This window comes from Equus przewalskii, unplaced genomic scaffold, assembly GCF_037783145.1.
Source record: "Equus przewalskii isolate Varuska unplaced genomic scaffold, EquPr2 ChrUn-3, whole genome shotgun sequence".
In the NCBI taxonomy this organism is placed as follows: Eukaryota; Metazoa; Chordata; class Mammalia; order Perissodactyla; family Equidae; genus Equus; species Equus przewalskii.
In genome coordinates this window covers 310783-454961 of record NW_027228751.1, presented here as the reverse complement: position 1 = coordinate 454961, position 144179 = coordinate 310783, and the positions used below count along the sequence as shown (strand labels likewise).

At 46.6% G+C, this 144179-nt stretch overlaps 1 protein-coding gene across 5 annotated transcripts; it reads right to left on the bottom strand.

Moving 5' to 3' along the window:
• Window positions 1-28001: 28001 nt before the first annotated feature.
• On the bottom strand, window positions 28002-121233 carry FAM78B (family with sequence similarity 78 member B). 5 transcript variants are annotated; one of them, XM_070608181.1, is made up of 4 exons: window positions 120805-121230; window positions 40883-41213; window positions 40079-40370; window positions 28002-31141 (listed from the first exon to the last, which is right to left on the bottom strand). In XM_070608181.1, the coding sequence occupies exons 1-3, from the start codon at window positions 121065-121067 to the stop codon at window positions 40314-40316; spliced, it is 651 nt and encodes a 216-aa protein (XP_070464282.1). In that variant the 5' UTR covers window positions 121068-121230; the 3' UTR covers window positions 28002-31141; window positions 40079-40313. The 5 variants fall into 5 exon arrangements, with proteins under 5 accessions (XP_070464282.1, XP_070464284.1, XP_070464283.1 ...); XM_070608183.1 differs by having other exon boundaries at window positions 40281-40370; XM_070608182.1 differs by having other exon boundaries at window positions 40285-40370.
• Window positions 121234-144179: the final 22946 nt, after the last annotated feature.

Sequence of the window (144179 nt, the reverse complement as noted above, 5' to 3'; positions counted from 1 at the left end):
TATTTTCTCTCTGGGCCTAACCTGATTGTATTATTGAATGTTCTGGAGCCCTCCTCACTTATTTAACTATTACAGCCCTTTACTTATGGGCTTCAAGATATAATTATGGTCTCCTCCCTCTAATGAAATGAGAGGTTGTAACTGAGTTAGCCCATCAGCAGCCCTGATGAAGCCTGACAGATCTCTCTCTGGACCACATAGACTTGATAACAGTAATGCCAGGGCCTTTCCTTTCTCCATGCTCACTTTCCTGTGCTGGGTGAGTGATAAGAAAGCATTCATGACATCCTCAGAGTCAGAATGGAATTAGTGCCACGTATAGGTCTGCCTCCTGGAGACCCATACTGGATCTTTTGGGAAGTTCTTTGTATGAACCAAGCTGCAGGAATTGGCCTTCTGAGCAGGTGGGTGTAGAGGGCCTGATTTGGAGATGGGCAGGAGGGAGGAGACTGAGCAGTACCTCCTGGGAGTCCCCCTGGGACATGTATGTCCATGGCTGCTACGCCATACAGTTGGTGGGGATGAAAGTCCCTTTTGTGAAGGGAAGTTCCTGAATTGGCCACCAATCAGGAGTCAGTTTCCTATTAGGGCTGGTAGAAGGGATAGATTTCCCAACCTTGGGCCAGGAGAGGGTGGCACTTAAATGCACTGAGTGATAGGATTACAGGTGGATTCTGGGGGTGGACACGACAAAAGTGGGAGCTGCAGAGCCCAAGCAGGGAGGTGCTGCCAAGGCAAATATTAAGCAGCTAGAGGGTGGTGGGAGGGATTGTTGAGTCTACCATCTGGCTTTCTCCTTCCAAAATTCACTCCCCTTCCGCAGATGCCAATGCTTTTCAAGGGTTCACAGAAACAGAAGGAGCCCACATTCAACTGTCAACAATACTGATGAAGTGTCCTTCATCTCTGTTGAATCAACATAGTCATTCTTCTTTTATTGAGCACATTCTATCATCCAGACATTCTGCTAAAGGCTTGGTATGCATTATTGTGTTTTATAATTATTACAATCCTTTTGGGTTAATTACTATTTACAGATAAGGCAATCGAGGCTCAGAATGGTTAAATAACTTGCCCACTGTCACACAGCTCATTTCCACTTGACACAAGGGAAAAGGCCTGTTGTTCATTTCTTTATTCCGCCAATTCTCCTTGAGATACTTGCTATGTGCAAGATAGAAATTACTAAAAGGTCATCATCTGGTTTCTTTCAGACTTAGCTTCATTTCTTTCTAATTTGTTCAATGAGCCTAAGAGCTCCTAGACAAATAGTTATTAATGTTATTTTGAAAAGCCTCCAGGGAAGGACATTTCTCATGTTTTCTTGGTAACTTAAGTTTCCTAGCACTCCCAGGGATATCTTAAGGCTAACCTAAGACCCTTTTGCTACAATTGAAGCCAGTTCCTCACGAGGAGATGGGGAACAGCCAGAAGGAAGTCTTTGAGAACAACCTGTCCTAGAAAGAAGGTAAGTACAGTGAGTGGGCCCACAGGGTCAAAGAATATTAGTGCTAACTGGGACCTCAAAGGCTAAAGACGAATTCTTCCACTTTACAGGAGAAAATGAGCCTAGGGAGAATGAATGGTTTCCCCAAATTACTGAGCTATTTAGCGGCAGAGCTAGAACAAGAGTCCAGGGCTGCTTATTTCCAAGGAAATAAGAACACTGTGATAGAAATAGCTGGAGCTTTGAAGGCAGGCAGGTCAGTATTCAAACCCGGTTCTGCATTTCCCAGCTCTGGGGCTGGGCAGGCTTTGCAATCTTGTATATCTGGTGCCTCGATTTTCTCATCTGTAAAATGGAGCTGATACCTACCTTATAGAGGTGTTGTACGGATTAAATGAGGTCATGCATGTGAGTCCCTGAGATGTAGTGGGGACTCGGTTAATATTATTTCTTTCCCTACCCTCGACCCAGTCTTTTTATCAACAGTTTAGGTAATATAACAAATCACACCAAAACTCACTGGCTTGAAACAACAATAATCACTTATTATTTCTAACAGTTACTGTTGCTCAGGAATTTGGGAGCAGCTTGGTTGGGTGATTCTGGTTCAACGGTCTTATAAGGTTCCTGTCAGACATCAGCTGTGGCTGTATCATCTAAAGGCTTGCCCAAGGCTGGAACATTCAACTTCAAGGTGTCTCACTTACATGGCTGGCAAGTTGGTGCTGGCAAGCTGTTGACTGAGGGGTCTTTTTTTTTTTTTTTTTATTGAGTTATTGATAGGTTACAATCTTGTGAAATTTCAATTGTACATTAATGTTTGTCAGTCATGTTGTAGGTGCACCACTTCACCCTTTGTGCCCACCCCCCACCCCACCTTTCCCCTGGTATCCACTAAACTGTTCTTGGTCCATAGTTTTAAATTCCGACTGAGGGGTCTTAATTCTGCGCCACATGGGCCTCTCCACAGGGCTGTGTGAATGTCCTCACAACATGTCTGAGTGAGCAATCCAAGAGACCAAAGTGAAATCTGCAATGTCATTTATCATCTAGCCTTGAGAATCATACACTTCTGCCATATTCCATTGGCCACACAGGGCCAGCCCGAATTCACTGTGGGAGGGGACCACACAGGGCACCAATACCAGGAGGTAGGGATCACTGGGGGCTGCCTGATACATTGTCTCATGGATGAGCTTCTATTTCTGGGTCTACAACTGTGCCAGGCCGTCCTGTCCCCTCCTAACTTCCTATGTGTTGAGTTGGTGTATTTCAACAGTTATTCCTGGCTCCTCAGGGCAGACAGGGGCTGTGGACCCCCATTGTCTTCTGGAGTTCTGAGAATGCTGTTTATAATTAGCCAAGCAATAATCCCTACTGCTGAGCCAACTCCAAGACTCATCTGCTTCCTTCTCTGGAGGTTTTTAAATAGACAGGGATGTGTTAATGACACAGTACATTATCTGTCTGTTACCGGTTTGGCAGGCAGTGTGGAAACGTGACTTTTTAAAGGAGGAGTTAATCAGTATTAATGCAGCTCCTGTGGCATAGGCATGAAACAGGTGCCAAAAGGCTGCCTGGGAAGGCTGTGGTTCCAGAATGCCTGGGGCCTGACTTCATGCCCTTTGAGTGGCAATTGGTAATGATCCAGGTGCAGAGAGGGATGAGGCTAATAGGAGACATTGCTGGATGTCCCCATGCCCTGACCTAATTGGGCTTATTACTACTGACATCTTCCCACTTTTTCTGCACTTTGAAACTATTGAGACTACTCCCAAACTGAGCAGCATTCTCAAGGAGGAAGGCTGTGAAGTGTGATTGTTTCTTATTTGTTGATAACATTCTACCTATATGTTTACCTGCCTCCTACCAAACCCATCTCCTGAGCTCCAGACTACCCACTGCTCATTTTCACTTGGATGTTCCACAAACCTGTTGAAAACTGGACTCATAACTTTCTTCCCACCCAAACTCACGAATCGTTTTGTACCTCCGTAAATGGCACCACCATTCTTCCCGTTGCCTATGCCACACACCCATGTGGTATGGCATGATGAGTAAGGGGGAAGGATAAAAGGATGGGAGCTTGAGTGCCTGGCCTGAATCTCAGCTCTGCTGTTTACAAGCTGGGTGGTCTTTGGTGATTTGTTCCACTTGATGTCTCAGTTTCTTCTTTAAAACAGGAGATAACAATAGAAACAATCCAAGTGGGTTATTAGGAGAATTACATAAGATAGTTCATGCCTGACATATAGCAAGAGCTCAATAAACGCTCTGAGAATCATTAGGCTCTTTTTATTCTATCTCCTAAATATTTCCTGAATTCATTTACTTCTCTACCTTTGCCACCTCCTAGCCTGGGTCACCATCATTACCTAGCCGGACAAATCTTTCTGATGAGAATCTCTGCAGCCAGAGACATATTTCAAAATTATAAATATGAGTGTTATCATATCCCTGTTTAAGTCCAACCCCTTTGTTCTTATTTCAGAATTCAAATTCTTAATTAAGAGTTCAAATTCTTAGGGATTTGGGGCAAATTCCTTATGTGGACCAAAAGCTGTGCAGTCTTTGCCCCTGCCTGCCTCTCCAGCCTCCTCTCCCCTGAGCTCTCACTGAGCTTCTGTCACTTCCTCTGATGGACCACACTGTCTCTTACTTTCAGGCCTCACACGTGCTTTTCCCTCTTCAAAGAAAAAATTCCTCCGTCAAGCCCCTTCTCAGTATTCACTAAGGATCTTATTGTTGAGAAAGAAAGGGACAGGCAGGCAGAGGTGAAATCAGATCAAAGTGTTGTATCTCTTCCTTTCAAACTACTCTTAAGCTTTCAACAGACCCAAGGATGGAGGTGATATTTGCCTCCCACTTGTCTTCATTGTCTGAAGAGCTGTGGATGGAGGATTTCCAGGTGGGAGTTTGGGTTTTCCCCAGGTGTGTCCTGTGACACCTCTGGTTCTGCCCCTTTGCCTAGCCCTCAGTCCCTTTCATCCTTTAATCTCAGTTACACGTCACTCCTTTGGAAAACTGTTTCCAGACCTGGACTTGGCCAGGTGCCCCTCACGTCCTCCTTAGTCATGGGGGTTAATCTCCCTTTACCTTCTCCCTCAATCAACAAAGCTTTGTTGACATTGTGCATCACCTGGCAGAGATCAGACTCACTTCTGTATCCTCAGTGCCTACATAGTGAAGAGCGCCTAACAAATATGTGTTGAATTAATGTATGAATGGGTTGCTATAATTTTTCAAGTCTCTGTATGCTATGAATATCCAAAAGGCCTTCAAAGCTTCCTCTTTACTAATATTTTACTCTTATTTCATTTTTTTTTGTTTTGAGGAAGATTAGCCCTGAGCTAACTACTGCCAATCCTCCTTTTTTTGCTGAGGAAGACTGGCCCTGAGCTAACATCCATGCCCATTATCCTCTACTTTTATACGTGGGACACCTACCACAGCATGGAGTTTGCCAAGTGGTGCCATGTCTGCACCTGGGATCTGAACCGGCGAACCCTGGGCCGCTGAGAAGCAGAATGTGCAAACTTAACCGCTGTGCCACCGGGCCAGCCCATTTACTCTTATTTCAGGAGTAGGTGCATAAATCAGATGCTTAGCTTGAATGTGTTTGGCACTTCCTTGAAAGAAATAAGAGACATCCAGAATTCCTATTTACAACAAATATTTATTGAGCATTTCATGTGTACCTGGAGATATTAGAGGTGCAAAGTTGAATATAACGTAGTCCCAGGCTTCCTGTGGTCACAGAGTTTTCAGTCAAGTATTAAATGAGGTATTGAACAAATGTTTGTTGAATGAATAAATAAATGATAGATATGAGCATTTAACCCAAAAAAAAGCAAAGCTTCAAAACTTTTTAATTGTTTAGAGACAACTGAATGTGTGTTGCTTCTGTGCAGTAGGAAACCTATCTTCAAATTTATTCATTCAATCTATAGTTATTGAGCATCCGTTATATTTTGAGTTCAAGAATATCTACTGGTTTCTGGATGGGAGCCAAACCCACCCAAAGTGTAGAAAAATATTATGGGCCTTTCAAAACCAAATTAAATGTCAACACAAAAGAGCTATTTGTAATGCAAATGTGAAGTCATCAGCCTTTGTAATAAACTGACCCAAGACACAAACCCTGGAAGCTTCTTGTGAGAAGATCAGGGTTGAGTAGTTTTGAGGAATTACAAAGGCAGTGAAAATCTGGGAACTGCTTCTCATTTGTTTATCCTCCATATCTGAGGCCACAGCATCAATCTGTACCTGGACAGGGCTGCCAGACCCCGGGCCTATTTGTAAACTAGTTTCTTTCAACCTTTTATGGGACACATTCCCTTTGGAGAATCTGCTGAAAGCAGTGAACGCTCTTCCCAAGAAGATGCAGGCCCAATCCTTTTTGCATTCAGGTCTAAGGATCGTTTCCTGGGAGCCCAGAGTCAGGGTTGAGGACCCTGGAGTGGGGCCATGTGTCTGATTCCAAGTGGGCCCCCAAAGGTTGCTCTCATTACTTTGGAGATAGAACTTGTGTGCAGATGAGTGACTTCGTGGTAGGATCGAGTGCCCAGGGTGTATATGGGCATCTATCTGGTCAGTTCCTGGAGCAATTGAGGGGCATCCTCCTGGTACAAGGCAGCAGTGCTGGACCTATACATTAGTAAAGGAAACTTTTCTGGTTCGTTTACTACATTGCAGTTGGATGGAGCAAAGAGACCCAGAACTGAAAGCTGAAAATTCCTTTTAATGTGGATTGAAGTGGATCCTGGCTGTCTGCTTTAGAACGTCACCAATACAGTTCAGTTAGGGCTGGCCTTGAGCAGCACCTAGGCTGGGGTTGGGTTGGGGGAAGGCCGACAGCTATGGCTTCAGCTTCTGTCCTTTGGATGGCCTCTTGTGCTGCTGCTCTGCTCCTCCTTCAAGGGGAGGTGAGAAGTAGGAGAACATCGCCTTTCTGCCAGTGTCAACAGAGATCTCAGGGCCTCAAGTGCTAGAAATCTTCACGTGTGTCGCTTTCAATCACAGCCGATCTCTCCTTGCAACCTGACACAACTTCCTCAAAGGGCTGAGCTGGAAGCTAATTTGAGGGATCTTCCATTCACCCTCACTCCCTCTCACCATGGGTTCCTTCTTGGTGGTATTAAGGTTGTTTAGGGACGCATTTCCCTCAGGTCCTTGGTGGAGAACGAGGGCCTTAGAATGATTAATGAGTGGTTAGATGTCAGCCCAGCCCATCTGGTCATTGTTTCAATCAAATCAACCAAGCCCTGGCTGGCCCATCCCTCAACCTGGCCAGACACCACAGATGTGTTAGGAATGGGTCAGATGTGCACAGATGTGCCATTGTTTATTAAAAACCCTGATTGCTCTGTGCCTATTAGGTTCTGAGCCCTCCTGATGTCTTTCTGTTTTTAAAATCCCTAGGAGTTTTCAGGGCTGACTCAAAATGCGTGGTAGCTTCGGTGACATGCTGCTCCTGGCAGACACTCTGACACTTCACTCCAGGCGAGAGGACCTTGGGCCAGGGGTGGCAAAGAGCTGCTACCAGCTGGAGCTGCCAGGGTCAAGGCCTATGAACATGCCCACCTGGACCATGCCAGCCCTAGGCTTTTGCCTCACAATTCACCGTTTTAGCATCCCAGGGTTTGACAAAAATCCAGCATTTACACTACCAGCGTTGCATGAAACTGACTGTTTGAAATATATTAGCAGCTGCCGTTATATCCGGCAGGCAGGGTGCCAGGGAAGGAAATTAAACTTTGCATTTCCCCAGCCCTCCCTCCCCACTTCCTGCTAACCAATCGATTCTGTTCAGAGTGCCCCCGAGAGAGCCAATTCTTGCCGTTTGCCAGGACCATGGCACTTAGAGTTCTCAGTGAATTCAGATATCCATTTAGCCCCTGCCAGCCCATTGACGGGCCCTGAGGATTCTAATGTTATTCCTTGGAGAAGTGTCCTCGCCTGCCCAGTGTCTGACCAGAGGTGAGGGTAGCTTGTGGAGAGATAGAGTGGGGGATGGCTGCCAATATCCAATTTGACTTTTCATTGATGGAGAGGAAAGAATTTATAAAAGTCGAGAAAGTGATAGATGTCAACAGTTTCAGAAATCAGCATGTGAATAATAAATTACAGTTCTATTTATTTTATGACAACAAAGCCATAATCTTTCACTGAGAGAGAAAATAACAAACATACTAGGTGTCTTCCTATGGAGATTACTGCCACTACCATGCCCAAGGAAACTTTGTTCCTCTTTTCCCAACCATTTTACCCAGAATGCCTCTTGGCCTATGTCTGGTAGGGGCCACAGAAACACGGAAGCCCCCTCCTGGCCACTGGGGAATTTACAGTCCACTAGGAGAGAGAGCAGATGTGCTCATTTATACCTGAAACACAAGGCTGTGATAAACGCTCATCTGAGCAAAGTATCTACAGTGAACATGGGCACAGCTCATACCCATTCTTTCATCCAGCCAACATCTACTGAGCTCTTATCATGTTCCCTTAATGATTCTTGTACTTAGCATTCAAAGATTAAAAATGTAGTCTCTATCTTCAAGGAATTCACAGCTAGTGAGGAGACAGGGAAAGAATATGACTTTTGTAGACAGAAGACTTGGGTTCAAGTCCTAGCTCTGCCTCTTTCCAGCGGAATAAACATGGGAAAGTCACTTGTCCACTCTGAGCCTGTGTTTCTTCATCAACAAAATTGGGGACAATGAGAACAACCTTAAAGTGTTGGTGGGGATGAAATGAGGTGAGGTATATGAAGAGGTTTTGTAAGTAATCAGCAAAGCACTGGATAAATGGGAGTTATCCTGGGCCGCCAGGTGGGTTGAGAGTTGGGCAAGCTAGTTGTAGCCTCCTAGTATGGACACCTCATCACGTGACTGACTGCTCCTCCTGTTGATGGTTTGGGGGATCCTGCAATCTCAGGGTTGTAGAGCGGGAGCCTGGGACTCACCATCTCTATTTCTCTGCCTGCTGAACCAGCCTTTTGGGGGGTGAGTCCTCTTACCTGTAGAGCTCACCTACATCTGCCTGCCAGGCATCTGGAACCCTGGGAAGGCCCTACCAAGATGTGGCATGAAATCTGCTGATAGCTTTGCCATTTATTTATTTGTTTATTATTTATAACTTTTATTCTGGAAAAGTTCCAACATGTACAAAAGTGGAGAAAACAGTTTCATGAACTCTCATGTACTCATCCCTCAATGTCAACAGTTATCAATGCATATCCAATCTTGTTTCATTCATAACCCCACCTACTCTTCCTGCCCCCCTAGATTATTTCAAAGGAAAGCATTTAAAAAAATACCATCACAATACCACCATCACACCTAAAAATTAAAAAAAAAATTATTCCTTAATATTATCAAACATTTAGTGGAATTCACTTTTCCCTGATTGTCCCACAAATGTTTTTATGGAGTAGATTTCTTCAAATCAGGGTCTGAAGAAGGACCACATGATGTATTTTGTAGATATTTAGGCATGTGTGTATGCTGATGAGAATAATCTTGTAGGGAGGGGAAAGTCGTTGATGCAGGAAAGCGAGAGGATAATTTCAGGACCAAAGTGCTCCAGTGGATGCAGGGTCCAGGGCACAAGAAGAGAAGTTGACTTTAGAGAGGCGTGGAGACACTTTTCCATGTGAACAAAGGAAGAGGCAGGGTGTGTGGTTTAGAGGTGGGCAGGTGGGCAGGCGAGGTGATTGTTATCTGGTTGCTTCTACTTTCTTCATAAAGTGTGAAGAGGATAAGAGAATTACTTTGAGCTGGGGAGGGTGTGAGGACTACTCTGAACAATCTTCTTCTTTTGATAGATAAGGGGAGCGAGACTCAGAGAAGAGATTTGCCCAAGGTTTCATAGCCAGTTGACAGATTCAAGAGTAGCACCTAGGTCTCCTCGTTCCAAGGCCAGTGTTTTTTTTACTAACCTTGACTCTTCATAAACAAGAGAACATGTGGTTCTGTGGTCTCCCTTTAGTGATGGTTGGCTGGGCTCTGGTGGGTTAACTGGGAGGATGTGTCCCTGGGGATTGTCATTGATATTTCGACATTGGCTTGGGCGAGCCTGGATATTGGGTAGCATGATTTAAATCCAAGAGCTTGGCCAGTGAGGGGACTTGGAATCATGGAATCTCAGACTTAAAAAGGCACCTCCAGGTGGCCCCCAAGACCCTTGCTCATTGATAGAATGTCCCCCGTGGCATCCTACAATCCTCCAATAACTAGTTGTCCAGCTACTTTTTGATCACGCGCAGTGACTGAACCTTCGTCATCTCTCAGGCAGTGTACCCTACTGTGGGACATCTGTAATGGCAAGAAAACATCAGGCTAATGTTGGCTTGAAATCTGCCTCCCTGTAATTTCTTCCCACTGAGCCTAATTCTGCCTCTGGAGCTCTACAGTTAGACTCATCCCTCTCCTTCCTGACAGCCCTTCAGTTACTTGGAGCCACCTCTCAGGTCCCCCTGCTGAGAGGTGACACTGCTTCTGAGCCTGGAGAGGCAGAGCTGCCCCCAGAATAGAGGACTCACCCTGGAGCTTGGAGGGGCAGATTCTCTTGATATCTCAATTTTTGTTAATATCTCTGTGGATTCCAGGAAATAAACTCTGCTGTCTATTCCATTTTCTATTTCTAAAAAATTCTTTCTCTTTTCATTTCAGTGATCTGGGACCCCAATCGAAGCTTTCTAGCATGCCCCACTTCTCTTCCAAGAATCTCGCCTGCCCCTTCTCATGTGCCCTAGGCATACAACAGGATCTGCTTGCAAGAGACAATTCTGCCCTTCTCCATTAGAGTAGCACAAGAAGCTCCAGGGCATCAAGTCTCAATCAGGAGACTCCTCCTGCACCAACTCCTTGATGGATAAGCAATAGGAAGTCTTTGGTGTTGGTGGAGAATGCTTCTCAACGCTGTAAACACAACAATGGAATCTTGACTGGAATCCCTACACTTATCCCTCATTATTCAAATTCTTCCTACACATCAAGGCTCAACCTTGGACTCTCCTCATCTGAGAAGTCTTCCTAAACTACTCTACCCCATGTTACCCCCCTTTTTGGAAATCTGAATCTTAATAGCAGGCATATGGCTAGGAGCCATCTTTACTTTTGGGGAGGAATATTTTAGCACAGATATTGTGTAGAGTTGTGGCAATGGTGATAATAAAAAGCAGACCTACCATTAGTGGGTCCATTGTTTCTAAATCCTCCATGCACAAGGCACCTCCTTATCGCTTGCACTGAGATGGAAGCTCCAGCGCACCCACCTTCGTGTGTCACTGTGTTAACAGTGACTCTCAGCTTGCTTTGTGGTTCTCTAATTGCTTCACAAGGCTTAGTTTTCCCCCCCAACCCAGGGATAAACCCTTGATGACTGGAATGAGTCTTACTGTTTTTATCCACTCCTTTTGTGCCTGGCACAGACCCAGGCACACAGTTGCTGATTAACGCCTCCTGCCTGATTTCTTGAGTGAATAGTTGGAGTGGTTTCCTCTTCCCAGCAACTCCACAGCAGTGCGTTGTCATTTAAATTTTTTCCCTTGAAATCTTCCCTTCAGATTGGCCTCAAGGAGGAGAGAGACTGGTGTAAGGGAGCATTTGTGTGTAATGAAGAAAGAAGAGCGATGCACATGCGGAAGACCCTGTATTCCTGCCTCCCCCCAGTTGTGTGAGAAGGCAGAGTTAGAATGTTCTCTGGCAGGCTGGATCTGTACCTACCCAGAATTCCCTGATTTAATCAGGGGCAGGAATCTGACTTTTGCTCCTCTTCTCTCATCCTTCTCCCTTCTCACCCCCACCTTCCTTTCCTAATTACTTTGATGGGATTTCAGAGACCAGAGTATCCCTTTCCTGACCTCAGCAGTCCTTATGATTTCATTTTGATTTTGCTTTGGCTGAGCCCTTGACCTGTTATAATTGTTTTCCCAAATTGCCCGCAGTCCCCAGTGCACACAAGGTAATTATCTGCAGAGCATGTCCAGAGTGACCAGTCAGCTTCTGGTGGATATGGGGCTCTGCAACCCTAGTCTGTGGGCTGGGTACTGGGGGATCTGGAGGGACAGCTTTGAAGCTCTCATTCAGGGTTTTGGCATGTGGGAAGTTCAGTAGGGGCCCCACCCCTTACCAAGCCTGGCTGTCTATGCCTAACACCCAGTAATCAAGAGTAAGCTCTTCCTGGATATTCATTCTAACCACATGGCTGCCAGTCTGCTTCCTGGGAATGAAGCCACCATGGGAAATAAATTTCAGTCAATTATTTATTCAATTCATTCCTTCATCTTTCAATATCTTTTAAGACCCTACTATGTGCTAGACATTATGCCAGGTGCTATGAGTCTGATACAAAAATGAATAAGACATGGCCTGTACTCTCAAGACCCTCAGTTTCACTGGGGAAATGACAAGTGTACAAGAAAGTCTTACATGCTCTAAGGGAGGCACAGATCAAATGCTACAGGAGTTCATAGGACAGGAGCGGAAATTTACTTTTACTTTTTTTTTTACAAATTTTTTTTTTTTATGATGAGAACTTTTAAGATCTACTCTCTTCGGAACTTTCAAATATACCATATAGTATTATTGACTATAGTCACCAGGCTGGAAATTACATCCCCAGGACTTATTTATTTTATAACTGGAAGTTTGTACCTTTTTTTTGTGTGTGAGGAAGATTGGCCCTGAGCTAACATCTGTGGCCAATCTTCCTCCTTTTGCTTGAGGAAGATTGTCACTGAGCTAACATCTGTGCCAGTCCTCCTCTATTTTATGTGGGATGTTGCCACAGTGCGGCTTAACGAGCAGTGCTATGTCCACGTGGGTGATCCAAACCTGTAAACCCCTAGCAGCAGAAGCAGAGCCCACGAACTCAACCACTACGCCATTAGGCTGGCCCCACAAAGTTTGTACCTTTTGACCCCCTTCTTCCATTTTGCCCACCCTGCTACCTCCCCGCCTCTGGTAAGCACCAATCTGTTCTGTGCATTTATGAGTTTTGTTGGTTTTTTGGGGGATTCTGCATATAAGTGAGATCATGCAGTATCTGTCTTTCTCTGTCTGACTCAGGGAAATTTACTTTTAAACGAGGGAGCAGGGAAGTCTTCTTGGGAAAGGATATGGTTAAGCTAGACCCAAAGGATGGGTTTAATTTGAAGATCGGGAGGCAGGGTTGGAAGAAGCCCATTGTGGGAGTGAGCCTGCAAGACTCTCCTGAAGGCCAACCAGTGGATCTCAGCTTCCTCAAGGTCGGCTGCAGGGTCTCTCCAAAAAACCTTGCCAATCTCCTGTCTTCCATCCCTAGTCCTCACTCCCTCCCAACCAGAGCAATGTTCCTCTGGAGGCTGATGCTCATGGTCACGTTCATGAAGTGTCACAGGCTCACGGCTCTACTTTCTTCTCCTTTCAGGCCCATCTCAGAAAAGCTGAGGAAGTTCCCACTTCCAGCTTCTCCCACCTTCTCGCTTCCTACCACACTCTCTCCAAGGACTGGACAAGTCACTTTAAAATTTCAAAGATGCTGCCACCACAGACTGAAGACCTGCAGACGCTCACCTCCCCTGCTCCTGGACCTATCACCGGCCAATGCTCTTCCCCATCTTTGTTCCTTTGCTTAGGCTTGTCTTCCCTCCTCCTCACTCCTCTTGACAGGCTGACTCCTTACAGCCTTCCAGACTCAGCTCCAGTGTTGCCTCTCCCTAGGGACCACTCTCCACAATGCAGGCTAGGTTATACGCCTCTCTCAGTGTCCCCATAAAGACTATTGTTTTCCAGAACTGCAATATATTAAAATTACCCATTTCTATTTGAACCTGTAAACTGTTAGCTCTCCAAGGCCGGGAATTCTGTATTTTTCCATCACCAGTGCATACATGGTAAGTGCTTAATTGGTTATTAGATCAAGAAATGCGGGCGGCGTACTCTATAAAGCAGATGCCTCTGCGATGTATGTGGAGAATTCTAGGATGAGGGTTGAAGAGAGGGACTTTCCAAATTTTTCTTAAAGCTGTCATGATATTTAAATTTTGTCACTGCTCTGGCCATATTCTGGCAAATCCAGAGGGCTGTGGGAATGGGCTCAAAAGTGGGAAAGGCTTACGGGATGAAATGGGAGGCGGTGGTCTATAGTGGCCTATAGACCTGAGGACTTGGTGACCTGGACCACCATCAGACTCTTGCCTTACCCAGATGAGTGACCTTTGTCAAACCCAGGCCTCAATAGTCTTCAGGAGGCTGAGGGCCTACATCAGTAGTTCTCCAAGTATGGTCCCCAGACCAGCAGTACCAGCCTCACCTGGGAACTTGTTGAACTGCAAATTCTCAGGCCCTACCTCAGATCACCTGGATCAGAAACTCTGGAGGTGGGGCTCAGCCATCTATATTTTTCCTTTCTGTTTTTTAAATTGAGATATATTTGACATACAACATTGCATAAGTTTAAGGTGTACAACATATTGATTTGATACATTTATATTTCAATATGATTATCACTGTAGTGTTAGCTAACACCTCAGTTGTGTCCCATAATGATCGTTTCTTCTAGTGTTGGGAACAATTAAGATCTGGTATTTCGGCAAGTTTAATGTTTATAATATGGTTTTGTTGTGTATAATCACAGTACTGTGCATTAGGTCTCCAGGACTTAGTTATCTGCTAGTTGCAAGTATACCCTTAAACAACATCTCTCCCATTCCCCCAGCCCCAGCCCCTGGGAACCACCATTTTGCTCTCTGCTTTCATGATTTTGGTTTTTTTAGATTCCATATAAGAGATATCATACAATATTTGTCTTTCTCTGTCTGACTTATCTCACTTAGCATAACATTCTCAAGGTCCATCCAAGTTGTTGCAAATGGCAGAATTTCCTTCTTTCTCATGGCTGAATAGTATTCCATTACACACACACACACACACACACACACACATCTCACATCTATTGATCCATTCATCCTTTGATGGGCACTTAAGTTGTTTCCCTATCTTGGCCACTGTGAATAACACTGCAATAAACATGGGAGTGCAGCTATCTATTTGATAACCTGTTTTCATTTCCTTTGGATATATACCCAGAAGTAGGATTGCTGGGTCGTGCAGCCATTTGTAGTTTAACAAGTCATCTAGGCGACTCTGATACATGCCGAAGTCTGAAAACCTCCAGACTAGTTCAGTGCTTCTTAAACTGCTCCTCGTATAAGAATCACTTGGGGGAACTTATTTAGAATGAAAATCCCTGGACCCCATCTCAGAAGTTCTGATTCAGAAAGTCAGAGAGGCCCAGAAATCGGCACCGTTAATGAGCACCCTGGGAGATTCAGAATTGATCTACGGACCATCTATTCATTAGCACCACAGGGCTGATCGCTGAGGTCCCTGTCACAGCCGCCAGCCTCTGATTCTGATTGGACAGGAGCTCTTGGTACGAGTTGCAGAAAGGTGGGCCTGGGAGGCGAGTGCTCCCCTTGCCTTCTAATCGGCTGGGAGAGGCCCTTGGGAGAAAACCATGATGGCTGTGCTGCGGGACAGGACTCTGAAAGAAAAGGGGCTCTGCACCAGAAATGGGACAGACTTTCCCCAAAATAGCCCAGAGTGGTATCAGGGGGAGGGCGTAGCACTTCCGCCCCTTTACGCACCCTTGTGATTTGCATTTAAAAATAGAAAGAAGCTCATGAATAATTTGTGAGTCATGAGCAAGCCCCTTCAAACTACAGTCATGAATAAAATATCCTGCTTTGCCTCCTCTAATGGCACTGGCCTTTGATGTTTTATTGATGGCTTGCCTGCCCTGAGTGCTGTCAGGCTCCTGGATTAATCCACACACTCCGGCCCTTGACCTTCCTGGGTTCGTGGGCTTGCCCTTGCTTGCTGGCTGGCTGGCTTACACATAAATACACCACCCTTTTTTGGACAGTGTGAAAGGGCTGCCTCAGATCCCTTTGGAACAAGAAGTGTAATTACAGGGCTGTGGGCGCTCCAGCCCGGGCCCAGTGAGAGGGTGGGCCCTAAATCACCAGAAGCCGTTGTCTGCAATGAGGTGAGTATTTAGAGCAGGTGCAAGTGTGTCTCCCATTTTATTGCTTCCCAAGAAGCTGGGAATGGAAAGCAGACATTAAGGAGCTGTAAATAATAATCTCCCAAAGCCTGTGCTAAGCAATGCCCTGGGGGCTCTGCCTGCCCAGGGGCGGTGTGTGTGAAACAAAGGCAGGAGCCCCTACAAAGGAGCTGTGCAGCCGCACATGGCTTTGCATCTACCTAAGGGGTCTGTAGGCCCAGGTACCTGCTGGAGACCCTATTTTTACGCAGAACCCAAAGGGCTGCCTGGGGTGTATTGCTGTCCACATAGGCATCTGGGGGAAGGTAACTTCATGGCTTTTTCAATTAAAAATAAATACGCAAATAAACCTTACATGAAGAAAAAACTCCATGGATAAAAAAATGACTTTGAGAGTTGAAAGACTTCAAGGTATTGAATGTCCGAGTCTTGACTAAGAGGTGACCCCATTTCCCAAAGGATGCCCAGGGTGGGCTGGGAATTCACCCTGAGACCACAGAGAGCTGAGGTGTTTGGGTCAGTCCCAGGACTCTGAGTGATTATTGGAGGGAGGCGTAGCTTTGAGGTGGGAATGTGGGGACCCTACAAATGTCTTTTCACTTAGGTCTTGGGTCAAGCCAAAGAGTGTTGGAAAAAATAGCTGTAGGAACCAAGAGAGCGCAAAGCTAGCACTTTGGGAACCTACAACGGGAGTTGTAACAGGTGGGGACAGAGCCCTTCAGAGCCTTAGCCATGTCAATGCTGATAACCCTGGGCACTGCTGCGGTTCCAAAGGAGACTACCCCAGGTCCGGTGGTGATGAGGAGAGTCAAGGGACATACTAGGGACACGGCAGAAGCAGCTGAGGGCTTTCAGATGGGAGTGGGAGTTCTCAACAGCTAGAGACTGTAGTGGTTGACAAGGAGACTGTGCGAGCTCCCTTGGACCCTGACTGCCCTCTCTAACCCTCTGTTCCCCACTCTGTGATTGACCGTGAAGTCCTGGGTTAGAGTCCACAGGCAAGGTATCCTGGAGGGAGTGGGACACTGCTCCCAGTCAAGATGCAGAAAGGGTTATGGGGTGGAGGCCAACTGAAGCATTTAGGGAGCACAAGCCCTGGTTGAAAAAAGCGACGGGGGCAGACAAGATTCGTGATGCTTGTACCCCGCCCCCCCTCCCCCGTCCCCGCCCTGGGTGAGTCAAGACAGCAAGGTTGTCAGGATAAAATGGGTTCTGTCCTGTTGGGGTGGGCAACACCAGTACTAGACCTTTGACTGTCATCTGCCAGAAAATTCTCAGAAGAAATACAAATCCCTGACAGTGATGACGTAAGTGGTGCCTCTAGAGCTGTGTAGTATCTGTTTGCAGGACTGCACACAGCAGCCCTGGGGAAGGTGAGGAAGGGCTCTTTGCCACTACCCAGGCTGTCTTCCAGGGGCAAGTGCATTTTAATAGGATCAAAGCTTCATGCAAAAGCATCACAGCATTGACCACTGTGGGTAGGGAATGGGTACTTTTGGAAAGGTGTCATGGTCTGTTTGGGCTGCTATAACCATAGACTAGGTGGCTTATAAACAACAGAAATTTACTTCTCACAGTTCTGGAGGATGGAAAGTCCAAGATCAAAGCACTGGCAGATTTGGTATCTGGTGAGAGTCCGATTCCTGACTCTTAGAAGATTGTTTTCTTGCTGCGTTCTCACATGGCAGAAGGGACAAGGGAGCTCTCTGAGGTCTCTTTCATAAGGACTCTAATCCCATCCATGAGGCACCACCCTCATGACCTAATCAACTCTCAAAGTCTCCACCTCTTAATACCATCACATTGGGAGTGTTTCCACATATGAATTTTGAGAGGAGACATTTAGTCTACAGCAGGGAGAGTGCTGGCAGTGGGGTTTCCTGAAATTCCTAAATGCTTGTGTCATTAGGTCTACCCACACAAGAACACAGCCTTGGCCATAGAGCTCTTCACCGTTGATGCAGTTCATTCATTCTGCTCCTACTCATACTTGGACTAAGGGTTCATTCTAGTCTGTGGGTCTTAGTGTAGAGCCAATATTCTGGTGCAAGAGTGTTTGTTTGATAGATTTGAGAGTGGGTGCAGACGTGTGTGTGTATGTGAGAAAGAGAGAGAGAGAAAGGTAGGAGTTATGGATGGAGGTTTGAATTAGGAGTCACTTGAACACTAAGGAGCTCATGGGAGGTGAGCATGGCTAATTGTTGTCTTGTCCACACAGTCTGGGAGACAACGCACAGTTAGGTATTGCTGAGACTCGGGGGAGGCAAACACCCCAGAGGCTGAAAAGGCAGGTAGGAATACAGGAATTGTGTCCAGGCCAGAGGAGGGAGGAGATGATTCCATTTCCCTGCCATGCCTCTCAGTCAGTATTAAATAGACTTTCCTTTCTCTGGAACCATTTTCCTGATCTCATCCACATCCCCTTTGTTCGAATTTATACATGAGGCAAGAAGGTGCCTCTGCCATCAGATGGCCCGGATTTTCGTGTAACACTGTCGTTTACCGTCTGTGTGCTCTGGGGTGAGTACTGAGGGTCGCTGAGCCTCACCTTCCTCACCTGTGGTCACTCCATCACCTTGCAGGTTGGCATAAAGAGGAACCGAGGGGTGTTTAAGCAGCTGGCACTTAGTAAACTCAATACACGTAGTTTTCAGTGCTTTTGGAAGAGGAACTACATAGGAATGGTATGGATATTAATGTAAAATGGGGGAAAGGCTATATATATTAAACAGGATGAGTTAGAAACTATTTGAAAAGATATTACACATACACAGAAACAACTGAAATAGGGCAAAAGGGTATTCTGTAAAAACCAGTTCTCTTCCTTACCACACTCTGAGTTTCCCAGCCCCTTCTCCCAAGAGACGATAAGGTTTTCCCCACCTGTTCGCTGGCCTGTCTTGCAGACTTACCTCTGTTTCCCTCTTGTGCTTTAATCTTCTCAACCTCTGAGATTTTTGGTGCAGCTTCTTTTGCCCAGGAGCCAGTTTTACAGGAAACATGATTTGAAATGTCTAACAAATAAATAAGCATTCTCCACATTTGTTCTACAAAGGGTTTATTTTCTCACACCCTGGTGCCCCAGACAAATACATCTGCCTTGCTGGCACCTTGAATGGCCACTGGTGAGCTTCTGTGTGACAGCCAAGAGGCAGGTGCCAGTGCTCTGAGTGCATAAGGTGTGAAAGACAAATGCCGTGTGTGGGTGGGTTTCCATAGGCATTTGGGGGAGGCTGCAGCTGCACCTGAACCGATGCCTCTTCCTGCGAAGGTGCGACCCCCCCTGGTAATTGGCTCCTGTGAAATAGCCTTTTGCGATAGGGGCATTGGACTCCTGAAGTAGCAAACACCATGGCTGAAATCTCACTTTGGCAAAAGATAAGTAACCAAAGTCAATGAAAGTTTCCTCTTTCTCCCTGGGCCCCTAAAAATGGCACTGATGTAGATTCCTGCTCAGGTTTATCCTACAGGCACTTGGTACCAGTGATGGGATACCCCGACCCCATCCCCATCAGGAAGAGGCCCAGCCACATGACTCCTGCTGGCTTCTCACAAAGACGAGGAGCTGGGCTGTGTTCAGTTGATTCCAGATCCAGGGAGGCCCTGCCTCACCCCAAGGAGCTCAAGTCTCAGGTCAATGGGGAATGAGACAGACTGACGGTTTCAGGGGCCTTATGTGGGCTTGTCTGTTAGCCCACTGATGCAGTGGGAAAGGAAAGGAACTCCAAAAAGGAACTGCTCTGCTCCAATGTAGATGCTCCCTCCACATGGTTGCAATAACTGCCCTCAGCAGTAGGTTGAAAGGAAAGCTCAGTGATTCTAGAATCTCATAGCTCTTCACTCAACGAACATCTATTCTGAGGTCCTGGGAGTATGATATTGCTCTTGAGCTCAAGAAACTCACAATGCACAAACTGCAGAACAACTGATGTGAGCATGGAGGTATGTGTGAGTGGGTGGACTGACTGGGACCTACAGTATGAGTTGGGCAAGGGAGGAAGAGGCATTCGTAGAGGGAACATCTTGTGCAGAGGCAACAAGAGAACAGCTGACATGTTCACAGTGCAAAGTTCTGTCTAGATGTCCACCGTCTGCCCAGTACCCCAGTGTCCTACACTTGCTTCTTCTTATTTTTTTCCTTCCTTCCTTTCTCCAATAAGAGTTCTGAACTCACCTCCACCAAAGACCTAAGAACTACCAAAGAATTCTCATGGGGCAATTGGCTACCCAGCCAGGGCATCCTCACCTCTGATGAAGACCACTGGGCAGTGCCAATTCAGACTCAGCAGGGTGCTCAGATGAACTCCTGACAGCTGGGTCATTCCACTCTCACCCCACTAGACCTCTGCAGTTCCTCAATCACATCCACATCTGGCTTGCTCCTGCCTCAGGGCCTTTGCACTGCTTGTTTTCTCTTCAAGTAAGCTCCTCTAGGTATCTGCATGCCTCACCCACCTCTTTTAAGTCCATGTTAAAATGCTGCCTTCACAGTGAATCTTCCCCGACCATCCTATTTTAAACCCTTCATTAATCACACCTTCCCATTGCCCACTTTATCTTCGTCCAGAGAACTTCTCATTAACATAGCATATGTTTTGCTTACTAATTTTCTTGATTGTCTGCCACTCCCAGGCCCCATCTAGAATGTAAGCTCCTGAAGGCAGAGTTTTGCCTGTCTTGTTCACCCCTGGGGCCCCCACACCTGAACTAGAACAGAGCAGGTGCGCCCTACATGTTTGTTGAATAAATAATCAAGAAATGGACATTTCTGAGGGCTGAATAATGGGACTGAAGGGAGGTAACTGGGTCCATCTTGTACCTCTTCTGAGAGGCACTGGATGGTGGTTATGGGTTGTAAGAGAATCACTGGGAAACTCCTCTGCCTGGTTTCCAAGCACCTGCTCCCTTGACTCGGGACCCATCATCCTCTTTCACGGAGGCCTCACCTCCTTCTACCAAACCCGGGTCACAGGCATCCTCAGGGGCTCATTTGGGACCCTTGAGACTGTCCTGCTCCTCTTCCCATCCCCTAAAATAGTAGGTCCTTGGGGCCTGCCCAGTGGCATAGTGGTTAAGTTCGTGTGATCCACGGTCTGGGCTTCACAGGTTTGGATCCTGTCATGGACTTAGTACTGCTTGTCAAGCCAAGCTGTGGCAGTGTCCCACATAAAATAGAGGAAGATTGGCACACATCTTAGCTCATGGCCAATCTTCCTCAAGCAAAAGAGGAGGTTTGGCAACAGAAGTTAGCTCAGAGCCAATCTCACCCCGCATCCTCCCAAAAGTCATAGTAGGTCCTCCTAGGATGTTTGTTCAACTGAATGGGCCACCCCCTCCCTGCTCTCTAAGGGGCTGCCTTCCCACAGGCAGTATTTTCCTAGTGTCACTTGGCAACAGAGGTGTGAGAATGTCCTCGTTTACAGCCTCTGGTTTCTGCCGACCTGAACTCACCAGCAGAGAGATCTTTCATTGGAGTGGAGGGAGGCGATAAAGAGCTGCAGTCCCTGGTCAGCTTTGCTGCTGTTTCTCCTGCTGCTTTTGCAGCGGCCTCCCTGCCCCTGGGATCCTGGATTGCCTGGTAATGGGGAACTCAGTGCCCCAAACTCGCCGTGCATGCACAGTCATTGTAATGATGCTGGTCTTCTCTCTGTGCTCCCTGAGGTGTCCCAGAACCCCTCCCTGTCTTTAGGGGAGATGAGAGTTGTGCCATAGGAGGGTGACACAGGAACAAATCTTGAGGGGAAAAATTGGTGGAGGAAAATCCCATAGGGTCCAACTTAGTTGCTATTAGGTTTGGGATGGGGCCCTTTTCCAAAGTAAACCACTCCCTCACAGAGAGCGCGTAAGTCAGCCTAGAATTCCCTTAAAATCAACCTTCCCAGAACTGGCCAAGGTGAAAGGGAATTTCTTCAGGGCTGGGGGTGGGAGGAGGCCCTCACCCTTTGCTGGGCCTTAGCAGGGCTCCCAGGCACTCCAAGCGGTCCTTGACACAGCTGAGTCAGCATCTACCTCCCTCGGCAGAGGGAACAGTGGTTCTCCGGGCGCCTTCAGCTAGAAAGGAGCTTGAGTGGGGGTGGTGGCCCCAATCTTGGATGGAGCGGGCACGTGGAACACCAACTCTGGATGAGCTGGTGGATCGGCGGGCTCTGATACAGCTGGGGCTCCACGGGCTTGAGTGGTGTTTGAGGGCTAACATCCAAAGGCAGGTAGTTTCCAGGGCACTCCCATTTCTGCAGTAGCTTTAGGCATGGAACTGATGCTACACATGAAATAAGTGGCTTGCTGTCATCCCAAGAGGCCCCTCAGCCCTCCCATGTACCCCGGTTCAGAGGGAGGATTCTAGCTCCAGGCAGGTTCTTGTGATGGAAGCTGATAGCGCCTGGAGGGTTCATCTCTGCTGGAAGCTGCAGCTTTTTAGTAGAGCAGATGGAAGCACGAACCCCACTGAAAAGATGTTGGCACTTTCCTTGCCTGTCTCCCACCCGACAGGGGAGGGAGAAACCTGGGCTGAGACTGACTCCATGCTGAGTCAGCTTTCAAGGTCCTTTTCTGTGGGTTGACCACCTCTCCATTGCTGAGCTAGACCCGGACCAGCTGAGTGTTGGGGAGGAGGGCATCTGTCCCTGCTGCACTTAGGGTAAATCATGTGTCTAAGCGAATAATGAACTACCTTTGGGATCTCAGTGTTCTCATCTCTAAAATGGCATGAGTGTGTGATATGTAGGCTTCTTTCTTTGCTCTAAACTTCCCAGCTGGAGCCATACCTAATGCATCGGAGAGACTAAAGACCCAGCTCTGAGATTTATTAGCTGTCTTTCAACCTCTCTCAGTCTCTGTTTCTTGATATGTAAATCAGAGCTAGTAACACCCCACGGGGTTGTTGGTAGAATGAAGTGAGGTATTATGAGTGACAAAACTTTATGAACTCCCAGGTTTTATACAACTGAAAGTGCTTAGGAATCTCTGAATCAGAGAATGAGAGGAGCATGGAAACCAGAGGGCAGAGAGGACCTTAACTCTTGGGGAGCTGGTCTGGCTCACTTTTCTCTCAGACTAAATTGTTTATTACTACAAATGGACGGCAGCCTTGAGGTAGCTCTTTACTTGACATTGAGGAGATATTCATGCATCGTTAAACACTCCAGAGAATCAGATCCCTGGCCACCTGTTGGCAGCCTCGAACTGTAGCCTGGCCATGGGCATCCCGGGTTCTCCTTTCCACTGAGGGGCACTGCTCCTCCAGAAGGTGGGCTTTCTTACAGAGGTGGGATCTGGGGGGCTCTTTGGCCATCAGTTTAATAGTTTGGACGTCAGAAGAGTGAGCCAGAGTCAATTCAGAATTATCCAGGGACAAATTCTCCAGCCTGCTGGGTTTGCCGCTGCTTATGGACCCCTCTATTTGGGGTGGCAGAGGGATGTAAGGAAGAGAAGAAAAATTCTGCACCAGATACCATTTTTCACTCTCTCAGAATCTTGACAAAAGAGCCCTACAGCTTCAGTGGGACCCCATTTCTCTCTGTCTTTCCTCAGTGTTAGGAAAACAATTGGTTCCCATGATCTTCGATGGAGATCATCTCACTAGAGAGAACAATTGCGACCCCACAGATTGGGCTGTTGGGCTGAGACAAAGAGGAGCTCCAGAATTTTGCAGATAGATTTGATTTAAACTATCTTGTGCCTCTGTCAGGCTTTGGACATGAATTTTTGGTTTGGAAACTATGATCCTCATGATTTTAGCCTCTCCCCTATCCATTTTATTTATTCTTGGAGTTCTTTCACCTTCTGTCTTGGTTCCTTCTCTATCCTTCCCCATGAAAATGAGACGCTCACTTCCTTCATTTGAACCTGGGCTCATCAAGATAGCTTTATTTTCTGGGTGGTTTTATCCTACTTCCCTTGGAATCTTGATGATGGGGAGCCTCAGAAGCAGGGAAAGAACACCCTGCACATTCTCCAAGCTGCGAGGATGGGTGAAGAGGTTACTGCCTTTCCTTGTTGTTCTAAAGTCTCACACCCTGACCATGGGGAGAAGAGAGCAGGTAACATTTGTCAGCTCCATGAAGGTGTGCTTTATTTTCATGGAACTTTTTTCTCCCCTAAAGGCAAATATATTTCCTTTGTAGAAGCACAGAGATTGGGCAGGTAGATTTCAGAACCATTTCAGAAAATAGAGTATGCCTCTTGCCGAGCTCAGTTCATACTGCTATCACAAGTAGACCATAGACTGGGTGGCTTAAGCAATAAATATTTATTTCTCACAGTTCTGAGGGCTGGAAGTCCAAGACCAATGTGTCAGCATGGTCAGGTTCTAGTGCAGGCACTCTTCCTGGTTTCCTCACATGGCAGAGAGAGAGAGAGCTGGGGTCTTTTCATGACGTCATAAGGGCACCAAGCCCATCAGAGAGGCTCCTCCCTCGTTAGGTTTGGACCTAATTACCTCCCAAACCTAATTACCTCCCAAAGACCCCTTCTCTGTCTACCACCCCTTTGGGGATTAAGGCTCCAACATATGAATTTTAGGGAGACACAAACATTCACTCCATAGTCCCTTTCCTACTGTAGTTTGCATCTTCTAAGCTTTCCCAGAAGCTGAATTCAGTCTTATTTACCAGCTTAGACTGATGGAGGGGCTCAGATGAGCTGCCTTTCAGGCCAACGTGATGCTTTCTTTCTCTTCACTGGTTGGCATTTTCCAATGACCAAGAAAACAAAAAGGAAGCAGAGGCCTGGAATAGGATAGTAAATGCAACCAGTTGTCCACAGCCACACCTACACGCCTGAGATGTGTCACAGCTGTCCTTTTCTCCATGCAGAGTGCTCATGAGCTCCTAATAAGGGCCGTGCACCAGTGCTTCTTCGATACATTTAGTGTAATTAGGCACACGCTTTTATAGAACACCTTACAAGTGGGCTGGCTTTGAATCTATTTGAATCAGATAATTAGTTTATAGACAGAAAATATATACTGTTTTAATTTTTCCAACTTGAGTAAGGATTGCTTTGGGAATTGTGTGCAGCATACTATAAAAATAACTCCTTTTAATTATATTTATTTACTCAATGTATCACACAGATAGTAGGTAAGTGGAGTGTTGAGGCAGCCTGCAGGGTTGCCCCAAAGCGTCACATTTGTACCAAGGCTGATGATTTATAATGTAATTTCACATCCGGCCTTATCTTATGTTTGCAGGGAACTTTTCAAGGTTTTGTACACCTAGTAAGAGGCAATGCTGGGTCTCAATTTTGGATCTTCTGGCTTCCTGTCTTGTGTTCTTTACAAGCGCATTGAGAAAATCATACAATGGAGTCAAGACAGCCTTATTTGAATCCTCATTCTGACCTTGAGAAAGCCATGTGACCTTGAGAAAGTTACTTAACCTTTCTCAGCCACAATAAATGAAGTCTCCATGGGTTAAGATAGGAGACAATAAACTCGAGACTGTTTTGGAATGTATAAACTGTAGATCTCAAGCCTTACAAGCAACAGGATGCCTGTTAATGTGGAGGTTAAGTGGGGTGCCTGCAGCGCCCATAATTATTATTATTGTTGTTATTAGTAAATATAATTGACAGCTGCTTCTTGACATTTAGCCCAGACAGAGAACCACCTGGAAGTGGATCTTCTGCAACTCTTCATCCTTCTTATTTGTTCTTTCTCCCCCTCCCTTAGCACTTCTTACCACCCAACTGCTTATATAATTTCCTTATTTATTATATCTATTGTCTCTCTCTCCTCCCACTAGAATGAAAGTTTCAGGAGGGATGGATTTTTGTCTGTTTGGTCCACTGAAGAATGCCTAGCATCTACAAGAGTGTCTGGCACATGTTGGTCACTAATAAGTACTTGTTGTTAAGAAATAAATTTTTTTTTGCTCTGCAGATCACTCCAGTGATCTCCTTTACTCACGCAAACGCAGGCTTTCAGGGAAGGGCCGTGGAAGAAGGGGATCAACTTGCAAAGGGAACCTGGGCCTTTCTGTAAAACAGGGAAAGAGAGCTGACTCCTCTTCTACAAGTTGGAATTTGGGACACCTGCTGGGATCTCCAAGGGACCCAGACCCAGACTCAGAGCAGAGATAGTGATAAGGTCACTGACTTGAGGAGGACAGGGCTTTAGGTTGTTGACATGGTTGTAATGCAGAGGCTCAGAAGTTTGTGAGGAGGATGGCTTCAGCACAACATAGGACTGATTCTGGAAAGACCTCCAGTCCTAGCCCCCTTGGCATCATTTTTCTTTGAGAACAGTGACTGAGCAAAGTATGGTGGCCAAAGATGTACCAAGGTGACAACTTATGTCCTGGGCATCCTGGCAACAGTGAACTGCCATCTTCCCTCAGGTAGTGGGAAGGGAAGGCAGAAATGGATTAATGTGACCCTTTCTTTCTGCTTGGTGTTTTGACTCTCTCTGGGCTGAGTTCGGGACCCAGGGTTCCTAAGAAATTGGGGAGGGTGGGCTAGGGAGCCTCAAGAAGGGATCGCTGAATTCTCTGCTATGAGAACCTAACTAAGAAAGTTCAAGCAATTAATTTGAAAAATAAAAGAAACGTGACCATATTTATACCCCAAGTTGATTAGGGTGGTTATGCCATTTTTTCACATAGGTAACAATAAACATATAGTTTTTATTTGAATATTCTCTCTTTATCTATCTATCTCTCTATCTATCAGCTATCTATCGATCATGTATCATCTATCTATCATCATCTATCATCTATCTACCTATCAATCATCTATCATCTATAATCATCTATCTATTTCATCTATCTATACGACAGTTGTTCTTTTTAAAGCAAACATCCTTGTTTCCTTTTCCAAACCAGCACAGAGTTTAACATAGAACTTCACAGTTTTTTTAAGTGAGAAAGAAATACTACTTATATTTTCAGTTTGCCTCAACTGTCACTGTATTCCCCAATCCTCACTCATACCCTTGAGCTGTATATACACACACATACATATTTGGTGTGTTTAGCCATCACCAGTACATTGTTTATTTCCTAAGATGAATAAACTAGAAAAAAAGTGCAAATTGCCCTTTCACCGAGAGTGTCTCTCAGATCATGCTTTCCAATAGAGAAGAGGCACGAATCCTTTTTCTAAAATGTGTCCATGAAGCTGCTTCCCATAGAATTGAGCATGTGCTGCTTGACTGACTTGGTGAGGGTGGGAGGTGTCTGAGGTTTTAAATACATATGTTTAAAAATGTACTCCCCTCACCCCATGACACGCATGACAGAGAAATATTTTTTTTCCAGGAGTGGAAGCCACTATTTACCACTTGTCATTTCAGTATCTGGGTCTCCTTCCTGTTCTCCCTCTTTTGAGTGGTGTGTGTGTCTGTGTGTTTATGTCTGTGTATTGAGAGAGACAGACAGACAGACAGACACACACACGATGAATATAAATTAGTGACTCTCAACCCTCTTAAAACTGCTGACCCTGGGGCTGGCCCCGTGGCCGAGTGGTTAAGTTCACGCGCTCCACTGCAGGCAGCCCAGTGTTTTGTTGGTGTGAATCCTGGGCGCGGACATGGCACTACTCATCAAGCCACACTGAGGCGGCGTCCCACATGCCACAACTAGAAGGACCCACAACTAAGAATATACAGCTATGTTCTGGGGGACTTTGGGAAGAAAAAGGAAAAAAATAAAATCTTAAAAAAAAACAAAAACAAAAAAACCCCTGCTGACCCTACAGAAGAGTTACATGTGGAAAATAGCCATGGCAGATTTGAATGAAAGGTCCAATAGAGAGAACAGCCGTTAACTAAATGACACCAAGCACTTACCAGCCAGGCGCTGACTTCCAAAGTAGAAAGGCGGGGTCAGGTGAGGTGGTGGGGTGAAAAGGAGGGTTCCGTTGGGCTGGCGCCGAAAGAACCATGGTCTTCAGTTCCTTCCCACCTCCACAGAGTTTTCAGAACCCAAGTACACATCAAGATCTCGATCCTAACTACACTTTCCACTCTGGCCTAGATGAGGTCTGACCATTTAAAAATGCAACTCTGAGGGAGAGAGGGCAGGACCTCAGAAGACTTAACTACCTTCGGGAGCTCAGACTTCAAATTATCTTATTTCAGTCAGATCCTAAGTGGCAAGTGTTAAACTAAAGGAACATCATTTAGCAAAAGCAAAGCAGAAACTGGTCAAAGGGTGCTCCAGGGAGGCGTGGTGGTGGGGAGGGGATGGAAGGGCTTTTACGCTCTGTGTTTCTAGAATGTTCTCCTTCCCTCAATTTCACGGCACGAAGTCATAGACTAGGATAGTATGTCATCAAGGAGAGGGGTGAGGACCCCTTCCTGTTCTTTGCCCAATGTCATCCAGGCTTCTTTCTCATCTTAGAATTGCTTTTTGGGCCAGCTCTGATTGCAGCATTCTGCTTCAGCCTGCTGGTTTTCCATCTGCCCTCTGGACGTCCCAGAGTTGCTTGTTCCTGAGGCTTTCCCCAGGCTTTTTAGAAAACCAGGCACTGCATCTTTAAGGACAAAATTAAAGAGAAAACATACTTTGTTTTTGTTGTTGAATACGTACTGTATTTAACATCTTTTAATCCCAGAGAAGTGAAATGCAACATCTGTTTGAGTTTATGTAACATCCAAAGACTGACGACTCAGTATTTCCTATTAAAGTCATTTTTAAGGCACTCTGCAGAGCCAGCTCTCTTCTCTTCCTTCACTGGGTTTTTCTCCACACTGGAGCAGAATACCTGGTTTCTCTTTCTTCAAAGTGATACACACATGCTCATGCTTTTAATCTGCTCTTTGTCCTGACGACACCAAAAAACAGCACAATTCCAATTGGGAAACAGTAAAGGAAGGAAATACATTTGTGAAGGGCCAAGGAGGAAGGAAATACATTGCGGGGGGCGGGGGGGTAAGGAGAGTGCAGAGAGGACACATGTAAGTAAATTAACTGATGGGGTGGTGGCAGAAAAGAGAAGGAGCAGAAGGGAAGTGGAACGGGGTGGGATGGGCCAGATGGCTGGTGGCCAGTGAAAAATAGGCTACATTTCCCAGTGAGATTTAAATTAATTTAGCTGGTTCCTTTTTCCACCCCCCCTTTTTAAAGACAGGGCCAATATAGGGGAGGTATCTCAAAATGATGCAGAGTGTATGTAGGTAAGTGTGCTTGCTTGTGCTTCATGCACTTAGGAAGGGCTGATCTTAGAGATAGGTATGATTTGGGGGGCTCTCCAAAGCCCCTCCGATAAAAAATAATCTCCCTTACTGGCCCACAACTGTGCCTGAAATTCCCACCATTAGAGCCACTCCTTCGAATTAAGGCATTATCTGTAGCCCCTATTAAAACGGAAATGTCACCTGGGAGGGGTAACACTCAACTCTTTAGCACCCACTGACTGAACTGTCTGTCACCTATCAGAGAGTAGGACCCTGAGAGATGGGACATAGGGCAGGGACATTCTGGCTAATGGGGAAAGAAGGCTTGGTGGTATGGAATGCAGGAGCGGGACAGGCTGGGCAGCTGAGGGCACGTGTGAAATAGTACTTGCCCTAGGAGGTTACTAAGGGGGAAATCAGTTATCAAAAATACACATCATAGGTTTCCCTAGTGTGTGCAGTGTGTCTAACAGATTGTATATATTACAACATTCTGTGTATATATCTAATATGGAGTTCACTTGGGCCCATTAGGAACACCGTACATCTCTATGGATGTGGATGGTTTGTGTATAGCAAACACACATGTACACACATACACACATTCACTCGTACTCAGCAGTGGAAATTTCATAAGTATGAAGGATGAGATGTCTCTTCTCAGCCATTCGGGAATTGGATGCTGCCTGACTGCTGGGGAAAGGACTGGCTTGGGGCAATGTGACTCCTTCCTCTGTTATTCAACTTGACCCTCATTCAATTCAGGTGGCTCTGCAGAAATGGCCAAGGCTTGGGTTATAAAGATTGGGCATGGGCCTTCCCATCAGGATTGGGATTTGAAGACATGAATGTCACAAAAGTGCCCTTTAAACTTTTGGAATTGGGGAGCCTGGGGAAGGTGCAGATGGAGAGGGAATCTGGCAAGGTGTAGGTTTCTGCTCCTAGAATAGCCAGAAGTCACTTGAGAGCAGCTCCCACGCTAGGTTCAGGAGCCAGTCTCAGGGTATAACCAGGGTACAACCAGGGAGGATGGTGAGGAGCCGGGTGAGACACGTGGGACCTGCCAACTCTCCAGGGCTCTGCTCAGGTTGGTTGACCTGATGGGGGAGGTTCAGTGACAGGGAGGGGCTGGAGGAATGGGAAGAGAACTCTGTCATGCTCAGTGGCCTTTCCCATTCTCTGCACTGGAGAAAGCTGGGGAGATAAAGATGAAGGATGTGAGTGGTGGGAAGAGGCAAAGGCGAGAAGACTCTAGAAGTGGTTCTCAACCCTAGTCTCACATCAGAATCATTTGGGTAACTTTTTAAAAACACCAGTGCCCAGGCTCTACTCCGAGAGATTCTGCTGTAATGAGTAGGGAAGGGGACCAGGCATGGATTTTTTTAAGCTCCTCAGGTGTCTCTAATGTGTATGTGGCGTTAAGAAAATGGCACCAGAGCAGAAAGAGAAGTCTAGTTCCGAGATGGTCAGGCTAGAGCTGGCTGGCTGATCCCCACCTGCAGACATGAAAGAAGAGAAGGGGAGGACTGGCTCTACAGGGGTGGGTGTAGAGAGGATTCTGAGAGCTTTTATCTGGACTGTCGAGCCTCTGCTGACTTGGGTGGTTTTACTGCATCACTTGCTGGTGGTTTCTAACCCTATATCTGATTGAAAATCTGGAAGGAGAGAATTTTCCCCCTTGTTTTCTGTGGCTTCAAAGAGGAATAACTCACTGTGCTCTATGGGGCCAAGAAGACAAATTCCGGGGCTGGATGCCTCAGCGATGGGAGTGGATTTTCTGCTATATAATAAATACATATTTCATAAATAAATAAGTCAGTGAGCAAGCCAATAAATAAGCCAATAAATAAACCAATGCACACCATTTTTGCCCCCTTAGGGTGGTTCTCCCCTCACCCCACTGATCCTGGGGACATACACTTTGCCTTTGGTTACCTGAAGTCACCCAGCCTGGACGTGTAGGGGAGACAGGATTGCTTTGGTCCTGACTCTCTAAGGATCAGAGAAATCTTAAGAGAGTGTTAACATCAGCCACCCATGTGGAGAAGGGAGAAAGAGGAAAGATACATAATCCCTCTGTTTCCCAACCAAAAGTGTAGGGAGGGAAGGCAGGGTTTGGGAACCAAGGGCGGGTCATTTTAGATATCTGGAGTCCAGGCTGACCAGCTCTTCATCCCTGGGCAGCTTCAGTTAGAGGGTTGGGGATGAACTTGATATCTGGATGGACCCAATCTTTCACACAGAAAGATACAGCAGACACAACTCCCACTTCAACACAGCTCCTCAGGAGCCAACCAGCCAGCCCAGCCAGCCCTTGGGGAGTGCTGCATGGCACGTGGTGGGATGGGAGGGGGTATGGGTCATGAGATGGGAGGGTGGTGAGGAGACAGGCAGGATGGCACTCATTTTAATGGGAAATCAGCTGTCCAGGGCTTCAGCTTCTGGAGCCACAGCCACTGCTCATTTCCTCCTCTTAGTCTCTGCCATGTGGTTCTGCTTGCTGGGCGTGCCTTGTCCTACTAGATGACCTGTATGTGGACACGGAAACATGTCAATAAAAAGGGCATTAAGACAGTGACCAAAGAATGTCATTCCTTAAAAGCAGATATTCATAATCTGGGCTTCATAAATAGATTTCAAGGGGACAATGACCCTGAAATTTTATGCAAAATTATGGGTACTCATTTACATATTTCTCTGTAAAGATGGTCTATAGCTTTTATGTGGTTCTTAACAAATAATTAAAATAATATTAAGAGATTCCAGATCGTCTATAGGTATAATACATCAGCAAGGAATAAAAGCATCTACAGAAATGAGTGGGAATTCCAGAGCCCCCAGGGTTTTGTTTCTCAGCATCCGAAGGCACAGGATTTGCAAGAATCACTGATTCACCAGAACCCCACGGCTTCCCCAGTAATCCTGGGCATGGTGCATACTCCAACTGCGCTAAAACTTCTTAAATCCGAGTCTACATTATTCAACTTGAAGTTGTCAATTTTTCTTTGAAAAGAAAACTGTTGACACTATTTTTTTTGGTGAGTACTTGTATATATTGCTTTATATAATAGCTCTGGTCCTAAAGAAGAAGTGGGTGAACTAAGTTTTTAAAATAAAAAGAACATTTTTGAATACATGAAAGGAGTTACTCTGAGGTAAATCCAAGCATTAGACATCCTCCTCTTTGTTCCCTGATGATTTTTTTTTTCTGTTTTGTATCTTTGGATTTTGATATACTGGGTTTGCTTACAGGGAGGTACTGCTATAATGATACAAGGCTTTATGATTACAGATGAATGCTGTTGCCTTTTCAGACTTTATGCATGGTTTCAGTTTTAGGAAGAAAACAAAACCCCAATTCTTATATTGATAGCCAAATAAACTGGTTCCAATCGTTTGAGGTTTGCAGACAACCCCATTATAGATACAAATGGAAACTTGATAGCCTAGAAGTCATTTCAGAAACTGTTCCTCCATTCACCCTAGCTGCCATACTCTAGTGTCAATAAATGCCAGTTCCTCTTCCTGCAATAAGCAATTGGCCAGAGGCACTGTTTGTGCTAGGCTCTGCCAGCCCTTGCTATTTTGTATGGCACAGAAGGACAGACATGGTGGGTGATGGGGGAAAGTGGGATACAATGTGGGCACACATGTACTCATGGATCATACTGGAGAGATGCTTGTGTGCAAAAGTCATATCATCAGGACGACTGCTTTATATGACCATTATATTCATTATATTATTCATATTATATTAATTATACTTATTATACAGTATAAATGACCTTGGGTTAGCATAATTTTTGTACAGATAATATTTTAGCCACAGGGTTGAGTTTTGCCTATCAGATTTCCCCAAGGCAAGGCACAAGAAGCTCAGAGCTCTCTCACAAGCCTAAAAACTTTAAGGGGTGACTACGGCACTGAGAACAGGCCTTCTTCCCATTTCACAGATGGACAAGTAAAGGTGAGCTGCATAATAAAGGCAATTCAAAATCAGGCTTCAGTGGTCTCAGGTCTCCTGGTCCATGAGACCATCCTGAGCATTTGAGATAGGGATCTGGCTTGGGAGTGGCTACTTCTTTACTGAAGAGGCAAAGACAAGATCGTTTTTGGCTGCAGGTTTGGAATCCAACTGAGTTTAGGGCTGCTTATTCTCTCACAACAAATGCCCTATTTATTTCTGATGGATGTGCCCAAAGAAGGCCTTTTCCTTTGTTTGACTTTGTGAGGGGTTCTTGGAAGCAGGCGCTTTCTTGCTGTTTCAGAAGACCCACAAATTCTTCAGGTGACATGGTAGACGAGCCCTTAGTCCCTGATATGTGTGTGTGTGTGTGTGTGTGCGCTTGCACTGCACACGAAGAGGTAGGTGAGATAGCGCCTCAGTCCCTCTTCATCTGATGTGCATATGCAGAGTCCCTGTTTCTTCCCTAATTAATTAGAAGTAATAGCTTTCCATAGTTTCTGGTACGTGAGGGAGTGAAGTGGGAAATAATTTAATTGGCTGTCTTGCTTTCAAAGCCCAGTTTAATGAAATAGTTCTCAGTCTGAAGTGCATGTATTATCTTTCCTGTTATTTTTCCAATTAACATTTCATTGGATCACGTCTGTGTGGAATATTCTAATTGGCTTGAAGGGTGGGGGTGATGGGACAGGAACAGATGGAGAGATAACCAGCTGTTTCCTTCATCACCAGTGCCTGCATATGTCTTGATGTGGTTGTAGGTTTTCCCCAGTGCCTTTCCTTAGAAGAGCTCAAAGAGATGGACAGAGCGCTGCCTTGTCACCTCACCCATCCTTGCTGAGCCCCTGGGACAGAAAGGCAATGTCCTCTCACAGGCAGACTAATGGAGCACTGGGTTCCCTGCAATGTGTGACCCCAAGGGGGAAAATGAGTGGCTCCCAAAGCTTCCTGTGAGCATCGTCTCCCTGCAGGCAGCGACTCTGTTTAGCCCGGTGCAGAGCAGACACTCCATATAACTACTTGTTGAGAGAATGAGTATCCAGAGGGATCTCATGGCACTCCCTCAGCAGCTCTTCCTCTTGTGAAGAAAACAATGCATAAAAGATGGCTTGAAGCAGGATGGGCACTGGGGTGAGACAAACCAGGCATCTAGGGCAGACACCAAAGGGGCTCACTCTCAGCAAGCACAACGTCAGTGTTTGCACAAACCTGAGTGAGTGCCTTCTTAAATTCTGCACCCTCGATGCCTTGGTTGGTTCACCCTAGTCCCAGGCCCTGCCTGAAGCAAAGCATTCTCTGCTCCTTCCTGTCTGCTCCCTCCTCCCAGGGATGCTGGGCCTCAGACAGCCTGAGACCAGCCCCACACTCAGCTATCTCATCCTTCAAATGCTTCTCGTGCACTGTCGGAGCTCCTCATGATCCCCAGGGAGGTCTGAGTGCAGCTGGGCTGCTGCTCTATGTCTTAGCCTTCTCCCCTTATGGTTCTAATTCCAATGTCTATTTTCCCTTCTCTCAGGCATTTCTGACCAAGCACTCAGCTGTTTTAAGGATAAAGCCATGTTTTCTGGGTTAGCCAAGGACAAACAAGAGCCTGGAGGCAGAGGAGAGACTCCTGTGCGTGGCTACATGGCCTGCTGTCCAGAGGCCTGGCTTCACATTTGTCCTGATGAGAAGACTGGCAGGTTCTCTTCAGGACCACTCCCCAGTCGTACAAAATTACCTCTCTCCTCGGAGAACCGGTGGCGGGGGGCCCATCTCAGGGGAGAGGCACAGTTTGGGGTGTGGGCACAGGGGGCCTTGGGAAGCAACCCTGAGGCAAGCCATGTGGCTGTGTGGCTGGTCCAGGTGGGGCCTTGTGGAATGGGGCCACAGCAGGCAGGGTGGGCAGAGAGGGGCCATAACCAAGTATGCCTCCAGTGTGGTGAGACAGCTTGGGGGGGCAACTTAGGAAGAAGTATTACCTCCTTTATGTGCACCTACGTGACCAAATCTATAAGGCTACCGCCTAACTGTGGAACCTCAGCCAAGACCTGGGGTATCAGAAACCGTAGGGACAGACAGGCTGGTGGAGACCCATACAGAGGTGTGTGTATGTACATATAATATACAAAAATATATATAAAAATATTTATTTATTATTATTATTTTCCCCTCTCTATTTCTTGCCTGACCCACGACAGGAAAAACGTAGCTGTCCCTGGCTGGTTTCTCTAGTCTGCTTAAACTGGCAAATCATGCTGGGATTTCAAGTCTGGCCCAGATCTGATGTTCTGCCTCCTTTCCTTTTCAGAAGGGCTCTTGAAGTTCTAGCTGCAAATTCTGCCTAGAGCTGCTTTCTACTGGGCTATGTAGTAGTTCCCTTTCTCTTCTTGTCCGCCAGGGTCCAGGCCTATCCAGCAAGGTGTCTAGGGGAAGGGAGAGCTCAAAGCCTACCACCCTCCACTGAGGCCAGGCATCACTTGGCAGGGAGAGCGGGTTTCCCTGAGATGGTTTTGGACTTCCAAGTAGCTGGGGCTTGAGGGTCTGCAACTAGCCCTGGGCCCTGTGATTCTACTGAGGTGACAGTACCTTACATTGGACAGTGCTTTAGACATTTTGGACTATTTCCAGACATCATCGCACTATGTCTTCCTGACTGTGATGTTGACTGGGCTATATTAGTGGCTCAGTTAACAGAGGAGGAAACTGAGGCCCAGATGAATTAAGTGATTTGCTCAAGGTCTCATTTACCAGCTGGGTCCAAAAGATTCAAGTCATGCTGAGGTCCTGAGCTCTGGCCTCTGACCTCAGAGCACCCAAATGAGCTTCCCTTCCAATGTGGGATAGGAGAGAAATCACCTGCAGGCACAGAGCCTGGGAAGCTGAACCCAGATTCCTCAGGAGAGCTTACTCTATCTTGTCAAAGTGCATCCAGGAATTGATTAGGGCAGCCCTGCAAAGACTCCCTGTCCTAGTCAGTCAGCCCTGTTCAAGGAATAGCAGCGGCTGGACAAGCAGAGAAGGATGCTTGTATTTAACTAGGGAGAGAATGTTCTGTGAGAATGGAGTAAAGGTGTGGAGCCAGAAGACTGAAGCTCCAGTCCCCAGAGCACTACTAGTGTTAGTGTGACCTTGGACGGGTCACTTGACCTTTCTCCTCAAATCCCTCATCAGTAAAATGGGGACATAAAGCGGATCTTATAGTACTGTTGAGAATAAAATAACAACGTATTTGTGTCTGTGCTATGTAAACTGTAGCATACTATTCAAACGGGAGTTATTGTTATTAATAATAATAAGGACAGAAAGGTTAGGCCAATACTAAGATTTCCTATCTTGAACACAGATTTTTTTACTCTGTGCAAAGGAAAGGAAAAGCCCTTTGTAAGCTGTAAAGCACTGTGCACCTCAAAGGAATTGTCAGGAGGACTGAGGTTAGTGATGGGATCCATCAGGGGAGGGAGCACAGCTGGCCAAGGTGAGCAATGGCACTTCATCAGCCAGATGCATTCCTATAAAAGTGTTTGAGAATGGCCAAATAACCTTGGTTGTCCTCTGGCCACTGGGCTGGCAACTCTCCTGAAGGCCTTCCCTAGGCACATGTCCTACGAGGGAAATGGGAACCAGATGTACTCAAGATCTCAAAAGAAATTAATGGCAATAGACTCTGGGGTAAAAATATCTGTGTGCGCTGAGCTTGCTCACTCAGCTCCCTTTCTATCTAAGGATCATTTAGGCTTAATTATAGAGTTCAGGCGTTCATTGGGTTTTTGATTAATTTTCTTTTCAGCTTGAAGAGTGTGTGAGTGTAGTGGGTCTGTGTGTGTGTGTGTTTACATCTTTCTTTGCAACTCAGTGGGGAGCTGGCTCTGGCAATGTTTAATTGTGCCCTCAGTTCTAACAAGAACATTCGATGTGCCAACCGGAGCTCGGAAAGCCATTGTTCCCACTGCCTCTGCCCTACGGGCTGTTCCTGCCTCATTGAGGGATGGCGGGTGGCAGGGCCTTGCTCAGCTGGGACCTCAGCTGCGGGATGCACGCTTTCCTCCTCCTTTTGTGCTTATGGTGTTTAAGGGATTCTGAGACCAGGAGAGCAGATTTCCTACTCCGCTAATTACCAGCACTGTGCTAAGAGCTGCCAAGTGACAGCCAGCTCACCCACACTGCAGCCCCTGACAGGCATTTTTCTGGGCCAATCTCCCTGGGGATTACAAGATTCTCTGCATAAAGAAACAGTGTTTGTTCTCTTATTTGTAATCTGTTCACTTAGTAGACTGGTAGGGACTACGTGCCCGTGTAGGTGAAAGTGGCTTGCTTTCTCCTTTTCTTCCTTCTCTTTTGTGCCCTCTATGCAGGGAATAACTGGGGAGGCAGCACAGTATAGTATAACTGCATGAGATTTGGAGCCCAAATCCCCAGTTTGAATCCTGGCTCTTGGAATTTTCTGTTTGTGTGCCTATGGGTAACTAAATTAACCCCACTGGATCTCAATTTATTGTCTGTAAAATGGGAATAATAATAATAATATCAACAACAACATTACACTCCTCATAAGACTGTCTGGGGATGAGAAAGTGCATGTGGAAGCCTTTTGTAAAATACTCTATAAATCATAGTTATTTTATTTTACTGCTCAGAATTGCTGTTAGAACATGATTTTGACCTATGAGATATCATTTCTAGTACTCAGAGAGAGGGAGTTGTAAAAAGGCCCATGGAATGGGAGGTGGAGAGAGGACTAGCTTCGATCTTCCCACGTACTGTGGACCGAAGCCATGCCTTGGGAATGTACGATGCTGCAAAAGGCTTGGATTAAGAGTTCCATCTCAAAACAGCTAAATAAAAGGGAATTGGGAACATTTACTTTTTGACATAATTGTAATAAGGATTTCCCCCTACTCTTTAAAGGATGGATTCAATTGTCTCTAGTGCTAAGAGGGTGAATGGCTCAAGGATGGTGACAATGCTTTGGCTGGAGACAAAGAGATGACTGTGGGTCTCAGGTAAGTGTGACCGTGCTGTGACATGAGATTTCGGAAACCCAGGGTCTTCTCTTGGCTCTGCTTCTTATTAGGTATGTGACCCTCAATAGATGAAATAATTGAAATAGACGTCAATTTCCTGGAGATTGTGGAAGAAAAGATCTCAAAGGTGACTAAGGAATCTATGACCTTATGAAATGCCCTTTTCTACACAGGAATTAAAAACTCTTGTGCCACCAAGAAACCATTGGGTGTATGTGTGTTTAGAATCCAAATATAGTCCTAAAACTACCCAACTAAAACCTAATCAAGGCACCGAGTGAGCCCCTTTAAACTGATGGCATCTGGCGTCAGACCCAGAGACTATTAGGGGAAGAAAGGCCTCATGGGAGGATGGTGTTGACCCCAACAGAAGTTCTAGGGTGAATTCTCTCTTGTTGGAGAGCCTTCATTTGGCAATATCCTGACCAAGTTGAAAGGTAATGATCTAAGGATCACATAAAGAAAAGCGATCCTTTCCTTGTAAAATAACTATAACTTAAAAATAATCAGACAACAGAGCATTCTGCCAGGATGATTTCAGAACTGACTGATCCAACTATGGAGTTCACAAGAGTATCACTGACAATCATCATAATGTATATCTGCACTGTACTTTTAACTTTTACAAGCACTTTCCCATCTACTTTTCTCATTACATAATTTTCCAGAAGACTGGCCTGAGGTCATTTCTTTTAAAACTTTGAAAAGTGTGAGTTTTCAGTGAGAACAAATCCAGCTAAATCTGTTGCACCTTGTTTTACAAACACAGATACGCCTTTGAAAATGTTATGCTATATGTAAGTATAATTGTGTAAGTCATATCTTATTTTAATGGGCTGGGGGAATTTGAAAACAGAAATCTTGTATAGGATTTTGTAATGTAAATAATCCTTTTTCATTAATCTGTTGTTACAATTTTGGAATTTCAGATATCAGGTTTTCTTAAAGTGGAGCCACATGTAGATTCCAGGATCAGTATCCACTCTCCAGAATCTCCTAAGGGTGGCGTCTAGTTCAATCAGATGGAGAGACTGCTGTTCCTTATGTCAGTGTGGAAAGCGAGCAGCTTTATATTCAAGGCATGGAGCTCTCTGGGGCTACCTCTTCCATAAAAAACAAGGAAGCATGGAAAAGGACAGAGGAATCCAAATATAACAGCTGAATTATTTCTAAATGGAATGTCTCCAGGTCTTCTGAGTCACGGATGTGTCATTAATGTGCTTTTATAAATAGCTCAGCTTGCCATCAATACTAATCTATAATAGAGTAGCTGGTGTTTGGGGTGTGAGGTTAACACTACATCATTTGGAGTGAATTTATTAACCTCCTCATGTAAAAAAAGCACCATCCTTTGGGACTAGAACCTTTGGGACTAGAAAGAAATGAGACTAAATTGTATTTTTAATAAAAGTTATAAATAAGTCCTCCTGCTTTTCTTTCTCCATCCTCAAACTCTGGCAGAAGACAGATCATTGGAGCCAACTATGGGACTATAATAATAGTTCTGAACCTCAAATTTTTCACCTCTGAAATTAGACTGGCAGTATCCATTCATAAAATTCACAGTGAGAGTTTTATAATTATTTTGCATGGGGAATCTTGAACAAGGATCTCTTTCTCTCTCTCATATATATACACACACATATATGTATGTGTGTATCTCACAATTTACATCATTGAGAATAAAAGGAAAAGCTCTTTTTTGGGTGATTTAAGCTAGAAGAGCTGGGAAAATCCTAATTGTAAAGACTGAAAACTTTAAAAGTTTTATACTGGCCTGACTAAAGAAAATATGGTCTCTTATCCTTACTGGTTGGATCTTGGCAATAAAGTCTTGCTTAATGTGAGTAGCTCAGATTTTCATTAAAGAGCTCTGAAGTGAAGTCTTATGAAGCACTTTCTCACAAATGTTCAAGCAGTTAAAGTTGAGCTTCTGTGAAATTGAGCTAAAATAAACACATACAGATACGCAATGTATGTACTGTGTATGCATAAAGGCTACAAGTACATATGCAGGTACTGCTGGAAAATCTCCTAGTAATTATGCTATACGCATGCTGGCATGCCTGCCTGCATGTGTGCATGTGCGTGTGTGTCCATGCATACAAATGTACATTCCAATCATTCAGAAACTAAAAAAAAACCCATAGAATGAAAATACTATTCTTATTTGTTGAAGTGTTTTTGAAACCCTACATGGATTCATGGCCTATTTATCTTTTTTTAAATTTAGGGCTGGTAATGGGAGCAGAATAAGCAGCTGTAAACAAAATTAGAATTCGGTTTTCACTAAAAACATGGTGAAGGCCCCAAACATCATAGCTACTGCAGAATACAGGAATTATCTATCCAAATACTGTGGCTGAGCATACTTTGAATAATCAATTTTCAGAAAGAGGTGGGTGGAAGGAACCATTGAGATTCACCATCGGTTAGTTCACATCAGCACCTGGGACAGTTCCCAAGAGGCTCCCCCTCAGAAGGGAGCCAATACCAACCTTTCTCCAGTTTTCTAAGTTTTTCTTTCACTCCAGTGAGTGTGTTGACAATCTGATGATCAGCTAATAAATGCACAGGTATTAATTTGTAATAACAACTTATTTCTTCCTCGTCCTATCACCCGTTCTCTTCACAACCTGACCGCCATTCCACCCCATTCCCCAGCACCCTCCAGTTAGACAGCGGAACTGTCTGTCTTACAAACACCTGGTGTGGATGTTTTCACTCCCACTTCTAATTGGTTGGGAAGCAGCATTTGCCACAGGCACTGTTTAACATCGTTTCCATCCCCTGCATCTCACAGGAAAGAAATGGTCAATAGTTCAGATAAAAGAATCATCCTGGTCAGCTCCAAAATATGGCTACTTGCATGGTAATCACAGCAAGTCTGTCAAATCAGTGATTTCTTTATTCCTAAAAGGAAGAACTTTTCCTAAGGATATGGTTCTACCGCCCAAGGAGCAGGCCTACTCTTCACAAGTGGCTGCATAGGCTGGCAAACCAAGAGGTCTGCTTTGGCTCAGAAACTCAGTTTGGCTCCTGCCACCCCTGGCAACCTCACTAAGTGTCTCACTGGTATGTGTGCCACACACAGTTAGGCCAGTCTGTTTCTACTTAGGAGGAATAACAACCAGAGGTGGCCCCCGCTTGGGCCTCCACATGAGGACCTGGGCATCATTGGCATTGGGTTTCACTAGTGCATTGGGGGGGATGGGTTCCATCCGGCTCAGGATCCGGGGCTGCTCCTGCTGAGTCCTGCCCACCAGCCGGGCCCGTTGCCCCAAGAGCTGAAGAGGGTCTACCTCAATGTCCACCCTCATCCTCCACTTGATGGTCTGCAGAATGATCTTCTCTTTCGTGGTGGTGTTCATGGCCACCAGCCAGGTAGTGAAACTTTGGTCCCTCTTGATCCTTGTGAGCAATGGCACATTGCTGTCACTCACTGGCACTGCCCACGTCACACTTGGGTAGAAGTTGTCATTCATGCTGACGGAGAACCTGGAGATCTTGTTGGTGGGGCCAACCAGGGTCACAGTCTCTGTGGTGTTCCCATACCAAGGGTAGCTCACCCCATCTGAGTCACTGATGGCTTTTACTCTCCCTTCCCTCAAGTCAGGCAGCTCCCAGCTTGACCTGGCAAAGCAGAAGAGATGCACAAGAAAAGAAGAGGCTGAATAAATTTTTCAAAAGCCAGAGAGGTGCCCACCACTTACTAACACAGTGAACTTGGGCAAAATGAGAATTTCAGAGGGGAATTCATGTCAAAAAGTTCTATGCTGTGCTGTTTCAGGATTAAATGGGAACAAATCAAAACAAAACAAAAATAAAAAAGCAATACTGAAACAAGTTAAATAAAACCATAGGTGGTCCAACTGGAAGTAGAAAGCTCAAAGAGGCATTTATGAGAGCCACGAAGAGGCATCAACTTGTTGGGATGGTACAATTGTAATAAACTGTTTAGAGGCATTCCACTGCAAGAACTACTTTCTTGGGAAGTATGAGTGTGCATAACGTTTGTTTATTGGGAAGAGGTGGTGGTTGAAATTCTATGTATTTGGAAGGAAGTATCAGGTGGAAAGGAGGGCAAAAGGAGGCAAAGTTAAAGGTTATACTAATTTCCTAGAAAATACAGTAGTGTAATTTCTACTCAGTGAAAAAGGTTGTTTAAATTCCAGTCATCGGCCAATCTAGCACTTAGCAAACAGGCATAAAAACTGATAACACAAGGAGATAATGGTCACTTTCTGGAAACCACCTCAATATGAAAGTTGTGCTGAAGGCTGGGACACACAATCTCTAATATGATGGTTTCCCATTGGCTTCAAGTCCAGCCTGGAAGTCTAATTGCTTAGTTGGCAAACTTGCCATTCTGAGCATCTTCCTACTCCTCCTGACTGTCTTCAACCTTGTACAAAAGGAGAAAGGAGGACATGTGCCCCACTCTTAGCCCATGCCTCCCCCCTTGCCATGGACTGTTCATCAGTATCATTATTATCATCATCATAGCTGATACTTATTGAGTGCTTACTCTATTCCAACCACTGTGCCAAGTACTTTAACCATGTTACCTCAGTTAATGCTTAAAATATTCCAAAAGATAAATGAATTATTATTTCATTTTACACATGAGAGGATGGAGGCTTAGGGATGATAAGGTACATGTTGAGGGTTCTATAGATTTTAAGAGGTGGAGCTGGGAGTTGTCTGATTCCAAAGTCTATGTTTTGGACCACTAACTATACCATACTGTCTCCTGAAGTGCCCTTCCATGATGTTGGAGGAAGTCAGAGTGGAGGGGACTCATGCTGTCCAATGAGTTAGCAGTTACCAGACAGCCGTGGGGAGCTAGACTGGACCCTAACTTAAGTGGCAGAAGATTAGTCAGCAGAGCCTGGCTATACACTCTCCATATATCCACTGCTGGGATCAGGAATGATTCTTGGCAATATTGCATAAGAATTTAATAAGTGAAGAAAGAAATGAGACTGTTCTATTCATCAGCTAAGAGGTGGTAGCCTTGTCCGATATGAAGTTCTTCCTCTTATGAAGTGACAGAAGATCCTGCAGTGCTTTAGATAAATGGCCTTAAAGGGAGTTGCATTGTCAGGTTCATGCTGAAACGTCTCAGCATCCTTTAGTGTCATATGGGGACATGGAGACACTAACCACTACCTCCTCTTGGCCCCCCCACAGTACTCCCTATGCTGGTCAGTCCCAACCTGAAGGGAAAGGAGGGCAGCACTGCCGGGAGAAGGTGAGCCCACAGCTGCAAGAACCTTTTTTCTCTTGTCTCCATGCCCTTGATAACTGCTGGGAGTAACTGCAGTATATCATGGTTGGCAGACAGCAGGGAACAGGAACTGACCTGAGGCAGAAAGTGAGAGAGAGTCCATTTTGCTATACATGCAAGCTGAAGCTGTGCCAGGGAGTAGCTCCCAGATCATTCTATAGCCATTTCTTTCTGTACAAAAGGCATTAAGTGTAGTTTGATTGGGATATAATCACTCATGGGTCAGAGGTCAGACACAGTCTGCTTGCTGGTTTTATGAAATGGTCATACTGGAGTCAGCTTCATGCCCCCAGCCAAAGGCTTGAGACAATTATTCAGTCACCAGGTATTTATCTTCTGTGTTGCCTCAACCCTGTTCTTCATTTTGGTTACAGTGACCAGACCCTGCTGGTCTTTGGGTTCCTCTGTGGGACCAGAGGACAAGTATTCCCAACAGCGTAAAATTGTACTTGCTCTCCCAACCTAAACACTATGCAAACTGTAGTGTATTCCCTGGGGAATCTGGTTTTTGATTCTATTGTAACACCGTCCTTTTCAGGACTGGCTATCTTGTAGGTCAATTCAGTTACTCAGTCTAGAGTCTTTACAGTTCGTATTTTTGCCCCCATCTTCCTGTCCAGAGCTATGTGACCAGAGACTTGAGTCTAGGGCCTAGAGGTCAGTCTTGTGGGAAAATCACCAAGCTTAGTTTGGTCTCAGATTTTCTAAAAACAGCGATAATAGTTACACTCTTGTACCTGCCCTGGGAGAGAAGGAAGATACCCTTGTCTTGGAGGGTTCTCTGGAATAGAGAAATAACACAGGCTTCTTAATCATCACATCGGAACAAGGGCATCAGGCCGAGCGTAGCCAATGGGCATGGTGACCTTGGGAGTCTATGCACTCATTCCATCCACACTGCTATCACTGCTACCACTGCTCTATTGAAAATCTCTGGGGTCTGAGGCAAGTCCTCTGTCGGAGCCCTGGAGACCCCAGGGACATCATTAAGGGACGGTTTAATTTTGGAAGTAGCCAAAACTCATTATGACTTAAGTCTAGTGACTGGGGAGCAGGTTACTTTTTTGAAAAGTGTCATATTTTTATTTCTTTTATGAAAAATAGGTACTACTGTGTATTCCAAGACAGTGGCTTTTTTTTTGCAAAAAGAGTTATGCCTATAAAATGCATGACTGGCTTATACAGCTCATAAATTGGCGTTGACAATGGTTTTCAAAGAAGTCCCTGAAAAGTTCTAAGAATGACAGCACCACTGGAGCCACTCTAGGACCACCTACTTTGAGTGGGATACTGGAGGCACTTCAAATTCCACATGGACCAAACCAAACTGATCACCTCCGCCATAAACTAGGCCTTTACCCCTATCTCTGTGGCAGGGGGTGGCCCACTGCTCACTCAGTCTTCCAGGCCAGAAGTGATGGTCATCTTTGGCTCTTCCCACGCCCTCTCCTAGACTGCCACAGCTACTGTATCACTGCATCCTGTAAATTTTGCCCCATAACTCATGCTTGAATTTATCTCCTTTTCTCCATCCAACTCTCATTACCCTCATTTAATCCAAGCCCTCAGCATCTCTCCCCTGGTCTGCTGTCTGCTGTAATGGTCTATAACTGGTCTCTCTGCCTCCAACCCTGATCCTTCTCAAATTCATTTTTAGGCTGTGTTGGTGTTCAAGCACACAGATCTGATTATGTCCTTTCTATAGCTAAAACCCTCCAAAACCTCTGCCACATGGATGTCACTGGCATCACTCACAGGATAAAATTCAAGTTCCTTAATAGGACATACATGGTCCTCCGTGGTCTGGCCTCCCCAGCCCCACACACCATGCTATTTCTCACTTCTGTCCCTTTGCTCATGCTGTGCCCTCTGTCTGCACTGCTCTTTCCCCTCCTAAAGTCTCACTGTATCTAACTTCTCATCCTTTGAGAATCATTGCATGCATCACCTCCTCCAGGAAGCCTTCTCTTCTGGGCTCCCATGGATATATCAAGATCTTTACAGGTCCCAAATTATAATTATTCATTTATGTGTCTGTCTTCCCCATTACACTATGATTTCCACGAGGCTTGGGACTGTGACTTACTTTTTTTTTATTTTTTGAGGAAGATTAGCCCTGAGCTAACTACTGCCAGTCCTCCTCTTTTTTTGCTGAGGAAGCCTGGCCCTGAGCTAACATCCGTGCCCATCTTCCTCTACTTTATATGTGGGACACCTACCACAGCATGGAGTGCCAAGCGGTGCCATGTCCGCACCCGGGATCTGAACTGGTGAACCCTGGGCTGCCGAGAAGTGGAACGTGCGCACTTAACTGCTGTGCCACTGGGCAGGCCCCACATGACTTACTTTTGAATCATTAGTGTCTAGTACATTTTGGCACATAGTAGATCTTAACAAATCTTTGTTGAAGGAAAAAATAGGTATTTTATTTGAATCATTTTCATGCCTATATATCTGGAACTTGGTAGAACTTATATACAACAAAGTACTTTATCAGTTTTACACTTTATATATTCACTCACCTTTTTAAGAAAACTAACATCTACTATTCATTTAGGATCTATTATTAGAATAGCACCATGCCTAACACTGAAAGTTATTTATCCCTGAGGGAGAGGTGGACAAACCACACATAAATAAAACTGAATGAATTGGTGAATATAAACGTACATACTGACTATTCATGCCATCATATATCTACATACAAAAATGAGTGACACAGACTCCAAGTGACACAGGAAGTCAGAGACATGGACATCCATGCAGGCTATAGTAGGCGAAAGCTTTGTGGACGAAATGGGATATGAACTGTTGGGAATAAAGAAAGGCTCTCCCAGGTGGGGGCAGGTTCCATCAAGGGCAAACGTGTAACATCAAGCATGAACATGGAGTGTCCAGGAACCGGAGGCACCATCTGGGAGGGCTAGCGATGGGAAGAGTGGAGACAACGCTGGTGGGCAGGGGAGTGTCAGTCTGTGAAGTGCCTTTAATAATGGGCTTAGGCACTGGGCTTCATCCTAGGGGTGGTGGGTCTTTTGAACAGGAGAGTTACGTGTCAGGAAGAAGGGTAATGTAAAAAGGAGAATTAGAGGGCTACAGGGACGGAATAAGGCCTTTTAGGAGCTTTTGCAACATTCTAGGCGATTTTAATAAGGCTTTCATTGAGGCTGGTGGCTGAACGAATGGAGAGGAGTGGCCACATACAAGAGATACTGCAAAGGCAGATTCTCCAAGGTTTGGTAACCGATTGCTTATCAGAGGCTAAAGGGGAGTTAAAGTAAAGCAATCATTGAGAAGAGGCAAGCACAGTTGACTGGTGTGTCTGTGTGTGTGTGTAAAATCATACTCAGAAGTAGTAGATGTGGTCTCACCGTTACTGACATTCCACACCCATCCCTAGACCTACCCACAGTGGTATTTCAGGGCGCAATGTCCTGACTCCTCCATTAGAGGATGGAGTTACGTTTCTTATTGTATTCTTTGCCCGGACCAGGGTCTGGCACATGGTGCAAGCTTACTACTCTTGTTTCTCCTTGTATCTTGCCATCTCTTTCTCAGTATCCTTTGCTGGTTCTGCTTCATTTCTCAACCTTTTAACTTTGGAGGGCCCAGGTCTCAGTCTTTGGTCCTCTCCTTTTTATCTACTCACATTCCCTTGGTGAACCCTGTCTCATGGCTGTAAGTACCACCTACTCAGATGGCTTCCAAATTTCTATCTCCTGCCTGGATTGCTCCCCTGAGCTCCAGATCCATATTCCCAACTGCCCACTTGCCAACAACTTTGGAGTTGCTCTTGACTACTCTCTCACATTCCACGTACTAACTATCAGCAAATCCTGTTGAAGCTATCAAAATATATCTAGAGTTCAACTCCTTCCCACTACCCTATCCAGGCTAAAGCTGTCTCTCCTGGAGCACTGCAATAGCCTCCTAACTAGCCTCCTTGGTAATACCTCTGCTCTGCTGCCCAGCCTATTTTCAGCATGGCAGCCAGAGAGAGCTTGTTAAACTTATGTGAAACTGTGTCACTCCTCTTCTCAAACTATTACCATGGCTCCCAAACCACTCAGGAAAAGTCTAAGTCTTTAAAAGGGCCTATGTGACCCTACATGATCTGGCTCCCCATTTCCTCTCTGACTTCATCTCCTTTTCTCTTGTCTTCTCCATTCTGGCCTCTGTGCTGTCCATTGAGCAAGCTAGGCAAACTCCCACCTCAGGGCCCTTGCATTTACTGTTCATGTTATCTGAAGTATTCTTCCCTCAAAATCTGAAAGGCTTGCTCCCTTGCCTCCATCATTCCTGGCTCAAATATCATCTTCTCATTGCAACCTTTCCTGACAACCATATTTAAAATTGCAACCTCCTGCTCCAGCACTTCCCATCCCCGTCTCTGCTTTACTTTTCTCCAAGAACCTTGTAATACACTACATAACATTTACTTTGCTTATAGTCTGTCTCCCCTCATTCCACTCCCCAAATGGCAGAGATTTCCTATATTTTATTCCCTACTATATCTCTGGTAGCTAGAGCAGTGCCTGGCACTTAGAAAGAGTTTGAAATTATTTGTTGAATAAATAAGTATGGAATTGAGCTGAAGTGAAAGATGGGAGGAGACTATGAATTTCAACTGGGATGCTACTGCTTTTGCGGAGTTGCAAAGTTGGGTCTAGAGCTTAGGACGGCTAGAGATATAAATCTGGTGACTGTCTGCATGGACAGGATTAGTTGATGTGATGGTGATGGGTGAGATCCTTGGGGATGAAAGAGAGATCTTAGGAGGCTTGTTTAGGTGTCCAGAAGACAAAGAAGAATCTGGAAAGCAAAATAGCCAGTGAAGGGAGAGAACTAGTTTCTAAAGTCAAGAGAGTTTCAGGAAGTCATCAGTGTCAAAGCCACATAAATTGAAGAGAGTGGGGTGAAGAAGCAGCCAGTTAGCTTTATTAATTTTTAGACAGCAGTAAAGATATGTTGGTGGAGGCCATTCTGTAAGGGATTATGGAGGGAATCAACAAGCACAAGAAAAAACTGAGAGTTTAGGCAATTCCTTCAAGAAGTCAAGCAATGAAGGGGAGAAGAAGGATGAAGTAGAGAGCCACTCAAGCATAGTGCCCGAAAGCAGGACTGCTGGGGCCAGACTGCCTCGGCTTGTAAACCTAGTGCTCCCACTTACTAGCTGTGTGAATGAGACAAGTTTCTTACCCTTTTTATACCAGCTCCCCCATCTATAAAACAGGCATAATAACAGTACTTACTTGGTGTACTTGGTGTGAGAATTAAATGAGATAATAAGTGGGAAGTACTTAGCACCGTGTGTGGCACAAAGTCAATGACATTTCAGTTTAGGTGTTACTAGGGGACAGAGACAGGGGCAGGGAAAGAAGGAAACTAACAGCCACTGAACCCTTCCATGTGCAAGCCCTTGGCCATAACCTCACGAGGCAGGGATTATTAGGTGCTGTGCATTCACAAGGAAAAGAAGCTCAGAGTAAACTGTGCAAAGTCAGATACATGGGAAGGGGCAGCGCTGGAAGCTGAAACCAGGTCTCTCTGACCCCAAACCCAGCCTTTTCTGCTGCTCCACACTTGTGGGAAGAGCTCTTTCAGGTTCTTAATCTCATCTCTCCTTCCTTGAAGTCTTTAGTGTGGTGAATGAAGGAAGCACTAAAACTGTCCTCAGGAGGTGTGGGTGTCAGTCTCCAGGTAACAGCTGCCCTCATGAAAGCCCTTCTTGTCAGCCTCAGGCTCCTCATGTGTAAAATGGGAAGAAAAATAACTCCAGGCCTCCTTACATCTCAGAGCTATTACAAGGATCGAATAAGGTGATGATGTGTGAGCAAATGCTCTGTAAGCTATACCGCACCAGGTCAATATCAGTTATTATCTCATTGCCCTCCTTCTCCAACAACCCTTCTCACTGTGATAAACACAGGGTTTTCATCTGAGACAATCAGCCATTGACCCAAAGCTCACAGTTAATGGACTCGTCAATGGAGCTAATAATGAAAACATCGATTATTGCAACCTTCATGCTTTCTGCATCCCGTTTTTAGAAGAAAGAGGCAAATTTCAATCAAACATGCTCATGTGAAGTATTTCATTCCAATAGGTGGTCCCTGGATTGAGGTCCAGGCTCCACCCAGACCTGGCCAGCTCACCCAGTACCCATGAGGGAAAGAGCAGCCTCGTCAAAGGAGCCCCACTTCGCTCCCCCTGTGGTCACTGAGGGGATGGGGAGCTGGCAGAAGCATTCTTGAAGTCAAGGAGTGGGCAGGTGTGCACGGCCATTGCTGATACTAATGCCCCCTGATGGAATGTGGGATGGGAGCTGGAGAACCACACATACAGGAATGCTGGTTTCAAGCCTGTAGAACTCCCACAGCTTCGAAAGTCTGGACAATTCCAATCTAGAATTTTCTTTGGTATGTGTGTTTTTACTTATACCTGTTTAGTCTTAACACTTACAAAGCTCTCTCAGAAACAGCATTGCCTCCACTTCTTAAATCAATCGCATGAGGTGGGTGTCATTCTACTTTCCATTACACAATAAGGAACTTGCTCAAGGTCATATAGCTAGTGATCGCAGAATTCAGTTGTGAACCCAAGACCTGATTCTGAATCATTTGCTCTCCTCACAATAACTCCCTGGTATTAAATTAGGGGTCCAAAGGCTCTAAAAAATCATGATAACAGTCATGGATGATCTTAGCTGGTACACCCTGCTTTCAGGATACCAGTTGTTAAAATATTGAAGCAGTTTTGGAACAATTGCTAAAATGACCCCCCTCTGCCCAAGTGCTTCCTCCCTGGCTAGCCAGGTTCCCCTCCAGAGCCCTGAATCTCTCCCAAATCCACCAATTAAAGGGTTAATGCAGGCAGGGCAGGGGACCTCCATGACCTCACTCCAGTTCTCCGGCTGATCCTGATCCTCCTGATCCTCCAGTGCTGATCACATCTGAGCACCGCTCTGAGAGTCTGCTCTAACCACCTTGTTGGGCCTACTCTTAAAGGAATATTGGCTGCTGTGTTAACTTTACTGCACTTAGACGGTGGGAAAAGGGGCTCCTACCTTCTCTCTTCATTTCACGGCATGAACCTACAGAGTTAGCACTCAGGAACATGGAAAGTTTAAAGAGAACACCATGTTTTCAGAGGATTCAGGCTTTTCTCCATCTAGCGCTGAGAAGAGCCATGTGCCCACGTTCCAGGGAGCCTCCTACTCAGCGCCCAGCACCTTTCCTCCCCTCAAACCCCTCAGCCAGTGGAGCTTTAAATAACAGTCCATGGCGGGGAGGTTAAGAGAGGGGAGAGGATGGAGATGAGCCCCTTTTCAAGGAGCAGGTGGGGGCAGGGCTCAGGGCTGGGGAGAGGGCTGTGTGGCAGGGGGAAGCAGAAGGGGTGCAAAGCCAATGCCCCATGTCATCTGGGGAGTCGCAAAGCCTACAGCCTGTGGGCAGCCTCTCAGCCCACTCAAACACCAATCCCAGGCTTGGTGCTGGCACACGCCCGGGTTCTCGGATGGTCTGCGCCATGATTACAGAGTAAGAGTTAAAATTAGACTTTTCCTCATTCTGCACTGTTTATGTCAGACTCTGAGAAGCCTGTAAATACCACCCTCCCACCTCCCCCTCCGCCCCCTTCCTTTCTGACCACATCCTTCTCTTCTTGGCACACAGGGAGGCATTTTTTTCCCATGGCAGAAAAGACAACTTCCAGTGTTTTTAAAGAGCCATCCGTGCTGAGAGAGGCTCTGTGTTTAAGCAAGAGGCTTCTCCAGTCAGCCCCCCTCATGTTCTGTTTAGACTGGGTTTCTCTAGCATTGGAGACATCCTCTCATCGTGTATTTATCCTTCGCTACTTGGAAGGGCAGTTCCTCTCTTGAACTCCCTGTCCCGGTTGGGTTCCCAGAGGCCTCTGCTGGCTTGTTCCTATATGACAGCCCTGGGGTCTCGGGTTGGTGGCCACTTTTCTGGGTCATGTCCGAGATGGTTTACCTCTAACTCCAATTCTGAGATTCTTGGAGCAAAGCGCCTTTCCCCATGCAGAGAGCTGCGGGCTGAAGCCTTAAACACAGGAGCATCCTCTCACACACCTGCGGGGTGGGTATGCAGACTCAGGCTGTGTCCCTTATGGAGCTGGCCGGGTACGGGCACAGTGCTAGGCAAGGTGGGGATCTGTGTCCTGGACTCAAGGAGCTCACAGCCTACCTGAGGCCATGTCGATGACGAAGGCCTGGAGATCTTCGGATGGGCTGGATGCCAGAATTTGTCCCTTCTATCTGCATGGCCACCACCCTGCTCCCAGCCATTTCTCCCTTCTCCAGGACGCTGCAAATGACCTTCTTGCTGGGCCCCCAGGTCCAAGCTTGCCCTGCCCCCACAAGCCACAAATGTGGTTTTAAAAAAAATGTAAATTAGATCATGCCTCATCTCTCTGAAAACTCCTGTGACGACCTTCTACTGCACTTATGACATCCACATCGCGTTATCTGGCCCCCGCCAGTTCTCCAGTCTCATCTGCACCACCACCTCCTTATACTCCAGCAACACTGACCTTTCTCATCCTGGAAGAAGACAAGCTCCTTCCTACCGCTGGGCCTTTGGACTTGCTGTTCCCTTTGCCCAGAACCCTATTCCCTCAGCTCTTTAAATGCTTGGCTCCTTTTCATCTTCAACTTGCATGTCAAAGTCACCCCCCAAGCCCCAAGAGAGAGGCCACTCTCAGCGTGCTGCATCTGCGGGTCCCTACGCCTGTCTCCCCACTAGACTGTGGGCATCTCGAGGACAGGTCTACTGCATCTCCAGTGAACAGCCTGAAGCAAGAGCTTCCTTCAAGCTCCTGCAAAGAATGGGGTGAGTGTTTCCAGCAGGGCAGGCAGGGCCAGCTAGTAAGGTCAGTTCAAGAGGGCAGCAGAGTGGATAAAACAGGGAAGACTCTTCTAGAGTCCAGGGGAGAGGCCCAATGAGGCAGCCAAAGTGATCCAAAGGGATTGAATGCAGACATGCTGGGACAAGCATCCCAGAAGCTCCCAGCTTGGTGCTGAGTGCCCTCCATCTGACAGTGAGCATCGCCCATGAGCCCAGCCCCACAGGTGCTGGGAGAGGCAGAGCAGCCAGGTGGTGCTGCTCAGGGGTATAGTGGGCACAACACACATTCGATCCGGCCATGACAGTCAACTGAGTCCTCTACTTCCACCCTAAAAGCTAGACAAATGATGGATAAGAGGAGAAGGAGAGTGGACATGTGTTTTCCTTATTTGGAAATTCTGCTACTTTAGGTAGAAGCTTAGTTAAAATTGAGACAAGACACTATTGGATGGACACGCCAAAATGTTAAGAGAGGTTATCTCTGATTATAAGATTATGGGTGCTTTCCCTTTATTTTGTATATGTTCTAATTAAAAAAATAAGTTGTATTTATTCTGTAATAAAAAGTGATGAGTTATTTCACAGGATTGCATATCATGCGTGTGAAGCATTCAGAGGGGAAAAAAAGGAATACGAATAGAAACATAACCTAGCTTGAGTGGAGCTGGGCAGGCTGAGAAATGGCTAGAGTTCACTTGGAGAAGCAGTGGGGGGTGGGGACTCGCACTGACCTGTGTGCAACTCTGGACTTTACCACCTGCTGACCACGTGGCCTTGGGCAAATGACTAGGCCTCTCTGGGCTTCAATTTCCAGTAAGAACGGGAATAATAAAACCTATCTTATAGGTTGTTTTTAGAAATAAATGAGAAAACCTACAAAAAGCAATCTATAAAGTGCCTGGCACGTAGTAGGTGCTTCATGAATGGGAAATGTCATTATGGATAGTGCTTTTTTAAAGACAATGCTGACTGGCTTGGACCCAAGCCTCTTCAAACAGTAAGACCCATTTCTTCACTTTATGCAGGTGACAGGTGGGCCAGGGAACTGAGTACTTCCCTTTCATCCTGACAAAGTAACAGGAGGGTAGATGGTCACACTTCACTTACATAATGGGGACACTGAAGTAGAGAGAGACAATCCATTCATGACACACACCAAGAAAGATGCACATTCCCATATTCATTGCACAAGGTATTCTGAGCATGTACTTTGCTCCCAACATTGTGTTAGACTTTGCGGATAACACAGAGTATGTAGGATATCCACCCCCCTCAGCAACTTTTGCATACAATTTTGTGGGAGAAGAGTTCCCAGTCTGAATATAACTGCTCTAGAAGCTACCAGCCTGGTCAGAAACCACTCTCTCATGCTCTTCTGGAATATCACTTGGGCTTCCTCCTCCAAGGTCAAGATCAAGGAGATATTGGTAATGACAGGATTGCCAAATCTTCCCCAAATGAGTAGAAAGTCAGTAGATATTTACCAGCTGAATGAATGAATGAAACAGAGTGGGACTCCGGGCAAAGTGTCCGAGCAGGAGTGCAAGGGCAAGCCCTTTCGCCCTCAATTTCTTTGGGTAAAACTGAGAGGGTGGAATAAACAACCTCATGGATAAAGCTATGGCTAGCTTCTGTATTCTATGACCAAAGACCTCAGTCTTTATGCTGATGGCCAGTGGGATGGATTTTCAGGGCCACAAGGGAAGAAGCTATGGTTTCAGAAGAATGCAAAAGTCATTTCCCAGGTATGAGCTGATCCTCCCAGAATACGGGACCCCACACAACTGGTTCTCTCCTGGGCTCAAAGGCCAGTGGGGACTGAGGGTAGCTTCCTTGGATCTATGCTGGGTCTGGGTCCCCATTTGCTCTCTTTTCCAGGGTTCTGGCATCCTCTTGATTGAGTCTCCTGCACTACCTGCAGCTGGGGAGCCACTGCAGGTCTTGAGCCCCGATGGACATCTCTGATTTGCTGGTTGTCAGGCTTCTAACCTGTGCATCGGGTGGTGGAAGGAGACATCGCTCCTGCCTTCATACCACCTGGATCCCAGCCCCAAGCCAGGCCTCCCAAGGGCTCCCACTGGAGTCTAAAATTCAGCAGCTCTTGTGACCATGTGAACATCCAACCCCTTTCTTTCTTTGCCTTTTTTCCCTCTTGTTCCTTGTCACTGACTAGGAGGAGGTGTGGTTTGCTTGTTTCTTTTTGTGTTATTCAAGTGGGATTCCTAGTATAGAATCTTCTGCTGGATCCCTGGAGGAGGACATTTTGGGGTCCTTCCCTTCACCCTGTCTTGGTGAACTGACATAGTCTGGCACTGCACACTCTGTGTTCTCATTGACTCTTTCAGCATAGAACATCTGCAGTTTTAAGTGTTATTTATAAAGATACAACTAATTTTCTGGGGCTGAATCTAATGGTGGCACACGCATCTGATGGAGATGATGAACAGTGAGGACAGTTGGCTGGGAGCCCCAGGCAGCCCTGAGGTAGAGACAGCCACCCTGCCATCCTTTGACATCTGGACCTAATGCTGACATTTCAGTTTTGGAGGCTGGGGCCAGAAGTCAGAACTCTCTCTATCGATTGTCCTAGCGAGCAGTTGTTGTGATTTCTTCCCATCTGATTTGGGAATCCTTAAGAGGAGTGATTCTTCAAGGCAATGAGGTATTGGCAATGAAAGAATTGCCTAGTCTTGCTCAAGATGAATAGGAAGTCACTAGATACCAGCTGAATGAATCAATGAATGAATGAACCAGAGCAGGACTCCAGGGCACAAGTGTCCGAGCAGGAGTGCAGGGAAACCACCAGCCCACTGATATCGGATAGCATTCTCACACTTCTCCTGCCTCTGGTCACAGGGGCCTCAGCGACCCAATGAGAAGTGACCATGACCAGAACATGTCCACTGTCATCTTGTTTAAACCTAGCTCCTCTGACCAGGGCTGTCCTAGGCTCACTGATTCCAGCCTGGGAAGAGAGGAGACTGCCCCCTTCCACTCCTGCCCACCCCATCAGCTAGCCCTACAGAAGGGCCCACAGGGCTCAGGCTGCTTTTGGGGACTAGAACTGGGAAGGCAGGTCCAAAGGCTGAAGCACCAGAGGAGAGGCTGATAGACCCTAGTCTGGACCACTAAGCCTAGGGTAGGCTCGGGAATGACCCAGGGGTCTAGGTATTAGGGGTTCAATGCAGGGTCTGGGGTTGGGGTTCCTTGGTCCCATTGTCTAGACAGGCCCAAAGCCTGGAAACCAGGAAATAAAGTCAAACAGATCTGTTTACTGGAGCAAGAACAAGACCAGGGGAGCCAGATTGAAGAAAGCAACTGTAGTGACAAGGCTGAGATGATCAAGGTGGCAGATAGGAGGAATCTCGACAGTAGGGTGTTATTAATACTGCCTCTGCCGGTAAGAGCTAATATTTACTGGGGCTTACCTTGTGCCATGCATTCTATGAAATGCTTAATACTGCAGCCTCAAGGTAGGCGCTGCATTACCGTCTCTTTCCTTTTTTATTTTTTTTGCATAAGGGAACTGTGGCTCAGGCCAAATCACTCACCAACGTCATAAAGCAAGTAGGTGACCAAGCTGGGATGAACCTGACTCTCCAACACCTGTGCCCACTCATTGCTCAGAATGAAAGGTTGATGGCAGTACTGACTGTGGTCCCCTAACCTGATTCCCTTTCAGCCATCATCCCCCAAAGCACTGGTACTCTGTACAGGGGACACTAGAGCTGAGGCATGTCCCCAGAGGAGGCCTGGGGACAGAGGGATAAGACTCTGCCAGGTGCTGCTGGCCAGTTGGTGGGCCAGCAGTGCTGGACACCTCTCACCGGGACTGGGCAGGAAGATGGAAACAGCGTGGGCAGAATATGGACATGCCCATTCCCCTCTGCTTTTTCCTCAAGGAGCTCCCAGTTCCCACCAAATAAAGCCCAAGGGGGGCGGGGGGGAAGGGTCAGGTTCATGGAGCTAAGCAGAGGAGGGAGGCAGACCCAGGGACACAGAAGGGACAAGGCTGAGGATGGAGGTGGAGTGGTCTAGCAGCAGGCTTTTAAAATCAGAGTTTATTGTTTTCATTAACTTTCCACTGTGTGTTCTTCACACGCCACATTTCACTGCACGCTGAGCAGAGCAGCAGCCATGCGGAGTTACCAGCAGCAGCTAAGCTGGGGACAGACAATAGGAGGGTGCGGGCAGCTCAGTGTGTGTCCTGGTGACAGGGTCGTGAAAATGATTTATTAGACAGGTCCCTGCTTAGCACTCAGAAGGGGTGCCTGTCTGCAGAGAGTGGAAGTAGATACACATATGAGCACAGAGGAATTCACATGGGTATTACTAAACCAGAAGGGCAGAAAGAGTCCAAAATATCTAGGGACATCTAAGTGTTCCCCCAGCGTGGCCACATGTGGCACAGTCCAGGTGGGCTACCCCTCTTGGCTATCAATGAGGTAAATGCTTCACACACCTGCTCTCATTTCATCTGTAACCACAGTACCAGATGTCTTCCATTATCACCATCCCATTTTGCAAAGGAGGAAACTGAGACAGAGAGATTAAGTGACACCTGGGATCACGTGGCTGGTAAACCATGGAGCCAGGATTCACACCCAAGCAGTAGCCTCCATGGCCCACATTTAAGCCCTCAGCTCTCCAGAGAGGGAAGGAAACTGCCATTTCTCTAGCTCCTACCATGCTTCAGGCATTGTGCTAGGTCTCTGATATGGGGCAGCGCAACTGGTCTTCAGAACTGTCCTTGTGAGGAGGCAGCATTAGCCCTGACTTACAAATGCTGCAACTCGAACTGAGGGCAGGTAAGTATGTACCTTTCTTCTCCCAGCTCCTATATTTAGCTAGTAGGTGGCAGAGCTGAGATTTAAGCCCAGAAGAGACCCTGTGCTCTTTCTCCTAAACTGGGTATCTCCCACGTGACTGTGTTGTTTTCCATTTTAAAAAGTTACATTACTTATCTGCCCCTTCCCCGACTTTGTTAATTCCTTTAACACGTAATTTTTGAAGTCCTTCTGCATCCAAGACAATCTGGGGGGAGGGGACACTAAGCTGGCTGTGACCTGGTTCCTGGTGGGTGTAAACTGTACATAATGACTTCAATGCAAGGAAGAAGGTGAGGAATGCCACTCAGGCCAGAGAACGCTCTGGGGGTGCTGGGGATGGCAGAGGACACTTGTTCCTAAGGATTTTACTCTTTTTTGATGCTATCGTAAATGGGAATGTTTTCCTAATTTCTTTTACAGATAGTTCCTTATTAGTATAGAGAAATGCAACTGATTTCAAGACATAGGAGAGCTCTTGTGTCTGCTGCATCCTGGGGAAGCTGGCTTGGAAGTCAGTCTCCCCCAACACGAAGTCCAGGCTGTGGATGCTTTGAGCCAATTCTGTTCCAGCTGTTGGTCATCTCCGTCAAACACTGGGGGACTGGCTTTTGTCCCTGAATGGATCATTTCTGCTCTGATGATTCTGGCGTCTGCCTGAGAGCCAGCAGGGGAGCTGGCTTGCAACAGAGGCCTCTGAAACTTCACACTTTTTAGATGTTAAATTGAAATCAGGAGCTTTACATCTCTTCCTTTATTCGGGAGCCCATTAAAGCTGTGTGGGAGCTGACGTGGATTCAGAAGGAACACCAGCATCACACCTGCGTGGTCCTGTAGCTCCACCAGGTTCCGTCTTCCCACCCTCCATCACTTGCTCTCTTCCCAAGGAATTTTCTCTCCACTACAGACCCTGCTGGGTGGGGCAGAAAAAGGACTGGACTTGAAGTTAAGAAGATCCAGGTCCTTGTTCCAGTCTGTCACTCATCTGCATGACTTCATCACTGATACTCTCCTAGGATTCAGTTGCCTGAGTTGTCAAATGGAGACAGTGATGTCCCCTCATGGAGCTGCCATGTGTGGGTTACATGAGAAGTATGTGGAATGTTAGGTTTTATGCCTATTACAATTTCCAGGCTTCATCGAGTGACATCCAGGTATGGCCAAGCCATTTCTACCCCATGATCCTCTGTGAAGGGCTTCTTGACTATTCCAGCCCGCCTGACTCCTGGAGGGCTGTGTGACCTTTTCCCACAGCACTCAGCTGCCCAGGTCTAGGGGCACAGGAGGCAGATACTGGATTAATCTGAGGTTTGGGTTTTCTGGGTTGGTGGCCTCCCCAGCTCATGATTCGTTAAAGGCTTCCCATCACAGGTAGAATAAAACCCAAACCCCTAACTTGCTCCTCCTGCCCTGCCTAATCTGGCCTCTGACTCTCCCCAGCTTCATCTCACACTACACCCCACTGTATCTCAGCACTCCATGCCCACCAGCTTCCCTTATAGTCCTGAAACATGCCAGGCTCTTCCCTGCCTCAGGGCCTTGGCATATGCTGTCTGGAAAGTACTTTTTCCCACTGTTTACCTGGGTAACTGAATAATCCTAGGTCTAAGTGTAAGTGTCACTTCCTCTAGGACTTTCCCTGCTCTGCACATACCCTCCCCCCATGTTGAACTAAACTAGGTCTCTCTTACAGAACCTTGTTCTTTTCCTGATTCATAGAACTTGTCATCCTTTGCAATTACATATGCGTGAGTGTGTTTATGGTTTGATGTCTGTCTCTTCATGTGGGCTGGAACATGTTGACTCTGATAACTACTATTGACTGAGTAACTGCCACAGCCTGGCACATAGTGGTACGTCATAAACACATGTGTGGAAGCAGTGAATGCCTGCAGAAGAGGCAAGAGGCTGGAGGATATTGGAAAAGGAGTGGTGGTGGTGATGTGCCTGAGAGGTAAGGAGGAGGAACACAGTGCGGCGGGCAGGGAGAGGGCTCTCTGAGATGAAAGAACAAGTCCAGCAGGAAGACCTGAGAGTGACTGAACATCAGATTTCAGAGGAGCAGCCACGAAGAACGGTCTATTTCGATGTTCCCAGAAGGGTTGCCTTCTGATGGGCCTTGCACAGTGAGGGCATCCAGCCCTCACAGAGTGCACTGGCAGCTGGGAAACGGACCAGGAAGTAGGAGAGGGCTCTGTGGAGGGGCCCCTGTTGCCCATGTCCCTGTGGAATGTGGTGGCTCTGCCCTCCAGGTGTCTGAGGGAGTTGGAATTTCCCAAGTATCCCTTGGACTCAGGAGAAGGGAGGGCAGGAGGTTCTGTAACATAATTGTGGTGGGGGTTAAACAGCAGCTTTTCCTTATGATCTGGAGCCCTGTGGCTGAAAACGCTGCATGGACTCTGCGAGACTCGGCTCTTGCTCCTCCTGGCAGCAATGATAAAGTTGAACAGCAGAGGCAGGGAAGGATCGAAGGCCAAACAGGAAGCTGGTAATAGCCTCTTGCAGATGTAGCTCGCTTAAAATACAAAGGTCCGTACCAAGGTCAGTTACACAATGCTCCTCCTGTCCCTCCCAGGCCCTGTAATTCTTCTTCCCAGTGCCCATTCGCTGACCCTGTGCTCGTGTGGGTTGAAAGATGTCAACATGAAACTAGGAAACAGAAAGCCCCATCCAGCATATACCACTTTTGACAGCTCCTGAGCACACAGTTAAGGTGATAACTCTCCATTTTCCAAGCCAGGACCACCATAAGCATCTGCCTATTCACCAATATATAAACCTGCGCAGGCCCTGAAACTGACCTGTTATGCAACAGGAAGACTGCGCCGAAAAAGCAACAGTCAGCAGGGGAAGTAGACGCCATGAGCCAAAGGTGGAAGCCACTTCTCCAAGGACAACGGAGTACAAGCCATCCAAGATCACAGGTTAAGTCCATCCTTCTATGGCTACGACCAGCCCCACTGAAGGGAATGTATAGTCCTGATCAAAGTCCATAATAAAAAAAAAGCCACCTCAGAGGTATGGCTCATTTTGAATCCGTTCCATGATTTCTTGAACACTTACCATGTGCCTGGCACTCTCCTGGGTGTAAGGGACACCAAGACAAAACAGGGACCCTGCCCTCAGGGAATGTCGACATTATTTGGGGAGGACAGACTTAGAGGCAGATGACTTCAATACAATATGGGCTATTTGGGGCAGAGACATATCATCATGGAAGCAGCGTTAAGGCACGCAGGCCACGTGGGGAGAGGATGGTGGTGATAGTGACGACAGCCAACACTGATGGAGAGCCTACTTGGTGTAGGCATCGTTCATGGCACTTCACGTGCATGAACTGATTAGCCTCCAACCAGCCAACGAGGTTGGAAATAGCACCGTCCCCATTTTATATGGGAAGAACTGGGGTTTGGGAGGTGAAGAAACTAGCCTAGGGTAACGCAGGATTTGAACACAGGTTGACTGGTTCCTGAGTGGAATCCTGGATGAAGAATGAGTGGCAGAAGAGAAAGATGCATGAGCAACAGCCGTAAGGCGTGGTGTGGACACAAAGGGTAGAAGAAGTAGTTTCTGTATTACTTGAACATAAAGTTGGGCCAAGAGTCAGGGAAGATGAGGCTGAAGGGGTGGTGGTGGCCTTGACAACTCCCCAGTGGCTGTCTGGTTGGGTTGGTGCATGGAGGTGGAGTCTCAAGCATAATTCTTTGTGGGTCCTGTCACTCCCACTGCCATGAAGATGCTCCACAAATGTTTGGTGGCTGAACCAATGGGAGAATAACCATAGCCAAATATTGGTTAGCACTTTACATTTCACAAAATATTCTTCTTATAAATGATCTCATTTGATCCTCACAATAATCCTTCCTTTTATAGACAAAGAAACCAAAGTTCAGAAAGGCTGGAAGATTTTTCTCAAGGTCCAACAGTTAGTAAGTGGAGACAGGTCTGGAACCTACATCCACATCCTGTATGTTTTCCTACCACAATCTCTCTGCTCTCATTGAGGCAGGATAGCTGGAGGACCCGGAAACTCTGTGGTTAACACGGTTGAGCTAACATTTTTCTGAAAAACAAAAAGGGTGGGAGCCTTGTGTATCAAGAGTCTATTTTTCTGAAGAACTTTCCAGAACTTGGCTCTCAGGGAAAAGATCTGTCCAAACTGTCTGTAATACACTTGGTAAACATAAGCCAGAAATAATTAGCTAATGAGCTGCCATCAACGCTAATTATCTGTGCTAGTGGAGGCGAGCATCGATGTGGAGGATAAAAAGCCATGGAGAAGAGTCCCTTGGATGGTGGGGCCACAGTCTTGCTCACCCCAGTAGGGGAACCCAGGTAGCCTGTACTCCCAAACCTGCCGGGTGTTCTTAAGCTTGCTCACCAGGGGCTTGTCTAAAGGGATCCCTCCAGGTGTCAGTGGTCTCAATCCCCCTCCACCTCCTCCTGCTACAGTTAGTCTTGCTCTGCCTCTTCTCTCCTGCAGACCTTTCACTCTGGATTCAATTCTGGTTCTCTGCCGAGTCTCTGCCTATTGGGCTTCAAGTTTCAAGCTTCTTAAGCTTGAATGTTCTTGTCATCCAGGATATAGACCTTGGTTCTCCTTTACTCCATACTCCTCAGCTATGAGCGAGCCAGGCCCACCCAGATCTCCAGTCCTGACCTTGGGACCCCAGGGCATGGGCTCCCCAAAGTAAATTTTGTGTATGGAGCACATCTTTTATCACAGGTCTAGACATACTCCCTTAAGTTTGGTGACATCTGTCCAGTTATTAATTGTGTGATATCATAAGAATAAAAGAGGACCCCAAAAGCATGATTCTAATGCACATTTCTGATGAAGGAAGGAATAAGTTTAATCCTCCAACAATGCCCATTTTACAGATGAGCACACTGGATGTCAGAGACCTTCTAACTTGCCCCTCGTGGCCAGGCTGGAATTAAACCTGGGCTTATCTGAGCCCCAAGTCTACACTCTTTCAAATTCACTTGTAAACTCCAGCAGTAGTTAGGGATATGTAAAGAAACAATTAAATATACTGGGGCAGCTACTCCTTCAAGGAGCCTCCCAGAGAAGCATTTTGGAACACAAAAATCTTTATGTAACATCTCAATAAGCACTCACTAGTTTTTCCAGTTTTATAAGTTTCTTTAAAAATATATATATTTCTTAAAGTGGGGCATGTCAGTTTGTGAACCATGACCCAGAACAGGAATTGGGCAGAATGGTGGCAGGAAGACATGGCCAAGTCATGTCCCAAGTGTAGTGTGTGTGGTGGTCGTGAACAGCAGGAAAAATACGCAGATGATCATAAATTCTAGTTTTCAAGCAGCTATTCCAAGTCACTGCCCTTCCCATCACTCTCACGAAGACAAAAGGGGCTTGACAGGGCATTTGTCGCCTTTTATTTCTTTTTCTCCTGGGCCAAAAAGGAGAGAGACCAAAACATCACAGCCCTAAGGCTCCAGGCCCTACATGACCCAGAGCCCACAGACCCCCATTTTAAAGCAAGGGGTTTGCCTTCTTTTCCATAAAATATCTTTCTGGCTCTTCCCACACGTAAAGGCTCCAAGAGATTGAACCTGGGCCAAATTAACAGAGGACTAACTATGAGCGAAAAGTGTGTCAGAGCAATTCTTTGCAGAATAAAAGAATCCTGATCAACACAGGCTTCTCAAGGGCCTATAAATGGCAGGCAAGCAGGTCACATGGAATGTGCTATTATTTTTTTAAAGAAAGAAACAAAATTAGTAGATGTAGATTAGACACTGGAGGTAAGGCAGGCATTGATTTTTAGGAAAGATTTAATGCGTCCTGATTGGCCGGAATGGTACAAGGCCAAGGCTGCTGAGAAGGGAAACTGCATATTCTGGGATCAATGACTGTGCGCAGGGGAGAGGGGAGGGGTGCGGGGCACACAGGGAGTGTGAATGAGTGCGTGTGTATGCATATGTGTATGTGTGTGTGTGTGTGTTCTTTGAGTCCACGCCTTACAAAGCCAGAGGTCCGACAGTGGGAGGGGAAGCAGGAGGCTGAGATGCAGAGCTGAATGCAGCCTGGGAACAGACGCCATCTGAAGGGGACTGTATCTAGGAAAGTGCCCGTGCCCACAAACGGGAGAAAAACAGTGGCAAATGAAGAGCAGGAACATGGTGGTGGGAATGAAAGTGGGCCCTGATGGAGCAGGAGGCTGCAGCCATGAGGTGGGGGCAGAAGCAGAAGGCCAGCACCCTGCTATGGTGGAGGGAAGAAGCGTCCTGTGCTCTTGTAGGAACCATCTCCACGCCCCAGAGGGGCTCCTCCACCTGGAGGAGTGTGTGCCACACTGCCGTCTGCACACTGACAGAGTGCCTCACTGGGCATTTTCCAACCAAGGCGGGCCCGGCACTGCCGTTGGCCACGCGGGACTGGGGCTGACATGAATCTGTGGATGCACGCTGTCACGTTCTGTGACGGCAGACTGCCCTCGGCTTCAGTCTGTACTCAGAAGGCTGACAGTGCAGGAGTGTCCTACAGCTGTGGGGACAGACGTGCCTTAATTTTTCTGCAGTGACCCTGTGTGGATGCTGCCATGAATTGAAGTGGTCATTTTGGAGGGAGTCCTGAGAGGAGCCGAGGATGGACAAGGCCAGCTGAGGTCGAGGTGTGCAGGGGAGGGACAAGACGGGGCTTCTGCTGTAGTGACTGCAGTAACAACAACAGGAGTACTAGCTACTGCGCTTTACACAACTATTACAGCCAGGGCGTGTAGAGCATTTCATATACGCTTCTTCATTTAATCCTCAAAACCACCCTTCTGCACAATGAGTATTACCAGACCCATTTTACATAGAAAAACACAAGCTCAGGGAGCTAAGGTGACTTGTCCAAGGTGACGAGTCAGAGGAGGTCGTGCTGGCATGGCAGGCTGCTCTGACACTCAGGACACTCCTGCCCCTCCTCATCAGGCATGGCGAACTCCATCCATCTGTACCCGCCCTCGCAGGGCCCTGCAGGAGCAAGTCTGTTGGTACACCCTGATGGGCCTCATGTGGCTGCATTTACCCCTGCTCCCAGAGGGCTTGCCCAGGCCCTGTGGGTGGGGTGGCTAACTCAACGCACAGGCCCCTCCTGCTGTCCTAGACCCGCAAGTGGTAGCAGGCCAGAGCAGCCGGCCTTGTGCAGGCCCACGAGGACTTGGGCAGTGGAGGAGTGCACAGGTGAGACCCGGGGTGGTGAGGAATCTGGACAGTAAAAAGAAGGTGGGGGGTAGAGGCAGCAGTCAGGGTGGCCAGTGGACCAGGAACAGGACAGACAGGCAGGAGAGCTCATGGAGGCAGAGCAATCAGAACACACAGGCCTGGTGCTGGCCCAAGGTTCATGTGTATCTGGGGACACAGGTACTGTGGCCTGGGCCATCCTAAGCCACCAGGGGAGGGGTGGTTATGGACTGCATGAGTAGGAAGGCCCCCACCAACATGTTCAGTAGGAACAGGATAGCCGGCACCTCCACCCACAGACTGTCAGGCGCTGCCCTGGCATGGAATGCTCTCTTCCCGTCTCTGCCCCAGAACCCCTAAGCCCACAGGGACCCTCCACACCTCCTCGGTCATCCCTCTCCTCATCCTTGCCAAGAAGAGGGCAGGGGGAAAGGGGTGGGGAACTGCCCAAGTGATAGATACAGTGAATGACACACAGACCCTCCCTGGGAGAAGGTCTCTGGCTGGAGTAGGGAGCGAATCAGGAACTATTTTGGGGGGTGACACTCTGCTGGCAGAGAGAAGGAAGGTGCTGGCTCCTGAGGATCAGTGATGGTAGGACTAAACACAGAGATAATCAGATACTAAATGCAGCAAGCTGCAGTTCGAAATGTATTTCCCCAGCTGGAAACAGCAACACCTAAAAATACTGAGCTGTGGTTCTCACAGGAATGCTCCACGGCCCACATTCAATCTAGAATGGCTTCTGGATTATGGGTTAGAGTAAATAAAGAAGATCATCTAAGCAACATAACCATAGGTTTCTAGCTTAAAATGACATCTGGTACCAACATATTGTCTGTCTCTGAGAAACTCAAATTGCCAGTCATCCCAGGAGCCTCTGCTGCTCTCAGCAAGTTTTCATCCTGAGTTGCTCAGACTGGTGGGAAGAACACAAGTTTGAATTCCCAGCTCCCCTTTGGGTCTGTGAGTCTCTGTCATTACTCAGGAGCCACTGCTGTGGACAGGCAGTCACTGGTCAGCACGTGGGCGGGCAGCTCCGGTTGTGGGGGCGGCGGCAGGGGGCTGGGAGGGGGGAGGGGCAGTGAGTTCAGTCTGCTCCCATCTGTGGACAGGAAGCTTGTCCCAGCTGGCCAGTCCAAACAACCCCACATGTGAGAGATCACTGTATACCTGTCTCTTCTCCAAGAGAAACAACTTGAAGTGTACAACTTCCCGATGGTTGGTCAGTGGTAGTATTTTCTTTGGAAGGAAAGAAAACTCGTTCCATGATAGATCTAATTCCTGGTTCTACAATGTACTAGCTACGTGACCTAGGGCGAGTTACGTAGCTGCTGTATGACTCAGTTCCCTCGTCTAGGATGGGAACTAAGGATAAGAATCTCTCTGACTGTCCTGAAGTAGTCAGAGAGGCTTGCTTCAATGTTCTTCCTTTCTCTCTTTACTCAGTTGGCCTTCATGCCCTGACACCCATTACAGCAGGTCTGCCTGCGCCCTTCCCCGCATGGTGTCCCCCCCACCCCGAACCCTGACCTTTGCCTCAGGAAGTCAGCCTAGTTACCAGGGCAACCTGGTTGGAGTCCCAGGATCAGGAGAAGTGCTGTGTTGAAAAGAAAAAGAACAGGGATTTATCCCTGGCCTTGACCCTGAGTATCATGAAATCCCAACTTCACATCTTCCCTCTGCACAGCTGGGCATCTTTGAAGAGTCAGGCAGTAAGAGACTGCAGCTGCTCTCTTCTGCCGTTTTGGACATTATTCATTATCTTTTCTTCCCGTGGCTGAGGCCAGTGCAAGTGGTGAGCAACACGGGCTTTTCTGCTCGTGTGCTGCTGCCCAAAGCCCAGCTAACAGTTAACATCCCTGCTCCTTTCTTGCTTGCGATCACTGATGCAGTGAGCATATCTCACTGGCTGGTGACTGGATGGGCATCCGTCACTTTGGATGCCATGAAGCTTGGAACTGAGCCACACAGAGAAACCTGAGGAGTTCCCAGTTGTGGAGGGTAGAGCTTGTGGCTCCCCAACTATGCGAGACTCAGCTTCCGATACCTCATCTGGCAGAGCTCAGGGAAGCTGGGCATACGTGGACCTGTGAGGAGCGAGGCAGAAGATAGAATGGGATGAAGTGTTTCAGGATAGGCTCAAGCTTCGAGTGCTTCTCTGCACATAATACTGGGAATTGAGAAGTTATAAGTATGAGAATATACTAGCACTATACAATCAAGCTTTGGAAGGTCCTATGCTCTATAAGTGTGTATAGGAATGACAGAGAAACCTGAAAAGTCCCTGCTGGGCACCTATGAAGAAGGACACAGCAGTTGTGAGAAACTAAGTGACCGGTATGAGCTATCATTGTGATGACCAAATTTGGAGGGTGGAAGGTAGAAGGCCTCTGTGTGAAACAACTGATAGGGCCACTGTATATAGGGGTCTTCTGACCATCCCACAAATGCTGGCCTAGACCAGACCCTTCTCTTTCATATGCCCACGGATCAAGCAACCATGGGGTCCAAGTGGCTATGATCTGTCCAAGGAATACACTTTCCAGTGCATCTGCTATTTCTGCATCAAGGAGACCCCAAATTGATGGAGTTTATTAGAAATAAGGACTCTCTCCAGGACTGATGGGCAGGGATAGTAAGGGTAGGATTATACTGGGTTTCCCAATTGTTCTCTGCACCCCAGTAAATGGGCCTCTGCTTTCAGAGCTCAGTTGTCAAGATGCTTGATATACATAAACTCACCAATGTAGAGAGAAATCTAGGATGCTCAGACATGCCCAGGACTACCAGTTACAGAGACCAGAACAGCTGTCATCCAGCAAGGAACCATTGACAGTGGCTCATGTACAGTGCCCCTGTTGTATCTATAGTCTCTTCCGGAAATGCATTACGTTGCTTGCTTTAGTTACAAGTACCTGGGAATATCACTTCTTTTGGGCCACTTGAAGTGGGAGAGAAGTCAAACCTATAACGTCCAAGAATATATCTTTATAACAGAAAATTAACAAGTGGTTTCTGGCCTGGGCTTTTGAGGGGATCTAACAGATACAGTTCATCAAAGTTTGCAGCACAGATCCTGGTACATAATAAGCACTCAGTAAATGTTCAATATTATTTAATTCCCTGTAATATTTAAAATATAACCAGCCAGAGAGCAGGGCTCCTGGCTTCCCAGAGGCTTGTTGGTTACCTGTGGCTTCCCATTCTTTATTGCTCTCTGGCTAAATTTCCATCCAGGTCATAGTGATTTTGCCTAAGAGAATATAAATTGAGTTCAGGGAGTTGCATGATCCAGGTTCTCAAAGATTTGATTAACCTCAGGAGACATTACTCAGCACCGTGGCCTTCCCTGGCTATAATTCTGCAATTTTGTCTCCAGAAGCAGCCGAGCCTCTCTGGCATTGCTGCTTCTGTCTAAATTCTTGGGGGTGTCTCTCTCTCCTGGCTCTGCAATTCTCTTTCAGCTTAGTCATTCCCATCTTCAGAACGGATTTACTAGGGATTAGCTTTCTAATTCATTTATCACATTTCTATTATAATTGGACTCACAACCCTGGTCCCTGGATAGACAGACACAAGACAGAGAAAGGTCGAGGGAAAATATAGGTACGGGCCCAAAGCACGGTTCTATGAAGCCCATCCTATTGCATTTCTTCTGATCTTGACCTCACTTCACCCCATTTATAAAAAATCACCAACAGGGGGCTGGCCCCGTGGTCGAGTGGTTAAATTCGCGCGCTCCGCTGCAGGTGGCCCAGTGTTTCGTTGGTTTGAGTCCTGGGCGCGGACATGGCACTGCTCATCAGACCACGCTGAGGCAGCATCCCACATGCCACAACTAGAAGAACCCACAACGAAGAATACACAACTATGTACCGGGGGGCTTTGGGGAGAAAAAGGAAAAAATAAAATCTTTAAAAAAAAAAAAAAAAAGCACTGCACAAATAAGGTATTCAGCACTGAGCTTTAAATTAAAAAAAAAAAAAATCACCAACAGGTCTTTTAGGTCAACAATCTGAATTACTCTAGGAAAGAATCCTCTGGAGCCTGAAAGGGCACTTTCCCTTAGAATCCCCCTCCAAATGCTGCAAGACCAAGCTCCAAGCTTTCAGGGCGTTACTTCAGACAAGACATCTGAGGCAATGCCTTGAGGGAGATGTTAATTCTTGGATTTCACTGATGAAGAACAGACTACACACTAACTTCCCACTCCAGCCACTCCTCTCCGCAGATGCCTCACTATTCAAGCAGTGGCTAGAAGACGCCACGTGCTCTGTCACTCTGAGAGGCAGCATTGTCCAAGCTCCTGCCCTCAAACCAAGAAGGATGGAGATCCAGCAGTGAGGCCCTGGACCACCTACAATTCCATGAATACTTCCTATATGCCAGGTACCATGCTAAGCACTGTATACAGTCATTTCATTTCATCTTCACAACAGTCCTATTAAGTACATAGTAGGGTTACCCCCATTTTACAGATGTGGAAACTGAGGCCCAGAGACGTTATGTAATCTACCCAAAGTCATATCACTAACAAGTCCAGGGCTGGGATAGGAACCCAAGTCATTAGACTCTAAAGTCTGTATTCTTGAGAAATCCACTTCAAGTGCATTGTTAAATTGGCTAAATGAGAGAGATGAGAGATTAGGGAGGTGAGTGTAGGTAGATGGGTCTCTGATGAGCAGGCTGACTCTCACACTGGTTCTCTGGACCAGTTCTGCTGACCTCAGCCAGGATTCCCCTTCTGCGGGCCCTGGATTCACAGCTCTCCCCCAGCATGGTCCTGCCCCCTATAGACTTCCTGGGAAGCAATGAGATTTAGGGAAAAGAGAAACACTCTGCAGGGTTAAAAAGCTGGGTTTGAAATCCCATCTCCTTTCCTTGCAGCTGCATGTTCAGATTACTTCATGGCTCCAGCTTCAATTTCCTCATCTGTTAAGCATGGCTAATAGCTACTTCACAGACGTATGAAGATCAAATTATATGTGTGATGAGAGAACACACATAAAAACTTATTTATAAACATTAGCAATTAAGTATATGTTTATTTTCATCAGTATGTGAATGACCATTAGGATTTACCCATCAAAGATACCAGCATTTTAACAGGAATTTGATAAAAACAAATGATGCTCAAATCATGTGGAGGGTTGTGAATGCGGCATCAGAAATTCAGGAGGCCCACTGCTTCCTCCAGTGGTCCGGGAGGACTGGAGCAGTGCTTGCTCCCGCTCTGAGAAGCTACAGCCCTGCCTGTGTTGTTTAGCTGGCCTCTGTGCTCTCACTCAGTGTGTTCCCTTGAACAGCCCCCAACAGAAGTGAGTTGGTGTTTCCTGGTACAGAGGAGCTGCTGCCTCTGGGATAAGGACATAGGGCCCGCACGCAGATGGGCACAGCTGTGAAATCTCAGCTCTGCCACATGGAGTGGGTAAGTCAGGGGAAGATGCCACCTCCAGCAGGAGCAGTGTCAGGATCCAAACTGGGGTAAACCAAAGGTCAAACACAGGCCAAAGGGAGGCAGCCCATCAGAACTGGTAACACTGCATCACCTACCACACTGGGATCTGCTACCCTGCAGGTATCTGGAGGCATGCAAATTCTTTACATGACAAAATGGAAGACAATAAATAAATCAGACAGATGCCATTTATCCTCTCAACATTCTGCCAAAGGCATCTGTGCGCACACTATGCTAGAAACCTTTGGGGGATATGACGTATGATGACAAAAGTACATTTCTATTGTGTTGGAATTTTTGAGGTGTGCACATATGCATTATATAACTGAATTCTTGAAACATACCTGTGCAAAATGTACTCTGATGCCCATTTAGAGGTTGGGAAACTGAGGCTCGGGGAGGGAGAGTGTCCTAGGTCACAATAAATGGCAGAGCACAGGATAGAGGCCATTTGTTTATTCATTCACTCAGTCAGTCAGTGATGGAGTGGTTGGAATTTCTCAGACCTGATTTTGGTATAGGATTTTGGTATAGATCTGTCATCTTTTAGAAAAGACTGGCTGTTGAAGCCAGAGGATCCAGGGGCCTGTGAGAGGAAAGAACGCCTGTTTCGTTGATGCGGTCTCCCCTGGAAAGTGGCTGTTCTCTTGGACACAGGGAGGTGTAGAAGGTAGAAAAGAGAGCTTTTACCTCCTTCAAACTGTACCTCTCTGTTTTTCTCAGCTCCTACTGGTCCAGAGACTGATCACACCAGGGAAACTGAGGTAGCCCAGCGGCTATCAATCCCAGTGGCAGTGAGTTCCCACTTTATACTCTCATTTCATCTCCACAGCATCCCTGTGAGGAGGTGTTAAAACCCCCACTTTACAAATGAGAAAAGCAGGAGACGACTAGGGAGCCGAGGCTGGCTGCATCCTCACCCGTGCTCTGCAGGTCACAGGAGCGCTGACCCACGACGGGGTCTGCCCATCACCCTGCTTTTCCCTCTCTTCCATTCTCCTGCTGTCAAAGCTCTAGTTCATCCAGACCCTGATTTTCTCTCCCTGTACGATTGCAATAGTTCCATCTGACATTTGTTAAAAAAAAGAAAGTGTATATATTTAGTGAGTACCAGCAGTGTCCCAGGCTCTGTGCTGGACGCTAGAGATATAATGATGAGCATGGTAGAGTACCCGCTTTTCTAGTGAGGAACACGACAGAGAACAGGCAATCCTAATATGCAGGATGAGCGCTGTAGCAGGGAGAAGTCTGGGTGCAGCGTGAGTGCATGGCTGATGCACTCGGTCCAGCTGGAGGAGGTAGAGCTCATGGGTCAAGGGAGGCATGGGACCTCCACAACAAGGCTAAGTCAACCAACTTCCTAACAACGCCCTTTTGAAAATGAAAATCCCAACCAAAACTATTCCTCTTCTCAAAACTCTTCAGGGGCTCCCTATCACCGACAGGATGAAGGACAGGCTTCTTTGTGATGCCCAAAGTTTTCCATGTTCTGACCATATCTCCCACTTTGTTGTTAGTGCTGACAAGTCCATTCTGACTCCTACCGAACCTGTGTACAGCAGAGCGGAACCCTGCTTGGTCTTTTAGCACCATCCTCTCACCTTCTGGTGCTATATCAGACAATGCTCTGCGGCTATTCATAAAGTTTTTATGGCCAATTTTTTCGGAAGTGGGTGGCCACGTCCTTCTTCCTAGTCTGTAGGCTCTGCTGAAACCTGTCCACCATGGGTGAGCCTGCTGGAATTTGAAAAACTGGTGGCACAGCTTCCAGCATCACAGCAATACACAGCCACCACAGTATGACAGATGGGTGGTGTGGTTCCCTGACTGGGAAATGAACCCAGGCTGAGGATTGAATCTTAACCACTAGACATTAGAACATGTCTGTGTACCCCAGAATGGAAGCATCTTGAAGGTAGGGTCTCTGTAATTTAGTTCTCTGTATCCAGGGCCCAGAACAGGGCTGATATATATGTATATATATATATATATATATATATATATATATATATATATATATATACACTAGGTGCTTGACGAATATTAAAAGAATGAATACATTCCTGAGCTCTGAGTCACTGTCCCAGAAGAGAAGCCCAATTCTTTCCCTTAGAAAGGGTATCATGGTAAGAAGGGCCCAAGACCCCTGTAATTTTGGTTAATAAGGGAAGAAGGGTTTTGATAAGGAAAGGAGCACATGACTCCCTGGGATGCCGCTCGAGTACCCGTATTTCCCGAGCCCAGCCCTATAGAGAGTTCTTCCTAAGTCTTGACACAGAGGAGTCCCAGGTCAGTTTCTACATCTTCTGAGCAGAGCCCATGCAAATGTCTTTGCATGACCTGCCCCTTCCCCCAGTCCTTCAAATCTCATCCGTAGCAGCCCCCAGCCCCACACAGTGCTCTGCACACACCAAGCATTTAGAAAGTTCTGTGTGAATGTTGGACACTCTACGCCTCCCACCAGGATGGGGTTTATAACAGAGACAAATTCTTCTGTCCTAATTTTCAAGAAGAAATGCACTTCAAGCAAGAAAATTGGGTATCTGGGAAGGTTTCCAGACAGGAGATTTCCAGGACTTGAAAGAACTGAGTCCATCTTGCGTTATAACAGAGTTGGGGTGGAAAGGGGGCCTTTACTCCTCCTCTTCCCAGCCCTGTGCTACTCATCCCAGAGGACACAGAAGAGGAAGACATGGAGCCTGCCCAGGAGAGTAAAACTGTGTGGATTCCTTATTTCCTAAGTATAGCTTAGGTTGTTTCTTCCTCCCCAAATAGAAACCATGGCTGTGTCGGCCAACATCTTAGCAGAGTTAGACTGTGTCTGACCCATGTCGACCCCAGGGGCTCCTGACTCCCAGGGAGAAAGTCTGGTCTGTAGAAAAGGTTCTCCCTTCTCCCTTTGACAGCAGAGATGGCGATTCCCAAATTTTGGGGGGAGGATGAGGAGTGAGAGATTCAGGAAAGGCATGTGGTATCACTGTCCTCTCAAGACGTAACAGAAAGCAGCTTTTGGTGCCTTACCATGAAACTCCATGGTTTGTTTATTCACTCAACAAATATCAAGTGAGTGTCTGAGACTGTTCTGGGGTCAGCTGGGGGGTGCGGGAGGGGGGTGTCACAGCATTGAACAAAACCAAAGCTCCTGCCCTCAGGGAGTTTACATGGTGGGAGACCAGACAACAAACAGGAAAAAGGTAATGAGGGACGGGGCTGCCTTGAGGTGGGGAAGGCCTCTTTGAGAATGTTGTTGCATTGCCATTTTAAGCAAACACTCAAATGAAGTGGGAGAGAGAACTGCATGCATATGTGGAATAGAGGCTTCCACGCAGGGGGGTCAGCAAGGGCAAAAGCCCTGGGGGTGGGAAACTGCTTCATGCATTTGAGGGCAGCTTGGGGAAGGCGGGTGGAGGGGCTCAAAGAGGTAGTGGGCACAGTGGTGGCGCAGATCCTATGGGCCCTGGAAGCCAGGCTGAATGGACTCTGGGTATTTACTGTGCATCTTCCATGTGCCAGGCACGTCCTAGGACCTGGGGATGCTGAAACGAACAAGTCATGACCCTGCCTTCACGCAGATTATGATCTAGCTAGGGATGACAGGCACAGACGAGTCCAGGACCCCGTGGTCAGTGCTCAGGGGACACTTGGAGGGAAGAAGGGCTCAGACAAGGCCTCTCAGAGGGGATGACACCAAAGTTGACAGGAAGAGTGGTGAAATAAGCCAGAAGCCAGCTGTGTTCTGGACCCAGTTTTGCCCACTTGCCAATTCAGTCAAGGTCCTTGATCTCTCTGACCCTCTACTTCCTCGTGCATAAAATGGGAATAACAATACCTCTTCTCTAAAGAGAAAATAAGGTCATAGGTATAAAAGTGCTTTGAAAGCCCTAGACAGACGTAAAATACTGCTACTATCTCATCACACTGTTTTCTCTTCCTATGCCTGTTGTGACTGTGTGAGTGCACAGGCTCCTAGCCTCTCTCCATCCTCCTGGAGCCCACGGGAGCTGGTAGCTCAGTCTGAGAAGATCTAGAGCCAGGCTTCTTGGCCGGAAGCCTAGTTGCATCCTGCGGACTCCACGCATACTGTGGCCATCAGCGGCATCTGCTCCAGTGGTAACGGGCATTGCCCAAATGTGTGCAGACTCCTGTTTGCTTCCGGGCTCTTAGTCCTCTCCAACCAGAACCAGAGATGGGATCCTGCCCCTGCTCCCCAGGCCCCAGAGGAGAGGGGGTCACCCTGCACTGCCATTTGTCTGCACCAGGGAGGAGGACGCTGTTCTCACACAAGCCAGGATGGGCTCTGTCCAGGATGTTTCTCTGTAGCAAGGGGCACTCAGCCAGGGAAAGAGAAGAGCCTGTTCTCTCTATAAAGAAGGTACTTTTGGGGAGTAAATTTCCATCAGCAGATTGATAAAGTCATGGTTTAACACCAAATAACCCCCAATGACGTTAGAATGAAGTGCATTCCACATATGCTATTCTGGAGCTAAAAAGCTCTTTATCTCTAGGTCCCTTTAGGAAGAACAGAGTCTCCTTTCACTAACCCCAAGGCTTTATGTATTTCATCTTCTAGTGTATTTTCTCCAGAGCTGTCCTACCATAAGCTCACCCTCCTCAGCTGAAATGCCTACGCTTGACACCTAGGGGAACATTGGTTGGGTTCAAGAACTGCTTCTGCTCCATGACCCTGAGCACCCCCTGGGCCTCAAAGGCTATCTGTAAAATGAGGGGATGAGAACAGATGACCCCAAGGTCCCATGACCCTTCATCTAATGACAGCTCCCTGCCTTCTGTCCTGGCTGAGAGTCACCAGGTCCCTTGACTTTTACCTTGACTTCTGCCTTTTCCATAGTTTCTTTCTGCTTTCTTCGGTAGAGGGAGAGACACAAGTCCCTGGATAGGATTCTTGACTAATTTTGCATTTTGTGGAGCACGTAATTTGCTACTGGTGCTCAATAAACACAACAGCAGAATAATGGAACCCCCAAATAGCAAGTTTTCCTTTGTTCATTTAGATGATCAGCTGTTACAGTCTTGGCACCCCCGATGCCACGTTTCCTCGTCAGCACAAGCTGCTGCTTCTCCAATGTGCTAATAACATAAGTATCCAGTTATTCCCATCTGAGAAGTGCAGTTCCCAGGGTCTCTGTTTCATTCCAGTCTGAATGGTACTTATTTTTCTATGGATATATGTTTTCATTAGCATAGATTTATGTCGAGAAGGCTGTTAGCTGTTTTATTCATGGCAGGAATGGCTGAACTGTGGGTACTGTAGGTAAGTAAAAGGCACTGGGGGTCTGATTGGTCTGGAAAGGAGTGGACTTTAAATACTGAAAGGGTTATCATGTATTCTAAACCTTCTTCCTTGATGAAGTGGGGCCCAGGGGCTGGACACGGGCAGAGCTTCTGGATGTCTGGGAAGGGCGTGGGGGTTGAGCCAAGTGGGGTCTGAGAGAGAGAGTCAGGAGGGCAGCTGGGATGGGAAGTCAAGCAGAAAGACCTACGGGAGGGCTCACACCAAAAGGCTGGGCCAGGGTGAGCAAAGGTGACACGAGGCAGCTGGGGAGGGGCGTGTGGGGCCCAGAGACACCAGGTCACGTTTGGATGAGAGGCAAGGAGGCAGGGTTGAAGTGGTCCGCTGAGACAAACCTGGACTCTGCATGGGAACTGCAGCTCAGCTGTGGGGGATGAGGGTAGAAAGAGAAGGTGGAACAAAGGAGCATGCACAGGTAGGACCAACGGGGAGTGGGGGCAGTTACAGGAAGCAGATTCTGCTTTCTCTGAGAACTGGCTGACGGCTAGAGGGGCTTGGCTGGAGTGGGTTGGGTTATCTCCTGAGATGACCAGCTCTGTGTAGACTACGGATAACCAGGAGGCAGGAACTTGTAGAGGGGCTTCCAGCAGGAAGCGGGTGGTGGCACTCTACCATACCCAACATCACTTTGACCTCTAAGAGTCTGATATTCTATGGAATCTTTTAGAAGTATATACCAAGATGGCCATCTGATGTATAATTTCAGTTAATCACATAGTAAATAAAAGCACCAACAATTTCACATTCTAATGGATTTTATTCTAATGGATTTTATGCTTTCACAAGATAAAACATGTAACTTTATTGTTAGAAAGAACCTTATTGGATATCTTTATTATCTTGATTGTGGTGATGGTTTCATGGGTGTGTGCATATGTCCAAACTCATTGAATTAAATATTAAATGTATGCAATTTTTTGTATATCAACTATATCTCAATAAAGCTATTAATAAGAAATTGTAAATTAAAAGGTAAGAAGCTTATTGGTCATCTAATCTGAGATTGGCAAACTACAGCCTGCTGCCTGTTTTTACAAGTAAAGTTTTATTGGAACAGCAATGCCCATTCATTCACATATTGTCTTTGGCTCTTTTCATGCTAGGATGGACGAATTGAGTAGTTGCAACAGTGACCATATGGCTCATGTAGCCTAAAATATTTATTATCTGGCCCTTTAGAGAAAAGTTTGCCAACACTTTGATCTAATCCAATCCCCCATTTTATAGGTAAGAAAACTGAGGTTGACAGAGTTAAGTGACTTCCTTCAGATTGAGCTAGTTGGTGACTGAGCTGGGACAAGAACCATGACATCTGACACCCAGGTCTGAGTTATCTCCTTCAGCTCACAGCATCATCACAACCCTGGATGCTCTGTTTACGAGCAGCTCTTCACATCATGGCATGGTCTCACTTCACAGACACAGGGCCCAAGGGGCAGAGGGGAACCCACCGGCCCAGCCTCACTCCACGGAGCTGCCAGCCACAGGACAAGCCTCACACTCCCGTGTTCTGACCCTACAGAGGTGGCTCCAAACTGCTACCCCAAGGAGGCTGAGGCCTTGGAGAGCAGTGAGAGCTTCTAAGAGAAGAACTCATCTGGCTCCCCACTCCCTCTCAGCATTAGCATTCACCTCCTGTTATCCAACAAAAGGACACATTTACAACTGTCTTGAGCTCAACTTGAAAACCTTTTTCACAGGTTTCCAGGGAAATCACTCCAAGCAGCCCTGATGGGTTAAAATGATTTTAACACACCCAGCTGCCTTCAATTCCTTCAGTGGCATCTGCTACACACAGCAAAACATATGAGTACCTGATATTTACCTTCTTTTGAAATAAGCGGTTCCAAAGGAGAGATGCAAAGGGAAAACAACAAGCCCCACCCGCCCACAATCATATTTAAAGAAACAAACAGCCAATCTGAGGCCCGGGGTGGGCCTCTGCTTTCTGTGTGGGAGATTTCCCAGAGCACCGAGAATCAATCAGACCATTAGAATGATCTACATTTGTCTAGGAGAATATAAATTGAAAGCCGACCCCCACTTTCACCCTTCTCCCAGCTGCCTCCCTAAGAGGGCTGTTTTCCTTCTCTTTGCCATTTATAAGCTTTTAAATTTTCTGCATTTTCACTTCTATTACACATCTCTCTTGGACAGATAGGAATGAATATTCATGGAAGAGATTAAAGTGCCTCAGCAGTCCTAACACAAGTGGTCAGGAGAATAAAGGACGCGTGTCATAAGCGGCCACATGAGACTCCCCAAAGCCTCGCCAAGGCCATACATTTAACAAGTGCGTGGTTCCCTGGGCCCACAGAGCTCCTGCCCAGCTCAGACACAAGCCTGAATTTCAAGGGTGATATTTTCCAGCCAAGAGAGGAAAGCTAAGGATGAGAGAGAAGATAGTCAACATAGGCAGCTCTGCTTGGGGCTCAGCTGTTACTTGTGTTTCTGAACTCAACTCGCCCTTCCTAGGGGGCTCAGCTCCTCATAGCCTGAAGATGAGAACCAACATGTACTGTGTCAGGCACTGGGTGGGGTGCTGGGAATCAAAGATAAATAAGGTCCTTGTCTTTACATTTAAGGAGAATCTATCTGTGCGAGGGCCTGTGCTAGGGGCTTGACACATGCCATCTCCTTAAATCTTCACACAGCCATAAGGTCAGCATTATCATCCTCATTTTACACATGTAGCACCCATGGCTTGGGAACGTTAAGTAACCGGTCCAATGACACACAGCAAATAAGTGGTGGAGCTGGGCTTTGTTTGTCTGTGTGCTTTCCATCACACCACACCACCTCCAATTCCCTGGGGACTTTCCTTCACTGCAGTGGCTGGCCAACTGTGCATCACCCACTTCGTAGGGTGCCCAGCAGCTGCAGGAACACGGGCCGAGGCACAGATGCATTGGATGTGCTGCACATCATGTTGAAATGAGAGCAAGTTGAAACACTGAAGGTCATTGGGAGAGGGGAGGCAGAGGAGTGAAATGAGGGAAGAACAAATCTGATTTGTATGGAAATACAATTGTTTATGTTGGTGTGAATTATTTGGATTGATCTTGGCTGGTGAGAGTACCAGATGTACAGACAACTGTACTCACTCAGACCCCAGGGGCTCCTGAAAAGGGGTCCCTGAGGGCCATTGCAAGGGATGCTAAAGATAGCAGAAACATGATTCCAGCTGAATCCAGAAGGAGGTGAGTGGATAAAAACAGGAGGAGCTAAGAGCCGTTTCCAAGAGAAAGGGTGGGTGGGGAGCAGGGGACCACCACTGCGAACTCACAGTTAACCAGGGCAAATGGATGAATGCTCCAGGCAGGAGGGGTCAGCCTGACTCCAGAACCCCTGGTCATGTCCACGAACACCATTAGTCTTGTTCTTTACACCTATGTTTCCAACACCTCCACCTTCCATCTACTTGGCCATAGTTAGCAGAGGGAGGAAGTGAGAATGAAAATCAATATAGAATGCAGTCACTTCCAGGTGCTGGTCCCCAGAGCATCAGCTCAGAGCAACCATTCTTGATCTTACTCTTTAACACCAAGATTATCACCACCAGGTCCACTCCGAAAACTTTCAGGGTCTGAGGCAAGAATAAAAAAACGCCCACATACCATATGACTAAATATTGAAAAGTTATAAATCAAGCCTACAAACTGCTCAAGAAAATATATGTCCTACCTTGACAATTATACATCAGCATATCCGAAAGGCCAGATGCAAATTTGGAATTCTCAGACTCCACAGAGCTCTGTGTTGGACCATAGTGGTGAGGGATGGCACCCACATGGATGTTGACACCACGGTCCAAGAGGACCCACGCGCTCATGGTGGGACACCAAAGTCCACAGGTCCAGGCTCCATCCACACCCTCATCTTCACTCAGGCTGGCGCCTCTGCAGGTTGACAAGGCAGTAGAGTCCACCCTCATGAGGCAGACCTGGGGAAATGGTCCACGTGGGTCCCAGAAATGGGTTCCTTAAATAGGGCTGTTCAAATAGAGAATTCTGGGGTTGTGGGAACCTGAAGCACAGTCTAGAAGGAAGAGTATGGACATGACTTCTTGGCCCTTCAGAACTCCATACCTTGTGGAGTACAGGGCCCTCTAAAGCATGGGTCCCAGAACAGGAGTCCAAGAGTGGCAATGATCTTCACTGAACCCATTGAGCATCAAGTACTAATAGCTATCCTAAGCATTTTACATGGGTTAACTTATTTAATTCTCACAGCTCTAGGAGGTAGGTACTATTGTTATTGCCATTTCACAAATGAGGAATCTGAGACACAGATGGGTAAGCCACTAGGCCAAGGTAAAAGGGACGGAGCTAGGTCACCTGACTGCCGGCGCTGACTCCTCTCGACTACCTCATGTCCCCTCCTCACATGGCAGAGCTCACCTTTTGGGCACATAAGGCTCACATGGCAGCCTCCCAGAGGCGTGCACAGCCCTCAAGACAACTCCCAATCAGTCATCATGAAGTGCCTACTGTGTACTCGTGGCCCATACTCCTGAATGTTTGAAACAGCTCTCTGTCACACTGCCGCATCGCTGACTGATTTGCTGAATCACCCCAGGTCTGTGGGGTGGATTTGCTGAAGCATCATTTTGAAGGGTTGGAACTGAGTTAGGAGATGGATTTTTTTCCTGCCTCATTCAGGATAAGGAACACCCCTAAGCGAAGGGATAAGCATGGTCTGAGGTCATTTGTGGTTTGATGCCATAGCTGATAACCAGGAGAAGGCTGCTCTGCCCAGGGCCGGGATCTGCCTGAAGTATGAGATGGAAAACACCCCAGATAAGCTAGGTTTCTACAGCAAGTGATGATAACTGGCCTTGAACTGGGGGAGAGTACAAACCAAAGAAAGTGACTGTGCTCATCTCGGTTCTCTTAAAAGCCCAACCCTCCTACCTAAATCAGATAATAAATGCCAAGGAAAACACCGTCAGCTTAATAGTTACATCCGATTGTAAAGTCTATCATCCAACACTCTATCAGCCAACTCACATCTCAGAATTAATAGACATCAGAATAGAGAGAGCTGCATCCCACTCTCAGATGGTTAAAAAATCTATCTAAAGGTGAGAATCATCTCGGATCTGGGTTCAAATCCTCGTTCTCTCCCTTAGCAGCTGTGTGGTATTGTGAAGGTCACTTTATCTTCCTGAACTTGGGCTTTCTCTCCTATAAAATGGGGAAAGAAAGTATCTAACAGGATTATTGTGATAATTAAATGAAATAATGTTTGTAAAGTGTCCGGTATATAGAACGTGCTTTTAAAGTGCTATGATCCCCCCTCGTAGGCCATTTTCTGCTTCCACTCCTCCTTCCCAGAGCCTCTGTGCTCAGCCTGCAGGATTCCGTGGAGGGGGTTGGTCACAGCCATCGGAGGCCCTCTTTTGCATAGGGAGAAACATGGTGAGGCTGAGAGCCCTGGGAGGAGGGTACAGAAGCAGCAGAGGGCAGGGCCTGCTTTTGGTCAGAAACCACTCTAAGGAAGGCGGGAAAATACACATATCCCTCAGCGACAGACAGCAGAGCAGTGGGGGCCACATCCGACATGGCGAGGTGACAGTGTGGCACGGCAGAAAGGGTTTGCTGCAAGGGGACAAGAGTTTCTCATTGCCTCTGCTGGCCCCCTGCTTCCAGGCCTTGACCTTCAAAGCCAGGCCAGGCCTCCCACACACTGGACCATTTGCAGCTTGTCCAGAACCTCAGGCCCTGGGCCTGATGGGCAGAGACCTGGCTGACAGTCAGTCTCTAGCTCTGCCTGCTCAGGCTGCCTCAGGCCACTACCTCACGGTTTCTCAGATGGGTCTGTCTTCTCTATTCCTACTGCAATTACCTCAGGTCAGGCCCTCGCCATTTCTCTCCTAGATACCGACGACAGCCCCTAACTGTTGTCCTTGTCTCCAACCTTTCTCTCTAATTCACCCTCCACAGTGCTGTCAGGGTGATGTCTCCAAAATGCACAACCAACCCCAATTTAACACCCTCCAATAGCTCCTCACTGCTCAGAGGATGAAATCCCAGCTCCTTAGTGTGGTCGATTTTGTCAGGGCTTTTTCATTTACAAATGTCAGAAACCAACTTGAAGAAGCTTAGATTTTTAAGAAAAGGGTTTGTTGGCAGGATCCTGGGAAAGATCACAGCACGGAAGGAAGAACTGCAGGAACCTGGGCAGCTCCTGGGATCTCAGGGGCCAGGACTGGGGAGTCCTCCAAGGGGTAGGGAAGAGGCCTTCTGTGGCCCAGAACCATAATCCTCCAGCAACACGCCATGAGGGGCAAGCCTGACTCTTGTACACCAGCTCCAGCAGAAATCTCAAGGGAGCATTATGATTGGCCAGCTTGGGTTACATGACCATCCCTCAATAATCACTGTGGCCAGTGGAATTGGAGGAGGTGACTTGTATCTCGGCCCCATGCCCGGGCCTGGACAAACTGGGAAGAGGAGTGAGATCTGGGATAAAAGAAGTCAGGAGAAGGGTGCTGAGCTGATAAAGACGAAAGCTCCCCATGATCTGATCCTGTTTAGCCTCATCACTCAGTGTCTCACCTGGAACCTTACACGACAGCAACACCAGTCTCCTTGCAGTTTCCAGCACACTCCATTATGTCTTGCTCATGGGTCAAGAGAGGCTCACACCCCTATCCTGGACCATCTGCACCTTTGTTTGGATAATGCCCACTCATCCTTCTAGACTCAGTTCATTGTCACCTCTTCCAGAAATCCTTCTTGGAGCTCTTAGGCTAGATTCGATGTCTCTTTTTGAGTTCCTAGAACACCAGTGCATCTTTATAGCACTTATTACACAATGATACCAGACAACAATAATGATAATAAAAACAAATATGTACCGTTTACTATATACCAGGCACTGTTCCAGGCCCTTGACATGCTTTATTTGTTCTTCACAATAACCCTATGAAATAGGCACTATTATATTCTAATAATATAATATTATTATATAAGTTCCCATTTTATGAAGCAAAGAAACTGAGGCATAGATGGCTTATGTAACTTCCCCAAGATTACAGATCTAACAAGTGGCAGAGCCAAGTTGAAACCCAGGACTTGTGGCTCTGTGTTTGTGCTCCTAACTACTGCCTCTAGAAATGACCTGAAGACCTCAGTCTGCCCTGCTGGGTTGTGAGCCGTCAAGGGCAAAGATGGTGGCAGCCACCCTCATACTCCTAGTGATGACTGAGTTGGCACTCACAAAATACTGTCTGACAGAACCTAACAGAACTTTCTCTGTTGGGTGTCAGGAGGAGGAAGAAGGAAGGAGAAAAGGCTACTTGGGCCCCCGGGAGCTGGATTTTGCAGAGCTGTGGAAGGAATGGGGTCAGAAGAATCTAGTCCCAAATTGCCTGTGTCCTGGCAGACATGGATTGGTGGGGAGCACAGACCAAAGAGGCCAGCCAGAGCCCCACTGCCCACCAGGCTATTTCTGTGAAATGTCTCTGGCTGACTCAGCCGTAATTTCTTTCTCTCCAACTTTCTCCATATTCTTTAATCAAATTTGGTTTCTCCTGTGGTGCACTGGGACTTGCCTACTGGCATAAAAAGGGGCTTCTGCTTTGTGCTCCCACCACTGCAGTTCTTTTCCATACATAACTTGATAAGGCCAGTGCTGGGGTGTGCAGTGCTGGGGTGATTTTCACCTGGAGTGGTGGCAGTGCTCAATTTAGCTTCATTTTCCTACAGTTGCTGGACCAATAGGCAGGCAGGTCTCTGACTCACCACCTTTCCTTAAATAAGCTATCAAATGCTTCCTGACTTGGTTTTCCCAGTTGCATACTGAAGCTGACTCTACTAACCTGCCTGAGGGGGCCATGGATCTCAATATAAGAGCCTATTGGTTTCCTGTAGGGAGACAGGCGGTAAGAAGGGACTGCAACCATCATTAAACATGGCTCATATTGCCCTCCAGTGGGACCGGAATCCAAACTACAACCCAATGGCAAATTAATCAATATCAAAGTTGGGTACAATGAGAGCAGTCTTTTATTGATTCCTTCCAATGGGTCAGGCTTTGAGCTAAGCTATTAAGAAATATTATCTAATTTAATCCTAGAAAATCTGTGTTAATCCTTTTGACAATGTGATCTAGTACCCGTATATGCCAGGCTCCGTACTGGGCACGTGGGACACAGCAGTGAACAAAACAGCCAAAGATCGTTTACTTGTATACAGACTGCAAGCAAAAATAAACATTATTATTATTATATACAAACACAGTAAACAAGTAATAAACTACAAGACAAACCATGTAGTAGGCTAGGGAAAAATACTATGGATAAAATAGTACAGCACGTATGAGGGGCTGGGAGTGCTGGGGATGGTCTGAGTGGGCCTTATTGAGATGATATTTGAGCAATAATTTGATGAAGTGAGGGAGTTGGCCATGTGGCTATCTGGGGGAAGAAAATTCTGGGCAAAGGGAACTTCCAGTGCAGAGGCCTGAAGGTGGGAGCATGCCTGGGGTGCTCAGGGAATGTGAGGCGGCAAGTGAGGCTGGGAAGGAGTGAGGGCAGGGAAGAGGAGAATGAGGGGCAATGAAGGGTCATATCATGTAGCCCATAATATGAGTACCATTATTATCACCATTTTACAGATGAGGAAACTGAGGCAGAGAAAGGTTATGCCCAAGATGACATGAGCTGTAAGTATTAGAGCTGGGAATGAACCCAGGTGGTCTATATCCAGAGCTTGTGTGCATATCCTAATGCAGTGCACCCCCTCCCCACACACGGAAACCCAAAGTTTCTTGATATCCTCCCAACCAAGTTAGGCTGGGCAGGGCCAAAGACTGAGAAATTTTTGAGCTGGAAAGAATCCCAGAGATCTTCTCAGCCAATTCTGGCATTGTGGAAGGAAGAACAGATTTTGAGGCTGAAGCCTGGGTCTTCTCCTTTGCTGGATGACAGGACATATCATATGACAGGTATCTTCTCCAGTAAAATGGAAACAAGCACCCTTGCCTCATAGGGTTGTGCAGATCAAATGAAATGATCTATGTACAAGGGCTCAGAAAAATGCTAACAGTTCCTCTTTCTTTTCCTACCTTCTTCCCCAGCTTCTTAGAGCTGCAGCCACTGACAATTCATCTCTGAGTTCAATCCTGCCCCAGAGAGAGACAATATATATACTGGTAGCCTCCACCCCAACCAGCACCAATCCAGTGGGGAGCTTGGGGTTTACCTGGGACTGAGAAGCATCACCTCCTTTATCTGTCCTCACACATGGCAAGTCCACTTTCCACCCAGTGGGCCCAGGATCTGGTGCTCCAGGGGTCCCCAAGCTTGAGTCTACGCAATCCCTCTCTCATCATCAGTTGGGGCCCTACTGTGCATGCTCACAGCTCTGTTTAAAGTGTTAGACACATGTTAGGTGCTCAATAAATGGTCGTTATTGTTATTACTAAGAGTAGAAATGGAATTTGCTGCCACCAAAAACGTATTGCCAGTTTGAACAAACATTGGTAAAGGAAAACTTGGTGATAGAAAGAGAAAGATAAATTTAGCTCACGAATTTGTCTAACAGTCACTGCGTGGTGGGGGGAAGCCAGTGACACACATCTGCACCAAGATCAGAGAGCACACAGACCGCCTGCTGGTGTTCACCTGCAGGCTGAGGATGTTACTAAGATCACATCTCACCTGCAACAGCCCTGGTGGTTCAGGTGGCAAATGAGTCCCCACAGAATTACTTAGCATGCCCCTGTAATCATCTTAGAAATAACCTGTTAAAACATCAAGCCGTCATATCAGACACAGCATTTTGCTATTTCATAAAAACAACCTGTGAAACTGGCCTCTGTGAAACTGGGAAACTAGTATAAGCTTTATTGGAGGAGTATTGGAAATCTTACACAAAATAAAAGCCCCAGACCCCGGAGCTGAAGGAAATGTGGGAACTGAGCGACAGGAGAGCTAAGTCAACAAATATCATTTTGACAGCCTAATTAGACCTATCACCAGGAGCGAAACTTTTCTTCTTTCCATTTCATCTCCTTAATTTATTCCTCTATTTATTTATTTAATTATTCCTCGTTCATTGACTATTTCTCGTTATTTTATTCATTCCTCATTCACCTATTTTATTCCTCCCTTAAGGGTTCCTCATTCCATGCACAGTGAAATGGACCAGAGGAAGCCTGCAGCAGAAGGAAGAGAAGCAGAGGCCTTGACAGAAGTGGCCAGGTGGCAGGAGCCTGGACTGGCAGTCAGATGATTGATGTTCTGATCCTTACACTGGCACACAGGAGCTGTGTGGCCTCGGATGAGTCATGCATCTCTCTGCACCCCAGTCCCCTAAAAAGCAGGGGGTTAATACCACTGCTAGTTTCTATCATGACAACTGAGTAGACCAACGTTGATGAAAACGCTTGATCAATTGCGAAAAGCTATACGCATGTAAACCATTATTGTTTGGATTTCAGTTGGACAATAGATGGGAGAAGGTTTCACAGCTGTATCCCTCTGCCAACATCCCCAAAGCAGAACCAGGGGGACCTGGTCCTTGGGCCTCTCCTCCCACTTCCCCCTTGGAGTGAACCTGGCATGTGGCTGTCAGAGAGTGGCTGAGACAGGATCGCCTTCTTTCCTGTGGCAGATCCACAGATGGATGGAGTATCCCTTTGGCTGGTTAGCAGATAAATATTAACAACTAAATATATATGTAGGGTGGAAGATGGATGGGTGTCCTGGGAGCTATCGCTTTGATTGCCCCTTCTTAAATGCATTTAAGGATCTCAATATCATAATTGCAGAGTGCTGGAATGAAATAATAAAAAAGGTCGGGGGGAAGGTTAAAGCAAGGTTTGCAAGAGGAAAAATAAACCAAAGTCAGGTCACCTGCCAAGGGTCAAGTTTGTGAATGTGATTGAGGTGTCTCTGGGAAGGGTGGAAGCCTTTTATGGGAACACAAACATGGGGTACCCACTCGCACTTCAAAGAGTCCGGGTCTGTTTTCCCGCCTGGGTGTGTGAGCAGTGGCAGGAAGCTCAGCTGCACCAATTCAGGCTCATAGCCCCTGCTGTGGGCACACTCCTGTGTATACAGATTTGGAGCATCCCGGTGTATTGTTAGAATATTAGGAAAAAACAGCATATGGCATATGCTCTGCATGCAATTCTGCTCCTGCTGTTAACTTAGTTAATTCTAAACTCTGAATCTTTCTGCTTATAAAAAGGTGCTTTGCACAGGGTCTAAGGCCCCAGGCTGAGCTTCTTTTTGTCACTGAACGTTATTTTTTGAGGGTCACGTAGTCCCTAAAAAATGATAAATGGATTTTAGAAGCCTATCTCCACTGGAAAAAAAATACATCAGCAAACAATGTTTTTCCTGTGCCTTTTCCCACAGGAAGTGTGTGAGACCATCTCAGGCATGGATGTGGAAGGATTTGGGAAACCCACAAATTTAATGCTTTTCCTTGGCCCCTCTCCAGTGCTCAAAGTTCCTGATTCCTGGTTCTTCCTCTTGTCTCCTGTTCTATTAACGGAAACCTTTTCCTCAGGGATCCAGATTCAAAATTTTAGTCATCTCTGCCTCCTCCCCTTTCTCCTTTACCACTTGCTTCCTCCCTCTGCACTTTCTCCTCCATTTGCTTCATTCTCCCCACTCCCAGCACTCTCCCTCTGGTTCAGGTCCCCTAGCCATCTTGTACTTGGCCTCTCCTAGCTCCAATCCACTCCAGACACTACTGCCAAATGACCTCTTAAACACAGCTCTGAACATGCCATTACACTGCTTAGAAATCTTCTATGGCTCCCCACTGCTGACTAAGTTAAGGACAACTTGCGAACTTGGCATTCAGAGCTTTCACAGACTGGCCACAAGGTCTTACCTCCTACCACCTTGTCCTCTACTCCTGCTTTTCTGCCCTTGATTACACTGCTCCCTCTGCTTAGACCACCTGCGAGCTATGTCATCCTGTGTCTGCCTCCTGAAATACTATTCAACCCTCAAGCCCTATCCCAAACATCACCTCTTCCCTGAAGCGCTTCTCTCCGTTATCTGAGCATCTCTTTCTGGTCTTCGGTATGTACACTCTGCATTCCAGTCATTTCTGCACTTAAATATTCCTCCCACTAGAATTTACCATCCATGAAAACAGGCACACTACTCATCTTTCTGGTTCTTCACTTCACACACAGTAGATATTAAACACACTGAAAGAAAGAAACTTGCTTGAATTGCATTAGGTAAAGCACAGACATACCGAGCGACTTGCTGGATCGTGTAGGGGTCTGGTATAGAATACGCTGTTTCTTCTTTCTGCTTCTACATAATTATAGTCAAATCAGAGAAGACCAAGATGCTAAAAGATGATGATGGTGACAACCACGATGTCTGTGTTTGTGCACATTGTTATCTAATGTATCCTAATAATCCTATGAATTAATGCAGTGGTTCTCAAATGGGGGCAATTCTGCCCCCAAGGGGACACTTGGCAATATCTGGAGACACTTTCGGTTGTCATAAGGGGGAGGTGCTACTGGCATCTTGTGCTGCTAAACATGCTACAATTCACAGGACAGCAGCCCCAAAATAGAGTTATTTGGACCAAAATGTCAATAGTGCCAATGTTGAGAAACCCTGAATTAATATAAAATAGGCATTATTAATCCCCTGATTGAGATTAAGAAACTGAGGCACAAGCAAGCCAGGTGGCTTTCCCAGCTGGGAAAGACAACACAGCTATTTAAGTGGCAGAAATAGGCCTATAGTTCTGATTCTAGGCCCTGTGTTCTTTCTTCTAGATTATGTGTCCATCTGTAGAGCCAGACACCATGGCAGGAACTCGGAAGCAAGAGACCCAACAAGAATGCTATTAAGCCTGGTAGAGGTCAAAGTGACCACAACGGTGTGGGTGCAGGTAGGATAACTTGATCTACCACCCCCTCTCCTGAGCCAAGATGCTTTTCTATATTTTTCTAAATTAAACAAGACAGTGGGAGGCAATGGTAGAAGCCCGGAGGCACGTGAACCCCCAACCCAGTGGGCAGGACCAGATTGCTCTAGGATTGAAGCAACTCCACTGGACCATTTTGGGAAGGGCATCAGGGAGAGGAAAATACCTCCCCCTCCCATCAATGGATAATTGACCCCTCCAGCAGACAGTGGCTTTGCTAGGACCAAACAGCATCAAGGTCAGTTTTCCTTGTTCCAAGTACTGTGATGAAGCCTGGGAAGCGGCCCAAGGAGAGTCAATATCCAGTGATGGGAATGCCGTCCTGGGAAACCCTACACCAAGCCTTGGTTACTGAATTCCTTGACTCAAGAGAGCTGAGGGATGGCATACTGGCATGAAAAAGGAGGGCTTGACAGACACAGATGCCATTTTTTCTGAGCAATTGGGTCCATGTCCTAAAACCCACCATCTATAGGAGAGTGGTGGGATGGAAAAGGGCTGAGAAAGACTGGTGAGGAGAGCAGGAGACTAGCGGGTACAAGCACTTCCTCAAGCATCTGTAGGGCAGCCATGTGGATCTGCGAGAAGATTTATCTTGGGGCCTTTAGTGGCAGAAATGGGATTCACGGAGACAATAAAATTGGACAAATTTGGGCTCAATATGAGGAAGAATTGGGACAATTATATAACATCACATGAGGTTTCATGTCATTGGGATTCAGGGTAAGCTGGATGATCTCTAAGGAATGTTGAAGAAGTTCCTAACTGGATACCTCCAAAATCCTGCATGTTTTATGAAAGAAAAAGCAAGGTTATGCAGCTATGCGCTAATTGTAAGGCCTGAGCTTGTGACCTCAGTGGCAGGGCTGTCTAAGACAGGAGACATGACTTGACAAAGCCCTGCCCCTACATAGCAGGACATGTTCAGAGAATGCTGAAGACCTAAGTCTTAAGATGCAGTGACAGCGATGTACATGCATTGCTTACGCTCTGAACAAAACTGTTGACTTCAGTTGAAAAAGAAGTCCACTTCAATCTGAGGCTGAAAGTCAGGAAGGCCATAAAAGCTCACCTAAGTTTTCGCCAATTTTTAAAACTTCTTAGCAGATGTCTCTACAGTGAGAGCAACAGGCTACAAAGACTGGGCATGTATTAGTTGTCATTATTAAGTAAAACATAGAAAAACGACTATGATATGTTCGGTGATATCTCATCATTACTGTTGTGTAACAAGGAGATGAAGCAGTTCTCATAAATAACTGAAAGGTTTTTGGTCTTTCTGTTTGCACTTTGTTACTTAGAGGGGTGGCTCCAGACCTCTCCTCTCCAACACGCACAGTTGAAGAATATGACACACTGGAGGTGACTGACATCGCCTGAGTTCAAAATGCAACAGTGTGACCTTGGGCAAGTCACTGAATTTTCATGTTGCAGTTCCGTCATCTGTAATATGGGGAAAATACTACCGCCTACCTTTATTGGGTAACTGTTGACAATTAAATGAGATGTTTATGAAGTACATGAAACAGGGTGTGTACACAGTAAGTGGCTGTGAATGTTAGCCATCATTACAAAGGGTTTTCTCACACGTCATCTCCCTTCTCCTTGTACCACCATAAGGAGCAGCAGCAGGAGATTTCCCCGAACCTGCCAATGCATGATTCTCCACCTAACAATTATTCCCTCTTGTCAAATTTTTCTGCCTAATTAGACAAACATTCTCATGTTAGGATGAAGGCACCAAGTTCGAAAGGCACTTGTTTCCAATTGTTTTCTATGAAGGAATCCCTACAGAAAAAAAAAAATTACACCAACTACGTGAACCAGTAAGGTCAGCTTTGTTGCTAACTGCCCCGAAGTATTACTAGATAAACAGTGACTGAGTTACAATACCATCTCATCGGTACGATGAAACAATGCTTCATAATATCTGCTGGCTTCCCAAAATGAACCATGATGAAAGCAGTAAGAGCAGTTTGTAGGGGGGTTCGCTGTCCTATTTATGCCTCCGGGGATATGGGAACAATCTCTGGGGAAAGTCTAAGGTCATCAGCAGTGCTGGGAATTTGTTGGGCTACTTGCACTTACAACAATGAGGGAAATTATGGGTTGTTTATTAATCTGGCAGGATCTGGGCAGGACAAGGGGCATTGCTGACTCTGGGTAGGGGGAAGTGGCCCTCTTCTTCTCTTTGAGAGCACGATTTCTGCTAGAGTCTGGACCCCAGGGTTCTTCTCTTGGCTTCATATACGGAGAGCGAGGGCTGAGCCTTGCGGAGCTGAGTGTGCTAATCCAGAGGCTGCAGGCAGCACCTGAAACTCCTAACAGGGCCCCCTTTGGTCTTTCTCAAGAGCAGGTTATGGGAACTCTCAGGAGAGGATGCTTGCGGTTATTGCATAGTTTTAGGTTTAGAATTACACTTTCCCAAAGATGCGCACTAAGAGCACAATTTCGTAAATAAAAGAGCCTGCAATTTGCATACTCTGCCAGCAGGTGACAGCAATGTGAACCAAACTACAAGATGTCCACTTGATGCGGGGATCTTCCCCCCAAACTCCACAGTGTAAACTGTTATTTCCAATGATTTATTAAAACATAGACAAATTTTACACAATATTAACCTGCAAAGTTGTGCAACCTTAAACAAACAAATGAAAACACACAGACCATTTCTTTCAGCAGCACTGGCTTCTCCCTCTCTGATGGCCACTCACAAGGAGCTGGCCACAATAATCATCCTGTTTGGGAAATCCCATCTCCTTTCTGTAAATATTATTATTTATTGAGCACTTATTCTATGCCAAGAACTTGACAAGACACTTTATGTCACTAATCTTATTTCATCCTCACAACAACCCCACAAGTTCCATGTTATTATCTGCATTTTACCAACGAGAGACCGGGATTCAGCTGGTGACTGAGCCACATCTGAACTCAGATTTGCCTGTGCTCTCCCCACTGTCTCTCTCGTTTCCTCCAGCAGGTTCAAAGTTAAGGAAGTTATGGGGAGTTTTCTGATGCTGATAGGGGTTTCCTTACACTGTTCCTACGATGCTCATTTCCTGTCAGACGGGGAAAATTCTCTATCCTTTCTGGAAAATAAGACAAAGCAGTCCCCCTACCCCACCATCACTATTCTATTTTAGACACTCCCTGAATGTGTACATATCATATTTATTTAAAGATTCTTAGAATTTTACTACCAATGGAACTTAAGAGGAGATTTGATTGAACTGCTTTTCTTTGCGGTATGAAAAATGAGGCAGGAGAGCTGCAGTGACACCCCAGGATTAAGCAACTTGTTGGCAGAGGCAGGACTACAGCTCAGAGCTCAGGTTTCCCATCTTATGGGTGGACTGTAGGACCCTCTAGGTATTCCAAGTCACTGCAGAGAGTTCTGAAGAAGTGGTCAATTGAAAGAGACCAGAAAATAAAAAAAAAGAAAGAAAGAAAGAAAAAAAGAATAGAAGTTAAACTGGCTTAACAAGACTGGAGCATGAGAGTTTAAAGCACCTCAGTAGGTCAGACCAGCATTCACCTCACCTGACACAGAGCCCCTGATGGCAGAATAACAGAGGGTCATGGGAGACCCATCTATAATGTTAACTTGAAACATTTAGGAAATGTCCCTAAGTTCCCTGTAATAACCCAATTTATATCTGTCATCCTTGACTCCAAAAGTTCGTTCCTGGAATCTATTTATAATTTCAGCCCATACTGTTTCTCAGAGTAACGATTTTTACACATTTACTACCTACAGCGTAAAGTACTACCACCTTTTATTTGGCCTAAAACTATCAAGCTCTCTGACTCTGCTCAGCAGGGCAGGATGAGAAGCCATTAATATCTTTCCTCTGAAGAATTATTTTTATAAAAGCTAATTAAGTCTACAATGAAAACAGGTATACTACTATGCAAAAACATTAATTAGGTGAATTTTGAGGTTCCTACAAGTTCCCCGAAAGAGCTCAGTCCATGTACAGGGGCTTGCCTTCTCCAGAAGACTTCCAGGTAGAACCCACTTCAGGTTTAGACACCTGTGTGAACGTGGTTTATGATTGTCCCAGGAGAAAAATGAAAAAAGTGAGTCCGAGGGGCAGGAATATATGATCTGTACTAGAGTATTATGACAGCAATGACATCTTGAAAATGCATTCTTTTGTTTTCAAAGTCCAAAACTCTGGAAACAATTCCTCTCTAAACAAGGGTCTGTTGGGAATGGCTAACCAATTCCAATAGCTAAAGCTGGGAGACGGGATAGCAGGAAACACCATCCTGATGAGGATTCAGGTTGCATTACCTGAATCCTTCTGGATCATGATTTATAATGAAAGCAGGCATTACCCCTTGTGTGTTTCGCCGGCAATAAGGAATAAGCTTCCACTGCTTTTCTGTTCAGTCCAGTAGCATGAGACATGTTGGGTGAGGACATTCTCTTTGAAGATTGAAAGAAAGGGCAGATACATAGCACTCTCTGAGTCTCCTTTTGCAGCCATCGGAGGAAAGGGACGGAGAAGCAACCAGGCCAGAGAGAATTCCAAATGGAACAGTTTCCATCATGGTCTCAGGGTTCTAAGTTACCAGCCCCAACCAACACAGACACAGACAGAGCGCTTCCAACTCAACACCATGGTGTTTGTCAAGGGAGGCAAGTCAGTGCCTGAAAGTGTTTCTCTCTCCTCTAAACAGATTTACATCTGTGTGCATTCCACAGAGATAGTGCAAAGGTTAATAATCCGAGGTATTTTAGAATCAGTACAGACCAAACCCATTTTCTAAAAGTTCATTTTTGATATTTTAAGAAGAGACCTAGTCTCTTAAGACCCAGGAAATTCCCAGGGGCACCTGCATTTGCAAGATGGAGTAGAAGGAACGTGGAAACATGGCAAGCCTCAATGCTAAATCTTATCCAACAGCCCCTTCGAGGGAGACTTGTCACTCACCGTATTTTTAGGTGAGCTAAGTACAGTCTTAACCAAACCCTGCCAGTAATTTGCTTGCCTACAGGACCAGCTAGGGACTAGCAAAGGCCACAGAGGATGTAACAGAACAAGGCTGTAAGAATTCTAATGCATGCAGGGTGTCAGAGATTTAATAAGAGTTCAATCTTATACCAATGTCTGAATTCACAGCATGGCTTTTTCTGAGAAGTGCCAAGTGCTTTAAAGACGACACGTTAATCTTCCCAGAGACTGGGTAATGGAAACTCTGAGGCTGCGGCGATGGGCTGTGAGGTGAGGGAAGCAGACTTCTAGTTGCGTATTGGCCCCTGAGAGCGGATCAGTGACGTGGGTAACAGGACAGCCGTATCCAGGCGCCTCATCTTTCTGCTTTGACTGCTGCTGCCACTGCTGCCAACTCTCGCTGCCAGTGTTACTGCAAACTGTGACCCCTTACTTCTCTCTCTTTACAGAAGCATAACTTTATTGATAAGTAATACCCAGAAATAAAAGAGCTGAAAAGCAAATGAGTAAAGGGTAAAGGGAAGATTTGCCAAAAGAAAAAAGCAATGAGCTTGTGGAAGGTAGCCTTATGTGAGGGACATATCCACCTTCTGTGCCAGGTCCCGGGCTACCTTGCCCGTAATTGGGGCGGTATGTCTGCTCCAGATCAAGAGTCTAGGTTCCCGCTCAGTCCCTGAGTAGAAAGAGGATCTAGACGCTTGGTGGGGTGCTCAAGTTCCTGGCCTGACCAAACATGAATAAGGCTCTACCTTGTGTGTTAGTACGTACGGTACCTGGCACAGAGGAGGCAAGGCGCTGTCTGCTCAGTGAATGTATTTGTACCGCACTCTACAGTTTAGAAAAACGCTTGCTCACCTTATCCCCTTCACTTCTCATAATTATGGTGTGCAGCAGGTGCTATTACACTCCACTTAAACACGAGGAAACGAAGCTCATAAGGGAGAGAGGAAGGGCCTGAACTCAGATCTTCTCCTTCCCAGTCCATCGCTTTTTCTAATGATCTACGGAAAAGGAATTTTCCAGGCTGACCTCATACAAAGAGCATGAGTTGGAAGAGAGGACACCAGGTTTCTGTGCCCAGAATGTTAGACTAGGAAAGAACTTGCGGCTATAGCTGAGGGATGGCAAGCAACTGCATTTCATGTGTGTACTCAGATTTTTGGCAGTGGCTGCTGGCTCCTGGGAGCATGGTACTGAGGACCCTGGGGCTGCTCAGTGGGGCAGCGTGCTGTGATCGATTAGCCACATCTGCCACAGGGATGGAAAGGGCTAATGGGACCAAAGATGTTGCCTAGGGCCATATCTTCTTTTTCTAGTCTACCTATTCATTTTGTAGATAATAAAATTAAGTTTATCATAAAATTAATGTATTCAAAGTCACACAGCTGGACAGTAGCAGAGCTGAAATTTTAATGTGGGACTCTTGAATACATGTCCAGTATTTTTTCGCTATGTCATGCCATCCTGGTCCTAATACTTACGGTTATGGCTCCATAAATATGGAAATATGAGTCCCCTGTGACTCCATTTCCTCACTCACAGATTAGAGGAAATAATTTCTTTTTTATCCATCTCACAGAACTACCGACAAAATGAAAAGCCAGAATCCCAGAACTTTCAGCTCCCAGGCCCATGTTCTTGCTACTGCACCAGGATGCTATCAATAGATCTGAAAACATCGAAAGGCATAAGCAACCCTAAAAATGCAGATTAGTATTATGGGAAGTGAAGAGTCTGGAGCCCTACATTCCACTTCAGTTACATCTGCTCCACACCTGCAGGCTTTCTCGCTACAGCCTCACGTGCAGGAGCTCAGGAAGAATTGGAACAGGAGAGAATCAGTCCCCCTGGAGGCAGTTGGTCCCAGGTATGTTTCAGAAGAGAGCATGTGGCTAAAGGCAGAAACTCCTAATAGGAGCTCTGATATCCTTCTCATCCTCTCCCTCATGCTCTCCAGAGTGGACGTCCCAGATCTAGTCAATGAACATGAACTGTGTAACTGGAACATGGGACATCGCAACTAGACTCCCACCTCCTCAGAATAGATGATGGTAGGAGGGTCTAGTGGGGAGTGAGGCTGAGTTTCCTGGGTCTCCAGCTGGGGTTTTCCTCTTTGTCTCTCACTTCTGCTCCCTCCTCACTCTCCTCATCAAAGGCTCCATCTCTACCTCCCCTGCTCTCTATCTCCTCCTCTTCCTCCTGACTCACTTATTGATCCCTCAAGCAAGTTGCTCATCCTCTGTGGTCCTCTTTCTTCAGCCTCAATATCACAGTGATATCAAGGAAAGACAATCTTCCCATCCCACCTTGCACATTTTTGAAGTGCCTTTCATAAACACAGCCACTGCATCTATCTTGTCTCTCTTCTTGGAGTGAGAGTTGCCATAGAGTGGAGGTCACAATTTGACCTAGAGGTGTTAGAATAGAGAGAGATCACTCATCTTAACTAGTCTCAGACTCATAGGATCGTAGAGCTATTTAACCAGCCAGATTCTAAGTACTGAAAGTATCCTTGAACACAGAGAACTGAATAGCTCCCAAGCAGCCCATTTTGGGGGTCTAAGAAGCTTCTACTCATAACACTTATTTTATTTCTGGATTATCTCTGCTCTCTAGAAGGTAGATTCCATGAGGGTGAGGATTTTTGTCTGTTTCATTCATTACTGCATTCCTGCTGCCTAGAATAGTGCCTGGCATTTGGCAGGTGCTCAATAAATATTTGAATGAATTAATAATTGGTCTTGTTTCCAGCCCTTGGGGCCTTTCAAGAGTCTAATCCTATTTGTCTTCTATATGACAGCACCTCAAATAATTAAAGACAGCTGTCATGTTCCCTGAGTCTTCTCCCTCCCTAAGCATTTACAATCCTTTGAACATTATACGAAGAATATCTAGACCCTTTACCATCTTGGGATGTTCTCTGAATGTGCTCCAGAATCACAAAGTAGGAAGGGGTACATCTGAAACTTTCCTGGCTAGCCTATGTTCTCATTTTACATACAAGAATATGGAGGCCCATAAAAGTACAGAGGCTGTTAGAAGGAGAGGCCTGGGTTCAAGGTTTTATTCAGTAGGAGATGGGCCAACATCAGAAAAAGCTGAAATAAGCTCCAGGATGCAGAAACTTTGTAGGTAAAACACATCCAAGACCAAGGTATTTCCCATCTTCTTGATGCTGTCCTCATGAGCAGCAGAATTCCAAAATAGGTACCTCCAAAAACACACCAACCACTATGGCTCTCTATGCAATTAGACTCTTTACTCATTCAACAAACATTGCTGAGAAGACAGTAAAAGCTATGGACTGTGCTGGGCTTTGGGGATACCGAGTTGGAAAAAAGAGGTGTCTACACACTTGACACTTATAGTCTAGTGGAGAAACCCAAGCAAATAAACAAAATGGCCACAGTGACATAGGGGCAGAGTTCAGAGGGAGCAGAGAAGGAGAAGGAGCCCCTAAGTAGCCTTGGAGAGGTGAGGAAGGCTTCCTGGAAGAGGATGCAGCATTTGAGCACCAAGACCACATGTGCCTGGGCTGGGTTTGCACTGGCTTCAGATTGGACCCTGATACGTAGGTGATGTGCAGCTGGCAGAGGGGACTGCGAGGCTCATCTTAACCAGACTAGCAAATCCCACCAGCTGCTTTTCCTACAGACACTGTCAGTCAGGTCTGTGTTGCCGCAGAAATAGCATAGTATGATGTTTCAACCAGAGAGCTGAACAGCTTTATTAGAGTTCCTCTGTTGTTGTTGGTTCCTAAGGAAGCTCCAAGTTGGGCTATACTGCTTTCGGGGTGGAGATAAGAGGCTGGACTCTTCCAGGATGTGGAGCTCGGGTGGCAGCCTCCCTACCACCATTGCTAGACCCCCCTCAGAGGTAGGATGTGATGAAGGCCATGCAGGATGCAGGGGAGGGTGGAGGCAGGTTTTCACAGACCTCTTGGGAGGACTGCTTTAAATGAGCAGGAAAGAGTTGTAGAGCACACGTGTTTCTGACACTCTATAGCAGGGCCAGACTCTTCTAAGGTAGATGATAACCTTTCTAGAAGTGGGTAGGGCATTCCAGGAACAGAACTGCTACCTACCCATCCCACTGCCCCCCACCCCCAAGCCTTATAATGTGCAGGTCCCATGTCCAGTCTTTCCTCCACAGCACAATCCACCGCCAACATGTGGTTCCTAAGAGCTGCCCCGGTCCTGGAGAGACAAGGCTGACTTGCTGGGCAAGTGGAGACTGCAATCGGATGAGTGAACCGGCCCGGCTGGACGGCCACTTGGGAGGATTTGGATTGGACAGAGCAAGTGAATATGCAAATTGGACTCCAGACATTGTTAGCAGCTAGAAACCCTGATTATAAATCTGGGAAGCCAGACAGCAGTGTTACAGAGCTTTGGGCCTTCAGGAAACGAAAGGGCAACTAATAAATCTGAAACTTGACTTTGTAACCTAGCCAGAGGAGGGAGAAAGGCGCCATGGTCTCTGCTGGAGGGTGAATGGTGAAACTAATCTGCAGGAGGTCTCTGTCTTCTGCGAGGTTGCTCATGCTGAGTAAGTCAACATGGCATGCCTCAGTTTCCCTTATTGCAAACAGTGGGCTAAGTGGCTGATTACTAGGAAACACAAAGTGGCTTGTTGAGGTTCCTAAGAAATTGCTTGATGGTAAAACACAATAAAGAGGCCTTTTGGGGGGCATGATTTGCATCAGTCCTGAACACTGGTCTGTAGCACAGAGAAGAGAGGAAGTGCTTGAAGTTTACAAAATGGTTTCCCATCATCCTGTTCACTCTCAAAACAACCCTGTGAGGCACGTATTATTATTACTAAGGTCTCCGTTTCTCAGATGGAGACCACAGCTCAGAGATACAAGGCAGCTTGCTCAGAGTTCACAGTCAGCTAACAGCAGAGCAGTGACTACGATCTGGTCTTTGGACAACAGAGCCCAAGCTGCCTTGCTGCCTCTGTAAGCAAAAGTACAATTGTCTCCCTTTATCCACGGTTTCACTTTCCATGGTTTCAGTTACCTATGGCCAAGTGCAGTCCAAAAATATTAAATGGGAAATTCCAGAAATAAACAATTCATACTTCTTTTTTAACTTAATGTTGGGCAGTAATCACTGCGGTTATAGGTACACTCCCAGTTTTGGTGTCTTGTTTATTAGTCATCCTAAGCTGCCCTCCGTCACTCAGTCTTTTTTTTTTTTTAAAGACTGGCACCTGAGCTAACATCTGTTGCCAATCTTCTTTTTTCTTTTTCCCCAAAGCCCCTCAGTACATAGTTGTATATTCTAGTTGCAGGTCCTTCTGGTTGTGGTACGTGGGATGCCACCGCAGCATGGCTTGATGAGCGGTGCTAGGTCCGTGCCCAGGATCTGAACCAGTGAAACCCTGGGCTGCTGAAGCGGAGAACACGAACTTAACCAACTCGGCCACAGGGCCAGTCCTTAATTCATAAGTTTTGTGTACGGTTCTGAGTAGCATGATGGAATCCCTTTACCCAGCATATCCAAGCCGTAAATACTACCCACCTGACTGTCACAGTATTGCAGTGCTCTTGTTTAAGTAATCCTTATTTTACTTAACAATTGCTCCAGAGCACAAGAGTAGCGATGCTGACAATTTGCATATGCCAAACAGAAGCCGTAATGTGCTTCTTTTAAGTGAAAAGGTGAAAATTCTCGACTTAAGAAAAAAAATGGTATGCTGAGGTTGCTAAGATCTATAGTAACTTTTATTTACCATATTGCTATAATTGTTCTATTTATTATTAGTAATTGCTGTTAATCTCTTGCTGTCTCTAATTATAAATCAAACTTGATCATAGATATGTATAGGAAAAAATAGTCCAAATAGGGTTGGGTACTATCCATGGTTTCAGGCATCCACTGGCGGTCTTGGAACGTATCCCCAGAAGATAAGGGGGACTACTGTAGCTGAATAAGAGGGGCATGAAGTGTTCATAAGGTGGACACCCTCTTCATGTGTCAGCAATGCTCCCCTGACGTTAAGGCCAGCCAGTGAGGGGTAGAACACTCACAAAGGGCTCACCTGCCACTGTCCAATGGACATGCATGAAGCACCCACTGAGGCAATGACCGTAAGTCTGCCCTCAGGTCTCTAGTGCGATGAACAGGTCAACATGCAATTACATCATAGTGAGACCAATGGTTGATGGGGCAAGTGCCCCATGTTGAGCACACCAGAGGTTTGGGGACATGGAAATCTCTGTGGGTCTTACTCCAGTTACTGAGCAAGACACTCCACTCCCTGAACATCCTAACAGCATTAAACAATCAAAGGAAGAGAGGGAATATTGCTACCTGTGCATTTTCCACAGTTTTGAAACTTCTTTGTCTAAGACAGATTTTCTTAAAGCTATTGTAAGTGAGTATTTACCATGTGCTAGGAGCCGGGACCATATTAGGTACTTAAAAATTTGTTAAACAAATGTAAGATCTTCACAAAAACTCTGCAAGGAAGGCTTGTTTATCCCCATTTCACAGAAAAGGAAAGTGTCCTCTTCTATACGTCCTTTGTCATATCCACATGGGGCCTGGCAAAGGGTGCCCTACAGAAAAGTGGCAGCTACCAGATGCACAGTCCACGACAGTTGGCACTGTCTTTTGCATGCACGCTGACGGATGCAAAGCTGTACAGGCCAGGCACAGACTCCAAGTGCCCCGACTCCAGAGGTGGGAGACTGCTCTGAGCTGGATGGGGAGGAGGCAGGCTGGCAGGTGCTAGGCTGGTCCTGCAAAGTCATGGTGCCCTCTGCACTCCTGGCAGCACACGCCAACTGTGAGAGGTCCTGAGTTTCCTTGCCCTGAGCACAGTTCCCCCGTGATCTGATTGGCTGTGAGGGGGAGCGGCACAGTGGCAACCAGCCCTTCTCTGCCTTGGGGTATGTCTGCAAGGAAGGGGATGGCTGCCTTGTAGAGGTCTATACCTAGGTAGGTCACTAGGGACATTGTGCAATGAAAAAATATTGTTGGCGGGGGTGGGGGGGTGTCAGGCTGCACAACAAGGAGGTTCTAGTGTCCTGGACAACTTGGGTCTATTGCAGCTTGGGACTCTGTCCCCAGAAATCCACTTCCAGTCTGGAATCTCCTAGATGCCTGGGTCTTTTGAGCGACCTCTACCCCCCAGACCTGGGAAGACTGCGTAACTGAGGCTAGGACGTGAGGCAGCAGCAGAAGCCTTAAGTGCAGGGAAAGGCACTTACCAAGCGCTGGGCAATGAGATATGATACATGGTCCTTCTCTTCAAGGGGCTTGGGGTCTAGCTGGGACAAGAGGGAGACTATTTTTATATGAGGACTGACCATAAAACAAAGCACCTGGTTTGGTCTGTGATTTGAAGAATCATTTTCATTACTTTAAGTTTGTGTATAACCTTGTTTATCTCCTCGACCAAATTATAAGTTCCCCAAGGGTGGAGCCTTGTTTTCTGAATCTCTGACCCCCATAGTTGTAGCACCCAGAAGGCACTCAGGCCTCTCTCTTGTGGAATAACGTGTGGGCAACGGGCTGCATCAAGTGGGTTAGTCTGAAATCTACTGAGTCTCACAGGCCTAGAACAATGGGTGGACTGGACAGTTTCTACCCCGAGTCAGGCAGTGTGACAGGCTCTAGGATTCAAACACACATAGCACAGGGCTTCTCAGGTCAAGGAGCTCAATTCAGAAAGAGTGATGGTTTGATCGACAGTACAAGAGGCCACAGAGCCCAGTGGTTACGAGTGTAGACTCGAGTCAGATCACTTCAGTTCGAATTTCAGCTCTAAAGAGCTATGCAATCTTGAGAAAATCACCTAATTTTTCTGTCCATCTCTTATCTGTAAGTGGCAATAATGATAACAGTACCTAGCTCATAGGGGTGATGTGAGGATTAAACGAGTTGATCTGTGAAATATTTGGGAACACATAAGTGCTAGCTTTTAACGTGTGGTAGAGGCTGGGACAGTGGCAGGGAGGGACACCTAATCCAGAATGGGAGGAGGATGCCAGAGAAGGCTCTCTGGGGAGCTGCACAGGTATCTTCTAGGAGAAAGGAAGGTGAACTTGGCTGGGGACCTGCATGTGCAAAGGCCTAGAGGCCTCATGGCTGGGGACTGCATGCAATTTGGCGTGGTTCTGGCTTACCAAGGAGGGACTGGCAGATGTGACAGGTTAGAGATGCTCCTGGTTCCCTAAGCAGGGAAAGTCAGATCACCAGATGTGTGACATTACTTGCTAAGGAGCTTGAATTTTATCTTGAAGGGCATGGGGAACCCTGGGAGACTTTTAAGTAGAAGGGGGTGACATGATCAGATTTATATTCTGAGATGCCCACTCTGACGATGATGCAGAGAATAGGTGGCAGAGGGGAAGAGTGTGGAGATGGGAGGCCGGGAGGCCGGTTAGGAGGCTGTGGCAGTAATGCACGTGAGAGGAGGTGAGGCTTGTACTAAGGGAGTGGGGATGGAGAGAAGAGAGCAGACAGATCTGAGAAAGATTAGGAGGTTAAATGACAGGACTGGCAGGTTAAATGACAAATACTAAAACAACACCAACAATAATACATATTGAGCCCTTAACCACGTGTCAGACCTTTGCGAAACACTTGGCATGGATCATCTCATTTAGTCCTTACCCAAACCCTACAAACCTCACAGGGGTGGTGTGGGCAGGATGGCGAGGGAACGGATGCCCTTAGGGCCTGAGGACAGTTGAGAAACAACCTACTAACTTACCTTTGATGAAAATAAAAAAGGAAGGAGATTTTATCAAGGACTAAGTAACCATGAGGCAGCCAAAACAGCTGACAAAAGGCACCAAAGAAATCCTGAACCCAAGTTAGTGGGTCCAGTAACCAGGGTCCCCAAGGGATAAAGGGCAGTGGGTGCCTACTTCTAATTACTCAGGAAATAAATACCAAAACTCAAAACTGCCTGACAGTCTTTCAAATGCATGTATGTGTGTGTGTGTGTGTGTGTGTGTGTGTGCTTACGCATATAAAAGAGAGGGAGAGGGAGAGAGGGAGCAGGAGAGAGGGAGGGAGAGAGAGAGAGGGAGGGAGGGAGGGAGGGAGAGAGGTGGGGGGGGAGAGAGAGAGAGGTAGAGAGAGAGAATATGTTTTCACAGATTCATGCATGCTCAGGCATTTGGATGGGAGGCAAGAGCTGTGAGTAAGGGAGGGGTCTAGGAATGGATGTGATCCTCCTTATGAATGATCTTGATGTGGGTGTCACAGGAATGAAATCAACAGATGGCAATAATTTTGTAGGAAATGAAAGAAACAGATTTAAATCCAGGATCACAGAAACCCTTAAACTGCTTCTATGCAAGGGAGGCATATGAACATTAAATATTTCCTAAAGGATTAGCTCAGTTCTGAAAGGTGGGAGGCAGGGATGGGGAGGAGGAGGCTGGCTGTCCTCATGATGGAGCAGGAACAATCAGAGCGTAATGGGGCGGGCGGAGAGGAGAGCAAAGAGCGGGCTCCTATTCATCTTAGGCTGTACTGGCTCTTGACAGACAGGGAGTGGGTGGCTGTTTATCTCTCAAACCACAGCTAATTTCTTCAGTAACAAGGTGTAAACTAACTTTCCTCAGGGCAAAATCTTCAGCTTCAAGGGAGAAAAGGCGTATCAAAGGTATAGAGCCCACAAGGGGAGGAGAGACCTGCCATTGCTTCACGGCAGACAGCCATCTCCACCATGGTACCTCACCTAGAGGCTTCTCCAAGAAATCATTCATCTTTCCATAAAAAAAGTAACCCTCTCTTCCAACCCCCTGCCTGTGTTCCTTTGAAAAAGCCAGAGATGGGGTAGGCGTTGGGGGAAATCGACACCACCTGCTAGACTGACTATCATTTTACAGGCACACATCAGACCCTAGTTCCTCGAATCTCAAACTCCGCCAAAGAAGACAGGTGGTAGGGCACCCTTAAGTTGGGGTGAATCCATTTTACTCAAGGTGAAGGATGTGCCGCCTGGATGGCTGATATCCACAGACTCACGAGGCCAAAGACTGCAGGAACCGCCATGCCTGCCACAGACTCGCATCTGTCCCATCAAGGTCGCTTCCATCACACTCATCTTTCCAAGTCAGAGGTGCCTCCTAAACATGGAACCAACGCAAGATTTTACATTTTGGATGTGCTTCCACCTGTCTCACTCCCCTGCCCAACCTGTCTGAATGGCAAAAATTCATCCCAGAGCCTGTCTGGTACATCGCCTTGCAGGGCATCCTGCAGGTTGGTACCAGATGCCATCATGGCATCAGCATTTTGCCCATGTTGTCAAAGGGAAAGAAGGCCTTTCAACGGGTGAAGGGGGTGTGGAAGGGTCTGTAGCCTACAGGACATTCACCTGCTTCCGCGTTTTGTGGAGGAGGGAGAGGGATGAGTCAGATGTTTTCCCCCAATCCCTTTCAGCTGCTTTATGACTTTAAGAGAGGCCACAAAGCATAATCTTAGCAAAAGTCACCAAAAGATCTAGTTTTGAATTTGTATATTATCCAAGACAAGCTCAAGTCAGACACATTTTTGGCCCCAAATGGAGCCCATCTATGTAAGTTTTCTAAATGAAAGGTGACTCTTTTTTTTTTTTTTTTTGGTTGGCTGAACATTAAGCTGATGCTCAGATTCAGAACCTGAAAGTTAGTAGGATGGTAAAATGGACAAATAGTGGGCAAGAAGTCAGAAGATACTTTTTCAGTCCTATGTCTGAGCCTTCTGGCCTTGGACAAGTCACATAACATCTCTGAGTCTTGGTTTCTTCATTTGCGAAAAAGAGACACCTTCTCTACCTTCCTCTTACAGCTACTGTGAAGAGGAAAGGAAATGTTGTGAGCAAAAGCACTTTATAAGCTTCTATTACCAAGATGAAGGATGGTTATTATTAACATGGCTTGGAAGGTCCAAAAGCTTCCCTGAGGACAATTCAGGGGAATGCTTCAGGCCTTTAGTTCAATGGACTGATGTCTCAGAGTTACTGCCACTGCCATTGTGCTGAAAAGGATTTTGACCTCAAGGGCCAATTTCTACCTTCTCCATTCAGGGTTTTATGGCATCTGGGACCACAAAGCATTATGTTTATTTAGGATCCTGTCTGAGTCACTTTTTCTACCTCTGAATTAAACTTACTGATTATTGGGTCAGGGTGGCACATTAAGCTGATGCTCAAATTCAGAGCCCAGAAGGCCAATAGGATGGTGAGGTGGAAAAACAGTGGGAAATGAGTCTTAGGGCACATCTCCATCAACCTCTCAGCAAAGGCAGAGAAGCCTCCCGAGCATTAGCATGCATTTCTTTTTGGCTCACAGGACCTGGAGTTATCCGGAGTGTCCTCTTTTGGAAGCTTTAGGTCCTTGGCCTTCTCAGCATTCAGTGCTCAGGCAAGGTCAACGACTTTGTGCTAATGACCCCCAGTCTCTCTTTGCACGTCTCATACCCAGCCACCAAGCACACGCACAAAGCCATCAGGGTTCCTAGAAAGTCTGAGCTCACAACCTCTTTCCAAGGCTTTGAGTTCTGGGTCTGGCTCTCACCCGGCTGGGGTTCAGGAGAGACCAGATCCAGAAGGAGATGATCAGAGAGAACCTTGCCCTCGGAGAGGTGGTCAGGGAAGAGCAAAGTGCAGCTTAGTACGTGCAGGATGGACACAGGGAGGGGAGATGGCCTCACAACCAGGACAGGAAAGGCTGGCTGTGCGTGAGGTAAGGACGGCCAGAAAAGTCCTAGGGGTTATGAAGGTGACAGGTGACTCCTCTTACTGGAATGCTGTGGTTTCAGTAAAAAGCAGGCACAATGCTGGGATAATAATGCCCAGATAAGAGTCAGTGAGCAAGAGGCATGGGGAAGTCCTCTCGTGGCTGCTGACTGCTTGGGCCAGAACTCCCCAAACAGTCCTCAGGATGAAGAAGTCAGAACCCATAAGGACGTGTTAGGGAACTGGCTCAATTCTGCCCGGAGAAGGCTGAACAAAAGGCAACTTACAGGGGTCTTCAGGGTCTGTCAGGCTACCCCTCCTCAGGTGGGCCTCCCTAACCATGAAGCCCACGGTAGACCCAGCACAAAGCCAGGCACCCAGCTGCTTACTAACACCAGCCGGGTGATCCCACCGTATAAAGGGCTTTTCCGCACAGTATGAAAAATTCCCCAGTCAGTACCGTCCCTGACACATACCAAGTAGTCTATAAATCTCTGTCCATTTAGTTGTTCATCCATTTTTAAAAAATTTAACGAAAACATATTGTGCCTGCAATGCATAGCACTGTTCTAAGCACTTTATAAATGATAATCATTTAATCTTCCTAACAACTTTAGGAAGTAGAAACTATTATTATCCCCTTTTATGGATGAGGGAGCAGTGGCACAGAGAGATTAGATAAGCTGCCTGAAGTCACACAGCTAGTAAGTGGTGGAGGCAGGATTTGAACCTATGTACAGAGGCAGCGGAGTTCATGTTTTTTAACACCATGTCACCGCCAGTCAAGGAAGAGTTAAGGGCAATGACTCTTCAGTGACTGGTGGCTCTGAACTCCATGCCCTTTTCCACTGTTCCTGTTTATCTAATGCTTCATCTTTACCAACAACAATTACAACAATGACTCTCCAAGTCTGTGGTCCACCCGTGGAGAAACCTCAGATGGATGTGAGGTAAGATCTGAGGGTCTAGAGAGCTGGTAACACAAAGAACTCAAATCTTTGATAAGATTTTTTTTAAAGAGTATTTTTATTTTTGGCTTACAGATAAATCTTGAAATACCTGTCTTATACTTGCAGTTTGGTAACAGTGTTTGCAATAGTTTTGTTATCAGATGTACAAATTATTTGCTGTGCCCAGCACTGTCAAGTCCTGCTTGGAATCTGAGGCTAATTTTTCTCTTTCAGCTGAAGCAATAATGTACTAATAAAGGTGTATGAATAACGGTGGTCAGAAGCACAGATGTGGAGTCCTTTGAACCTGGTTCTAGCACTGAAAGTCTGGGTAAGTTACGTGATCTTTCAAAAGCCTCAGCTTCTTTAGGTGTGAAACAGAGAGAATATGAATTTAAATGAACTTTGAGATAAAATTTGTGTAAAACACCCAGCATCTCATGTTGGCCTGGTGCCTATCAGGTGATGACTCAGTTATGGCTATCTGGAAGAACAGGACTTACTCGACAGTCAAGGGGGTGAGAAGTTCTGATGGGCACTGAATGGAGACGGGGGAGGAGACAACTCATTGTGCCACGTGGAGCCAGGAGGCCCAGCTGACAATGGGGGCTCAGACCCTTCCTCCCGAGATGCTTTTCTATTAGGCTGGTCATTCCTGGGGACACTCATTCCATCACGGAGTGTGTGTCTCAGAAAAATCATAGGCTTTCATAAAAAAATACATTCACTGAATTCAATTGTTATAAAAAACACAGACAAGTTTTAAAGTAAACTCAATTTTTTGAGGATCTCTGCTGGTTTGCCACCTAGCTTTCTGTAGGACCTTGGACAATTCTTTTTACCTCTTTTTTACATCAATTTGGTCAATTTTTTTTTTTATCTGTAAAATAAGGGAGTCAGACTGGGGAACTCCAACGTCTTTTCACCTCCTAAAGTTCTATCACTTTTTCTTTTTCCAGTATCAGCTACCCAAAGGGAGCAATCAGCTTGGAATTGGATGGCAAGTGTGGCCACTTGCCAACTGCGTAAACCTGCCCAATCATTTAAGCTTCCTGAGCCTTGGTTGTCTCCCTTGTTACCTGGACAACAATGACACCCTCTCTAAGAGTGAGAGTGAGGCACCACAGAAGTAACACAGACGAAAGCATTTTTATAAATGCTGAAGTTCCAGCCTAGCCTTTTGTCACTGGAGTCTAGCTTTATGTGACCCCAACTGCCTTGAGATTGCCAGACCCCAGAATAGCTCAATGCAGGGAATTCCCATCCTCAACCACCTCTGGAGAGAGCCAGCCTGCTGAGTGCCAGGGCAATGCCAGGCATGTGCAACTCCTCAGGGGTCCCTAGTTACCCTTCCAAACAGCAGACAGCTTTGCCTCCCCGCCCCCTTCCCACCCTGCCTCCTCCTGTTGGTCCTTCTCAGAGCCATCTGGAAGAAAAGGGGGCGAACAAGCTCACCACCTGCCAGAAGCCAAATGCCAGTGCAAGATGAGTCCCTGGGGTAAGGCCCAGAGCAGAAGAGCAAGGAAAGTTGGAGCCGACTCTTTCTGAGTCTCTGATGCTACAGAGAGACACTGAGGATGGCTGTGCACAAGCGGGGCCTCGAGGCTTCTTGGGAATGCAGCTTCCTCTCCAACAGAACATTCTGGCTTGTCAAGGCAGATGCAGAACCCTGAAGTGTGTACAGATGGGTGACAAATGCAGTAGTCATTCAGCAGAGTTGCTTACAAAGAAACCGTGTGCACTGAGGCAGTGGTACACATCAGTCAGCTGTGCCCAGTGCACAGTGGGGGTCTTGCTGGACTCTCTCATCCTTGGCCATAGACCCAAGACCCTCACAGGTCCTTGGCTCCCCTCTTTACCCTTAATGTCAGATTGCTAAGAAACTTCAGCTCCTTTTATCAAAGGGCCTTGCCTAGACAGGCAGCTTGCTTTGAAAGACATTCATTGAATCCACGGTTGAGCTTGCAAAATAAATCCCCAGGTGTCAAAAATAAAGAAGAGACTGAAACCAAAGAGGTAAACAGCCCCAGCCTCAAAATGTATAAAGTCACAATCGAGCGCCTTACAAGAAGAGTAAGGAACACACTAGCATAGTGAGAAATTTCCAAAGACCTCCTCAATAATTGATAGATAGAGCAGATAAAACTTGGCAAGAATATAGAACATTCGCACAATACAACTTACAAGCTAGATCTTATGGACAAAAGAAATAATGAAAACACTCATTTCAAGGATACATAGTAGCCAATCAGAAATATGCAGAAGTTGGATGGAGTAATCCAGAACTGGGATTTTGAGCGCCTCTGGAAACTCATTTTTGCCAAGGAGCTGCAGGTCAAGGAGATCCATCTCATTTTGTCCTGGGTCATGCACGTACCAGAATGTTGACCCACACGGATGGCATCAGAAAAAACTGAACACCTGAGACTGGAAATGATTGCAGGAAGACCTGTAGCAGCTCAGGAGCTCACTGCTACCCCAGTCAACTGGTCTGTGCTCTTACACTCTGATATATATGTTAACTCTTGACCTGTCCTAGTAAAGACAGCCTGACCATCTAAATCTGCATGACCCTTTCAGTCAGCCTTGCTCCAGGTCTAACTCTCTGTCTAATTATGCAACAGTTCCACCTCTGAGAGTCTTTTTGCCAGTGATTAAGCAACCCCATGGGTACTCAGATGGTCTAGATTCCCTGTGGGATTCAGGTTGCGAAAAGACGACCTCTTTCAGAGACATTCGAGAGAAGCCCAGGCAATGATCGGTGCAGGAGGAAGCCCACCATGGCCGCACAGGAGCTGCTTTGGTGTTCCTGTCTCCTACCCTCCCTTCCGTCTCAGGAACCTCTTAGCTGGGGCCACTCAGCTTAGCCGCCTGACTGAAGACTGTTACCTCTGGGGGCTTTTCCGCAGAGAAGACTCCGGAGGGTGGCTGTTCTCTGGCATCAGGGGTGGAGGTGAGAGCGGCTGCTTGGTCCTCCCAGGCTCACACCCGGGAGGCTAGGACAAAGCTCACAAGTCAGTCCGGCCTTGTTGGGCGGGTACTACACTGGCCACGGCTTCCCTTGGCCCTGTCCACATCCCATCAATGGTCCTTTTTCCTCTATCTTAGGGTCTGTTCTTGACACCTAGGCTTTTCTAATGGCTACCAAAGAGACAATGGCAGTGAACCACATTCTTAAACTTCTTTCGTCCCCTCTCTCTGCTACAGACTTACTGTGAGTTGACCAGCCTTGAATGCTAGTTGAGTCAAGCCCCTTCCACCTTCCCCACCCACTCTGGGAAAGTCCCCAACACTCTGGTCTGTGTTTCAGCTTTCTCATCAGACCTCCAGGCCTCTAGTTCAGCTGCCCCTTAAGTCACATGTAATTTTCTTTATAAAGATCATCCATGGTTCTTGAAATCCCACTCATGAGATGAAAGTGGAGGCCCAGTGCAGGCTCTGAGGGCACGAGGAGAACAGAGTGGCTCATGGGCTCCCAGGTGCAAGACAGTGTTGCTCCTTGGGCTGTGGGCCCCTCTGCATTTGCATCTGTCATCTCAGAAGGAGAGGGTGAGCCTGACAGGGAGGACCCAGGAGGACAGAGGGCCTGGTGGCAGGCAGCTGACTAAGGCCCAGCAGCTTGAAACAGTGGCTGGCCTGAGAAAAGCAGAGGGTCAGAAACCAAGCAGGTAGACATCAAGACGGACACAGAGACAGTGCAAGCAGTGGATAGGGACAAAGGCAGGCAGGAGCCTTCAAAAATACCGAAGAATCAGGCAGTGGGGCTGATCAGACAGGCACAGGGAGCCCTGAAAGTTACAGGACTTGAAAAGATCATGCCAGGCTGGTGGAGCACTGGAGAGAGGTCCAAGTAGTCCAGGAGATCTTAAGGTGCCTCCTCCTTCAGGGAGGCCTCCAGCGAGGGCTGGAGGTAGGTCCCTAGCGCAAGTTTTGGAAGGAAGGGCCAAGGCTGGAACAGGACTGTGGAAGCAAGAGGCAGACCTGTGACATCACCCTGGATTTCCAGAGTCCTCGTCAGGAGAAGCAGCGGGAGTGGGGCAAAGACTATAGCTTTGGAGTCAGCCAGACAGGCAGAGGTGACAGGCTGCTCGGACGCATAAACTCGGCCCCCAGGCAGTTCTTCCTTTCGATCCTGACAAGGCCCCAGCAAATTGTTTGGTGGCCTCGAACTGCTCGCTGCTGCTCCTCTCCACCCCCACCTCCTTTAGAGAAAGCAGACACGGCACAACTGGATCATGCTCCTAGGCTAAAATGCCTCAAGTTAACAAAAAAGAAAAGAAAAAAAAATGGAGAGAAATGCAACTAAAATCCACAACAGAAACAGAGTCTCCAGGCGGCTGGGGTATCCCTCTCAGACGTCCCCATCTGTTATGCTCCATGGGGGCCTCCCAGCTGAGCCCTGCTGTCAAAGAAGGGCCCCTGGCCCCCTCACAATCTGTCATCTTTGACACCACTTGGATCTTGTTTCCTCTGCCAGGGGCCTTGGAGCTACCTTGCCTGTCTGTGGGCAGGGGGCCAGGGAGCCCATGGATGGCATCAGCACCTGGGCTGGGGCAGGGGGTGTTGAGGGGTGGAGGAAAGGGATTCTGGGTTGTTGGGTATCCAGGCTGAATCTCAGTTTCTCCATACATCTCTCCCTTGGGCCGCCAAGCCCTCCATTTCCTGCCATCTGTGATGGGGGTCTCTGGGGAGACCCTCTCCTTTCTTGCTTGCTAATCACTGCCTACAAACACTGGGAACAGGCTGGTCTCTCTGCTCCCAGCAACTGTGTAGACATCCCTTGGGCAGAGCTGAGCTCCTCTCTGTGGTGCCCAGGGCCAGGTTCTTCCTGCAGTCTGTAGCCTCTTGAGCAGGCGGCTATCTCTGCCCACAGACTTGGACCCTCAGCAAACAGGGTTGGGGGGGGGGGGGTGGATAAAAAAATAGGAGGTGGTGACCCCTGATTACTACTTTGCAGACTAAGGGTGCCCCAGCCTTGACCCACAGAGTGAGCCACCTGCTCCCCATCAGGGCCCAGTGTGGGCCAGTGGTGAAGAACATTGGCATGGAGTTGGACGGACCTGGGTCTGAGTCCTGGTTCTACCACTCACTAGTTTGTGTCACTGCCCCTCTCTGGGCTTGTGTCCCCATCTGTGAAATGAACAGTTGGACTGGATGATTTCCCATACTGCCCTAACACCCTGCAAGTCAAGGATGATTCTGTCGACCCACCACTTGCACTTTCCCACCTGTTTTGCTACTCTTTAACCTAGACTCTGCTATGACTGGTAGCTGGAAGGGTAAAGAGTGCCGACGCGGGTGCTGGGATGGTCCCTTGAGTCTGACCCCAAGACCCTGGTCTCATTAACATCGTGTCCTGACCAGCTGAGCAAACCAGCTGGGAGGCGAGGAGGCTGGCTATTTCCAATTTGGTTTAAACCCTTTGTTTCCCAGGTCTCCTCAGCAAAGACAAAAGCAAGCACTCAAAGAATATCCTGAAGACTCCCTATTCCTCCATTTGTTCATTCATTCACTCCATCAGTCATTCATTCAACCCTTAATGAGGCAGTATAACATCCTAAGGAGTCACTGGAATTCTGGTTTCTAATCCTGGCTTTGTCACTTATTAGCTGGGCAATGCTGGGTAAGCCACTCAACCTCTTTAGGTCTCAGTTTCATCATCTTTAATATGGGGAAAGTAATGGCACCTGCTTCACAGACAGTGTATATGAAGTACTGAGCACTACTCAATAAGTGTTCAACAAATGGCTGTTGTGGTTATTATTGGGTTGAGTAAGTTGCTTATGGCCTCAGGGGGACACAGACAATGAGCAAATACCTGCCCATTCCTCAAAGTAGACACGTGTCCCAGCAAAAGACAGGCTTCCTGGCTCTGAAGGCCAAATCTTCAATAGGAGTTTAGGTTTCGTTTTTTCGGCACAAATCTCTTTTCCTTCCTAAAAAATGCGAAGGTTGTTCACGGAAGGTTGAAACAGATTCTCAAATATTTGAGTCACTTAAGAAAAATCCAGTCTTGAATCGAGCTCCCCAGGCTCAGGTGTGGAGGCTGCCATTTTGGAATGGAGGCTTAGCTGGTGGCTCTTAGCAGGAGGAAGAATGAGAAGGTAACACCCTGCTCTCTTAGAGCAAGCACGTCCAAAACCACTCAACCCGCACCTCCCCACATACCCTGGCTCCTGACCCCTTCCCCCGACCCCCATGCCAAGGGCAAAGCAACATCTTATTTGCCTATTTCTGGAGGTTCCCAGGCTTGCCAAAGCCTGTCCCTGCCGCCACTCATGCCCAGAAGCCCTGACCTCCTTGGCCTGCCTGCCCCTTCAGGATGCTGCCAAGCTTCCTGACTGAGGATGCCAATTTATTGCTTCCTATTAGCCAGACCTCTGACAGCCTCTCACCTCCCCGGCCTGACATGAGCCTGCAAACCAGCTTGGAAAGGTCAGGCCCCAAGAGGGGGAGCCAGCCAGAGGCTGTCAGAGGCAGGCCTGTCACAGTAACCCCACTGAGACACCATCAGACAGCACATGGCCTTATTTATTCTGTTTTAGTCTGACAGCCTGAAAATTTCTCTTTGCTTTTGTTGGACACATTTCAATGTTCCTATCTACTCTCTCTTGTCTCCAGAGGCCACAAGTGATGCCCGCCAAAATGCCCATGTGCTGACTGACCCAGAGGTGCTCAATGTACACGGCTCTGAGGACGACCTCTCTCATCCCCAGCTCCTGTCCCAGGTTGGCTGACCTCACATTTGGCACAGGAGGCCAGGAGTTGGGAGGCCTGGCCACCAGGCCTGATTCTACCAGCATCTGCCAGGGTGACCTTGAGAACATTATTTAATCTCTTTGAGCCTCAGCTTGTTTATGTAAAATGGGAAAAACAGTTGCCCTAAGTAAGTTTCATGACTAAGGTGAAGTTCATTATGTGAGGTCCCACACAAAGACACAAAATTGTGAAAACATGTATATAAGATATATTAAAAATACATTGGAAAGAAAATATTAAAAATAGTTTCAGACGCAAATTATTTCAGGTGTTGGTTGACCCAGGCTGGAAACTCCACGCCGTCCTGAGCACGAATGGCATGGCTTACATGCTGTAGCATTGCCCTGCTCCTGCATCCTTGGCTCCTCACCTGAGCCTGACTGATACTGTCACCTCTGGAGGGCCCAGGGCTGGGGCAGTCCCCATGAGGATGTGGCTGAGGGACAGACATCATGCCCAGGGACTGAAAGCGGCCAGGGATGCCGTCCAAAATCCACAGCTTAGAGCAGATCTGAGAAGGTGACTTCTGGGTGGGGCAAGGGGAAGCGACCACCCTCCTCTGACTATGAGTGGAAAACAGCCCTGGAGCTGGAGGTACAGAGTGAGCCTTTCTCCTCCCCTCTGGCTCTGAGCGGGGCCGTGGGGAGCAGCAGCTGAGGCGTGACAGTCCCCTCTCCAGAGTCTCAATGCTTCTTTGCCTGGGGAAGCTGCAGGGCCACAACCACAGCCTCCCTGTTCCTTGAGGCTGATCCAGAGTCACCCTCTAGAATAATAACAGTCACATTCTAAAATAATACAAATAACATGCGCACAACACATTACAGTTTGGAGAACTCTTTCACAGTTGTCATCTCACTTGATTCCTGACCCCCAGGGAAGGAGACGGGACAGATCTCATTAACATCTATTTACATGCATGCAAACTAGACACTGAATTGGTAAGGGACCTGCCAAAGGTCGCACGGCTGGCACTCAAACCCAGGTCTTCTGAGGTGAACCCTTGTGCTGGGGATCCAGCAGCTGTATCTTCAATTGGCATGGTGAACAGTTCCAACTGGCTTGTATCAGAACCTAATGAGGGAGCAGGGTCCACACAACTAACATGGTGGCCTGAGGGGGCCTTGGAAAAAAGAATAAGAGTACAACAATTCCTGGGAGCCAGAGGCATGTCCGATGAGCTGATGGTAGAGCCAGGGGTCCTTCCCATTCCAAGAAGGGGATCCTCTTTCTCCTCCTAATCATCTGTCCAAATAGCAATTGTCTGGAGAGTTTGAGGGACAAACAGACTCCCAAGTCCAGTAACTGAGTGGTCCGGGTGACTGTCTGCCAGGGCCCAGGCCTGCCTATCAGGGCTGACACAGGACCCACAGGGAAGCTCCTGGAGGCAGTGGCCCAGGGCTAAAACCTGCAGCCCAGACTGGCCAGCCTGGGGTTCCTGAGAGCTGAGGCAGTGTCCCCCTGCTCCCAGGGAATGAGCTTCTCAGCCACAGACAGAACTGGCTCCCTGCCGACCTTGCTCCCATGCTCTCACAAGGATTCGGCTCTCACTGCTAATCGCTAGAGCCACTCTCAGGGGCAGTTCGAAGAGGTTCGCCTACAGGACCTCAGAACAACTTCCAAAGGGGTGAGGACACACACAAATCAGAAAAAAACAATACAGCTGGGTCCATTTTGGAACAGAAGAGAAAACTATCGAGGCACAACGATATTTTGCAGAGTGAGTGTGGAAAGCCTCCTTCCTAGGAGGTAAGGCCATCGATTAGAAGCAGAGAAGTCAGGGCACAGGGGCTGACTCCTGGCTCAGCTGTTTGCTAGCTGTGTGGCCTGGGACTAGCTATGAACACCTCTGAGCATCACCTTGGTCTCACTCCCACCTTGGTGAGTTCTCCACGAGGCCGTGTGGAAAGCACCCAGCTCATACACCTTTCACGTCATTTTATGCCCCGTCCCTGCATTTTCCTTCCCATAGCACAATTTCCTAGACTCACAAGGTGTTCCTTGATATGAACAATTCTCCCAACACTTGCACACCCGTATTCTCTTTACTAAAACCCATCACAACGACGACTCCAAAATACCTCACTGATTCAGACTGCTGAGAATGAGAGGCAACTCACCCCTGACTCTGTCTTTGGGGGGAACATCCCTCACTGCGGGCTTCTGTGCTGGTGGTGTGCGGGCTCCAGCCCTCCTGGGGACCCTCCGTGAGTGCTCACCAGAAGGCTCTGTTGCTGCTAACTTCATGTGATTTCTCTTCTCATAAGGGCCAATTTATAAATGATGGCCACCTCCTGGGGCCTGTATGGTGTTAACACAACAGAAATAGTGGCCCCTCTGGTATCTGTGACAACTTTCCTTATCAGTGGACAGAAGTGACTGATTGAAAGGAAGCTGAAGAATGACCAACTTGGGGCCTGTGAGCAACCCTGAGCTTCTCAAGAAGCACTGAGGAAGAGAGCCAGGCCCACGACTGCAGCAGCCATCAACACTATGTTTTCTAGAGCTGATGTGAACGGAGTGCTGACCTGTCCCCGTCACAGCTAGGCCAAGCTGTGACAGTGTACAGACAGGCAGGACATGGGGTCAGAAGATGTCTCAGCTCAGCCACTTATTAGACTAGTCATCCGACCTCCCTGAGCCTCAGTTTCCTCATCAGTAAGACAGGCATAACACGAGCATCGAGCTCACAGGTCACAGGGAGGTCAGACAAGATAGGAGTGTGATGCAAATCAGAGGGAAAGGGCATTTGGGGATCTTGCATCAGACTCTGCATTTCCTTACTCAATCACCAGCCTTCTTTCTTAACCTGGAACATGAAGCATCTGCAGACCTAGCCCCAAAGACAGCCTTTGTCTCTGCTGCCCCGTGGAAAGTCACTGACCTTGCAGTCCAGCACCCTCCCAGCTCATCTGTCCCTGCTTTCTCTGCCCACACAGTGCCCCCACAGCCATACTTTAGCATCCCAGGCTACACAAGCCACATTGCGTTTTTAACTCCCCGTTGCTTTCTCCCCTTCTAACTCTTGTCCTAATCATTTGTCTCCTCCCCTGTTTCCCCGACCCCCTCCAACTCTGGAGTTGCGCTTTATCTCCAGTGAGCTTAATACTTCCTGATAAGACCAGCTAATCCTCTGCTGCTCCTCTTTTGCTGAGATGGAGAAGATTAGAGGCAAAGGGTTAGGCCATCTCCCCTTCAAGGGCACTCAGGACTTTAATAAGGGAATTGGGTCCTGCTTTCTGATCCTGAGTCTCGATGCTCTAGACTGGGGGTCCCCAACATTTCTGGTGATGAGCAGCTCTAACTACTGCCAGATTATGAACCCCTGACTGGGGATGTGACAGGAACGGGGGATGGGTGTTGGCAGAAATGGCCTGGGGACTCATCAGGCTCCCTGGACAGATGGGCTGAGCTGGCCTTCAAGAGCTAAAAGCCCAAAGGAGGCATCTCTATGACCAGTGAGGGCCACTCTCAAAGCCACACTGCACACGCAGGCAGCATGCAGCCATGAACAGGAAGAGGGGTGTTAGCTCTGGTAAAAATGACCTACCAGGCAAGGTATTTAAGCAATGGCTAGGCCATGACCTTGACAAGTCCTGGGACTCAGGCCATGAGTTAGGGATGCAGGGGGAACAGTGCTACGACAAGGTTTCTATGTTACATCTCCTTCAGCAGACACTGTGTGCCACTTTAAAGGCAGGTGACATGAGAGTGAGGCTTCAGTGTTTGCTGAACACCCCTCCTGGTATACAGAACACTGCAGGCAGAGGGAGGAAGTGACAGACAGAAGTTGTGTGCTGAGGAGCAGTGGCTCTGATGGGGCAGTGCACATGACACAAAATGGCACAAAAGCACAGCAGAATTCATCTGTTTATGCGCTAAGTGACTGCTGGAGTGTCTAGAGTTCAAGAGCTTTGTAGGGTTAGCCTCAAGTTTAACATGAAAAGCTAACACATAATTTGTTGAAGAGAACACAGAATATTTGAGGTCAGAAAAGTGGTTCACTTATTTATTTTTATCAAATGTTTATTGAATATCTCTATGAGCCAAGAACTGTTCATAGAGAATAAAATGGATATAATATCTACTTTCATGGAGCTTAAATTCTAGTAGATGGGTCAGATGTTAAACAAACATCCAATTACCTTCTTACTAACTGTAACACGTAAAAGAATTGTGCATCATTATGGAGAACCCTAATTTAAAAGGTGAAATCACGGGTGGCCTCTCTGAGGGGGTAACAGCTGCAACTTGAATGAGGAGTAGGAATTTGCTAGAAACGGGCAGGCAAGAAGAGCATTTCAGACAGAGAGCAGCATATGGAAAAGCTCTGAAGTGGGACAAAGTTCGTTCCTTTCAGGAAACGGAAAAAGGCTGACACGACTTAGGAACAGAAATTCAGAGAGCGGGAAGAGATCTTCAGATTTTATCCCAATTGTAATGGAAAGTCATTAAAGGGTTTACGCAGGGAAATGATAGCATTTACATTTTTAAAATATCACTCTGCCTGCCGTGTGGGGAACAGACTGGAAGGAGGACAAGAATGGAGGTGGCAGGTGTGATGAGAAAGCCTCTGTCACAGCAGGTGGTAGTTGATAGCGACATGTCCTAAAATGGTATGGGCGGACGCAGAGAGTGTAGCTGGATTACAGATGTGTCTTGGAGATTGGGATGGGTAGGATGTGACGATGGGTTGATGTGTGGAGAAATATCTAGGATGACACACAGGTGTTTCTGCTCGAGCAACTCAAGAACTAGAGGTTTTATTTACTGAGATGGGGAAGAATGGTGAAGGTACAGGTTTTTGGCGGGAGCTGTTATGGAGATCAAGAGTTCAGGTTTGGACACATTGAGCTTGAGATGTCTTTCAGACAGCCAAGTGGAAATTGTGGGTAGATACACACACCTAAACTGCAGGTGACTGCATATCACAAAGCATCTGCTGCCGCTGAGATGAATGAAATTACCCAGGGAGACTAGAGAATGAGAAGAAAAATGTCCTGATGAACTGTATTTTGAGAGAAGGTAGAGAAACAGCTGGAAAAATAGCATGAAAGTTAAAAGATGGGAGTGATTCAAGATGGAGGAAGCTGCCAACCATGTGGAATATTGCTGAAAAGGTGAGTGTCTCTCAAAAGTGCCTGCTGGATTTGGCAGTAGGGAAATCGCAGATGAACTGAGCAAGAATAGTTTCAGAATGGATAGGAACCAGCTTGGATTGAACCCAAACAGGCAACAGAGGTGGGTGGGTACAGTCTAACCCTCAATAACACTGGCTCTGAAGGAGAAGAGTGAGCTATGACCTCCTCAAGTTCTACCCAGGCCAAGGTTCTCAGTTGGCAGTTGAGATGGCTTCCATGCCATCAGGCCTGGGCTGACTACAAACAGTTCCCTTATAGCTCTAGAAGACAACGAACATGGGTTCAGAGAGAACGGGAAGGGCCTGTAGCCATTGTTGGCTCTCCCTTGACCTCAGCTTCACCTCCTTCATCCTTGGCACATGAGCCCCATTCCTTGTTCAAACCTCACACAGGAAACCTCTTCTTGTACCCCAGCATTCAAAACCATTCCATCATAAAGGTCTTGTGCCCCAATTGAAAAAGCTACTGCATGCCCAGGAGGTATGAATAAGGTGTATAGAGGCACCTGACACTCTGGCTAAGAAGACCTGACCTCAACCTTGCCTTTTCTAGATCAAATCATCCTAGGCCTTCCCCAACAGATTTCAGCCTACCTTACAGACCTCATCTCCCACTGTTCTCCTAGCTGAAACTCCACCCCAGCCTACTTACGCCCCTTAAAACATCTTATATTTTCTTACCTCCATACATTCGCTGTTTTTCCCCTTTAGAATTAGTCCCTCCTCCTTGCCTACTTGACTCCTATCCATACCTCTAGTCCAGCTCAAGTCCTTAGACCTCTAGAAAACCCTGCCTGGTCCCCTACTCCTCTCTCCTGCATTTTTCCTACACTGCCCTGGCTTTCTCTGCATGTGTCCATACCTCCTACGTTGAGGAACAGTGAAACTGCCTGCTTATTCCTTTGTTTTCTTTGCTGGTGCCTGTACATAGGTGGCACTTGGTAAATATTTGTTTATTGACGGGTTGATTGAGAAAGCCAGTAGTCCATCCTCCCTGAAGGATGAAGCCTTGCCGCAGTCTCATCAGGACTGCATTAGCAGGGTTCACCAGGGCCAAAGGAGAAATAAATGGGTGCCACAAGTATTCGCCAGCCTGATTTCCATAGAATCATTTGAGGAAGTTGCAAGCCACTTGAGTTCAAGTTCAAATTAAGCTCTGGCCATCACGATCATCAACTACTTCAAACGCTCCTTTAGAAGCCTACCCCTTCTTGCAAGTGTTGAAAATTTAAACCACAAATGCTCATGCTCTCTTTTGACCCTGTAGACAGAGGTTTCTTGCCATTTTAAGTTGTGGATTTCCCCTGGCGTAGTCCCTTTTAAAATCTGAAAAGGAGATTTTTAAGCTACACCCTCTTATCGTATCATGCTTCATGTAACAAGAGCACTGCACAGGGGTGAAAATTCAGCCTGCGGTGTTTTTTTCCACTCAAGGTACTGGCTAAATTAGACATAATAACAAATAGTCTGCAGCGACTTTCATGCAATATGAGCTCCCATTAAAAAGTTTACACTGGTGAAGTTCTCAGGGCATAAACATTTTGCGGAAATTGCTTCAATCAAATCTGGGCTCCAAAGCGGCCTTTAACACGTGGCAATTATTGCAACCATGAAAAGACAGGTAGACGGTGGACATGGATCTATAATAATATGCTTTATGATTTCCTAGGGACTATTTTTGCCCCCCTGCATCAACAACATGAAAACCAAGAATCTTAAAATACTAAAAGTGGCAGTTTAAAGGCAAAACTTTTTTCTAGACCCCAAAGGCAAGAATTCAGCAAGGAAAGGGCAGGGAATTTGTGTCCCTCAGAGCTGGCACTGATTCATGCCCATGAAAGTTGGTTCCAATGTGGACGCTCTCTTCCACAGATTCAAGGAAATTCAACTACCACGTCTGTTTATATCTCAATTCGGCTTCTCCTGAGGTAGAATATATTTTCTTTTGTGGACAGAATTATTTATTTATTTGCTTTTGATTTATTGTTTTACAAGAGACGTGAGGCAACGGAGAGCCCTGGTTGTGCAGAAAAGGGAGGCTATTTCTTCTCAGTTCCTCCTGGCTTCCTCTACAGGGGCTCCAGGCTGCCATGACTGCCCCCTCCCTCCCCTGCAAGGTTGCACACTGCCATCAGGGCCAGGCCAGGGAGGAAAAAGGGAGGGCACCCTTGCCCTGTCTGGGGCTTTCTCTGACTTGGCTGGAAATAATGGGTTTCTAAGAAAAACAGCTATAAGAGACATGTGTTCAGATATAATCATTCTTTTGAGGGTGTGTCTGCTTTTAAATGGCATGATTCACCTAAAATAATATGTCCCCCATTTCTCACATCCAGCTGCCTTCCAGAAAGACAAGAACACGATGTGCAGAGGCATAGAGGAAACTGGGCTCTCACACATCCTCACTAGGGATGAACTTTCTCCAGCATTGAGCTTTCATGTTTAAAGAGAAAAGTTCAAACTCTTGGGGGAGGGGGGTGCTGAGACAAAGCGAACTGTCAAAATTCCTTTCAGTACCTAAGACTAGTGTTAACTTACATGCTTTCAGAGTGCCATAAAAAACCTGCACACTGCTGCTAAAAAAATGGTTTGACCTTTTAAAATGGAAACTCCCCCACCCCATATCCATATTCAGTAGATGAACCTCGGGAGCTCTAGAGTTCTGGATTAATAAATGAAATGAGGCTGAACTTCCAGAAAAGGGTTTCCCTATAGGCTGTAGGCTAATTAGGGTGCTCCACACCGACACTGTAACGGCAGGCAGAACGCGACCCCAAACCTTTTAGCCATTGTAGTTGCTAACCGCTCAGAGTCTAGTTCTGAAAGGAGGCTGAGAGGGGGTTAACGAACATTTAGTAAATACAACAGCCCTGGACGCGACCGCCCGCAGCCTGCGGTTCCAGGGCAGGCTGTCGGCCCCTGGCGGCCAAGGAGTCGCCGCGATCCTTGGTCTCCACCGCAGCCGCCGAGCCCGGCGCGCGCCGAGCGGCGCTGCTGAAAGAAGTTGGAGAGCTCCCAGCTCGCCAACAGGATTCGGCGGTGGGCGCCGGGGAATCCCTTCGAGCGCCGCAAATAGTAAAGTTTTGAAGTAGACCCTAGACAGACAGGAGACCCGTACTTTTCTTAAGCATAAGGGGGACACCGCGCCGCGCCAGCCGGAGACCGCTCGCACAAGGCCATCAGCCCTGCTCGGGTGGGACGCGTCCGGTGCCTTCCGGCTCCCCATTGCCCCAGAACTCGTCCAGAGGGCGTTGAGCCAGAGGCGCCTGGGCCGGGTTTGCGGTTCCGGGTGGAAACGCCTCTAGATTTCTTGGCCTGGGAGACAAGGGTTCGAATTCAACAGTCGGAGGAACAAGAGCAGAACTATCAAGTCCCGCCAGGACACCCAGGACCTTCTCCTCCAAGCCCGCTCTGGTTTCTCCAAAGGACGCGCGGCACAGCCCATGCGCCCCCGGCAACTCCACTCCACACCTCTTTCCACAGGTCCCCCCAAACTCTTCCTGGGAAACCTCACAAAGCACTGACGGCGCCCCGAAACTCCCAGGGCACTCGCCAGCCATCCCCACCTCTGTCTCTCGAACCCTCCTTGTCGCGTTCTTCCCGCCCCGCATCGTTCTCCTCGCGTTCAGGGGAGTCAGAAGCAAACCACAAGAAAATGCCTTCGTAAGGAGCCTCCCTACACCCGCCCTGTCACTGAAACAAAAGGGTAGGGAGGAGGGAGGTGGAAGAGGAGGCGGGAGAAAGGTTTAGAAGAGGATGGGGAGAGCTGTAAGAAGGAGCTGGGGAGGAGGGTCCGGGTGGGGAGAATAGACGGAGGCCAGGGACCCCGCTCCGGCTCTGCGCGGCCGGTCGCTTACATGCCCAGGTCGCTGTAGGTGTTGAAGAACTCCATCTGGTTGCACGCCTGGATCCAGCCCACCACCCAGGTCTCGTGGCGGGGGATGGGGGGCATGACCACGCGGGCCGAGGCTTTGAAGTAGGGGGTCTTGTAGCGCAGGACGATGGGCGAGGTCTCCTCGATGCGCGTGGGGCACTGGTCGATGGTGGCGCACACATCGTACACCACGATGTTCTCGCGCCGGATCCGCGCCTTGCAGGTGATGCTTTGGATACAGCCCATCCTGCCGCCCGGCGCCGGCGCGGCGCGGCGTGGGGCAGCGCGGGGGCCCGCGCGGGCAGCCGGGGGCGCCCGTCACGCCGGCATGGCGACACGCCGCCGGCTCCCGGTCCGGCTCAGCTCACGCCTAGGAGCCGGGCGCTGCCGCCGGGCACCCTCCGGGGAAGCCCCCTCCTCTCGCCGCCGCTCGGGGTCCCCGCTGCCCCGACGCCCGCCCGCCCCCGCCCACGCCCGCCCCCTCTCCCCGGCAGGGCGCGCGGAGCGTGCGCTCCTAGGAGGCGGCGGGCGCCCCCGCCGGCTCCAGCGCCCGCGCGGAGGGCAGGGAGGGGAGCAGCGCTGTGAGGAGTGGTGCCCACCCCAGGCCAGAGCCCCCCGCCCCTCGCCGGAGAGGAGGCGGCGGCAGCGGCGGCGGCATGGAGCCGGGGGAGGGCGGCGGCGGCGGCAGCGCCCGGTCTGCCTGCCTCCGCGGCAGCAGCAGCAGCAGCCGCAGCCGCCGCCGCCGCCGCCGCTGCATGAACCTCTGCACCGCGGCTGCCCCCCGCGTGCAGCGCACCCAGCGGCGGGCGAGCGGGCGGCCCGAGCGGCAGGCGGAGGCAGCGGCGGCGGCGGCGGAGACCCGCGCTCCCCACGGCCCCGCCCCACAGCCGGGCCGCGCCGACACTCCTCTCCCCGGCCGCCGGGGGCTGGGGGGCGCCAGGGGGCTGCGGCCGGGCGGAGAGCCCCACGGGCTAGGCAGCCCGAGACGTGACCCGCGGAGGAAACTGGCTGTACGCCATGAGTTTTGTCCCTCTTCGGCTGCCGTCCGGGTGGGGGCGGGGGGGGGGGGAATGTGTAAGGGTGGGGGTGTTTAAAGGGCCGCTAGCGCTGGGGTGGGGCCGGACACGTGGAGCCGGGGCGAGGCGGGGCTGCGGTAGGTGGCGCCTGGGAGTGGGGACGAGGCCCGGGCGCGGATGAGGAGGGTGGGGCGGAGCAGGGCGCGGCCCTGTCCAGGGTCAGGGCGGAAACCAGCCGTGAATGTTTGGGGCAGCCAAAGGGTTGGGAGAGCAGCTGTATCTGAGATTGGTCCGTTATTTATAATGTGGTTTGTTAGATTAGAGTTAGGCTTGAGCTCCCCGAGTAGCCTACCTTGAAGAAGGCTGAAGTCTGGGCTCCAGTAATGGTGCTAAATGCAGTGCATTTGCGTCTTTCCCTGACGATTTGCTCTGGAAGCTTTTATTTTCCGCCACTGTTTGTAGGGAGGGTACCCAAAGAATCCTTCCGTGTCCTAACACCGAGTCACCAAAATGGCAAGAGTTTTGGTGGAAGCACGAGCTCAGCTTTTACTCATCGCCTGCCTTCCTCCAAATCTTTTCCTTCTTAGAAAACGCTCTTTCAGTAAAACCCCACACACTGGGGAGTTGGAGCCGTGGTGGACTTACCCTAAACATCACATTTTGAATGTAGCTGTATCCTAGAGACAGGTTGTGCCTAGCAGGACCATCTAGCTGGATTAGAATGCTTAGCAGCTTTCTTGAGGTTACTCAAGGTAACCTGTGACCTGCTAAGTACAAGGGGACCTTGAAAACATTTTGGAACCAGGCTGGGTTTAAATAGTAACTGCTTAATGATACAAGTTCAGGATACCTGTTTGTAGCACTCCATCTACCCCTGGAATCTGTAGAAAGCCTGGAATCTCAGGGACCCGTTCTTATCTGTCCTTCTCCAGAGCACTGCACAGTGACTGGCACTTAGTGGCTGGCCAACAGCTGTCTATTAATGAGTGAATGAGTAAGCAATGAACAGCCCGATTGTAATTGTCGTGTGGAAACTGCCGCCACAGATATTGGACATTGTGTACAGTATGACCCGTGTTGTGTGTCTGGTATTGTGGTCTAATGTGCCAAACAGAAAAAAAATATTTAGCAAATGCTCTTACTGGGCATCTTTTTACATTTATATTTTCAAAGTCGGTGGTTTCTCTTTAAATATTTCTTGTCTGATCATTGAACATTTGCTGAACTTGGTGTGAAATACTCTAACACGATGCAGGAGACTGGCTAGAATTAATCTTTAGTTAGGACAGATGTGATGAGTAATTTAAAGATCGATCAAGATCTAAAAGCACTCTTTATCCTTGTTTTAACTTTTCTGGCACCTTGATTCACTTTATAGTTATCAAAAAAGCAGTTTTTGTCCTTTGCTAACATAGTTCTCTCATTTTATCACGTAGCCACAGATCTTAATCACTGGTCCTTTCATTCAGTAAACCCTGACTGCCTGGCAGGAGCCAAGTATTGTGTTAAGTACTAGGATTCAAAGATGAACAAGAGCTCGGGGCTGGCCCCGTGGCCGAGTGGTTAAGTTCGCGCGCTCCGTTGCAGGCGGCCCAGTGTTTCGTTAGTTCGAATCCTGGGCGCGGACATGGCACTGCTCATCAGACCACGCTGAGGCAGCGTCCCACATGCCACAACTAGAAGAACCCACAACGAAGAATACACAACTATGTACCGGGGGGCTTTGGGGAGAAAATGGAAAAAATAAAAAAATCTTTAAAAAAAAAAAAAAAAAAGATGAACAAGAGCTCATGGATCACTGAAGATAAACCTGTTAACAAGTTGTTACTGTTAACTGTGACACGTGCTTTCATGGTACTGTGTATCCAGTCTTATGGGAGCCCAGATAGAAGAGACCCTGAGGGATTTACACGTGGCTCTCTTGAAGGAGTGACATTTGAATTGGATCTTGAAGATACTGATAGAGGCTTGCCAAGAAAAGTGAAAGGGCAGTGTAGAACAAGAGGTGGGCAAATGCAAACTGCGTAGAGGTATTAAGGAACATAGCCTATTCACAGAGAGAAAATGCTCACAGTCAAGGCATATTTCTCAAAGTGTTACGTGTAGACCATGGGCATCAGAATTGCTGGCCGGGAACCAGTTATTGATAGGACCGTATCTTGATCTTTAGTGGAAACCAACGGATGCAAGATTTGCATTTTGAGAAAAATTACTCTCTCAATTTGGAAGATAGAGCAAGGACAGTTTAGAGGCAAGGTGTCAGGATGTTGTGACGACAGATGATTTGGCCCTGAGCGAGGGCAGTGCCATGGGACTGGAGAGGCCTGACTGCATTTGAGAATCATTTAAGATGTAAAACCGATTTACTTGGTAATTGATTAGATGTTGGAGGAAGAGTCTGGCTGGCTCTGAATTTTCCGGCTTCAGCAATTAAATACATGTGATCCTAATAGTCAAAACAAGGAGACAGAAGTAGAAGCAGATTGAGGTTGAGTGTTGTCGTGTTAAATTTGAGGTACTTGGAGGGTATTTTGAGAAGAGGGTCAGAGTTTGAGTTTTAGTGGTTATTAGGTTCCAGGAAATAGACCAAGAGAAAAACATTCAATTGGAAGAATTTAGTTATTTTTGTTGACTTGAGTTACTTGTAAGGCTGCAATTTTGTGGATAAATGTCATCCTTTGTCTTCTGGCACCACATGCTAAGCCTTCATAAACAGGCTAGAGCAATGGTAGCCTTCCCCCAATTATAGGGAAATCATATAAAGGAGAATATATCTTTTTTCAAACTTAAGATGAGACCTTGTTATATCCAGCAGAGTGCCAATCAAATATAACTCATTATTCACAGACTTGGACCCTTGACATTCTCAAAGGGTTCATCCATGACCTTCATGAGTCTCCAAAATCATGAATGTCACCATGACATATAATTTCCACTATAAAAAGCAGTAAAGTGTGACTGAAAAATGTAAGGGATCCTTTTAGACTCTTAATGGTTCTATAAATATGGGACCAAGGTAATTTCTAAAGCTACTTAAATAAATTTGCCATTAAAATAAACTTCTGACCTCATTACATCTGTACCTTATTAATTCCATATTTCCCTGACTCTGCAAAGAAAAAACTGTTAATCACAGTATGAGAATTACTACATAGATGTCAACGAGAAGAGAAGAGCTAAGCCGTGCTGGGACACAGATGCCAGGTGTTGGGCGTGGTCCATTCACTAGCTAACTGGCTGGCAAGTACACTCTGGCCTCCTACCAAGCCATTCAAATTTGTGTCTCAGTGAATTACCTCACAGCAGGGACCTTTCAGATCACTCGGTCGAGACTATTTTCATCCATGAATATTCAGTCTGCAAATGCCATGGACCACTCCATTGGCTTAAATGAAAGTCCTCAGAAGTGCAACAATGTTTCTGTTCTGCTCTTTGAAGTTTCTCTTTCTCTCTTGGCAGTAAATCTCCTTCTCTTCTGTTAGCATCATATACCTGCCTGTTAGCACCTTTCAAGCTGTTTCACAACTATTTGTTTGCTCACACTTGTCTCCTTCAACAGGCTGTTCACTCCTCAAGGGAACGTGGCATCATCTCCTATTACCCAACCTAGTGCTTGGCACCATGAGCTGCTCAATAAATGTTTGAATGAATAAAGTTATTATTTTTAAATCTGATAAAATATTCTTTCCCATAACTTACCTGAGTTCTGTCTCCTTACCTACAGCAAGCGTACATTTTTATCCTAATTCTTTATGCATGGTACCTCTTTGCGCTCCCACTGTTTTCCCCCAGTGTGCCTCCTTGTTAGGTCATGCCTATTGTCTTTGAGCACTATAAACCGTCTCAAGGGCTATCTGTTCTAGGCACCAAGAAATGGAAAAATTTCAATGACAAGACCTTGATGACAATGTTTCTTTGTGAATAACTTCATTCGAGTTTATTCTCAGGGCACAGCACAGATGCTTCTTTGTACTTCCCGCTTTTGATGTTCTTGTGCATGACAGAGGCCCTCAGTTCCCCGATTTGGAGCCCTGAAGCACACTCTCCATGATGCTGACCTCTGCACCTCCTTTACAATCTGTTCCCTCAGCCTCTGATGACCCCGTGCTCCATCTTTCCAGTAGCAGGGCGATCTCTGACTTTATTTTTCCTATTGGTTGACTCATTACTCAATTTGTCAAGTGAGCTTTTTAGAAACTCTGGGTCACAATGGCCTAATTTCTAGTTGACCTTGGCAAGGGTTTTCAGACACTGTGGAACAGACTACCAAAAGTCATTGAGGAATTGCCTCTGGAGCTGTTGAAAATGGAGATGGATTTCTGTCTAGCTTAGATGGTCGGAAGACAGGCAAGAGGTTAAATGAGTCCCCAAGGTCCAAGAGTACAGGATTAAAGAAACAATTCTTTTTTGGTTGTGAATTACCCCTACCACCACTTCAAGTCATAGTAACCAATTTCTCTTCCAGGCCAGACTAAGAAACTCAACCTGAAGTGGACCATGCCAATGGACTTGGGCAGCTTTGCCAAAGGCATTGAGCCTAAGATGCGGCAGCTGCTTCAAGGAGCCAATATTTATCACGCTTTACCCACCAGTCTCACATTACATTAGGCTGCAAAGACTATAAAGAAAGATGCCCTAGTTCCTCAGCTGTCCTGTTGAAGGTCACTCGTACCTGTCTCTGACACATTCAAAGTCCTTTTCTCAGTCCTTATCTGTAGAGTTTGATGATCTTTTCTTTTAATTCCATGATTCTGCAAAACCGATTTCTCTTCCTAGCTTCTCTGACTCCTCTTGCTTCCCCACATCTCCCAGGGTAGTATTCCTAAGGGTCTGCTCCCCTACCTGAACTCCCCCAGGGCATTTGCCCACGGTATTGGTTTTAACTACTATTTTCCACGGATATCTTTCAAGTTCGTCCCTCCAGCCCAAATGTTTCTTGAATTAAAGGCCAGCATGTCCATCTGCCTACTAGATGTTTCTGTTTGGATATACTACCATCTTCTCCATCTCAGTGAGTTGACGCCTCTCTTCTGCAAGCCAGTTTCTCCTCCTGACTCCCTTTTCTGGCTGAAGGCTCCTCCCTCTCCATCTTTGCCACTCTCATCCAACACATCAAGGCAGAGTGAATTTTGATCGTGATTCTCCCTATTGTAGAAACTTTCATTGTTCTCTTCTTACTATCAAACTCACTGTAAACCATTTGGCTGAGCATTGAACTGCACCATGATAGGACCCCAGGACCCCAAACAGCCTATCTAGCCTTCTTTCCTTCTACTTCCAACATACCTGGACCTCAGTCCAAGCAGATCACTCACCATTCCCTCCACAGGCCTCCATCCTTTCCACCTCTTTGTCTTTGTTTAAGCTTAGTCCTCAACTGCGTGTTCAAATCCCACCTGCTCCATGACAATAATGATAATAGCAAGAGTGTGTGTCTCATTTATCCCTTATGTAATTCTGTAGGGTGATATTGTTATCCTATTTTACAGATGGTGGTGCAAAGAGAGTAAGGGGCTGCCCCAAGGTCACAACTAATAAGTGGCTGGGCCAAGATTCAGATCTCTGTCTGATCACACACTCTAACCCTCTGACTTTGGTAAGAACTTCAACTAGAAATGATCTTTTCCACCCCCGAACTCCTGCTCAGAACATACAGTGGAGGCTTAGTGACTAGTACATGAATGAATAGAACAGCAGGAGTTTGTAATAGCTTTATAGAAAGATCAAAGGAGAAGGAAGAGTCTAGGATAAATCCAAGGTTTTTAGGCTAATCACTTAAAGAATGATAATACTGTTATCCAGTGAATCACAAGAGAAGAGGGGAATTTTGTGGGGTTAGGGGCTACAGTAATCTCAATATCAGGGTCTCCAAGTGTTCAAGTGAAGACACCCTGTGGGGAAGTCACTGGGGGACACATCTTGTTTGATTGTCATTTTAGAAATTATAGCTTAGTGCAATTCCTTCCTTGTCTCATTTCTTGCTCCTTCGCTTTCTCTCTCTTACCTTCCCTCCTTGACTTTCTTCCAGAAATATCATTGAGCGTTTTCTTGTTGCCTGATATTATGATGGTGCTTGGAGATAGTGAGGTATATAAGATACTCCATCATGTTATTATCTTGTTCATAGCACTCATACTTTTAAGAATATGGTTTATTTACATATCTCTCTCATGAATACATTATCATCATCTTGAGTTTGTGCCTTATATTTAATTTGACTTTGTGTCCTCAGTTCTAAGCATAGTGCCTGGCACATTGTAAATGCTCAAATGATGCTGAGTAAAAGGTAGCCTGGTGAGAAGTAAGGCAGAAGTAGTTTAGGGTGAGACCAGTGCTTCACAAATTATAATGGACGTACAAATCCCCTGAGGATCCTGTTAAAATGCAGATTCTGGTTCAGTAGGTCTGAGATGGGGCCTGAGACTCTGCATTTGTAGTGAGCTTCTAGATCCTTGTTGCTCAAAATGTGGTCAGAGGACCAGCAGCATTGGCATTCAAGTTTGAGAAGCATGACAGAGAGGATGGCATGTTAGGGAGCAGCAGGAAATTTAATACGGCTGAGCATAGCACATGGGAGAGCAGGCGTGGGAATCAAGGAAGCCAAAAAGTGAGGTTTGGACAAGAACCTGTGGCTCCTAATGTCTACATGAGGCAGAGGGAGGTATAGTGAAAAGCTAACGCAGTTGGAGTCAGACATACCTGGGTTCTAATCTCAGTTTGGACAAGAACTAGCTGTATTAATTTTTATGTTCCTAAGCCTCATTTTTCTCATCTATAAAATGAGACTAGGGAGACACAGTGACTACTTCACAGGGCTTCCATGAGCATCAACTAAACGTAAATCTAGTCCAATGCCTGGCACATTGTAGGTCCTCAATAAGCGGTAGTGAGCGTTATCACCATTACCATTTTAGAGGATGGGTAATGTGAATCTGGGCAGATGGATTGAACACAGTCCGCCTGCAGGAATTTCCAGGGTGAATGAATAGTCAGTGTGGATGCGCCTCCTGACTACAGCCCCTCCATTTTCTGTTTTGGTTTCATGACTGGAGGGGATAAGCTGTAAACTGGTTGTACAGCTTGAGGGCCTCAGGTGGGATAACCACTTGCAGGTAGACCCAGGTCAGTAAACACCCTCAGCAGTAGGCAGTCACCTTCTCTGAGTTTGCTTTGGCCTCAATCACACCTCTTCTAGACATCTTCCCTTCTTCTCCCTTCTTACCTTATCCTTGGGTTATCCTGCTAAACACTGACTAATCTTGGATGTGGTACATTTTACCAGGATTCCCGCATGTGGGTCACACAGCAGAATTTAGATTTAGGATGTTGGAGCAGCAGTTCAGTGCCAATGTGTACCCACAGATGTCCCTCCTCAGCAGGGCTGGCTGCTGTCCAGCTCTTGTTGTGTGTGGAAGGCAGAGCTACCACTTGTCCTCAAGTGTGCTGCTGCCCTCCACCTCCTTTGCCACTGCCCTCCACCTCCTTTGCCACTGCCACCATTCAGTCCTCATCATCTAGAGCACTGGTCTCCACTAGAACAGAAGAAGAAAGCAATAGAATTTCTATTTTCAACTTTTCCTGTTAAAATTTTGATTTTTCTGTATGATTTATTAATGCATGTATCAGTATTGTGGTACTGACATATAATTTATAAATAAATAAACCAACAAACCTCTATGGCAAACACTGATCTAGACAATTGCAATTCCTTCTGGCTGGTCTCCTTGTCTCGATCCCTTCTTTTACATTACACAGAGAGTTATCTTTCTAAAACACACTTCTCATTGTTCACAGGTGTGTGTAAAGCTATTCATTCTTTCATTCATTCATTCATGCATTCACATGCTGACCAGCTGCCATCTGTCAGGCATTGTATTAGGTGCTGGAGATATGAAGATGAGTAAGATGCTGCCCTGGCCTTTACAGAATCCAGGAAAGTGGGCTCCTTGTGATCTCATGCTCCTCTGTGTGATGACAAAGACTGTAATCTGGCCCCTTCCTGCCCTGCAGTATAATCTCCCAGCTCTCTCGCTCACTTTAGCCACACTGAGGTGCTTAGCATTGCCCACTGGTTTTACCCCATGTGCTTTTTCATTTTCACATCCCACAAACAAGTAAGTTCCACGAGGGCAGGCATTTTTGCCTTTTTGTTCGCTAATGTATCCCAAATGCTTAGTGCAGTACCCAGAATATAGTAGGCACTTAACAAAGATTTACTGAAAGTGTGAATGCTCAGCATACACTGATTCCTCTTCTTCGAGGTCTTTTCTCTCTGAATGTCTGCCCACCCTTTATGAACCACTCCACTGTGAAGCCTCAAAGCCTCCCTGCTCCTTGTCCCCCGCATACACACCCTACCTTGCACAGGGACTTCTTTTTCCTTTTCCTCACTGCTCTGTATATTTCTCCATAATAGCAATGGTCAGGGTGTCCTGTAATTACTTTTTATATGTCAGTGTCTCCCATTAGCGTGTGTGCTCCTTCAGGGGAGTCACCATATCTTTTCCATTTGTGTATCTCGGTGCCTATCCCATACTAAATTGTTTAATAATTGTTTCAGAAAGCAAAGAGGGGGATGGCAGAAGCTAAGGTCTCCTTAAGGCAGGCATCCTTACAGATCTTGCTGGGCAGAGAGACTGTGATGTTTAAAGGGAGGGATCAGGTTCTGGTGGCTCCCACCTCAATAACCCTCCTGTTATGTGTCAAATTGTGTTCTCTTCAACAGATATGTTGAGGGGCTGGCGCCATGGCCAAGTGGTTAAGTTCACACACTCTGCTTCAGCGGCCCAGGGTTTTGCTGGTTCGGATCCGGGGTGCAGACATGCCATCACCCATCAGGCCATGCTGAGGCAGCATCCCACATAGCACAACCAGAAGGACCTATAATAGGAATATACAACTATGCACTGGGGGTGCTTTGGGGAGAAGAAGGAGAAGGAGAGGGGAAGGAGAAAAAGAAGGAGAAAGATCGGCAGCAGATGTTAGCTCAGGTGTCAATCTTTAAAAAAAAAGGAAAAGATATGTTGAAATCCTAACCCTCAGTACCTCAGAATGTGAGCTTATTTGAACATAGGGTCATTGCAGATGTAATGAGTTAAGATGGACAAGGTCACACTGAAGTAGGGTGCACCCTTAATCCAATATGACTTGTGTCCTCTTAGGAAGACAGGTGTGTGAAGACACAGACACACCAAGAGAATACCACGTGATGATACAGGCAGAAACTGGAGTGATGCACCTAAGGAATGCCAAGGATTGATGGCCACCCCCAGAAGCCAGGAAGAGGCAAGGGAAGGATTCTACATGGAGTCTTGAAGGGAGCGTAGTCCTGCCAATGCCTTGATTTTGCACTTCCAGCCTCCAGAATTGTGAGGGAATAAATTCTATTGTTTTAAGCTACCTAGTTTGTGGTGCTTTGTTACGGTAGCCCTCGAAACTGATACACCTCCTCTACCTTAGCTGAGGCCCTGCCCACTCCCTGTGGGCTGGGCATCGCCCCTTGCCTAAGGGTCAAGTTTTGCCTTACCAAAGGCAGCTGAAGAGGCCCAGCCTCAGCCTCTGAGCTTTGCAGTGAGGGGAACCCTGGTTGTGGGCTGAATCTGACTTAGAGCCTCGTTCACAAGGCCCAGTACCCACTTGAGTCTCTGGTCCTGGCCACAGAGTCTCCGTCTCTTCCCCAGCACCCACTCCTTACCCTATGCTCCATTTCTAAGAACTGGCTTCTGTCTGTTTCTCTTGAGCCTCCTAATTAGTTCCTCCATGTTTGCCCTTCTCCCCTGCCCCTAACCTGTTTTGTTTCATTTAACAGTCAACATGAGCTTTTAAAAATTCAAGTAAGATCACACCACTTATTCTCTAAAAACACTTCAGTGGCTTTCTGCTGCTTTGGGACCCCATTCTCAGTCTTACCACGGCCATGACTAGGACAAGAGGCTTCACAGTCTGGCCTGGCCACCTCTCCTGCCTCACCTTCCCACATGTTCTGTCTCATCTCTTCCATCCACTCACTTTCCTTCCTTGTTTCATTGAGTAAGTCAAACTACTTCCCACCTCCATTCATTTGCATAAGATCTCTCCTACAATGGGATCACTCTTCTTCCTTTACCTGTGCCCCGACCTCCAACCTCTGACCTCTAGCTTCTGCTCTTGCACATAGCCAAATCATCCTTCAGAGCTCAACCTAAATGCCACTCCTTCGGCAAGACTTTTCACCTCCTAGACCCAGCTAGGAGTACTACTGGGTACTCTTAAAACCCCCTGTACCTCTTCCTGACAGCATATGTTAGTAATTAATCATTTCTGTGGTTATTTCACAGTGATCTCTCTTCCTTGCTAGGTCATAAGATCCATGAGGTTAGGAACTATGTTTATGTTTTTCATTGCTGTTTGCCTAGCCCTCAAAACAATGCCTGATTCATAGTGATTTTTCACAAAATACTTGTTGAATGAGTTGGGGACCTTGTCTTGATACCTTCCCAGTGCCCCAGTCTTTCTAGAGTTGTCACCTTATCTCACCTTGGACATTCCCTTCCCACTGGGTGAGAGAAAGAGAGATTCCTGAACTTGACTGCGGTGACTGACAGACTTCCCTCAGGCTACCTACCTTCTCACTGTGCCTGGATGTGCCCTGCTCTGCACTCTGCCAGGACACATCTCTCACTCCACTGTAGGCTCTGGCACTGAGGCCAGGCCTTCTTGACACCATGCTGTACATGTGGGACTAGCCATATTTCTCTCCTGCTATGGGAGCTCCACTTTAGTTGCAGGGCCCACCACTCCTGGACTGCCCCGTCCAAATTGTGTTGGGGACACGTGTCTGGAGATACAACAGGAGGTTGTAAGGAGCTGGTGCGGGGATCCCCAGGGACTGATTGTGTGGGGACTACTAACATGTGCTGTGTTTACTCAGAAAATTCAGCCTGGGCCACTGTCCAGGCTAAATAAACACAACAGGAGGGCAGAAATCTTTGTGAACATTTACCATTGGAATAAGCACTGATTTTTATTACTGCTGGAAACTGTTGATTTATGAATAGAAAGCAAGTCCCAATCCCATTATAGTAAAGGAAATAAGCAGTATAGGAAGAAAACAATACAAAAGGAAAGGAGAAAAACCGAGAATGTCTTTAATTGGGTATGGTGTTTACTACAATAGAAACCAATTTTATCTGTATCGCTCCGTAAGTGTCACACACAGTGGAAGCAAAATAACTTTAATGTTTACACTTTCCAAAGCAACTGGAGGCAACACCCACAATCCTGTACCAACATAAGACAAGCATCAAGCAGGTCACACATCACAATTTCATTTCACAAACCCCCTCATGGAGCTGAGTGGAGAAGACCATGCTGTTTCTCTAAAATGTTTGAAGCACTGTTGAGCGTATCTTAAAACAGCCCCGTAGCCTGGCGCTGGGAGCTTTATTGGAAAGGTATGTCTCTGAGGCTGTGTCTTTCAGTTAATGAAGGATTGGCAGTGATATCCACCTGCTGGTCTTGGGCAGATCACATAAAGCCTTTCAGCTTCAGTTTTCCTGTTTGTATGTGTAATTCAAAAAGATTATCTTCATGGTTGTCTCCAGATTTCCTCTTGTTTTTGTTCTGGGAATGCTTTGATAAACTACTTGGGGCAGAAGATGAGGATTTGACAAGGAACTTGAGATGTGGCAAAAAGTTGTTAGCTGGTTCTCTCCTAGAAATGACTATGTATTTGGGAGATGGGAAGAGAAGGGAGCAAAGAGAAACAGGGGAAGGAAGAGAGAGCAGATGGCCTACCAAAATGGATAGGGAGCTCAACCCTTTAGAACAAGGAGATCTAATGTCCTATTTTAAAAGGTTTGTATTATTTCTTCATGTAGAAGACCCACTCTTCTGTGTCCCCAAACCTTTAATACAGTCTTCCTTATTTACAAAGGTGGTGTGTGTGTGTATGTGTAAATAAGTTAAAGGATAGAGCTGAGGTCTCTGTCTGGGTCAATTCTAAGGCAAAGATATAGGATCAACTGTATGAGTTAGAGTGGAGACCAAGAGTTGAGAAATGACATGAACTCTGTGTCAAAGGAGAGTGGGAGGACATAAACTCCCTGGAATGGACAGAAATCTTGGAAAAGTGAATAAATTATCTGCAGGCATAGGTTGAAAATTAGAGTCAACTTAATCCTTGTTTCTCAAGGAGAAGAAAGACCCAAGTACACCAGATCACATGCAAAATGGTGAAAATAAACCCAACACAGGCAGAAATCTTTGTGAGCACTTACTGTTGGAATAAGTAATTATTTTTATTATTGCTGGAAACTGCCATGCCCTGCTTACCTTATATAGTTGTTGGGGGTTGAGAAGGGCCACCAGTTGGATAATGTATGTGAAAAGCTTTACTGATGTCAGATATCGTAATAACTATTACCATTTTAGGGGACTTAAAGCCCTCTCTATTTGTATCCTTAGATTTTGTGACTGAATTTCCAATCTGGAAAGTGTTACACAAGATTTATTGTTTGTTCTTGGCTGTTGGAGATCAAGGGCCACTCCATAGGGAGAGCATCTTCCTAAGCATGCTACGGTAATAACTAAAATAAATGCAAAACTGAGAAATTTTGCAATGTATAAAGAGATCGAGCAATTTCCTCTTCAAAGAGGAAGAAATTAAAATACAGCATTAAACAAATAAAAACAATGAGTGATCGATGGGAGGAAATTCAGCTCCTTTTTCAGATAACAGAGAATGATGGGATGTGAAAAGGGGGGAATCTAAAAGAAATTCTCAAGGTAAGGAGTAGAGGCAAAAGCAAGAGATTTTATCTACTTTAATCAAGTTTCACAGGGATGTGCAGACAATTGAGCAGAATGTGTAAAGCTGAAGATAGACGAGCAGAAATGGTGAAAACCAAAAGACAGACTGGCGAAATTAGTGTGATAAGTTACGCATCAAGCAAGAATAAAGTGATGACTCTCAGGCACATTAGACTGGGGCAATGACCCCCAACACTCCCAAAGTGGAAGACGCCATCACTATGGACTGGTGGGCTGTGTCTGGGAGATTGCTGACTTCTAAAATGTAAAGTGAGAAAGCCTTACTGGGCTGTTGTTCTGTCTGGCTGCACCTATTAAACTTCAATTTAAACATATTCTCTTTGCTATTTTTATTAGCATTTTGGGGAGAGAAGTAAAGGAGGTCAAGTGCTTTGCTGGAGGTGAAAGCAATGCCTAGAAGGTCTAGAGGTCAGAGAGGCATGTCAAAGGGCTGGGGAGACTTCCATCATCTTTACCCGTGGTGGAAGTCATCCAGAGGGCAGGAATTCAGAAATGCAGATGGGATGCATAGAATCAGCACAAAGGCCCTATTAATTTCACCCCCCTCAGGTAGGGCTGGACAACTGTGGCATATACTCAAAAGAGTGGAGTAGGGCACTGCGAGCCAGGCTGGGAGTGGATCTTACTTCCTTGCCACTATCTCATTCCATAATCTTGAGTGAATAATTTATCCTTCCTGAGCTTCAGTTCCTTCATCAGAAGAGTAGGATTAATCACATCTTCCTTATATATAATATAAGGAGTATAATCAAGTCTTCCTTATCTGCTCTCAAATAGAATATTATATGTGTTAATGCTTTGACATAGTGGGGCTCTGAATGCTTATAAATTAGATATCGTAATTTTGAGTGGAAAGATGATGTTTTGTTTGTGGAATGCTTCCAATCCCCTCTGAGGATCATTTCTTCCTTTTGGATCAGTTGTCTCTGTCCCCCAGAACACTAGACGGTATCCCAAGTGACTGTCAACTATTTTCTACTAAGGTGACTATTGATCAATAATTTATGAAGGGTCTCCCACGTGCCAGGCACTGTGCTAGGCATTGAGGATTCAAAGATGAATTGAACTCTGTTCTTGCCCTGGAGGAACCCTTGGTTTAAGGAAGAAAGTAATTATTAGAGAAGGTGAAGTCCTATAATAGAAGTCCTCATAGAGTGCTGTGGGAGAGGTAGGGGAGATGGGGAGGAAGAGCCTGAGGCAGAGGGAAAGGTTTCTCAGAGCATGAGATGATATCTGTTCTGGACTGTGAAGGATGAGTAAGAGTTCCCCGATGAGAAGAGAGTGTTTGTCGGGGCAGGGGGGTGGAGGGTATCATGATCATATGAAGGTATTTTATCTATTTAGGAAATGGAGAGAAGGCTGATGCAGAGAAAGCCTGAGCTAAGGGTAGAATGGGGGAAAGATGGAAGATAATACAGGGTGGGTTGCTGGAGGCCAGGTCTGTCAAAGGAATTTGGGGCAGGTTGGAAAAGCAATGGAGTATTACCATAATAGTTTTCCTGGGATAAACCTCATTTGGGCACGATGAATTGTCTTGTTTATATATTATCAGATTGGATTTGTTAAAATTTAGTAAAGACATTTAGTGTTTATATTATTTAGGTCTTTATTGTAATGTCATTGTCTGGTTTTGGTATCAAGATAATGCAGGCTTCATAGAATGAGTTCGAAATGTTCCCTCCTTGTATTAATTTTCTATTGCTGCTGTAACAAGTTAACACAAATTTAGTGGCTTAAAACAAGAATATATTATCTTGCAGTTCTGGAGACCAAAAGTCCAAAATGAATCTTACTAGGCTAAAACTGAGTTGTTGGCAAGGCTGACTTCCTTCCGGAGGCACCAGGGGAGAATCAGCTTTCTTGCTTTTTCTGGCTTCTGGAGGCTGCCTGCATTCCTTGGCTCACAGCCCCTTCTTCTATCTTCAAAACAGCAGTGTAGCATTTTCCAGTTTCTCTCTTCTTCTAACTCTCCTGCCCCTCTCTTTCACTTATAAGGACCTTTGTGGTTACATTGGGCCCACCAGGATAACGCAGGGTAATCTCTCCATCTCAAGATTCTTGGCTTAATCACATCTACAAAGTCTCTTTTGCCATGCCATTCATAGATTCTAGGGATTAGGACATGAGCATCTCTGGGGATCATTATTCTCCCTACCATACTCTTCTTCAATTTTTTGGAAGAGTTTGTATAGAATTGGTATTTTTTCTTCCTTACTTGTTTGGTAGAATTTGCCAGTGAAGTTATCTGTGCCTGGAGTTTTCTTCAGGGAAAGATTTTTAGTTACAAATACAATTTCTTTAATAGCTATAAGAGTATTCAGGTAATCTACTTCTTTTTGAGAAAGCTTCGGTAAATTATACCTTTTAAGAAATTTGTACCATATCATCCAAGTTGCTGAATCTATTGGCATAAAGTTGTTTATAACATTCCCTTGTTATCCTTTTAATTCTGTAGGCTCTGCTGTGATATCCATTCCTTCATTCTGATATTGGTCATTTGTGTCTTCTCTCTTTTTTTAATTCATGATCAATCTGTATAGAGGTTTATGGATTTTATTGATATTCTCAAAGATCCAGCTTTGGTTTCATAGACTCTCTCTATCGTTATTGTCTTTTTAATTTTATTGATTTAGAATGTTATTATTTCTTCCTCTTTGACTAGGTTTAATCCACTTTTTTCCAGTTTCTTAGGAGGAATCTTAGGTTATTGATTTGAGACCTTTCTTCTTTTCTAGTATGTGTTTAATGCTATAAATTTCTCTCTGAGAACTGTTTTCACTGTATTTCATAAACTTTGGTGTGTTGGGTTTCATCTTATTTCAGTTCAAAATACTTTATATTGGCCCTCTTAATTTCTTCTTTGACCCATGGTTTATGCATAGGTGTGTTGTTAAATTTGTAAATATTTAGGGAGCTCTATGCGAATGGTTTTTTTCTTTCAGTACTTTAAAGATGTTGTTCCACTTTCTTCTGGCTTGCATTGTTTCCAAAGAGAAACCTCCCATCCTTCTTCCTCTGTACGTGATATATCTTTTTTTTTTTTTTTAATCTGGCTCTTTTTAAGATTTTTCCTTTATCATAGGTTTTAAAAAGTCTGATTATGATGTGCCTTGTATACTTGTCTTGTTTCTTCTTTTGAACTTCTTGGGTCTATGTCTGTAGTTTTCATCAAACTTGGAAAAAAATATCTTCAATATTTCTTCAAATATTTTTTTCTATATCCTCCTTCCCTTTCCTGTTCCTCTCTTATAGGGCCACCAATTACATATATATTAGGCTTCTTGAAATACTTCCGCAGTTCATTCATATTTTTAAAATATTTTTTTCTCTATTTCATTTTGAATATTTCTATGGTTACTTCTATTGTTATACACTAATCTTTTCTTCTACAGTATCTAATCTTAATACCTTCCATTGTATTTTTCATCTTAGATATATTTTTAATCTGTAAAAGTTCAATTTGGGTCTTTAAAGAATATATTTCATGTCTCTCTTTATCATGCTCAAGATTTCCACTATCTTCTTGAGCATATGGAATATATTTATAATAGTTGTTTTAATGTCTTTATCTAATAATTCTATCATCAGTACCATTTCTAGGTCTGTTTCTATTGATTGATTTTTCATCACATGGATTATATTTTCTTGTTTGTTTGTATGCCTGATAATTTTTCATTAGATGCCAAACATTTTGCATTTTTGGGTGCTAAAATTTTTTGTGCTCCTTTAAATGACTTTATACTTTGTTATGGGAAGCAGTTAAGGATCATACAGTGTGATCCCTTTGAGGCTTGTTTTTAAACTTGGTTATGTGAGACCAGGTAATCTTTTATGTGGAGCTAGTTTGGCAGTACTCTTTTAAATACTCTTTCTAATGCCCCACGTATTACAGATTTCTCCACCCTGATTGTTGGGAATGTGAACTATTCCCAGCCCTGTGTGAGTTTTGAGAATTGTTTCTCCTGCTCTTTTCTGGTGGGTCTTTCTCCTGCCTTAGTTAGTTCCTTCACACATAACACTAAGCTGTATTTAGCCAAAGACTCCAGGGGAACCCCTGCAGATCTCTAGAGCTCTCTCTGTATGCACCTCTCTCTTCTCTGATACTTCAGTTGATGAACTCTACCTGCTTTGGCTCCCCAACCTCCCAACTCTATCTTTTCAACTTAAGGAGACCTCTTTGCATGGAACTCCTCTCTGTTCTATGTCCAAGAAATTCTTTCCAAGCATTAATCTAGGACAATCATAGGGCTCTCCTTTTGTTTATTCTATCTCAGGGAACCCTGTCCTTTACTGCCTGTTTTCCAATGTCTAAAACCTGTTGTTCCATATACTTTGTTCAGTTTTTTAGTTGTTTAAGGAAGGAGGGTAACTCTAGTCATTTTTACTCCATCTTGGTTGGAAGTGGATATAGACATAAAACAGCTTAAGGTGAGATTGCTTACAGATTTGACTGTTTCAGAAGGCTCAGATCCAAAATAATGATGCCATAGTCATGAAAACCTAGAGCATAGAAGCCTAGAGTGTGGTAGGGAGCAAGAGACTGATCCCAATATGCTAAAATCTGTATAATCAGTTATACCTGCCTCAGATCCGAAGTCCACTCTAGACTCTCCTGAGAGCTTTCCTAGAGTGGACACAGAAGCCCCCATTGTCACTGAATGCTGGGGCTTTGACCCTACCCTTAGTTCTAGTCAACCAGCTTGCCCCAATCTGCTGAAGTTGCTGAAGTCAACAGGCAGGGTTGGGCCTGGGCCCCTGGTCACAGTGGATTTGCCTGGCTTCCTTGAAGACTATCTCTGCCTGTGTTTCCAGGGAAACAGGCTTGAGCCCCATGGGGCCTCCTAACAGCTCAACGCTGAAACTCAAGACTGAGAAGTGAAGCCGTCTCCCAAGGTCTCACTTCTGCCCCTTGGGATCATGATTAACTCTGTGGCAGCAGAGTTATGATAAATGACTTTCTTTCCTTACAGTAATTCAGATCTCCTGGGTGGAGTGGCTCTGCTAGGATGAGGAGTAAGACTTGGGCAGCTCCCTGTGCTGCTGGGGAACTGGTAGTGTGGATGGTTGAGGATCCCTGATGACCACCCTCTTGGAAATGGTAGATTGGAACAGAGTTCTCTGTAGGTTAAGCCTCTCCTCTGGGCCTAGAATCCTTATTTCAGGGTCTGGCTAAATGGCCGAGAAGATCCTCTCTTTATATCTCGTTGGAACTCCGTAACATTTCTCTTCTGGTTTCTTTTTACTGAGGCAGAGTACATAGAAACCAATGCCAAGGAGGTGAAGCCAAGGTGGCCCTGCCAAGGGAACCTCTCATCTCCCTCAATTACCATGAAGGCCTCTTTCAGGGCAAACTGTGATCGTTTCTGTAATGATGATAGATTATCATAGTGATGACAAATGCCAGGCATCATCTGTGTGCACCTTTCGTAGAAGGCCCTGTTGACTGTAGTGTGTGAACATATGTGTATCCAACATGTCTGCTGAATCAGCTGCAATACCTAGTGTAGGTCAGGATACACAGTAGGTGCATAGGAAATGCTCACTGAAGGAACAAGCAGAGAGAATTCTATAGTTGTCGTGGGCTTGGAGACAGACATGTTTATTGAGCTCCTCCTGGGTGCATGGCACCAAAAATATAGCACACAAAATTGCAAATGACACCTCACCTGCCATAGGGAGTTTTCCAGTCTGGGGCAAAGAACTACAGGACAAAGTAAAAAGTTGTAATGTCTACAAAAGCAGTGATTCACAAAACCCAGGAGGAAGAGATCACTTAATTCTAGCTCCTTCCTTAAACAGTAGCTCTCTGAAGCTAATATTTGTCTGTTTCCTAACCACATTTCCTAAAACCCTTCCTATATTTGGGGCATTTTCTGCAGTACAAGTCTTTCCTCCCCAAGGGGAAAGCCAGGCACTCATTTTCCCAGTCTTCCTTGTAGCTGGGTATATTCACAGGTCCAAGTTCTGCCAATTGGATTCGCTGATGGGAGCCTTCGATTAGGAGAAGAGCAGAGTGAAGAAGCAGGGGCTGTAACCCACTGTCAGATGAGGGAGACCACGGGGCACTGGGCTATAGGGAGCAGCAGAGGCGGTGTCTTAAGCCTCCAAGGCCCAGTGTCAGGGGTGTGAACCGCGTGCTGTGTCACACTCTCCAGTGGTGTCTCTGTAGGAGCCATCCACAGTGTGGTTCAAGTGTTGTCATTGGTCACTTTTGCCTCCAAGCCTGGCTCTCTGGCCCTCCTGGAGATTTTCTGAGCTACCTAATATTTTTAAATAAATTCTTTTTCTGCTTAAGTTTGCTGGAAGGGGTTCTGTAATGTGTAACTGAGAACCTGGCTGAAAAACCTCTCCATTGTTGGTTGATAAGGGCCAGCACTTCCTGTTTCTGTGAAGGCAAATCGAACTCACTTATTCTGTTACTCAAGGCACAGCTTACTAATTGCTGCTGGGTCAGAATGAATGAACAGGTCCCAACATACCCTGGAAGGAGTGAGCACAATGATCACTTCTTGAAGCTTCCTGGTAATTTCTGCACTCTAAATCAACTGAAAATGAATATTCTTCTGCCTGCATTCCTCATTTTTGGTTAGTATACCTGGAAGAACAAGCCTGAGCTGTGTAGTCATCCCAGACTTTTCCTGTCTCTCACCTCCCAGTGACAAACTTTTGGAATTTGACCTTGTTATTATTGCTTAAAGTTTCGCCCTTCTCTCCATCTCCAATGCTGTTTCCCTTGCTTAGAGCTTTATCCATTGTATTTGTCTTCCAGTTCAGCTCCCTGCATCCAGCCCTTTTACATGTCAGGCCAGCTTCCATGCCACCAAGTTTAATTGTCACCCTTCCTTCCAAGATAAAATGTTTCAGTGGCTCCATATTTCTTGTAGACTAATGTCCAAGCTTCCATGTGATCTTGCCCCAGAAAACCATTTTAAACTCACTTCTTGCTACTCCCTCATCACCTCCTCTGTCTAGCCACCCACCAGTCTCCAAACACCAGGTTCTCATAGCTGCAACTTAGCGGGCATTACTCTGTCTTCTTGAAATGTCCTTTGTCACATTATGCATTTGGCATACTCCTACTCATCCTTCAAGATTTAGTGAGAATGCTACCAACCCTGGGAAATGGTTCCTGCCATTTCTAGCAAAGTGTAGCACTTTTTTCCCCGGGCTCCCAAGGTGCATTTCTCCATCCTTCTAATACAGCACTTACCACATTGTTGTGGTTGTTGACTTACGTGTATCTTTAGATGGTGAGGAATGAGGGATAGGGCTGGAGTACTCATCTCTGCATCTTCAGGGCCAAGGACAGTGCCTGGCACTTAGTAGATATTCAGTTATTAATTAATATTAATTAATTAATAATAAAAGAAATTGCAGGAAAGAACCTTGAAACTAATCTAAAACATTGGCAACCTGCATTTCCAAATAGAGGATGATATTGAAGTAGTAAGATGCTGGTCACTCCGGCCAAGGCCAAAGCCATCCCCTGTCCAGTGGGCCATATGCACCCCCAAGGGAATCTTCCTGTGCAGGCACCCTGAAGGAGACCCAGAAAAGGAAAGGAAGCACCTTCTAATTTTCAAACACTTAGGTATTTGGAATAGTAATTAACACAAAGCTCACTAATAGTTAGGGAGTAATTAATAGGTAAACGTTGGCATTTAACAAAATGATGTTTTCCCCTTCTTCTACCCAAGCAATGGTTTTGAGTTGAGGATGCTCAAAATGGCTTGAAATGGGAGGAATTCATTCCAGACACCACATGTACTTAAAAGGCAGTGCTACTTGTGGGCATCCTTCATTGCTGTCATTAACCACGAAGGTAATAGCAAGCATTTACTGAGCTCCTGCCAGCCGAGGCAGAGGTGCAGAATTGAAGGCAGGCCCTCTTTCACAAAAATCTCTCCTATGAAAACAAGTTACGTTTGCAAAGCAAATGAATGTCGAGGGGGGCAGGTGATCATTCACACTCCAAAAAGACCCTTTGCTACACAAAAGGGTCTCCCACAGGGCTTCTTTAAATGGGAAACTCCTCAGGAGCACTTAAAATTTCATTGAGTTTATAAAGAATCGATTAAGAAATAATTCTTTCAGAAACCAATCTATTGCACAATGGGGATGTAGCTGCCTTTAGAATTGCTGCTCCAACCTTTGCCTGGCCATCAACATTTGTCAGCAACCACTACGCAGCAACCTTGTGTAAAGGAAAATGCATGGGCAGTGTCAGGAGACCCTCGCTTGAATATGGTTTTTGGTATAGGCCAGCCTCAGCCTCAGTGCTCTCATTTGGAACCAGGGCAAACAGTCTTGGGGACAAGGAATGAAAAACGAGTGTGAAATTGCCCATGACATTAAGTGGTCATTCACTCATGTATTAATTTGCTTGGGCTGCCATAACAAAGTACCACAAACTGAGTGGCTTACGTAACAGAAATTTATTGTGTCACAGTTCTGACGGCTAGAAGTCCAAGACCAAGGTGTTGGTGGGGTCGGTTCCTTCTGAAGGCTCTTCCGTCTCTCTCCTAGCTTCTGGTGGTTTGCTGGCTTCTTTAGTGTTCCCTGGCTTCTGCTGCATCACCCAAATCTCTGCCTTTATCATCATACAGTGTTCTTTCTGTTTGCATGTTCAGTACAACCTCATCTAAACTAACAACATCTAGAAGGACGCTATTTCCAAATAAGGTCTCATTCTCAGGTATTCGTGGTTAGACCTTTAACACATGAATTTTGAGGGAACAGAGTTCAAGCCATAACAACTCATTATTGCTCTGGCCTTAGGTCACTGAAATGATAGACAAGCTGTTTTTTCTTGTTAGATATTTTGCTTTTCTTGGCTAAGATGTTGCCAAGTGAAAGGCATTTTTATGGAAACAACAGCAAGCCGCAAAGAGAAAATCTTGGACACAGGAATCAAGACAAAAGGGAAACTGGAGCAGAGAGTAGGCTGGGCAGCAGCTCTAGGAGCATTTTCTTTTTCTTGCCAGCATCCTTTATCCCTTCCCTCTTAGAAAAGGGAGTGTACTCTTCAGGGATTTGGTCGTATTCTCCTTGTCACACCGAGGAGTACTAGGGAGGCCTGGCACTCCGTTCTTATCATGACTCACTTTTTGCAGGAAGAAGATTTCTCACGCCCAGCGGAACCATCCTTCTGTCAGATGGAGATGATGCTGCCTCCACAGTTCTGCCAAACCAGCCACAGGAGCAATGAATTGGTCATTTCCTCCCAAGCATGGTTTCCAATAAGCTCCAAAAAAAAATCCAACTGATGCTGTTGTCCCACAGACTGTATTATCATTGGATTGCTAGAGGTTTGGAAGTCAGGGGCTGGAAGAAATGACTTTGGGAACTTTAAAGTCTATGACATGCTTGTTTTGTGCTTTGCTCTCCACACACTGATCCTTGGATATTGGGGTAGATTGATTATAGTAACGGACCCATTTGTTCCCAGCTCCCTGCACCCAAGCATTTGATAATGCCTTCCCACACTGACTTTTGGCTTAGCCATGCGTCTTGCTTTGGCCAAAGGGAGCAG

What these genes read in the sequence shown, in the direction of transcription:
- FAM78B (XM_008524808.2), bottom strand. Translation starts at nt 121,067, where the DNA reads ATGGGCTGTATCCAAAGCATCACCTGCAAGGCGCGGATCCGGCGCGAG. An exon ending in ACCTACAGCGACCTGGGCAT is followed by an intron (nt 41,214 to 120,804) that starts GTAAGCGACCGG and finishes CTGCTTTGCCAG; the next exon opens with GTCAAGCTGGGAGCTGCCTG.